A 122,676-nucleotide genomic window follows, 5' to 3' on the forward strand; every position below is an offset into this window, starting at 1 on the left:
CTGTAAAGGGTAGAGGCTGTAAAGGAATTTTAGATTTTCATTTACAGCCCAGTCACAGTACAGCTGGTTTGTGAGGGGGAGTCTAGAGTATTAGTGACAGATATTTTAGCTTGTATTTTGGTCTTGGCTTGTAGGCACTGGCTGGGCTAAGGGTTCTACCTGGTGTAAGTCTTTGAACTCCTTTCTGCAAGGGTCTTAGATCTAACTTGCTGCAGGGCTAAGTCTGAAGAACATGAGCATGATGAACATGCTCTTTCTTACGTGAAGCTCACTTGGAAAATAAAAATGTAATGATGTGTTCCTAGTCCTAAATGAGTCCCCATACTGACCCCAGCAAAACCATGTACTCCTGCTGGTAGCCTCAGAGATGCACAGCATTGAATAGGCCACTATTTTTTCTTTTATTTTTTCCCTAAAAAGGGGTCTCTGAAACATCTGATGAGGAGCAGTAGCGACAGCCCTGTGGCCATTAGGTTGCAGTAAGACTGAACTCCACCAAGGTCATCTCTGGACATGATGATCAAACAGGGTTTTCTGTGCAGAAGCATTGGACTCTCCCTCTCCTACACCCTTTGGATGTTGTTCCCAACTTTAAAAAGGGAGGGGAACGAAGAGGGGAGGCAGGCCGTCGAAAATTCTATTCCCCTCCCTTTTCCCCAAAGTCATCTGATTTCCCGAAAATACAGCCAGACTGGTGCGCTCCCCACGGCAACTTCAGCCAAGAGGATTGTGCAACTCTTTCTGGGAATTCCCCTTCCTGCCGAGAGCTTTCAAAGCCAGCATCTCACGCTCGGGGGAAGGCTGGGAAGCCGCATCCCACAGACAGAGGGTGCTGCGATATTGCGAATTAGAGCTCCCTTCCCAAAACTCGGCTTTGGGTGCGTTTGGAGAAGGGTGTGCACAGGAAGAAAAAAGAGAGAAAGAAAAGAGAAGAGACAAGAAAACCAGGCGTGAACTATGGAGAAAAGGTAAATTTTGCAGGCATTAGAAATGAGAACGGAGGATACTCCCCAGTGTCGTTGTTTGACAGCTAGAAGAGTCAGAACAAGGCGCTTCCTAACCCCAGGGTCTTAGCATAATTTTTGAGGCGCTGGGAAGAAAGGACTGGGTACTCCTGGGGGATGTGTTCTCTGTCTTAATTTTCTCTGCACCAACGTGGTGTCTGGATTCACTGGTGGTCATAAGGGGAAAGCACTGGTGGGTACCAAACCAGAGATTTTGTCCTTGTGGATCTCAGCCTCCCTTCTTGATGCTTGGGTTTGCTCTGTGCAGGAAGGGACAGAGGTATAAACTTGCTTTTCACACAAAACCTTGACCTACTCTCTCCAAGGTTGGATTTTAGGGTCTTCAACCTGCTTAGCAGACACACAGTCATCAAGGCAACATTAACCAATCACAGTTTTTTTGTCCCAGAGCATAACTCCAAAGTCCAGTTCCTGAAGGTTTTCAGAAAGGAAGAACTGCTTTTTCCAGATGTGGTGAGTTATTAAATCTCAAGGTTTATTAGTAATTGCATTCTATAAATCATGTGTTTGCCCTCTAAGGCTCTACTGATTTTCAAATCTGAATGTATCTAGAGCTCAAATAGCCTCCAGAACAGGGCAATGAGTAAGGAAGAGCACTTATGATCCCTGTGTGCAGCTCCTGCAGCTTTACCAGCTGTTACAGAGACTGAGACAAGCAGAGAACATGGCTGAGATTGTACTCCTATGTGGAAAGCTACAGGAGAAAGGCAAGCCCCACACAGCCATAGCACTGGCCTTTGAAACTCGGGAGGCAGGAGCTCTGCTGCAAGCCATGTGCAGCCAAAGTCTAGCTTGTTCACTGGAGCTGTGCACATACGAAAATGGAGAACACTACTGCCATGTCACCTTCCCTTCTCTTTCCTCAGGTCCCTGATCTTCTTCTGTCTCCCCATCTGGGCTGATGCGGCCTCTATGTATGGAGAGATCTTGTCACCCAATTATCCTCAGGTGTATCCCAATTATGCAAATGAAACTTGGCAAATCCAGGTCCCTGCGGGATATGGTATTCACCTTTATTTCACACATCTGGATCTCGAGCCATCACAGGACTGTGAATATGACTTTGTGAAGGTACTGTCTGTTCCTTGAGTGAGAAAAAGACAAGAAGGCAGGTTAGAGCACAGAACAGCAAAGCTGTGCACAAAGTCAGAGCTGGGAGAGGAGTTATGCACAGCTTGCCTGTTCTGAGCTCCAAGAAGTCCAAATGACTGGTTGTGTCTCCACTAGCAGTCATGAAATCCATTTGTTTGCTTTATAACCACATGAATGTTTTCTGCCAACTGAGTGTCCCATTTATGCTTCATCCCATGTTTTTCCATATTTGTAGGAAAAGTCTTCTTAACCATCACTGACACATCTCTATTGCAAGGCATATTCCCAACCATTGAAGTATGGGTGTAAAAAGACCATTTTCTTAGGGCAACAGTTGTCTGTTCCTGAAATTATTTGGAATTAATTGATGAGTGGACATAGATGATGTATTACAAACAGAAATTGATTGGAAAGGATGGAGGTTAGAAACAATCCATCTGTGTAGGGATAGTGGCCACTCAGATAAAGTGCTGTGGTCCCCGGCACCACAGTTTTTTATGATCCATGCACCACAGATTTCTTAGAGCCAGCTCTGCTCTACATTGTCCCACAAGGCACAAAAGATCAAGCACTTCCACACAAACTGACAGAAACAAGACCATGCTATCCTGCCACAGCTCTGTGTGAAAAGGGGCAGTGAGGGCAAGTGCAGCACCAGGACACCTTTGAGGAGGACCAAGGTGGGACGGAAGGATGAGTGTGCTCTGTAATAACCTGTGTCCTTTTGCAGCAAACCAATGAGCCTGTTAGGCTGCTCAGTGCACTGTCATGGTTGGTTTTGCTGCTTTGGAATACAGTTTTTTGGCGTTTTTATTTGGTACAAGTGGGCCTGAAGAAAGAATGTTAATAGCAAAGAGTGTGGCTTAATTTATATCTGAGAAAATAAGATAAGCATTTCACTGGGAAAGCAGTAGGAAGGAGCACTCTTCAAGTGTCTTATGAACATCATGAAACTGGCTCTTGAGGGGCTCCACGTGGCTGCACCTGAGCACCTAAAAGCTGAAAGACTCAAGTGTTGGTAATTCCACATGTTGCAGTAGTGAGGTGAGGTGTCTCTGAATTCTTCTGCAGATCCTGTCTGGTGGCTATGTCGAAGGCGTGCTTTGTGGGCAGAAGAAACCTCGTGCCCCTGGCTCCTGGATTGTGGAGGAATTTCGTGTCCCTTACAATACCCTCACTATGATATTCCAATCAGACTTTTCCAATGAGGAGCGTTTCACTGGTTTTGCTGCCTACTACATTGCTGTGGGTAAGGTTAAAACAGCCTCCTCTGAATCTCTGTAGTGTCCAGGCTGAGAGGAAAGATGACAAGAAGGGTTTTTCTTACAGAAATGCCTTATTTAAAGAGATCCCAGCAGACAGACCTGCATTCCAGTATGGCCAGTATAATTATTGTCTTAGGAATGCCTTTTCCTAGCTGTCCACTAGTGTTTGCTTCAATCTCTCCTTCCCTCAGGGCGCTCTCCTAATTTGGCTGATTCATATTTTCACACTTGCAGACTTGGACGAGTGCATGGATTTTGTGGATGAACCCTGCAGTCATTACTGTAATAATTATATTGGAGGTTACTTCTGCAGCTGTCCACCAGATTATTTCCTCTATAAAGATAACAAAACTTGTGGAGGTAAGAGATGTGCGTGATCAATAGCTAGAATTAATTTAGGCCGAGTTTGATATTGCACTTGGAAGACTTTATCAACCTTCTCGGCCATTTATGACGGATATATTTTGGGAGGCAAAACCCATCCCAAAGCAAATTTGAACTGCCATAGACAGTGGTTTGGGGAATTGCTATTAACATATTTGTAGCAACTTTATTTTTATTTCTGTGTCAAGAGAATTAAAAAACTACTGAATGACATTCTTGAAACGCTATGATGGAAAACCATCTTAGCATACTGCTGTGAATCTTTAAATCTCTAACAAAACAGGGAAGTTCCATAAGGAAACAAAAATTTCCAAGGGCCTGCTTTGCTTGAACAAAAAAGTTGCCAGATCACAAATGGTGCATGTTGAAAGGAGTATAATATGAGGACCTGAGAATGAGGAAAGGAAGCCTAAATCCCAAGTGGAGGGTAAAAGGGAGTTAAAGTCCCTGGCTAACTGAGAGAGAGAGTGGCCCTGGCTTCAGTTTCTTGGGAAGATGCAGTGTTGTGACATGGTAATTGCAGGTAGCTGGGCAGACTGGGAATGTGCCAGTGGAAGAAGGAGAGCTTGTCAGGTGCACGCACGGACCATTTTCTTTCCGAATCCTACTCATGTTCCTTCCTCAATCCTAGTGAACTGCAGTGGGAATGTCTTCACTGAGCCAACAGGGGAGATTGCCAGCCCCAACTATCCCAACCAGTACCCGGAGAACTCTCGGTGTGACTACCGTGTGGCTCTGAGCCCGGGCTACTCCGTGGTGCTGACCATTCACAGCGGCGACTTTGACGTGGAGCCAGCCGACTCCAAGGGGACCTGCCATGACAGCTTAACTGTAGGTGTGCAGCTTAGAGAGCTTAGGAGTCAGGGTGCTCCGACTCCTCATATTTAGAAGACTTTGGTACTGCTTAACTTTATTTTTCATTATGTTGTCTTTTGGAGTTTGTGGGAATACATTTGAATAGGTGTGCATTGAGTGTGTATCTTAATAGCTCTCTCAATACATTTGGCATTTCTCATTTATTCTCGTTTGATATTTTCCCAGATTGTCTCTGGAAAACAGCATTTCGGTCCATATTGTGGCAGCAAATTCCCAGGTCCTTCTGAAATCAAAACCAGGAGCAACATTCTTGACATAATCTTCCAGACAGACCAGGGCACACAACACAGAGGCTGGAAAATACGCTACTATGGGGATCGTGAGTAAACTCTTGGGAATGTGTTCACTCTGCTGTTGAGTTAGGGACAGGGTTTGTCCCAGGTCACATTTGTGGCACAGCAGCATGTCAACATGTTCACAGCTGCTGGTACTGAGTAAGGGTATGCCTGCTTATTGGGGGAAAAATATCACTGGGGAGAAAGAGGATGGGAGCTGGAAGCAGAGTAGATCTTGAACCAGTTCATTGCTGATTTCCACCTATCTTTTCAAAGCTGTAACCTGCCCCATGAGCGTCATCTCCAACTCTGTTCTTGACCCAAAGAAGGACAGGTATATCTTAAAGGACATTGTGAAGGTGACCTGTGTGGAAGGCTACGAAATTGTGACGGTAAGTGAAATAAAAAAGCACATGTCCCTCTGGCCTGCCCAGCAACATCTGGAGGCCATTCCCATCAGGGGTCCTGAGTACTTTTGGGAACCCCAAAGATTTCAACACAGCAGTAATAAGAGGAATCCCCTTCCAGCCACTGCAGCATTTTGAGGCCTCTCCATTGGAACACCTGTGTCAGATGTATTTCATGTCCAGGGACTTACATGGATCATATGTTTTTTTTCCTAGCAACGAGATAGCATCACAAGTTTTGTCTCCAGCTGTCAGGAAAATGGTGAATGGAGCAACTCCCATTTGAGCTGTGTTCGTAAGTGACCTGTGTCTGTATCACGGGAAGGGAATTGGAATGAAGTGTTTAGGCTCTAGATCCACCATATCTCCAGATTAGGAGGATGCTGAAGTACTGGGATGTGAGCATACTGAAGGGACAGAGAAAGTGAGCCCACATGACTGCACAGGGATTAGAGACGTTGAATGCTTCCCTGTCATACAAAATAATCATATTGTTGAGTGAGGGTGCCCCTTAGATTGTATTTGATCCCTTTTGTTTCTTCTCCACAGCTGTGAACTGTGGTGATCCCCCTCCTGTTAACAACGCCCAAGCCTCATATGTCTCTGAACTCCAGGAGCCTCTGTACACAGCTGCTGTCCGCTATCAGTGTGAGGCACCCTACTACACCCTGGAGAACAAAGGGCATGGTGAGCATTGCCTCTGCTGCACAGTCACATTCCTTTGGTTAAAGGCCTAAGGAATGGCTCTGGCACCGTCGTGGGGCTGGGATTTTGTGCCATCAGGTCAAGACTGGTGTGGGGTTGCAGGCAGTAGTTTAGTGCTGCCTCTGCGTGTAATACACTCTAACAATGTTGACTTAAATGCATTAGCAAGTCCTCTCTCTGTTTGCCTTGCGAGTGAACCATGCAGGTTTTTGTCACATGTAGCACAGAGTTCTGGTGGAAAAGTAAAGAACTCAAGAAATCTGTTAGATGAGGTTTCTCCCAAAAAGGGATAGAAGTACCCTGGTAGGGAGATAACAGCAATGTTTACCAAGCTGTGCTTGCTTTGGAAATAAGAAGGTTGATCTATCATGTACAGTAGTGCTATTTAGCCTGTGTTTATCTTGATTGTGTCATTATGGACCTCTTTTTTCTCTCGTATTTTCCAAGTGATATATCAGTGCTCAGCCAGCGGAGAATGGGTCAATGAAGAGATGGGAACAAAGCTACCAAAATGTGTTCCAGGTACTACCAAATACTATATGGGCATGCAGCATAGGAAGAACACTGCTTCTTTCATCTCTGTATTTTTCTTTTCTTAACTTCCAGCTGATAGAGAGAATTTTAAAGCCTGTGTACTGCTCAGTTTATCCTGGCAGAGGAGGCAGCATGACTTGGCCTAGTTGTGCATGATGCCTGTTCACTCCTTCAAAGCCCCAGATCCTCACTGGCAAAGTACGAGATCCAGGTGGAGGAGATTCAACTCTCTTTAAAGTTCAGTCACAGCTTAGACCGTGATTCGGATTATACAAGTACACAGTGAAAAAGGCAAACTGAAAGATAAAGCTCAGGGAATTTACTACCCGAGAGGAGGCTACAAAGACTATGAAGCCAAATTCTTCTCAGTGGGACACAGCAATAAAAGGCAATGACAGGCTCAAGTTGCAACAAAGGAAATTCTGATTGTATCTAAGGAAAAATGCTCCCCCAGACCACTGGAACTGCTGTCCAGAGAGGATGGCTAATCACTACCTCAGAGATAAGCAGAAGTTACCTGTCAAAGCCCCTGAGTAACCTGGCTTTGGAGTTATGAGGGTGGGGGGGGGGGGGGGGAGGGGGGGGGAAGGGCAGTTAGGGAGGAATAGGTTGAGCTAAAGGCACTGAGAAGTACCTTCCAGCATAAATCTTCATATGATTATGGGAAATCCTTTAACAAATCCTGCTTCATGCAAATTAGAAGATATCTGCTGGCTATAGTTCCTTAATCTCTGATTTTCTAACCAAGGATTCAATGCAAACAAGGTAATATGATAAGAAATCAGTTTCCTAGCAATGTCAGAATGATCATTCTTATTTATGTCCTTATTATTAACATTCTGCAAAATGTTACTGAACATTTTGCTCAAAAAGCATGGAGCATCTCTACATCCAGAAGACCCACAGATAAGATCCCCAGCTGCTTAAGATTTCACATACTTATAGAATGGAGAGGCAAAATGGTAAAACATCAGTAACAAACCTGAACTCTTAACCTGAGAGTATCTGGAGTCCACAAAAACAAACAAAAAACCCCCAAACAAACAAAAAAAAAAGCCAACAAACAAACCAACAAAACTAACAAAAATCCCTGACTGAACCAAACCAAAAAAATATATTTAAAGAGCAGTGTCATATTTTTAAGAAATCAAACAAGTATTTTTTCAAAGACAATCCCTTCATCTAAAGGGCATAATTCAGCAAGGAAAAATGCCAACTATAAGGCAATTAAATTGTGAGCTTTGACATACCTAACACTGTCAGGGTGACAGCTGATTTCTAGAAAACTGAATTTTAGAATGAGCATTTTAAATCTAAATTGAGTGTTTATAGTTTTTTTTTTTCCTCTAGAATTTTCTTTGATTTCTCTGTAAATACTAATCAAGCTCTGTGGCATAAAATATAAACATGGTTACTCAGATTCAAAAATTACTTAGAGGACACAGGAAGGAGGAGACTGTGGGCTTTTTGGCAGCACCAAAGAACTCCCTGTTTGTAACTGCTAATTCTCCCATCTTGTCTTTCTCCCATCTTTATTTCTTTTCTTTCCAGTCTGTGGGGTGCCTAGCAATCCCATCCGAGACACTGGAAGGATTTTTGGAGGCACCCGTGCAGAAAAGGGGAACTTTCCCTGGCAGGTGTATTTCAGTGACCCCAGAGCAAGTGGAGTGCTCATCTCTGACAGATGGGTGATGACTGCAGCTCACGTGCTGGATGGATATGACAAGCCCCCCATGTATGCTGGGGTAATCAATGTTCGTAGAGAGTTCCTGAAGTCAGAAGCCGAAAACCTTATCCCAGAAGCTTCATTCATCCATCCTGGTTGGAAGGAGGAGCCTGCAGAAACCAGGATAGATTTTGATAATGATATTGCGCTGCTGAAGCTGAAGGATCCTGTGAAGATGGGTCCAAACATCTCACCCATCTGTCTTCCTGGTAAATCACCTGAATATGAGCTGGAAGAAGGGACTCTGGGCTACATTGCTGGATGGGGTCGGAGGGAGAAAGGAAGACTCCCTGCTGATCTTTGGAAGGCCCAGATTCCTGTGGTGAACATGGACAAGTGCCGATCTGTGAAACCAGAGGGCTTTGATGATTCCGTTGCTTACATATTCACGGACAATATGATCTGTGCTGGTGGTGGCAAGGACAGCTGCCAGGGGGACAGTGGTGGAGCCTATGCCATCCAGGATCCTCTGAATGCCACCCGCTACTACGTCGCAGGGCTCATCTCCTGGGGGCCAAAATGTGGCACCTTTGGCCTGTACACCAAGGTGGTGCGGTACTTGGACTGGATCAGAGAGACCATGCGCGAGCACGAGGGCCAAGAGGCTTGGCAGAAATAGCTGTTTGTGCTTTCAGCACCGTCACCCTTTCCAAATGTGACCCTGTTCACGCTGTGTATACAATGGGCAATATATAACACATTGTAATTCTTCCTGTCTACGCTGAGTGGAGAGTCAGGAGTATGGATCTGTTTCTCCCACTGTCATCATGTCTGGGAAGGGAAATTCTCCTTCTTCCACTCATAGTAGTGTAAAAGGAAGACATTATTCCGAATAAAAGAGACTCCTTCTGCTTCCTTTCATTTTTTTTCTACCCTATTTTTCCCACTTGGAAAAGACCTAGCTGTGCCCCATTGAAACCTGACAGGGAGGTTTCAATGAAGACGAGAGAGAATAATGGTTGGTTCCCATGGAAGGTTCAGAGCCTGGTTTCTGATTTATGTATTTCCTGACCTGTTCAGAATATCTAACAGCATTAAAGAATGTCCAAACTGCCTTTTGTGCAATGTGCTATTGTGTCTGTAATGCCTTTCTTCTTCTCAGTCTAGACCTAGTTCTCCTTGAAATTCCCTAAATCAAGTGTCTAATCATATTGTGACCCTGTCAGCTTTCACCAAGCTGGAACTTGTAGTATCTCACCTCTCTACCAGTCTTTATAAAGTTCTTCTGAGATGGTTCCATCTCACTGATCCACCATTATCAGCAATGAAGAATTCAGACATCTGAATTAAGCTGAAGAGACTGGACATCTTCAAAAGAGTTTCATTCACCGGTCCTCAGGCTTCATTTTTTTCAAATTTTATTGAGTTAGAAAAGAAATAAAGCTTGATTTTTATCCCAAAACACTATCTTCTCTTAATTTAGGGAAGGAATGTTACCTGACATGTGTTAGAGGTATTTTCTGCTCCAGAAGGTGCTATATCACTCACAGATATCCTTCCACCGAGATGATCAGGGAACTGGTACAGATGGCATATACTGAAAGATTGAGTTTGTTCAGCTTGAAGAGGAGGAAGCAGATAAGAAGGGGCATCTAACTGCTGTATTCAGATACCTAAATTTCCAGTTGGGCTTTTTCCTAGCATGTGGGTCAGCACTGGAACAGGTGCCACAACAGACTGTCCCTAGATCTCTTGATAACTTTCCCTGAAGCTCTGAAGCTAGCCCCACTGTCAGCAGTGGATCAGACAGAGATATCTTCTTCCACCCAAAGTTTTTGTAGGAGTTTAAGAAATGGTGAGGAGGATGTGTACAGCTTTTGGGAGATTTCATATGGAAGGACCTTGAGTTTTGTGTAACAAGAAAAACATCATTGGATTGTTGGACTAGTAACCAAGTATCTTATATCTTGTTTCTCTCAATGATTCATAAGACTACAGTAGGTTATTTTACAGTAGAAAAACTAGTCAGGAAGACAGCTCCAGAGAACACCCAGAACACAAGAGAGGTTGACTTTTCTCTGAGTCAGCATAATTTTCGAGCTGCTGTCCTGCAGTTAAAGCTTTATTTCATATAGTATTAAAAAATCCATCCTCAATTTCTGATCAGTAAATTCTCCTGAGTTCTCTTCTCCATGAGACTGGTTGTTGTCTTCCTTGATTTTGGAATGTGGCACCATACAGACATTTTTGTTATTTTTGCCTCCCTTGAAGCCACCTGCAGTTTTAGAACAGGTAATCTAATGGTAGTGTTGGGACAGATAAGCAGCTGCCACAGGCCATTGCCAAACTGGAAACAATTTAATGGTAGGTAAAGCAATCCCTATACAAAGTCCGTAAGTTGCTTTCAGTGGTGAGAAGTATTCAGTTATTGTTAAAAACACAGACCAAAAAAAAAAGTAAAACACCTGGTTCATTGAGCAAGTATTTTAATATTCATAGACTCACTGATGCCAGTGGGCTTATGCACACTGTACCCAGAAGAAACCACCCCATCCTTCAAGGAAGTCTTCTTCCCTGCAACCTTCCCACAAAAGAGAGTACAGAAGTAGACTGCAGTAGTCTCATGATATCATCAGCATTTCGAACCATAACATGTTTGCTGTCATGAGATTTCCTGAGATAATTAACGCTTCATCCGTTTATAAGATTTGTATGAACCAGAATACCCACAAAGGTGTCCCCCAAGCTGCCAATGGTACAATCAAGCAGCATGGTGGCTTTCAGAAGTGCTCATGAAGGTTACATGCTTTGCCTGTTTGAAAAGCCTTTGGGTATGATGAAAAGCTTTGGCTATGATTTGCTGAGTCTGGAAATTTATATGCTAGTGGCACTTCAGATAGTTGGACAGCAATACCTAGTGCCTGTCCTCCTTTACTATCCCATTGATCCAGTCCACGTAGTTGAGGATCTTGGTGTAGAAGCCGTAGCCTGTGGCACAGCCGATTCCCCAAGAAACGATGCCGGTAGCCACCCAGCGACCACTTTCCCTGTCTAACACTGTCAAGATGCTCCCACTATCCCCCTGGCAGGTATCCTTCTTGCCTTCGAGGAGGCCAGCACAGAACATGTTCTCAGAGAAAACCATAGGGATACCTTTCTTATTACTGTCTAGCCAACTCTGACACTTCTCTCGAGAAACTGCTGGCAGGCTCACGTACTTCAAATCGCTTGAGATGCGGTTTTTATCCACACCAAAGCCGCTCACGTAGCCCATGTGCCCGTGCGCATAGAACGAGGTGTTGGTGGCATCTGGGAGACAGATGGGCAGCAGGGTAGGGCCCAGAGTTACTGGGTTTTTCAGCTCCAGCAGGGCTATGTCCCCGTTGAAGTTGTGCTCATCTTTGGGGTTGAAGTCTGGGTGGATAAAGATCCTACGTACAGGGTGGTTACCCATCCTGTGGAGCTCGTCTACATTGGTGTGGCCAAGGAAAATGTCAGCCTCTTCTGCCAGCTGCTCCAGGCTCACGTTATTCTGTACTCCTCCTTTGGGGAAGATGGTGTGGGCAGCGGTCAGGATCCATCGGTCACCCAGGAGGGCACCACCCCCCCGTCCATTGATGCCAGTCAGAGCCTGCCAAGGAAAATTGCCTCTCCCTGCTGATTTGCCACCCAAGATCCGCTGGACTTCAACAACAGGATGGACTGGCTTCCCACACACTGTGGAGAAACACAAGAACATGACATTTACCCTCTGTTTTCTCCTGGCTTTTCTCTCTCTTTCCTCACCATCACTGTTTGATTTCACTTTATTTTGGCTATCTGGATAGTTTTACATTTTCCGTCATAGATACCACTATCCTCACCCCCCTCCCTGCATGTTGTACCAGTTTTGTACTGATTGTAAACATGAGTCAGAAAATATCAAAGTCAGAGTTTTTACTGACCTGGCAAGCAGGATGGAATTCTCTTCTGGCCATCTTGATCCAGCCAGGTTCCCTCAGGAGAACAGGTGAATCTTTCTGTAGGATGAGAGGGAAGGGAATGAGACCCAGGCCTGCAGGCATGGAGTGGGAATAGAATAGAATAGAATAGAATAGAATAGAATAGAATAGAATAGAATAGAACATTTTCAAGAGATTCCTCAGCCCTTCCATCCCAAAGCACTCTTTTCTGGGAAAAGCTGCCTGTGGTAGGGTGTGGAATGTCTCCATCTGTACATCTGGAAGCACCTCAGTTCCAGGGGAGCAGTAAAGCTCTGGCACAACAGAAGAAAAGGCTGAAGGGCCATCTGTGTGAAGTCTTATCTTCACTGAGTCCACAGGTGTACAGAGCACTGTTTGACCTTATTTAGCCCAAAAAAGGGAGAGAAGCAGTAAAAGCATGGATTTTAGATTCAACCTTCTGGTGTTGGTATTTTGCAGAGAGTAGGATAAAATGTTTTGTCCCAGAAATGGGAACCAGATAAGTCAGTTACTATACATGGTAAGTATTTATTTCTGAGCCTAAGTTGCAGGTCAGCTAAACTTCACGTGTCATCTCTCAATACAAACTCCACTACCTCCAACACTCTTGCTTTTCTCAGAAAGTTTGTGCTGGTGACTAAAAAGAATTTTTATACAATTTGTCTTAACACTGAAGTAAATGCTTCTAAGAAAGTGTTTGCTGTTCTCTTTCAAAGTTGACTAAATTATGATGACTCCCCATCAGAATGCAGCTGAAGCTGGTATTTGCTTGCTCCTGATTTTTCTTCTGATGAGACTGATCTCTGAATCTATATAAAGGATTTAAACTCAGATGCAAAAATAATCAAATTGAATATTAGTACCAACTTAAAGAACTCTTTAGTTGCATGTCACCTCTCTCCAGTATGCAACACAACCATGTGTCCATGCTGGTAACTGTATCCAGGAACTTATTCAGATTAATATTTTTTTCTTTGTGGAGGCTAAATGAGCAGCCAAGGCAAGGAAATAATGAATTCCTTATCCTGTTCTTGGAATCAAAGGTCCTGCATCATCAAGTAATGTCTCAGGTGTAAAAAGAAGGCATGTGAATGGTTTTGAATGATGACTTAATTTTTCTGAGCTGCTGCATTTAAATAGATTTTTCTGCAAGTATGTTATTTAGATCTTAGATATCTCTGCAGCTGAATAATATTCTAAAGAGCTAAACAGCATTACACTGGAGCAGAGTGTGTGTTTATTTATGTGCCTCTGTAGCGACTCAGTCTGATGCAGTGAGTTTTATGAATTTTGGTGATTCCCAGACACCATGCCTCAAATTTCAGTGAAAGAATGAAATCTACCAGAAAGAAAAAAAATCCACTAAAAAAAAACAACAACCAACCAGACAAGCAAACAAAAAAAACCACCCCCCCAAAAAAAAACCAACAACAAAAAAAACCCCCATGACTATAGCTGAGACAACAAGACCTTCCACGAAAGTTAAGGGGAACATGGAAGAGGGATGTGATGGGCTCTGGGAATGAAGCAGAGTGGGAACAGGCTGAGACAAGAAGATTTCAGAGATACGCTGCAGGGTCAAGAAAAGACTGGAGAGTCTTCACAGGAGGAAAGCATGAGCACAAAGGGGAGAAGAGCCAATTCTAATTGGAAATGTGAGAAGGCTTTCCAGGCACAGGTCTCAGTGGTGTCTGAGTTGGGTTGGGACTCACCACCGCCTGTTCCGGTGACGATGTGGTAATAGGGCTCATTGCACTGGTAGGAGATCACTGACTGGTACTCATTGTTTGCAGGCTCCTTAACATAGCTGAATACACCATTGGTCAGGTTTTTGGGGATGCCACAGTTCACAACTACAAAAAGGAAAAAATAGAAGACATGAATCAATGGCAGACTGACAGCAAGTCTGGGCATTGGGGCCATGATGTGAAGGACCAGTTAAAACAGTGGGCAAAGACAGGTTGTCCCAAAACAGATCCCAGATTAGGATCTTTTGCTTTTAGATGCTGCAACATCATAGAAATGTTGAGTGATATTTTATGCATTTTTGTAAGGGAGGGAAAACATTTGAATTTTTGCAAACAGAAAAATGTGAATCAGTGGTGGACCTCCACAGGTCCTTCCAGACAGCACATCCATGAGGCTATGGCATGGACAAAGTGAGTCAGAGACGCTGAATTTCCCACATTCCTGGAGGAAGAAAGCTGCAGTAGGGGATGTTATTCCTGTTCTCAGATCACTCACTTTCACAGCGGGGCATGGGTTGATGCCAAGTGCCATCAGCCTGGCAGACAGCCGTGAAGGACACCAGCTTTCGGTCGCCCTGCATGGGAGAGAAAAATATCTGTTGGTTGTGCAGAGCCTTTAAGTCCTTCCCCACATGAAAATATTATTCTGTGTTTCCATCTTTTCACTGGTGTCCAATATCTGCCCCTCTGCAGTCTGTTCCAGTTGCTGTCTCCTCCTGCCTTCCCTCTATCCTGTATTTGCCACAGGCTACACATTCTTCATAGCAGGCCAGGATACCAGCAGCCAGCAACTATAAACCCACAATGAGCCAGAGGTGCTGCCCAGCCCTGGCAATAGGATGGCAAGGGAGGCAGGTAGCATCTTCTGCTTTCATCTTCTGATTTCATATCCTTCCAGAGAGGTGCTCTTGTTTACCAACTTTTCCTGGGATCTTCATCTACAGTCTTCTACCAGGGCTTCATGAAAGAGTAACTGCATAAGGAAGAGAGCTAGGAAAAGAGAAACTACTGGAAGAAAGCTCAGAGAAGCAAAGACAAAACAGAAATTACAAGAGGTTGCCATGAATGAAATCTTCAAAGGTAGTTTAACTGAAAGGTGAAAGACACAAACTGAAGACAAAACAGAATATGGCTGAAGGGAGTGGAGAAGGGATCTCACCTCCATCAGGTTATACCCAGTCTTGCAGCTGACAACAAAATAGTCCTGAAACTGATACAGAGGCTGCAGGTCTCTGATGATGGTAAATGGATCCCGTGGGACAGGCTGTGGGCACCGTATTTCTGTGACAGAGTGGGATAGATTAAGCTGGGATTAGCAAACAGTGTCAGTAGGCTGTAGTAGCCTCTGGGGGAGAAATCTCTTACTCTCTGAGGTGTAGTGGATCTTCCAGCCACGGCTGAACCCTGAGTCATCGGTGAGGAAGAGTATGTCCACCTCATTGCTGTTGGTTTCAACGATACCAGGTGGTTCCCTGCCACAGAATTCACCAATCTCTCTTCCTCGTGCTTGGATCTGATGAGGAAAACGTATCACAGGGATAGAAACAGAAACACACATGCCTCTCTGCCTCAGTATGCCTGTTTCAACCCAGACCAAGTTTACCAGAGCACCTGTGATGGTGAATAAGGCTGGCTGTCAGATCCATCTTTGCTTATGCCTTCACTGGCAGATCAGAACTACAGACTGACCTAGCACAAGCTCTACTTTTCCCTTATCTGGGAATCACAGCTGTCAGTCCCTGAGATTAAATCAAAGGGAAATTAAACTGGAAGAAGGATTTTTTTTTTTCCCTTCATCACTCACAGGGACCTATGACCCAGAGCCTCTGACCTCAGGACAGCAGTAATTAAATTCACTGAGGGAGAGACAAGAGCTCAGTCATTTGTGCTGGGGCATTCTGCTTGTACTGATCCCATATTTCTCATCTGAATAGTGGTGTCCCCACGATTTCTGGCAGCAGGGTTGGGAGGACAATTTGCTAATCTCAGTACCTTGAGCTGGTCATAAGGACAGTGGACTTGCTGGTGGTCATCAATCTCAAAGGGTTGCAAGAACTTGAGGGAGATAGACAGGCCATTCTGCAGACGGATGCTGTAGTTACACCGGAGGTTTTCGGGATAGGGCTGGGGATACTCGGGGCTGCTCAGGTACCCAGACGCCTCTGTGAACAACTCGCTGCTGCACTCCACTGGTGAAGAGGAAGAAAGGACAGGTCACATCGTGCGGCTGTGCCTTCTGCAGCCCCCCCATCTTCTTCCTAAGTCACTTCTCCCAACCTTCCTGCATGAAGGGCTCCTTCTCTGGAACCCTCTGATCTTTTACAATTTCTCTGTACCTTTGCACGAGTGGTGGTCACTCTGAAGCTGGTAACCAATCCGGCAAGAACAGAAGTAGCCACCCACATAGTTGTGACAGAAGTGCTGGCACTGAGGCCTTTCATTGTTCTCGGCAGCATTGTTAGGATCACATTCATCCAGATCTGAAGACACAGGAAGTGAAGGGGCAAGAGGAAGAAAGTGTTAAACCTCCCTGCTCTACACTGACAGTACTTAGAGATCTATATCCTTGTCTGAAGCTTCGCTATTTGCTTGGCAAGGAGGGAAATTGGTTGGAGCCACACAGGCTTTTTCCTACTTACCCACAGCTTTGTAATAAGCCAGAAAGCCCCTGTAGGGAATCACTGTTCCATTATCTTCATTGGAGAAATCAGAGTGAAATTCCAGGTGCATCTTGTTCCCCTTAGATACAAACTCCTTTCTTCCTGGGTGATTGCCTGTGGTTGACCCAAGCCGGCCACAGTATCGGCCCAAGTCCTTCTTGTCTGCTTTGATCTGTCAAAGTTAAGGTGAAATCAGTGTAGCCTCACAAGACTGAATCTGCTCCACACACTGATATTACCCAACCGTGAATTATCAGTGCTCCTCCCATTTCTATCTTTAACTCCTTCCCTTTCCTTTGTGGGAAGCATCAGAGGAGGCCTGGTAGATGAAGAACCACTGCACATGGTGGCCACTGGATTGCCATCTCCAGGCACCCCTTGGCCCAGGTATCTATGCACGTACCTTAACATAGTCATAGAAGCAGGACTCAGATGGCTCCAGGTCAAAGTATTTGAAGGTCAGCTTCACCACATAGCCTTTTGGGACCTGGATATCCCAGCTGCTGATGTTATCATTGGGATATGGCTTGGGATAGCTGGGGGATCTGATCTCCCCAAAAAAGGGAGAACCTCTTGGGACCGGACTGCAACCGATCATCCCAAAAAAGAGGAAGGCCCATGGGAGACAAGGAACATGCCTGTGAACATGACAAATAAACTATGACATTGCACGAAATTAGGTCATTCAAAATCAGGGGAGACTTCACAACTGACTTGTGCACTGTCCAGAAGAATGCAAACACAGGAGGCCCAGTTGCAGGACCAGTCCTGGCTCAGATCACTCAGGAACAAGATGAGCAGCTGAAAAGTTGAGCACTAACAAGGTTCCAGCAAGCCACTGTAGTAGCCTCTACAGAGAAATTCATTAACCCAGCAAGCAGCATGGAGAAGCATGGGTGAATTCCCTAAGTAAGGTCTGCATGTTCCCAGAAGCTGTAGGGCTGATTCTTATAGAATCAGGAGAAGTTTGGGCCCCCTTGACCCTGGGCCAGCGGGTTGTTTCGGGTTATCGATAGTTTAGGATCCTTGGCGAGGATCTGAAGAGCTCAAGCTCAGTTTGCTGTGGAGCAATCCTGCCAGTGTCTCTTGGCCAGCCCTCTACCAGTCACACATCCCTCTCTGTCCTCCAAAAGTCGGCACTCGCTTTTTTCCCTCTCATTCTGTGCATCTCCCCTCTTGCCCTCTGTCTCCCTCCAAAACGAGCTCACTGCCCAGAGCAGCAGCTTAGCCCCGCTGTCCTATTCTCCCCCCCTGAAAAGGTCTAAGCCCCAGGATCCCCCAGCCTTCCCAAGGCTGTGCCGGCGCGTCCCCCTGCCCAGAGCCCCGACTCACATCTCCGTGCGCTCGCCCCTGCCGCGCAGCCCGGCGGAGCTCGGAGCGGCGGCCGGCGGGGAGCCGGGGGCGGGCGGGACGGGAGGAGGAGGAGGAGGAGGAGGAGGAGGGAGCGAGGCAGGCAGGAGCGGGGAATAGAAAGCCGGACTGCGAACAGCCTGGCACCGGACCAGGTCCCAGCGCCGTCTCTGCTGCCCTCTGCTGCCGAGCGCCCCGGCCCCGGTCCGCGAACACGGAGCCGGGGGTGCCCCGGGGGTGTACCGGGGGTGTCCCGGGGATGTCCCGGCCTGGCCACGCAGAGCCGAGCTACCTCTTCTTGCCCAGGAGGCAAGAAAACGATTGCCGAAGACTCCTCCGAGGGCTTGGTCTGCAATCCAGAAGCTGTTCCGAGCTTGTTCCCACCGAAAATGTCCTCCTAGGAAGCCCCCACCCACCCCAATCTTCCTGGGCTGTTTTCTGGTATAGAAAGATGAGACAATTTATAGCCTTCACAAGTTATTTCGAACTTAAAAAAAAAATCAAGCTGAAATTAAGCTGTCAAAAAAGATAAGTTTTCTCAATTCTGACCTGCTGAAGAGCACTTCTGAGATGATTTTTTTTTTTTTTTTGGAGGGGGCTGGGGACTGGGATCATTTTCAAGAAAAGCAAGAAGCCTCAGGCACTTGAGTTAAAAAGATATTAAGAAAAATGAAAGTCTACAGAATTAAAGGCATTCTGAGAACAAATCCCTTTTCAAGGACCCCTCTTGATATTTCTTCTGCAAGCATTTTTAGGAGAACCAAGATAGATAGATAAGGCCCTCTATTTCATGGGGAAATGAGAAAATATAACAACTCAAAAACGCCTTTCAGGATTTTAACAACATAGTGCCCAAGACACATATTTGTGTCCCAGTTTTATGAAGTTTAAAATTTCTTGGCTCTCAGGCTTTGGTGTAAGAGATAAAACATCATTTTAGTGTTTTTTCTTAGAATTATGAGTGGCTTCAGAGAGGTTAGGAAGTGTCTCGCATTGAAATCAGAGGAAGTAATTCACAGCCACAAAAACATGTTGAATAAAGATGAAAATAGTGTTTAAAAGAATGAAGAAAGCATCTTTGGGATATTTATGGAAGTGTACTAGAGAACATGTTCATCAAATATCTTTGAATTATTATCCCAAAAAGATGACATAAACACAGCACAGCTACATCCTCAGTCCTGCTCCAGTGCTCCCACTGGTGGTGTTCCCCTTCAGATGCTCTGTGTAATCTTCTTCGTATTAGGCTGGGGCCAAGAAATACCACGATACCCGTTTTTCCTCGGAAGGACAAATGTGCCCATCTTTGCTTAGGGGCAGAATTCCTGTAGGACCACGGAACATATGTAGGACCACAGAAAGCCAAAACCAGCCCCCGTTTGCTGCCTGCTGGCCTCAGCTGCATTACAAGTGGTCTGGACAGTAAATACAGACAATATCAGACCAAAGTAGAAAAACTGTAGATCTTCAGTACACCAACATTCTCTCATGGTGCAAGAACCCTGCTTTGAATACAGTGTCTTGCAGGAGGTAATTGGAAAGAAATCTGCTCTACAGACTCAGAAACCGTGAAAATTTCCTCTGGCATGCAGACTAGATCCTCTCATCCACAGAGAAGGAGCTGGATACTTTATCCTCAAGCCTGAGTCAAGGAGGACAGAGAATTACCTGTTTGGCCTCCTACAGCTACATCACCTGCCCTACAGCACAGCAGGACTGCAGACCCAGGCTCATCTATAAACACTGAGCTGCTTCCCCAGGGAAGCTGGGTACCCTCAACCCTGTTGGTTTGACTCCCCAAAGTACCCAAAGGTTTGGTTGGAGCCTTCTGGGGACACTGCCATTTGGCTTGACCTTCACACAGTCAGGCCTGTGCTGTTCAGTGGCTCAGCACTCTTTCAGACAAATCATGCAGCTTTGGCAGCTCTGGCTGATAGGGAGAGGATGATCAAGACCAAAAGAAGGTTCAGGAGCCAAACAGTGGGTCTTTCCCCTGATATAAGATGGTGAACAGCAGCAACAGCATCTTGGCAGCCTATTTCTGTGTCTTCTAAATCAAGGAGCAAAACCAAGTGTAACACCCTGAGGGGTACACAGTTCTGCAGCACCAGCCACTCACCAATATCACACCTCCTCCCACCTGTGTCCTCCCAATATCACAACTTTCCCCTGCTTTACAGAGGCATCCTCACTTCCCATAGCCTCGTATCTCAGCAATGTAGTGCTGTTGGGAAAAGTCACCATCTGACTTAGGCATCACACATATAGCATGATTATGAAAGAAAAAACTGCATTATTCATGCTGGTAGCTACTACCTGAAGTCCTGGAATGTGTTGCAGTACTGTGCCCTCTGATTATTGTAAGTGTGGACGACATCAAGTGAGTATGATTCTTATCTGTGGTTCTGGCACAGTCCGATGCTTCCTGAAGAAGAGAGGCTCTCATGGATATATGATGGCTGGCAATGAGTCAGAAGCAGTCTGCTTGGCCTACCACCTCACAGGCTTACAGGAAAATTACGTGGATGGCAGAAGAGTCTGGCTAATCACCTGAAGGCAATAGTGTCTGCCATCCAACCACAATGTAGATGAGGAGAGGAGAGGAGAGGAGAGGAGAGGAGAGGAGAGGAGAGGAGAGGAGAGGAGAGGAGAGGAGAGGAGAGGAGAGGAGAGGAGAGGAGAGGAGAGGAGAGGAGAGGAGAGGAGAGGAGAGGAGAGGAGAGGAGAGGAGAGGAGAGGAGAGGAGAGGAGAGGAGAGGAGAGGAGAGGAGAGGAGAGGAGAGGAGAGGAGAGGAGAGGAGAGGAGAGGAGAGGAGAGGAGAGGAGAGGAGAGGAGAGGAGAGGAGAGGAGAGGAGAGGAGAGGAGAGGAGAGGAGAGGAGAGGAGAGGAGAGGAGAGGAGAGTTTGTATCAGCTTGTGGTGCAGGGCCTGGAATGAGCTGATTAGTTGTTGATCACAGTCTGGAAGGTACCAGCCTGGACATGGTGAGGTGGGTTTGGTGCTGGGCATCAGGAGCAGCTCTGAGGGCATTCTCGTGGCACAGAAGAATGCAAATAAGGCAACAGTGGAACCAGCTCAAGCTGCTGTCTGCCTTTTGCAGCTTCATGATTCAACAAAGGTCATGTGGAGGTTCTGTATGGTAGGAGAAGTGATGGGTTGAGCAGGTCTGCACAGAGCAGACATGCTGGATGGCCTGGTTCTGATTGCTCAATGGTTTTGATTGTGGCACTCAAACTGTGGACTGTGGATACTGACAGGGTGCTCCTGCCTCAAATGTTCTCAGATACAACCGTAAAGAATCAGAGGTTGACACTACAGGCACAGCTGCAGCTCCCCAACCCTTTGCTTATCACATATTCGGAAGTAATGCTTTTCTCATGGCACTCATCTCTGCAGTTCCCTGAAAAGAAGCTCTCCAGAAAATACTATTTTAAAATGAACTGTTGGCAGAAAAAATGCATTTTTTCAGCCTATAAAGGGCTTATATTTTAAAAATATGCCAACCTCTTGGTTCTCTGTGGCATCAGTAGCTGCACATTTATGTGTACCCTGCCCTTCAACCTTTTGTTGGAGGGCAACCACAAGCATTTTTCAGAAATAATTGCCTGTGGACTCATGCCCATCCCATCAGGTGTCATAATTAAAGAACACCTCTCTTTGTGGCATGGGTCTGGCTTTTCAGGGGACTTCGCCTCCTCTGCCCCTTGGTCTCCAATTGCAGATAGCCGTGAACCAGTGGAGCTATGATAGTTGTGAGGAGACTCCACCAAGAATGCCAGAAGGAATGCTGGTGGCTGTGAATTCTTACCCCATGAAGAGAGCCTGGCCCTTCCTCACCCATGGGACCTTCTCAGGAAGGTGGTGAACATGGGGCTGATTACTCCAGCCCTCCCACTTCACACCACCACATGAGAATCCTAGACTCTGAAGGACAGGTTCTGTTTCCTACCCATCCTACTTGAGGATCCCAAGAAGCTGTGGCTGCCCCATCCCTGGAAGTGCTCAAGGTCACGTTGGATGAGGCTTTAAGCAACGTGATCTAAGTGAAATGTCACAGAATCACAGAATCACTTAGGTTGGGAAAGACCTCCAAGATCATCAAATCCAACCTTTGACCGATCATCAACCTTTTCAGCGAGACCATGGCAGTAAGAGCCACATCCAATCATCTTGTGAACACCTCTGGGGATGGTGACACCACCACCTCCCTGGGTAGTTCATTTCAATGCCTGACAATGCTCTCTCTGAAGAAATTCTTGAATTTCACGGGAGGCCTGGAACCAAATGATCTTAACATCCTTACAACCCAAACTATTCCATGATTCTATGATCCCACGATCCCAGAAAGAACGTAGCACCCCCAGAGGACCAGAGAAGCCGGCAGGTGACGGCTGCAGAAGCAGCCTGAGCTCCCCTTGCCCACTCGGGCACCACCCCCGCATCCCCCCATTCCCGGAGGGCACGGCGGGGTTCGGCCGCGGTGGGGGCAGCAGGAGGAGCGCGGGAGCTGCGGGGGCCGGGCCGGCCGCGGGGCAGCCCCCGCCCCGCTCCTCCCAGACCGCTCTTATTCTGAAAGGAGCCCCGGCGCCGCCGGCGGCCCGGCGCCCTCCCCGCCCGGCCCATCCCGCTCCCCGCCTCCCGCTCCCCGCCGGCCCGGCCCAGCCGTGACCCCCGGCCGCCGCCGGGCGGTGGGCGAGGCTCAAGAAAACACGCTGCTACGGTGGGGCTCGGCTCGCTCGGGTCTTGTTTCTTTTTCTTTCTCGCACTGGGGAGCGCGGGTCCCGTCCGGGCATCTCTGCGGGGAGCGCTCACTTCACCTTCTGGAAAACCTGGACGCAGACCTCGTCTTCAGCGGTCATGCGCTGGGAAACGGGAGGCAAAAGAGGAGTTTAGGTGGGATCCCCTCCTGCCTCTCCCCAGTTCTGCCAGCCCTCCCGCTGCTGGCTGGAGCCTCGCAGGCCACACGCTGTTGTACCGCCGACCCTCCCAAAGTCCCTGCGGGTCTGGCTGCAGGGCAGGGAAGGGACATCGCCTTTGTTGAACTGTTTAACTTTGAGTTTAACTTTTAAACCCTGGAGGCGGATGTTTGTGTGAAGCTTTGGCTGCCCCCCGCAGAGCAGGGGATGAAGTCTTAGAGAAGGTGGAAGGAAACTGCAGGGCTGCCTCAGAGCCAACAGCACCCACACTGTGTCCCCCCACTCGCTGTGATTGGGATTTTGCAAACTGCACTGGACCCCTCCTCACCAGATGCAGCTGGTCCCCCTCCAACCAGTGCCTCCAGCCTCGGTTCCTCTTCTCTCCGAGCTGCTCGCACACCAGCTGATCCCCTTCCCAGGAGACGGTTGTCTGAAGGGAAGGAGAAGGGGAGACATGGTCCTGAGACAAGTGGATCGGGATGATACATGTTTCCAGTGATGACGCTGGCTGTTCCTCTCCGACACAATGTCAAATCCAATCCCTGATCTGGTGGCTCTTTAGTGGTTCCTTAGGACAGATGGTCTTTGTGGGAGGTGAATGACCCTCTGGCTTCCAAGCGCAACAACAGAGTTCTGCCAAGTGGCCTGACATTCTATCTTTTCAGGGCTTTGCTCCAGAGGATAATATCCTCCGGATCCCAGGGAACTGGTTTCTGGCTCTTTGCAGCTTATTCACTTTGCAGTGAGTGATTTGCTCATGCAATCACTTACTCCTGGACCTGCAGGGGCATGCCAAACCTGGGTATTGAGTCAAAAAGCAGAGCAAGTCCCTGAACTCTTTAGCACACCCCAATCCCTTGTGAAACGGCACTGCTTGGGTTTCTCACCTGGCACTTGCGTCCATCCACAGGTCCCAGGTCTTCCTCAAACTGGACTCCCAGGTCGAAATCCATAACATAGTCCCGCAGGGAGGTGATAGTGCGGATGACCATGTGATCACCCGTGTGGATAATCTCTTTGTCCGGCTTCAGTAGGCAGACCAGCTTTCGCAGGACCACGTTGATATCTAGAGGATGAGAGAGAGGGGAGATGTGTGGACGACCTGGGCCCTTCCTCCAGCAGAGCTCCTCCACTCTTTTAGTCAAAGGAGCATCAGCCATAGTACCTCTTCTCTTCTACTACCACAGCACAAAAGCGATGGTAGAAGACAGAAGGACCAAAAGGTTCCGAATTCCCTTCCTCTATTCCCTTTCCGACACTTAACTTTTTGGAGATACAGAACGGAACTCAGGGGGAGGAGGGAGCGTAATGGGAAGCGTTACCTAAAGCCCGCAGGTAATTGTCCATGTTCTCTTGGGAGACGAAGCGGTAATAGCCGGTGAGGTTGGGAGGCATGCCGGGGCAGTGGGACGCGGCGGACGGCGCGGAGAAAAGAGCGCAAGCGGCCGGGCAGCAGCGGAGCTGGGACCGAGCTGGCTCGCCGGGCGGACCGGTGTCTCTCCCGCGGTGCGGGGAGCGCTGCGGGGCGGACCGGTCCCCGCGCCCCCCGCCGCTGTAAGAGTCCCCGCGCCGGGGGGCGCGGAAAGGGCCGGGACGGCCCCTGCTCCAGCATCTCCGCCTCGGCTGGGCAGGACGTAAGGACGGCGAGTTACCTCCTCACCCTCCAACCTCCTCGGGGGCTGCTCGTATTAAACTCTGGACTTCAACCAGCGGCAAGGAACCCTGCCTGTCCTGCCCTTCCACACACCGTGACGCCGGTGTCTGGGAGCTTCGTCGGAGCGGTGCCCCGGCTTGCGCTCCCCACGGCGCGGACACGCCGTCGAGGAGAGGCGGCGGCAGGCTGGCAGCTCCGCCCTGCCGAGCCGGAGTCCGGGCTCCGGGTGCGGTCTGCAGCCCCTCGCCCCCACATCCCCCCGATCTCCACGCCCTCCTCGCCCCTCAGCAGCCGCCCCGCCTTCGAAGCTTCCGCCCCTCCGCGGGCAGGTGTCCGCAGCCGTCGCCGCGCTCCGCGGACTGCCTGTCCCACAGGGAGGAGGCGAGGAGCGGCGGGCGCGCCCTGCCTGCATCCCGGTCCCGCATCCCGATCCCGCATCCCCGTCCCGCATCCCCGTCCCGCATCCCCGTCCCGCGGCACCTGGCGCGGCGGCCGCGCGCGTTGGCTGCGCGCCCCGCGGCCCGTGACGTCATGCTGCAGTGCGGGCGGGGCCGGGCGGGGCGCGGAGCGCTGCCGGAGGTGCCGCCGTCCCTGCGCGCCGCCGCCGCGGGAGCGAGGGCGTGGGTCCGGCCGGGACCCGCCGCCGCCGCCGCCGCCATGGGCGACCCTCGGCCCCGCGCCGCCGTCCTCCTCCCGCTGATCTGCCTCTGCGCCGCGCTGCCCGGCAGCGCCTCCAACAAAGGTGAGCGGCGGAGCGCCGCGGGCACGGTCCCGGGCGGCGGCGGGCGCTCCGCTGGGACCCACCGGCAGCCCCCGCGGAGGGGCTCTGGAGGGACACGTTGGCCGCGGATCGTCCATCCGTCCCCGCGGTGGCGGTGCGGCTCCGCGCTGCCCGCCGCCTTCGCCCGGCACGTTTTTGTCGGGGCATCTCCGCGGTCCCCGGCGGCCCGGGCTTTTTTCGTCCTTTCGGGCGCTCTCATGCCATCCCATCTCCGTTCTCTACTTTGTCCATCTGTCATCGTACTACCACTTTTTTCTCCATTCTTTAGTCTCCTAGCTCTCCTCTCGCGTTTTTCCCTTTCCCACCCACTTGTCTTGCTTTTGTTTAGTTATCACTGGGTGGATTTAAATTCCCATCCCTTCCCTAGCATGCTGAGAGAGAATATGTTGTTTCTCCTCAGTCCCCTGCAATTCATAAAACACATTCCCTAGCTCCATCTTCCAGTCTTAGTTCATCCATCTACAATCTGTCCATAGGAACTGTTTATGCATAGTTATGCTTTAACGATGCAGGTTGATTTTATGTATTTTATGTGATAAAGATGAAAGACCCCCAAATCACCCCAGCGCTACAGCTGTAACCTTCTGAATGCAGTTGTTCTTTGAGCACACAGAGTGATGGAGAAAGGTGTAGGTTTCTTCATCTGTGGCTGTAGAGACAAGCCTGAGAGATTTATCCGAGGGGAGTCAGTGTGTTGGTAATCTGACAGGGTGGGAAAATCTGTAAACAATTGAGGGATTCGGGGCTCATTGGGGAATGTAACACCATAGGGTGCTTTCCATGCCTTGGAAGAGTCAGGGCTATGGGGTGGGTGCACCACAGAGCTGTGTGTGCCCTGACATTGGCAGGGGCATTTATTTGTTCTGCTCTGCTTCCATGGGGCTCGGTGGCGAGGAAAGGCCCGTCATGCTCAGGATTCTGCCTCTCCTTTGTGAATTTGCACTCGGAAACATCTACCCACCTTTGGCAAATTATATTAGATTGACGGGAGCTTTCTTGAAGCTGGTAGGAGTTTGTATCCTGGTAGGAGTCTGTATCCTAAAAATATTCCTAAAATGTTTTTCTATTCTTCAACAACTCATTTCCCGAGAAATCAGATTGGTGATTCCCAAGTTGCAGGTGGATGCAGCAAAGGATTTATCTCTGTACCATCAGCTTGTTACCCCAGCAACAGGGCACATTTGGCATTTATAGCTCTGGATCCCCACCTCGGTGGTGTGGTGCATGGATAGAGCCGGAACAGAATGGAATCCGGTGGGGACAATGGGCGGGCAGGGGGAGACGCGGGCACTTGCACACAGGGAGGATTCCACCTGCATACTGAGCAGGATGGATGTTTCTCTGGATTTCCTACGCAATGCTTTATAATCGCAATCAATACGGTGGTGGAGAAGTGCCAACCCACGCTCTTCGCTGCCACACCAGGCTGGATCTGCCCACTCTGCCCTGCTGGCACATCCCCTTGCTGACCCGTCACCCTGCCTGCTGGACCCCCAGCCACCCCTGGCAGCACTCCCTGGCCCTGAAATGCACAAGTGCTTGGTTGCACAGGATGCTGCGCCTTTTGAGTCAACAAGAGGCCATGCCAGTATGGCCTTTCAGAGGACACTGTGCTGCAGAGGATGGAGTCAACATATTGGAAGTAGTGCCCTTGAGGGGAATGGCTCTATATCCTGCTCCCCACCAGCTCTGAGCCACGCTGTGCTCAAAGTGTTGCTGGGTTGTAATAAATCTTGGTCTCCAGGGGGTGGGAGAGTGGGGGATTATCTGGGAATGGGGGTTGTAACTAGGCCATGTAATATAATCTCTGAGGCCCATTTGGCAGGGAGTGGGCATGGGGGAGGGGTTTGTCATTTGTAATGATTTTTTTTCCTCTCTCCCCTCCTATCCCCTCCCTTTCCCTCCCCCCAACCCTTTATTTCTCCCTTTCCCTGCCCCGGAGCCTGTGTGATAAAGATTAATTTGCTATTTCTGGGCCTGTGACATTTTTCAGAGCCTCCTGCTGGCTGCTGCCTCCATGCCAAGCCTGGCTGGGCTCCAGCCAACGGGATTAGCAAGGAGGGCCCAAAAGAATATGGTGCTCACCATGGAGTGGGAAATGAAAGAGCAAGGGGCTCTCAGAATAGGTTGTTATGTGCATAGGATGGCTGAATGAAGGTGTACCTGGGCATTGTGTAGGTCCTGGGCCTCAGTCTTGAAGGTGTAAGGCAGAAGTGATAATGCCTGCGTTGTCCTCTGGGGATACCCCAAGGGAAGATGTAGGCTGGATCCTTCCATTGTGGCTTCATTGAGCTAAAGGGTTTAGTATTTGGAATATGTCTCCAGGCTGAGGTTACTTCTGCCTCTTGAGTTCACTTTTTTTAGCTGCTTCAGCTTTTCTGGGCACCCAGGTATCTCTCCACCTATTTTTAATAAGATAGTAATGAGGACACTAGAAGGAACACATTGTTTCTGAAGAGGTCTCCCATGAGTAGAACTAAATAAAGATAATTTTTTCTCCCAGCCTATTTTAGATGTCTTTATTTCTAGAGAAGAAGGTGGTGAGGGGTGGTTGTTACTTATCAGGGGATGAAATTCTTCTCTCTTCCTACTGAACCTGCAGTTGGTGGCTAATACATTCCTGTCCTCCATCCCTTACCCCAAATCTGCCCCAGCAAACAAGCACAAACCATGGATTGAAGCCGAGTATCAGGGCATCATCATGGAGAATGACAACACCGTCCTGCTCAACCCGCCGCTGTTTGCGCTGGACAAAGATGCCCCACTGCGCTATGCAGGTATGTGGGAACAGATCTGCCAAGGTGGAGGGCAGGGACAGACTTATGGACAGTAAGGGACACAGTGACATTCATCCCTGTGCTGGATCCTAACTCTCTTCAGGAAACAATCACCTCCAAACCTTGTTCTGGAGGAGGTCCCTAGTGAAGTCTGGAGGCAATTTGGGCACAGCTTGATTTAGGATGCTGTGAGCTGTTTCCTTGGGGAGAGGAGCTGAGGGTGGAGCTAGCTACTTTTTGACGCAGTTCTGCTATTTCCAAAGATCACATGCACAGTGCTGAGTCTGTGAGCCCTGGAGAAAGCTGGAAGGGCACACTTCCTTGGCAGTGCTACATCCCCTCACCGTGGGCACAAATCCCCGGAACAAAGTCCAGGCTTTCAAGGGTTGTATTCCTAGTACTTGCTTAGGCCACGCCTGGAGTTTCCTCATGCATTCTTCTTCAGCTTTGGGAGAGTAAATGTGGTCCCTGTGAGCTGAATTTTAGGGTTTAGGTGACCCTATCTGCAGCTCCCTGCGGTACTCTGCGCATCCTGCGTGTGTGGGTGGATGAGACATCGTGGATCTTCGTGCTCTGGCTATCTGCAGTATATGGCCCCTTTTGCCTCCCCAGAGGGAGGGATGTGGAAGGGAAATAAGGTGCTCCCTCAGGACTGTGTAGCACTAATAAATGTAGCTTGAGCCTCGTAACCTTCAGTCTTTCCTGATGCTGGTCAGGACTCCTTGCCGTGGGAGTATTCTCCAGTAGATGGCAATCTGCACCATTAGTGGTTGTAAGGGCTAGCAGGAGGAAATCCTAGGGAGTCAAAAACTGCTCAAAATGAAGGATGATAATGGGGGAGAACAGAAAGTGTAAGTTAGAAAGGAAGAAAATATGGGAAAGGAAAGAAAGGGATGTAATGTGCTCTCCTCAGTCCTTTTTTTATCCCCTTCCTCTTTTTTTTTTTTGTGTGTACCAGGTGAAATCTGTGGCTTCAGGATCCATGGGTCAGGGGTACCTTTTGAAGCTGTGATCCTGGACAAAGCTACAGGAGAGGGGCTGATCCGGGCCAAGGAGCCAGTGGATTGTGAAGCGCATAAGGAGCACACATTTACCATCCAGGCCTATGACTGTGGAGAGGGACCTGATGGAGCAAATACCAAAAAATCACACAAGTAAGTTCATGCAGACATTGCTGAATGCTACAAAATGTGATCTGTGACAAGAATGCAAAATAAAGTTGCTGTGGAAACACTTTGTTTAGTCAGAAGTATTTTTCTTTAGCCATGACATTGTAACTCAACATGCTAAGAAGACCCAAAGAGAAATGTTCACTGACTGTCACATGAGTGAATACAGAAAGGAGGTCTGTTTGACAGCAGTTTCTAAAAGTGGTGTTTTACATTGTTCCATAGAGGTAGGAGGTCCAGATTGCATTATTATTACTTTAGCTCTTTCTGAGTGGTTGGAAACCATTGTCCAAGCACCCGTGTGACAGCATTCCTGCACTGAAATCAAGGTGTCTTTCCTTGTACTTGCTTTTGACAGTTGGAAATCAGAGTGGCGCTCTTTAAAATAATGCCTTTGAAATTTAGGTGGTGCATGGCACGTAATCAGCCCAGCAGTTCTTATTGGTGTCTCTCTGCATCAGGGCCACAGTGCACGTGCGAGTAAACGATGTGAATGAGTTTGCTCCCGTCTTTGTGGAGAAGCTGTATCGCGTGGCAGTGACGGAGGGAAAGCTGTACGACCGCATCCTGCGTGTGGAGGCCATCGACGGGGACTGCTCGCCGCAGTACAGCCAGATCTGCTACTATGAGATCCTGACCCCAAATATTCCCTTCCTCATTGACAACGATGGTAAGAATCCACACCCACCATGTGCACATCACTGTTGTTGTTCTCCTGCTCTGCTCCTTCTCTGCCGGCCCCATCTGAAGGCAGAGCTGTGCTGTATAAATTTTCCAGCACTGCTGATCTGTCCTGGAGAGAGCAGCAGCATCCATTTTTTGGGATGCTATAACTTGTTACAAAGTGACACTGGGCAGGGTGACTCAACTCTTTTTTTGGGTGTTTTTGTCATTGATCAAAGATATGAGTGATTTTTAGAAGGAACGTCTTTGAGGAGACTGCCTGTCCTCTACCTTGATCTCTTTGTCTTGCAAACCAGGGAACATCGAGAACACGGAGAAACTGCAGTACAGTGCAGATCGTGTCTACAAATTCACAGTGACAGCCTATGACTGTGGAAAGAAGAGAGCTTCTGATGATGCTGAAGTGGAAATCCAGGTGAAACCCACCTGCAAGCCCAGCTGGCAGGGTATGAAACCTCCAAACACATTTATCTCTTCTCTTTGCTTTTGCTCAGCTACTACTCAGTCCTGCTCATCACAAATGTTTGTATATACACATATAAATTTGTATGCCCATATATATGGTTCAGTTCTGGCACCAGCCCATCTCCATCAGGGGACACAGCAGATGTCTAAGTCTTTTGCAAAGGCACCGAAAGGTAAATTCTAACATTATAAAATCATTCCTTGGATTTCTGTGATCTGCCATGTGTTTGATAAGGCTCATAGACTGTATTCAGCAAAGATTGTTTTTGGGGCTGTTCTTCTGGAAGGTGTTTGTCTTTTCCAGTGGTGATGTGTTCCTGCAGGTTCACCTTAGTCAATTAGAATTAAGGGGAAATCAACGCAGCTAAACACCTGCTTTGCCTGATAAGAGAGGCTGATCAGCTATAGAGTGGTGACACACCAGTATTAGCTGTGGAAGCTGGGACCTCAGATTCTGTGCTTCTAAGAAATCTTTCCGTGCATTGATGCCAGCTGCGTAAAGCTGTGTTTCCAATGTGGAAAGGGCCAAAAATTTAGACTAATCCATAGATGCCACTTGTGTGTATGCCAGGTTTTCTGGCCTTGTGTCCTTGGCAGTTCCTAATCCCTCACTTTTGCTCCTTCCCATTAGGCTGGAATAAGAGGATTGAGTATACCCCTGGCGCAGGCAGCCTCGCGCTCTTCCCCACCATTCACCTGGAGACCTGTGATGAGCCACTGTGGAACATCCAGGCCACCGTGGAGCTGCAGACAAACCATGTGGCCAAGGGCTGTGACCGGGATAACTACTCCGAGAAGTCCCTGCGCAAACTCTGTGGTGAATTGGTTCTTTCCAATGGGCTGAGGGCGGCTGTGGCACAGCACCCTGCTCCTCACACAGCAGAGGTGCCGGGGAACACATTCCTCACGTCTGCTGTGGTCACTGGGGTGGGAGGACACTGAGCTTGTGTGTTGCACTGAGGGGCAGTGGGTGTTCCTGCCCACATCTCATGGAATTGCAGAATGGTTTGGACTGGAAGGAACTGTGAAGATCCTCTAGTTCCAACATCCCTGCCAGAGATAGGCCAGGTTGCTCAGAGTCTCATCCAACCTGGCACTGAACACTTCCACAACTTTCTAGTTTTATAAAGGACTACCTGTGCTTTCCTTGCTGGGAATACAGAGATTTCTGTGCATTGTCCCAGTATGCAGAGTCTGTGGGACTGCCCTTGGCACTGAACAAAAAGTCACAATTCTTCTCCAGACAGGAGAAGTCCTTTAGGCAACTCCTCATCTCTCTGTGCACTGAGATATTACAGTGAGGCTTCCAGTGCCCACTTCATTTGATCCCCAGTTCTCAGGCTTCTTATTCTCCCATGCCAACATTCCTGACTCCCTCCCTTCTTGGTAGGTGCTGCCTCAGGAGAGATTGACCTGCTGCCAGTGCCTAGCCCCACGGCAAATTGGACGGCGCGGCTCTCGGTGCACTACAGCCAGGACAGCAGCCTCATCTACTGGTTCAATGGCAGCCAGGCCGCCCAGGTGCCTGTGGTGAATGGGCCGAATGGCCACGAGGGGCTGAGTGACCACTTCACCCTGTCTGTGTGGATGAAGCATGCCGTGGTGCCCAGCAAAGGCAGGCGAGAAGAGGAGACTGTGATCTGCAGTACAGTGCGGAGCGGTGAGACTCCTCCCGGGGTGGTGACACTTCTGCCCACTGCCTCTTAACTCCTTAGAAAGGAATTGTCCCTGCAAGGTGAATCTCTGACATTCCAAAGTAGGACTGGGGCAGGGGTTCCTCCTTAGGAACACAGCTTCTTTAGGTGTCCCTTTTCCTCGGAGCACTCAAGCCTCCTTTGAGCACACGGTGCTGAGTGCCAGTCGTGCATGGCAGCATGGGCTTCTGGGTTCTGGCTAGTGGGACAGCTCGGAGTGTGACACGTAACTCCCTGTGCTTGTCCCTGGCAGAGGATGGCTACTCCCACTACTCTCTGGCTGTGCATGGCTGCCGGATTTCTTTCCTCTACTGGCCGTTGCTGGAAAGCGCAAGGCCTGTGAAATTCCTCTGGAAGCTTGAGCAGGTGAGGAAGGGTTTGCATCCTCCCCATGTCCCTTCTGCTTCTGCCCTTTGCTGACGCCATGCTCTGCTGTCTGCTGCAGGTCTGTGACGACGAGTGGCACCATTACGCCCTCAACCTGGAGTTCCCCACGGTCACGCTGTACGTGGATGGCGTCTCCTACGACCCCGCCCTGATCCACGACAACGGCCTCATCCACCCGCCGCGGCCGGAGCCTTCCCTCATGATCGGGGCCTGCTGGGCCGGTGAGTGCCCGCTCCCCACGCTGTGATCTCCCCACGTGGGGAAAAAGGGGTGCAGGAAGACCTGGGAGAGGTGAAAGAAACACCACCCAGTACTAAATGATGCAAATCACTCTGCAGCCATCCTGCCTGCTTGGCACCAAAGCTAGTGTGGCTCGTCCTTCCTCGTGGACCAAGGTAGTAACAGCTCAGGAGAAAGTATCACTGGCATCTTCCTGGACAACAGCCATAGAATATGCAAGGGACAACCAACTTTCAAGAAGAGGAGAGTTGAAACCCTGTACCTCATTCAGGCACTGGCATTTCTATCAAAGCCTTTTACCAGAGAGCAGGCAGTCCTATTTGTGCTGCTGATTGTGTTGATGGAGATTTCTCTGTCTTGAGGGTCTATATGAAAAAGTCATAAATCCTTGTGTACAGGAATTGGGTTGAAAGACAAAAATTGGATAAAGAACAAAGTTAGGCCACTACTAGATTAAAAACTGTTCTATGGGAATGCAAGGCTGTATTTCTCAGATCCTTCAGTTCTCCTGCTATACTGAAGCAGGGCAGAACTAAAGGAATTTTCCTACTGCTTGCCTGCACTCCAGCAGAAATTTCTAGCAAGATCAAATCTTTTCTGTACTGCTGCTTCTCTGAAGTCAGAGATCTCCCCACAGCTCTGTGCTCTCTTGATTGACATTCTGCAGACAACCAATATAGATCAGCTTGGGACCCTCTCCTGGAGCTATCTGAGTCTCTAAGGGATGTTGAGAACAGAGCTGGTTGTGAGCATGGCTAATTCCCAAAATAGATAACACTGGGAAAGGACTGAAAAACTGCAAACACTATAGTTTATGCCTTAAGTCAGTTACTCGTCCTACAGTCTCAGCATCAGTTTTGTGAGAGGAACTCTGCCCTCTGTCATCTGTGATGTGCTGCCTCTAGGGCCGAGGGGTGCACTGCTTGGCACAGAGCTGTTCTTGGGGACTGGCCAATACAGGCCCTTGTAGAGATACTTGCCTGACCCTGTAACTACCATCTAACAGTGCCTTATTGCTCATCCAGATGTTCTCCTTTTGCAGAGGAGAAAACCAAAGAGAAAACCAAAGGAAGTGAGAATGCCACTGACTCTGTGCAAGGTAGGGAAAAGAAAGAAGATGGATCTCTTCCCCTCTTGCATGACTATCACTTCTTGCATGGTGCCTTCCTCATGCATCTTCCCCAGTCCTGTCCTGCCATCTCCCTCCACCGTGGGAGGAAACATCTTATTTGGCAGATTGGTCCTTGATACCTTGGTACCTGTGGAGCATGAAAAGGCTGATGGAAGGACTGTAGCCTGCTTTGAGAGTTGGAGTATGCTTTTTGTGTGTACTCTTGCCTGACCATTAAAGCTGGTCTCTGAAGGACACAATAGCCATTAGAGACATCAGGAGATGTCACCTCATCCCTAACTATCTGTGGAATGCGTAGTTTCTTTTACAAGCCCTCACCGGAAGCAGAGTGAGAAGGGGACAAGAAATTGTTTCCATCTGGCATTCGGCAGTTTGACAGAAACTTCTCTATGCTACCCAACGTTCACTGCCCTTGTCTTTTTGTTGGTCTGTTTTTCTCGCTTTCCCTCATCTGGAATTTCAAAAATTTTCATCTTCTTTCTTCAGCATCCCCTGTCTTCTTCTTGTTGTCTTTGTTTTTCCATGTCCTGTTCAACCCTCTGTCCCTCTCTACCTCCCTTAACATCTGTATGTCCCTCACATTGTTGCTTTTGTTGTCTGGGCTCTTCCATGCCCCACGCCTCCCTCTGTACTCCACTACCTCCCTTACCTCTGTAAAACACTCACACTGTTGCTTCTGTGGTTTTGCTCTCTTCCTCGCCATGTCTCTCACACCCTCCACCTCCCATGTTTCCCTCAGGAGATCCTCTGTCGATACACCACTACTTCCATGGTTACTTGGCTGGCTTCACTGTGCGCCCTGGTAGCTTGGAGAGCCGGGAGGTTATTGAATGCCTGTATGCCTGCCGTGAGGGGCTTGATTACAGTGACTTCGACAGTCTGGGCAAAGGGATGAAGGTATGCCCATCTGCCCAGCTTGCATGGATCTCCTCCACTCTCCTCCCTAGCCTTGCTTCCCAGGGCTTTGCCTGCTCCCCCACCTCAGACAACTCCCCAGCTTTCTCCTACGTGTCTCTCTCAGCCTGGGTTCCTGTCATTTGCCAAGGAACCATGAGTGTTTTCTTTTCTTCCACCTCTAGGTTCATGTGAACCCCTCTCAGTCCCTGCTCACCTTGGAGGGTGATGATGTGGAAACCTTCAACCACGCGATCCAGCACGTGGCCTACATGAATTCCCTGCGCTTTGCTACCCCTGGGGTCCGGCCACTCAGGCTCACCACTGCTGTCAAGTGAGTGGGCAAACCAGCACCTCTGGCTCAGTTCAGCAAGAGGGTTGCCCGCCTCTCTTTTGACTAAAGTTACACTGACTCACTTGGTATTTTAAAATAATTGTATTTTAAAATGGTCTCAAAATGGGTAAAAATCTTCCTGAAAAGAAATGATAAATGATCCACTATCCAAATGGATACTCTAGTACTGGATCCTAGTGCCTATTCAGAACTTCTGCCTCCATTCCCAGTGTTCCAGACATGTGGACTGGTTTTAATTTTCTGTGTTTGTCAGTGTGACCAAGCCACCAGATCCTAGTGCCACACATCTGTGTGTTGCACAGCAGGCTACAGGGAAGCTTTAGGAGGACTATTGGAAAAAAGATATTCCCTTCACTGGAACTGATGGGCAGAAGGCAATCTTTTATAATATTGTTGTTGGAAGTTTGGGGCAACTGATGTTTTCTACTGCTCTCCTTCAGGTGCTTCAGTGAGGAGTCCTGTGTCTCCATTCCTGATGTGGAAGGCTATGTTGTGGTGCTACAGCCTGATGCCCCGCAGATCCTGCTGAGTGGCAATGCCCACTTTGCTCATCCTGCATCAGACTTTGAGGCTCCAGAAGGAATTCCCCTGTTCCCCAACCTCCAGATCACCTGCTCTATTTCTCACCAGGTGGAGGCCAAGAAGGATGAGAACTGGCACGGTACTGGTGAGTGGAGTACAGGGCAAGGTGTAAGAGACAAGAGTTGCGGTCCTGCAGAGGAAGCAGAGCCCCTGTAATTACACCCGAAAGCGAGAGTTTACAAATTTAGAAGCCGGGCACATTGTCAATATGTAGGCTAATCGGCTCTTATCCCTTTCTGCTCCTCCCTGTACTTTTTCTATCCACTCAGTTCCTTTGCCTTAGCTCTCTCCTAATTCTTTCCCAGGCTGCTCATTCCTAATCCCTTTTACATTTTACCTACATTTCCTTTTATTGAATCCAGTGCTGGATGGATGTCCTGTCTGCTACTCTCTCTACTCCTGCACTTACTTAGTCTCATCTTACTTCCTTCTCTCCTGCTTTCTTTCTTATTTTTTCTCTTCCTGTCTCACTTATTCCTTCGAATTCCCAGTCAGTTTCCTCACACCCTACAGTATCCTGTCCTTCAATTTCTTTCCATCATGCTCAGATAATTTCTCTGCAGTCTGTGCTCTATGTGTCCATTCACTTCTTTCATATCTCTTCTGGTAATAGGATTTTTTGCTTCTACTTTCTGCTTAGAAGCTTTGCCTTTCCTCATACAATGACGAGTTCCTTGACTTAAGAGCAGATTGTTCTCAATCCTGCTGAAAGCAGTTAGTTATTGAATGTGGTTGCCATTTTAAAGAAGATAAGATCTCAACCATGGTAACCAGCAGTGTGAGACAGGGAAAAGCTTTCAAAAGCGTGCAGGGCCTGGAAATGTGTGAGTGTTGTTCCTAATTTGCACACTGTCATTGTCAACAAAGTCCTTACAGCCAAGATGTGTTATCATGAACCAGACTGATAATAGTATGTTGTTCTAAAATAAAGTGATTTTAATATGTGCATAGATAATGTCATTAGAACCATCCTGAAACAAGTAATTAGACTGACAGTGATTTTGCTTAAAGGTCAGTGCTAGGTGGAGAAGGAGAAGTAATTACATATGATGTGAGCACTCTTAGGTAAGCAGGTTCCCCTCTGAGTAATTCCTTCCTTCTCTGGTGGCTGTCTGGCTTTCTGGCCATATCTCCTTTCTGTTTGCATCTCAGTGACAGACACACGAATGTCAGATGAGATTGTGCACAACCTGGATGGCTGCGAGATCTCACTGGTAGGAGATGACTTGGACCCAGAGAGGGAGTACCTGCTCCTGGATGGGGCACTGCTGCAGCAGCGGGGCCTGGAGCTCGTTAACACCTCTGCCTACCTGACCATCACAGGTACGTCCTCTCCATGCTCACAGCTATCTAGTTATGCCTCTGTCACCAACTGTCAGGCACCACTGGGACAAGCACTTGACGTTAGGATGTGTTGGTGTATTTTGTGACACTGAGATGTAGCCATTTCATGAACTCCCGCCTTTTGGAAGTCGCTGACCATTTCCTTGGGGAGGTGGCTTTTCCTCCAGCGCAAAGTACTGGGACAAGGTGTCAGCTCTCACCCAGGCCTGTATCACTTCTCCTGACTTACTCCTTGGGGTTTGGTGTTCCCAGGTGTCAGTAGCATTTTGTGTGACATGACAGGGACAATATATCCCACAACTTGGGGACTGGTACAACACTTTTGTACTCCCCAGAATGTAACAGGGCTGTTGCTCTCAATCCTTCCTTCCTTTCCACTTGTTTTAGCAATGCAAGCAGGGATTTCATCAGGTTCTCCTCAGCCAGTTCCATCTCTGAGCCCTTCCCAAAATTAATGAATCCGGCATTGCCTTGGATCCCTCTGTAACCTCTAGCTGCTGCAGTGTTAGGATGCCAGGTGACTTTGGAGTAGGAGCTTCCTCACCCCACCCCTCTCTTCTTGTCTCAGGAGTGGAGAGCATTGCAGTTTACGAGGAGATCCTACGCCAGGTCTCCTACCACATCAACCATGGTGCTGCCCTCTATGAAAGGAAGTTTCACCTGTCCTGCACCGAGATGAACGGTCGCTACTCCAGCAATGAGTTTACTGTCGAGGTATGAGACTGATCCCTGCACACAGAGATTCTTCTGCATGCATGGGGAGGACACGGTGCATGGGAATGCATAGAATGTACCACGGACACAGGGTTGAGTCCCCTCACTCTGGTCTTTCTGCAGGTGAATGTTCTCCACAACATGAACAGAGCTGCTCATCCTAACCATATTCTGAGCTCCCAGCAGTTTGTGCACCGAGGTCATCATTTACCTGCAGAGCTGTCTGGGCACAGTTTGGCAAGCACCCACAACAACCCAAGTATGTAACACTGTCTTTTGGGTTTATTCCTTTAGATCAGGATGCTCATGTTCTGACATCCAGGCAGAACCTAGAATGGAGGATTCCTCTCAGGCTCCCTGCACCCATTATCATTGTTCTCATTATACTGTCCTGTTCCTTTCATCATTAGCCAGCAGACTGCAGTCTCTGTCAAATTGTATTTTAGAGTATGCTGCAACAATACTCCTCTTGAGGGATATTCTTGATGTAGAAGCAGACTGAATTCTACACCTCAGAAGGTCTAAAAAGACTATCTGTAAGCTGACTTCATTCATGCACCTTGCAAAGTTGCTGTGTGGGCTTGTGTAAAGTAATTTCTGAAAGAAGCTTCAAGAGCAGGAGAGAAAAGTGAGTCAAGACTGCCACTGCTCTAAAGAAAGAAAGGTGGTGGTCAGCAAGGCAGGAAAACACAGCAGATGACACCACACAGACAAGAGGAGAATTCTTACCACCAAAACAGAGGAGAGAAGCCTGAAAATTAGACTAGGTGTTTCCCTGTGCTGGTAGCCCTGTGCCTCAGGCATGACCACACACCAATCAATTCCTCCTGGGCTATGAAAGCTCCAGGACTTGCTGCATACAGACATTTTGATCCCCTGTTGTAGGGGACATGCAAGGCACCTTTGAGCTAGCTTTTGCTTCCAATAATGGATATCAAGTTGGTCCAGTCCTGCAGCTGGACTGGAGGACTGGAGCTGGACTGCCCTGCACTTCAGGGGCAGCCTGTGCCTTTGCCTCTCCCTTCCCCAGCTCTGCCTGCTGGCAGCAGCAAACTTGTCCCTGCTGAAGAGAACCATACAAACAAATTTGTGGAGGGCCTAGATAGATCTTGCAAGGAAGGTGGTTATCTGGGGAGTTGGGGGTCAGTCTACAGACTAAAACAAACATGTAGGAGTTAGGCTAAGGGTCTTAGATGAATTTCAGGTTTTCTCCTGTAGAGAAGCCAGGCTTTTGCCACAGGACTTATCAGAAGTCCATCATAGCATTCACATTTGTTCCATGTGCAATGAAGGCATCTTTTGGCTTCTGGCTTTCTCTACTGCTTGTGCAGAAATCACTCTCTTTTAAAATCATCCTCAAGCCCTTAGAGGCTGTCCTCAGCACACATTTCTTTCTCCTTCCCAAGAGCAGGATACAGATATATGGAGTGCAACATATTCTGGCGAATTCTGCAGATAAAGATGTGCAGAGTCTACAGGCCAGGCTGGCATCACAGGAACTGCCTGTGCCAGGGGTACAGTCAAGTCAGGCTACATTCCTGCACAGACCAAAAACCCAGGCTCTGCCCAGGGATCTCAGTTCCCACGTGTCAGCTTGGAAATGCATGTTTCCGTGACAGACTTTAGACACAGCTTCTCGCTTTCTTTCTCCAAAGTGGTTCCCAGTGCTGCCACTGTCATCATCGTGGTGTGCGTGGGCTTCCTGGCACTTATGGTGATCCTCGGCATCCTGCGCATCCACTCCCTGCACCGCCGGGGAATGGTGCAAGAGGTCCCTGGGGCTGCTGAGTCGGGGCACACCAGCACTGGAGGCAAAGAGAGTGACATGTTCTGGGACGACTCGGCCCTCACCATCATCGTCAACCCCATGGAGGTGAGGAGCGGCCACTGCGGCCAGGGCTGGGCGGGCAGCTGGGCTGTCAGACCCTTCCCCTTACCCCATCTCACCTCCCCAGTCCTACCAGAGCTGTCAGGAGAGGGCAGCAGGGAGTGTGGAGGGCAGAGCTGGCGAGGGCGTGGAGGATGATGATGACAGCACCGACTCGGAGACACCCGACTCCCCGGACAGCAGTGACATGAATGACCGGCACATCATTGGCAAAAGTGACGTCTCTCACCGCTACTAGGAGCTTTAAACACCCGCCCAGTGGATCCCCCCAAAACATATGGCAGGAAGGAGGAGGTGTCTTACTTTCAACTTCTTTCCTCCCCCACCGTGTACACATGTGCTCCTCCCTCATTGATCATTTCTCCCTCCCATGTTCCTTCATCTTCTGCCATTCTCATTGTGGACATTCCCCACGTTATTGACCCCCCATCTGGCTCTCCAGAAACATGTGTTAGGGTACTTACACGTGATGGTGGCACGGTTCAAACTGTGATGCAGGTCTTGGAAAGAATGGAAATCTGAAAGGCAGAGCCAGCCATAGGGCTCAGAGTGGGGTTTCTCACAACCCCTCCCCAGATATTATATATATATATTGTATATTTTTTCAATGTTGTCATTTGAGGTTTATTCTCGTTTCATGCAAAAAAAAAAACAAAAAAAAAAAACACCGAAAAAAACCAACCAACAAATCACTGCAGCTTTGTGTCGCTTTGTAAAATTGTCAATACTCCTAATACTAAATGAATGAAGGTAAGAAAGATAAGGAAACAAAGTGGATTTTAAAATAAATGGATTTCAAATAAAACATTCAGGGCTTCTGCAGTTTTTCACTACATCCAGAGAAAGAAACAGCATAGCTTCTAATGTGAAACTGGAGCTTGTCCAGAGCATGTATTTACCGAAATTACTACATTATCTCAGGGAAGGGTTACATTTTTTAGCATGTGATGGAACAAGAATAAGGGATCACTCACGACCCCCCCTGCATTTCTGAGACTCAAAATGCCCTGTAAACACAATGTAGCCTTCCCCAGGACTCAGTGCTAGGGACCCACAAAAGAACAGAAGGCATTCAAACTTGTTGCAGGCAAATGTAGCACATACAGCAAACTGAATTCTTGAACACAGGAAAATACACAAGGCTCTTTCCATACACTCAGTGCATCAACAGAAACTGGCCAAATCTCCTTAGCTTCATCTATTTTGTCACATGGTCTGCTTTCTTTATCAGTATGATAGGATATTTTTTATAACAGGAGCTCCAGTTTGTAGAACAGACCCAGCACTTCTTGGGGAAGGAGGCATCTTCTTTCTGCTGAGCATGGAGGGGATGGAAACACAACAGATCAAGCACAACATGGCTCTGAGCCCAGCAGTAGCACGAGTTGCTAGGATAGTGCTTCAGAGCAGGTTGTGCTTCTTCCCTGGATCTACTTGGTCTGGTTTTTCAGACCCTGCAAGACAAAAAGGGGCTGTCAGCTGCCTGGCACATCCTGGGGCAACAGCTGCAACATGTGAGGGACTCTAAGGAAAATCCTGCAATTTGTTGGCAGCCAAGGTTGAGAAATCGTCCTTAAGGGCAAGAAGGCAGTACAGTAGGTGAGAGTGGAAGAGCCCCTCTGAGGCCAAAGGTTGCAGCACAAGATCTCTGCTTGCTGCAGTTCTCTCAGATGTTTCAGCTCTAGCCTGTCTTCATGCCCAGCTGTGCCCATGTATGGTTGTTACTAGATCCAAAAGAAGTGAACATGCTGGAGTAAGACACTCTTAACGCTTTTCTGCTTTGTCTCCTTCCCAGTAAATTCTATGCCTTTGTTTCATCAAGGGAGTTTACAACAGGAACTGTCAAACCAATGTCCTGACATCTTGAAGCACTGGAATAATTCAAGTCTCCAGAAGGAAAAAAAAAGGCTACACTGCACATTGGAGCAAAGATTTTGGCACAAAATAGTCATTGTGTCCTGAGAATGCCTGACCCAAATCTTATCTGTGACAAAAAGCACCGCCTCTCAGAGCCCTGCAAAACACCAGGTCTCAAGACCACGATGTCCCTGCACCTCCACAGCAGCTTCAGCCAAGTGCTACAGCTTACAAGGTGGAAGAGGCCAAATGCACGATGAGTTCGTAGGTAGCCATCATGATGGCTGCGTTTGGGATCTGGCGGATCAGGTGCGCCAGGAGCCCCCGGTATAAAGCCGAGGGTCCCTCTTCACGGACCACGAGCTGCAGAGTCTGCGTAAAGGAACGGTACCGCGACCCTTCCTCTCGCAACCGCGTCCGAATGACCTCTGCAGAGACAAGAAGGGAAGCCACATATTAGCAGATGGATCCTACAGGCGTGGCATCTCCCATCAAGGAGAACAGAAGCAAGGAGAGTGGACCCACTCACCGTGTGGATATGCAATGCACGTAGCGCATGTTTTGGAGACAGCAGCAGCGCTCATTAGTCCAAAGAAATCGTTGTTGTTTGGTGGAAGTGTGAGTGATGGGGAATGGGAATGCTGGCTGCTTCTCAGCTCTTTTTTCAGTGCTTCATAGATGACAAAGTGTATGATGGTCTCTGACACTCCAGCATAGGAAGCAGTGATCCCACGGTAAAATCCACGCAGGCCTTCTGTGCGGTACACGTGCATGGCACACTGGAGAGCGTTTCTGGCCATCTCCCCCTTCACCCTGGAAAGAAGGGAGGGGGTTAGGACAGCATACTGCACCCCAACCTATAGTGCTGCCATAACCCTCTTGCTCAGCCTATGACTTGCCATGTTCTGATGAGAAATTGCAGACTTCTCTCTGCCCACCAACCCCCAAACCAATCCTGGTGTGACATGCAGCAGCTCTGCACTGCAGGCCTGCCTTACCTGGCTTCCAGCTGCATCCTGGTTTTCACTAGCCAGATGGGGTTGGTGAGTGTGGCTGAGCTAATGCCTGGGGAACAGAAGAGGAAGACTGTGAGTGCCAGGATCACGCTGCCAGTTTGTGAAGAGGTGCTGATCTATCAGCTCTCTGAGCTCTGCTTGGCAAGCTGCAGGCATTTGCAATTTGAGAATGACCTTGAGAAGAGATATTTAGGACAGACTATTTGATTCTCCTCCTCCCCTATTCCAGCCTTTGTCTAGTGATAATTAGCTCCTCTGCCTCCAACAAAATGCTACTACAGGACCGGGTGTTACAAAGAGGCAGGAAACAGAATACTAATTTTTCAGGAGTGTAGGATTTTGTTAGAGAACTGGAATATATCAAGAGAAATGGTTCTGTGAGTGGTCTAAACACTGCCTTCTCTCTCACAGCAGAATAGAGCTCATAATAGCAGCTGAAAGGATAAAGACATGACTTCAAGAGATGAGCCTAAGAAGAATGAGGAGTGAGAAAACATTGTGGTCACACAAGGAACTCACTTGTCCACATGTGGAGGGAGAAAACTTCAGAGCAGCAATGAAGAAGGAATGATACACATAGGCATTTCCAGACAGAAGGACTTCTTGGCTTTGATTTGAGACAGAAAAGGCTCACCTGCACAGGCTGCTGCTAATATGTGTACTTTCTTGGACTCCGGTACCAGGACAGTATTAAGCCTCTCCTTAGCGGCAGAATAGGCAGCAAAATATATAGCCCTGGTTAGAAAAAAATACAGAAGAGGTTACATCTCCCCTATGAAGAGCAGAGACACTACTGTGTGGTTTCACTCCAGCTTTCCTTACTCCCATCACAGTTCTGTCTAATGTGACATCAGATACCATTTATACCTGGCCCCCAGCAATCATCTTAACACTATGATCAGAAGTTCCAGAAGATGTCTGTGTGAAGGGGTCCTGTGGCACATGAGCACAAGGCTCAGACTGCTTTCAGAAAACGCAGTGACAGCTATGACACAGGTCCCTTAAAAAGTGTACAACATGAGGCACTGTTGTGGAACAGTACTCACCGGGAAGGAGCAACCCCAGCGAGGTTTGGACCCAGACCTCGGAACAGGGATCGTTTGCCTTCCTTCTCAAGGATGGCCCTACAGAAGGAAATTAACAGAGAAATCAGCAGAATAACTAAGCTGGGGCCTCTCCTGTTCCTCCTCCATCTTTGTTCTTCATTATTTCTTGTAGCACCCTCTCCTCACCTCCCATGTTATCCTTTTTCTGCCCTGCTCTCATTTTCTTTCCAAACACTTCTCCTCTCTCCTTCAGTCATAGAATCATGGAACCCCTTGGGTTGGAAATTACTTTGAAGATCATCTAGTTCCAACTATTGTGCCATGGGCAGGGACACTTTTCACTAGTCATTGCATCCTATTCTTGATAGTGCCATCCCTCTGGGTCTGATCAAACCACTAGCTGAGACATTTCTCCCAGACCCCTAAAGCTGCCTTGCAGAGCACAGATCACTAGTGAGAAGCAGATGTACCTGTGCTCTGATCAAACCTTCTATTGCCCTTGTGGCTTCCAGAGCCTCAGCCCAACTCTCTTTCTCTCCCCCGTCACACCCTCCACCCGATGGCCAAACCATCACCTCCCTGGTGCTAACAGGCACACTGCCCTGTCCTACTCACCTCAGCAACTTGAGCACTCCAGGAGATGGTGGGGTGGGATTCATCAGTCTCACACTCATCCCTGACAGCTGTACCTCTGGGAGGCACAGAGGCCGCAGTGCCAGCTGGGATGACTGGAGACGTGTCTTCACCACTTCCAGGGGGCAGGTCAGGATGGCTCCAGCTGTTCCACCACATCTAGGGCACAGCAGCACATGTAAGAATGACCTCTGTGCCATAAACAGGGTGATAATTCTGACCCTGCTTGTCCACAACATCTCCCCTCTGGGAGAGGAGGTTAGGCACCCCAGCCTGTGTCACACATGGCCTCCTGCTCTGACACTGATTAACGTAACAGCTCAGCTTGAGACATCATCTGGCAGCCTCACTCTGAAGCCTTACTCAGTATTTGAGACAGAGTCCCAAGTCCATGGGGACTCAGCAGTCCCCCAGAGCAAACATTTCTGCTGCCCACCCTCACTGCAAAGCCTGCTGCTGAGGTCACCAGGCACCGTGGCCCACACTTTGCCACAGCCACACCGGATCACAGAGGGGCAGCACGGAACTCTCCCACCTCTCAGCCTGCCTGTGTCTTTAATCCCTAATTACATCAGACCCACATTGGCAAGGCCCTGTAAGCAAGGTCTGTAGCTTCTGCCAACAGCCAGGCTCTCTCTAAGCCTGGCTTTCTTAATGAAAGAGGACTCTGACCTTCAGCAGGCAAAACCTATTTTTGGAACTCATGAACCATCTCCATCAATGGCTCTCGTCACACTGCAGGAATGATGAAAGGACACATACCCCATTTTTCCCTTTCCACCACCCAGGGACAAGTCAGAAATGACACATATGGTTCTCAGCTTCTGCTCCTCTAAATCCTTTGACTGATAATTCTGCTCTTCTAGAGGATGTTCATTTTGAGATGAATTTGCATGCAAACCATGCAGGAGGCTTTGGTAAATAGATGATTGTTCACGTTTGCAACAGCCAAAATTGCTTTGTTTCACAAGAGATGGAGGCTTAACAAAAAGTTCACTCTGCTCCAAAGAAAGAAAAGGCAACCAAAGAACCACAAGATATCAGGGAAGAGTCAGGTGTATTACATATGACAGTGCAGGATAGCAAAGAGCAAGAGTTCTGAAAAATTAATTTGAAAGAGTCTATACAGCTCAGTGAACATACATGGTATTCTCACAGCCTTTGTTCCTATGGCTTCAACATCATTGCCAAGAGGAAGTGGGGGGTAAAAAAAAAAAAAAAAAGAGGTCTGGATGCCTATCCAAGAGTTGAAGATATGGCAGCTAGGATATTATGGAGCTGATGATGCTGGCAACTAGCTATGCTATTCCATAACACTCATGTGGCTTTGTCAAGCCCTTGGCAGATGTACACAGTGGTGGTGACAACTTGCAGAACAGTCCATCAGCAGCAAATTCCCTCAGAAGGTATATGACAAGTGGTGGGAGTCTGGCAATGTTCTGACTCCTGAACTTAGCTCCAGCTCAGAAGACAGCACCTGGCAAAGCAGTGAATATACTGGCTCAGGTTCTCTGGGTGAACAAGCTGACCAAGCACAGACTCCAAGAAACAGCCTATGTAGCAATCCAGAGTTGTATGAGGCAGGGTCTGCTTTCACAAAGGCCATGTTGATTCTTCCCATACAGACCATATTCACTCAGGGATCTAACAGTCCTATTCTTTACCTTAGATTCTATTAATTTGTCTTATACAGGCTCCAGACTTGCATGCCTGTTGCTTCTTTGAGCAGAAGTACAGTCTCCAGCTCAGGAGAAGATTGAGTACAGAGGTACAGTGGTGATAGATCAAAGTCTAAAAGGTCCAAATAGGGCAGTTTCAACTCCTTATCTAAAAGCTGAGGAAACAATACATCAGGAAAACACTGAGAGAAACAATTGCTTGGTATACTAATAATTTTTCTCTCTCATAGTGAATAAGGAAGCAAAAGTTAATGTAATGTTCTCTTAATATCTAATTTCTTCAAGAAGTCCCCACGTGCAGTGGTCGGGATCTGAGTTTGAACACACGCTTCCAGTATATATAAAATTTTCCTGAGGTTGTGTTCCTGAAGCTATGATGCATACAGATAATTAAAAAGTATTATAAAAGCAATAATAACAATTAAAGGAATTGTTGTTCCTTAGCATAGTGGCCATTTAATCAGCAGAAAGAGAGTGTGAGGTGAAGGGTCACTATGAGCTGCTGTGCCTCAATGGTAAGACTAAAGAGGAAAAAAGAACATCCATTAATTAAAGCTAAGGAAATGAAATGTACCAGTTCAAAACTAGAAGAAATATCAACTGTGACGTATTAATGTGCATTACATGATGATACAGCTCCTTACACTCTATGGAAGACATAGGTCTGCAAAATTCTTCTGTTTCAGGAGAAATGGAAAATTATGTGTCATTACTCTAAAAGCAGGAACTAAAGCAATTTCTGCAAAATAGGATGAAGAGCAGTTGAAAATGAGTACAACATGTACTCTCAGAGGAAAGCTGTGGCAAAAAGTGCTAATTGAAGAAGGCGGGTAATTTTACCTTAGAAAATGGTACTTGCCTCTAGATCTTGCTTTCACATTTTAAAGGGGAAACTGACAAGTTTGAGGTGACAGAAAAATAGGATTAGTTGAGAAATAAAAAATACACTGTTAACATTTTTTAAGTGATCTAAAAAGTGTATAAGCACATGCACAGAGCTGACAAGGTTTGCTGGTAATTCATGTTAGCTCTCACTTAGGCTAGCCAAAAATTAAGGTGGCTTGAAGATCTTAATTTAAGAACAGTAATGCAGACAAACCTGCAGTTAAACCAGGCTTCTACCTAGGATACAGACAAATAAAGGTCACCTACAGAAGAGTAGGAGAAATACCTCCAGAACACTCTCCCAGCTTCCCATAATTTTCAGTTCAGGGATTTCCTCAGCCAGAAATATTGAATTGCTTTTAGTAGCCTTCAACACATCCCTTTTCATTCATCTTTTTAAAATGCTTCCTGGACACATAAGAAGCCTTTACCTTCTACTATCCTGTTGCCAGGAGTCCCACAGTTTAACTGCACACTGTGGAAAGAATTGTGTTCTTGCATTAGCTCTGAACAAGCCTCTCACAAGTTTCTTTGGCTGGTCCCCAGTTCCTATACTAGAAGACAAAGTGGAGAACTGCTTCTTCATGAACGAGATCCTGTTTTGTTTCATTACATAAACCAGTAATATTAAATATAGTGCAGCAATAAACTGAACTTCTCATTCATCTCTTATTATCCCCGGGGTTTTAATTAGCTGTAATTCAGGAGTATTGCTTAATGGATGAGGTCAGATACAGACTGACAAAAGTTCCCACTAGTGACATTCTTGTTACTAGCCAGGAACCATGGTGGAAAAAGACAGAGAAAAGTTTAAGAAGAAAGCTAAGAAAGATAATATATTAAGAAATTCTATATATGTAATGATTATATAGTTCAAAGGATAAATTAATAAAAGAGAATAACATATACAAAGTAACAATGGGAACAGAGAGGACAGATACACATATGCAAAGATTGACATAGCACAAGAACTGCATTAGCTGCAGAAAACTGGGAATCTACTAATTAAAAGCAAATAAATTGTGTGCGATATTGTACATGCTGTATCACAGGCCTCACTGCCACACGGACTCCAGCAAGTTGGTGGGATTTGGAAAAGGATTAGGTGGCTGCCTAAGCAGAGAACTTGTGCAGTTACTCAGACAAGTCCGGAGGACCACATTATCTTCTGCTTTAGGGCACCATAAACTTGAAGCTCATTGTTTTGAGACTTTTGAGAGAGGAAGGGGGGAAACGCCACGGGACAAATTACTTGCACAGGGGCACGCTTCTAATGCAGAGAGGCACGGCTGGGATCCAAACACCTGACTCACCAGAATCAGCCGCACTATTTAAAGCCAGAAAAGTGACACAGGAATCTCAGCCATGCGCTGATGGAGAGAGCTGGGCGCCCTCCCGAGCACATGGATGCCCCGCTGAAGGGGCCTCGTGGCGCTCTCGATCAGCACCCCGCTTCCCTTGCCCCGCATCCCCGGCAAGCTCCGGCTGGATGAAGCTCCACGTCCCACAGGGAGGCTCTCCGTCTTCCCAAGCCCCGCAGCCAGGCACTCCCCGCGGCGCTGCGGGGCTGCTCCACGGCGCCGAGCCCCGATCCGGACCGGGCACAGCCGCGCCCGCGGGCGCTGCTCTGCCCCGGCTCCCGGCGGCGGCTGCTGCTGGACCCGCGGCCCGAATCCCGCCCCAGGGCGCCCTCCTGCCCCCGCCCGGCTCCCGGCGCTCTCACCCTCCGGCGAGCAGGTGGAGCAGCGTGCTGTGCTGCGACATGGCCCCGCCGCTGCCGCCCGGCCCCGGCGCCGGCCCCGGCCCCGGCGCGGCAGCCCCCGCCCGCCCGGAGGAGGCGCCCGGGCGGCGGCAGCGGGAGCGGCGGGCGGGGCGCTGCGAGGGGAGCCGGGGCTCCTCCGCGCGGAGGTACGCGTGAAAATTCACGCAGCTCCTTTGGCCCGGCCACTCAAGGCTCTTCCACTAAAAACAATGGAATCATTGCCTTCCCCAAGCCTCTAAACCGACCCCCCAAACTTAAACAAGCTCATCTTTGTTTTGCATGTAGGGGAAGACAAGGCAAACTGATTTTTTTGAGCACGGGAAAGCGATGGGTCCAAGAGCAGAGCCAAGTGGTTCTTGATGTTCGTCCTCGCTCATGGGACCACAGATGCTTCTTCAGATGTTTGGGTTCATATGAAAACGGGCCAATGCTCTCCACAAAAAAACCCCAACCGTCTGAATAAATTAGACCCATGACTTCAAAGTTTGGAGGATCAGTGTGAGAAAGGGAATATTCAGGGGCAAAAGATCCTTTGTTGCTTTTTAAAATGCATAGTTTCAGAGCACATCAGAGTTCATTGAATGTCATCTTCCTTAAAAAAAGCAGAATGTACATCAACATGATGCTGTTGCCAAAAAGGCACATATCAGATCAGTTTATGTGTTTAGGATAGCCTGTAGGCCAGATGAAATGAGCTGTCAGAACAGCTCTATACTGCTGTGATTTCACTCACAGCACTGAGTGACACGGGACTGACTGAGTGTCCAGTTTGGGTACAATGCTGCTACAACAGAAACAAATGTAGGAAGTGAATTCACAGAGGAGAATAACTACCTTGGCCACTGAAGCAGAAGGATTGAAAAAAAATTGTAGCTTTTAGTCTGGAGGAGAAGGAATTAAGGGACACATGGCAACAGAGTCAAATTAAGTACAAAGATTCTTTGAAAAGGAAATTAGTTCCTTATCTGCGGTGGAAAAGAGCAGAACTATCAGCTTATCAATAGTGCTTCTCACTACCTAGGCAATTAGGGGAAGACCAGTACAAAGACTGGCTTTCTGGTCAGTGAAATTGGAAACTAGTCAAAGATACCTAGAAGCTCCAAGCATTTTTCACTTGTCTTCACTGTGGTGGTGGCTAGGTGAATATCTTAAATAGCACCAGTTGCAAGTGGGGAAAAAAGTACTCTAGATTTCTAAGCACTTAGGCAAAGTCAAGGTTTTCAGACCAATTAGGGCTGATGAACTTCATGCTGTGATAATAACTGAAAAATTGGAGAATGGCCCACTGGCCATTATCTTTGAGATATCTTAGGCAATGGAGAGGTTCAGAAGACTGGAATAGGCCAAATATATTGGCCATTTTAAAAAAGGAAACCTGATTAATTACTGGCCTGCCAGCATCATTTTACTGTATTCCCTGTGATACAGGAACAAATAAATATGTAGACAATTCATGTTTTCATTTGCAGAAAAAAGAGATCAAGTTAAACCAATCTTTCATGGCAGAGTTGTCCTTGTGGTCAAGGAAGTAACAATAGATACTAATTTTTTTTATTTCAGTAGGATTTTTACTCTTTATTATCTGGCAGTCTAACAAGCACATTAGGAAACATGGGAAACCAGATCTACTGAAATCACTGTTGGGAGAGCCTGATGCTGATTGGAAAATTCTAAGATTAGTTTTTGATGTTATGCTGTCTATATGGAAAGAAGTATCAAGGAGTCCTTCAGAGATATGTTTTCAGTGTGCTATTAGTGTGGTTTTTTCCCCAGTAATTTATACAGTGGACCAGAAAATTGTGTCTATTAAAATCTGCAGACAACATTAACCTGAGAGGTCTTGCAAAGGATTTGGTAGAAAAAAATTCATATACAAATGATCTTGATCAATGGGAGAAATAGCCTGAAAGTGTAGAACACCATTTAATAAAAGCATGTAAGTTTTGTACTTGGAAAGAAATAATGAATTTCACAAAGTTAGCATGACGAATAGTTAGACAGAGACTTCCATTTTGTCACTGGTTTCCATCAGCACCTTTACCAGAGTATTGGTATTCAGAACAGCTGAAGGATGCAGAGCCTGGAATAGCCTTTTCAGGAGCTGTACTATTTGCCTCTCTCATCCCTCCAAGATTTATTTGGCCCCCCTGATATTTTAGCTCTTGCTGCCAAATTATTTAAACTTCACTTGTAGAGGTGCATTGACTCTGTTTCTTTTCCTGTTGACTTTAGATCAGATCCTTTGATTTCTGCCTGCAAGCAGAAATAGCTGTGGCTTCAGCAGGATACTTATCCACCAACAACTATAGCTGTGGTTGTCCTGGATGCTTTGCCACCACAGCCACTTCTGGTCCTTCCAGTTGCATCAAAGTCTTTTGAGATTCTAAGGGATAAAGGGCCATACAGCCCTTCAGAAGGAAGGCTGTGGGGGCTTTCTGTAATAGAGCAGTGTTTCTCTGTCCCTGATCTGAACCAGCAGGCCAAGCTGGTGTCATGGGTATACCCCAAAAACTTGTTGCAAATATTACAAGTCAAAACTACTTCATCTCTTCCTCCCCACCAAGTCTGTGATGGCTTTTGGATTTCTGTCCATGCCTTAACTCAATGTCTACACTCCCCTTCTCCGTGTCTTTGTGTTATTTATTGGTCTATTGTACTATCTCTTCAAGTGTTCTTGCTAACCCTTGATCACACTGAGTATACATAGGATTTGGTATCTAGTAATAGCAGGTGAGTCTTATTTTAACCTTCCAGGATGCCACAAGTGTGCTTTCAAAATGAATCTTCCAGTGATCCCTGTTTGCTGGGCTGGGGTTTGTCCTGCAGGACAGCTTCGGTGTGCAAACGAGATTCCTTTTTGGTGCTGCTGAGCTGCACATAGGGCACATCAACCACTAATTGGGGTGCTTCCATGAGACCAAGGAAGACATAGTCCAGACTAAAGCTCCCCAAGCATGTTTGGTGTGGATGTTGTATCTCCAGCCCAAATTCTTATAACTTTAAGAAGTATAGTCCTTGTTGAGCCATACATACTGCTTGCTAGCACAGAACTGGCTGTAGATGCCACATGAATTTCAAAGCTGTAAGGAGAGCAGGCAGGAAGACCTACTGCCAAAGAATTGTGTCTAAAACCACACCAGATGTCACATTTTGGACAGATGAAGCGAACCTGACAAATTTGGAGAGGACCCTGCAGAGGTGCATATTCCTTTGAAAAGAAGAAGATGGGATTTGATTCTGAAAATGATTTATTTCTAGGAACCTAATGTCACGGGAGTCAGCACACATTGTACAACCCCCTCTTGGCGCTTTTCCCATTCTTTTAGAGGCTACACACAAATGACCTTTGATTTTCCAGGTGGTTTGTCCTTTGGAACCACAAATGTAGAAGAATCAAGGCTGGAAAGGAGCTGACATTTCTATGCCTTGTCTGAAGGCGTCACATACTTTTCAGCTAAATGTTTGCATTCCCAACCTGTAGTTGCCAGCTGAAACATTTTAGCGACTCCAGAGCAGACAGTAAAATATCAATCCACCAGCTGGGCAAATATGTACTGATACAGTATATGCTCATCTATGCATATGTACCATATACACCTCGTTGAGTATATATATATATATTTATGTATATTCACAAATAAAATGAGATGGGTATGGTGCAAACATGTATATATCTTACATATATATATACACACACATACATATACATATATATGAATGACTATATATATGACTATATATATATGAATATATATGAATATATATAACATATATATAAGATACATATTAATACATATGACTATATATATGAATATATACGAATATATATGAATATATATATGAATATCTATACACACACATATATATGAATATATATACATGTTTATGTATATTATGCAAATACAATAGGATGTGTATAGTACACACCATATACATAGGCACACCGTTTCACGGCCGGCAGAGGGGCACGCCGCTCGGGATGCGGCTCCAGAGTTGCGGGAGCAGTGCGCGGCGGGGGAGCCACCGGGGGCGCGGGTTCCGGCGGTGCGGTGCGGTGCGGTGCGGTGCGGTGCGGTGCGGTGCGGTGGCGGTGCGGTGCGGTGGCGGTGCGGTGGCGGTGGCGGTGCGGTGCGGTGGCGGTGCGGTGGCGGTGCGGTGCGGTGGCGGTGCGGTGCGGTGGCGGTGCGGTGCGGTGCGGTGCGGTGGCGGTGCGGTGCGGTGCGGTGGCGGTGGCGGTGCGGTGGCGGTGGCGGTGGCGGTGCGGTGCGGTGCGGCGGCCGCGGCGCTCGCCGCTCGGGGCGCCCGGCGCTGTGCCTTTAAGGCTGGCCCCGCCCCGCCGCGCCGCGCAGCCCAGCGCGCCGCGGCGGCCCCAGGTACGGAGCGGCGGGGGAGCCCCGCGGGCGGAGCGCGCCGGGCAGCGAGGGTCGGGGACAGCCGGGGCCGCGGGGCTGGGGGCCGCGGCCGCGCCGTCCTGGCGGGCGGGCAGGCGGGTGTCGTGCCGGGCCGGGCCGGGCCCGCGGGGAGGCGCGGGTGGCGGGCGGGCCGGGGTCAGGCGGGCGCTCGGCCCGGCGCTCAGCCGCCGTCCGTGCCGCCCCGCTGCCAGGTGCAGGCGCGGCGGGGCTCGGCCCGGCCCTCCCTCGCTCCGTGCGCGGCGCCATGGCCATGAGGGAGCTGGTGGAGCCGGAGTGCGGGGGCTCCAACCCCCTGATGAAGCTGGCGGGACACTTCACCCAGGACAAGGCCCTGCGGCAGGAAGGACTGCAGGGCTCCCTGGGCTGGCCCCCCGGGACGCCCGAAGCCGCAGCCGTGAGTATTGCCCTGCTCTGCTCTGCTCTGCTCTGCTCTGCTCGCTCGCTGGGTCCTGCCGGGGCTGGGGTCGGCAGGGCAGGTGGCTCTCCGCGCAGCTGGTGTCGTGTTGTGCCTTTTTTCAGAAAAAGGCCCGCCACCCGAAGCGGGGTTGGGGGTGAGGGTGTGTTTGTGGGCACTCGGGGATGCTGGCGGCTGTGGAGAGCTGTGTGCCTTGCTGTCACAGGCCCTAAGCCAGACAGTAGTGGGAGGGGGTTGGACAGGATCCCTCAAAGTGTTCCTGCTACTTTAGCTAGTGCAAGAAAAATGTTGACAGGCTGAGCTCAAGGAAGAGGAAGATACGATCTAATTGGGTCACACTGTGTGTGTGTAAAGAGGGACATGGGATCAAAACTGTTGACACAATTGCCCACCATTCCCCGCAGGTATCCAAACCACTGGAAGTAGCCACCGAAGATGAGGTAAGAAGAGATTAATTCTTCTCCTTATAGCTTTTGATTAATCTTCTTAAAGCTTTTCACATCAACACTGTTTGTTATTTTACCCCTTACCTGATGCTAATATTTTCTTCTGACAAGCCCTTCTTTCACACTCCACGTCTCTGCCTGTTCATCTTCTGCGCAATGTTTGCAATCCATCTCTGTCTTTGGCAGCTGGTTGGAGAGTTTCTGCAAGCTCAGAATGCCCCTTTGCTGTCCCGTGCACCCCAGACCTTTAAGATGGATGACCTGTTGGCTGAGATGCAAGAGATTGAACAGTCAAGCTTCCGACAGGCCCCTCAGCGAGGTGAGGGGAGCTGAAGTAGGTGGAGACTGGAAAATGTCTTGATGTTTATGGTTAGGCTCCTAGCAGGGTGGTTCCTATCTATTAAGCTCTTCTGAGATTGTATGTGGAGTATTGTTTCTGGATTTGGGCTTCCCAGTACGCTGATGTGCTGGAATAAATTCATCATAGTGCAATAAAATATTCAAGGGACAGGAATCCATGTCATAAGAGGAAAGGCTGAGGGTCCTGGACATTTTAACCTGGGAAAGAGGAGCCTGAGGGGCAGCAGGTAGAATGTTTTGTTGCTGTCTTCAGCAGCCATGGTCAGGATCTTCACAGTAAGAGTCAGGAGAAATACAAGGAGTAATGGACACAATTTGTGGAAAGTGGAATTGACTAGGTGTGTGGAAACATTTCTTCCCTTGGAGGAAGCAGTTCACTACTGGAACAGGTATCTAGGGAGGCTGGGGAATTGCCAGCCATGGACAAATTCAGAAGTTACCTGATAAATGTCCTGTATGTATATATGTTAATCTGCTGTGAGAACTCTAGCAACCTCCAGAGACTCCTTCCAAGTGGAATATTTCTGTGAATTTATTCTAACAAAGAGAAAGATCAGAGGTGATTAGGGCTAGCCTGGAACACGTAAATGGTGCCTTTGAGTGCTCCAGGCCTCACTTCTAATTTTTTTTTTTCCTTATGTAGCTCCAGGTGTTGCAGCCCTGGCACTGTCTGAAAACTGGACCCAGGAATTCTTGGCTGCAGCAGATAATGCTGGTGATGTCTCTTCAGATTACAATGAGGCTGACTGGTCACAGGAGTTCATTGCTGAAGTGACAGGTGAAGTGTCCTTTTTTGGAATTACTGTCAAGATGACGTCCAGTCACATGCCTGTGTGTAGGGGAGAGCTACTGAATGTGAATTTAGAGTATTGCTTTGGGTCCAGCAGTCAGTGTTTCCTTTAGCAGCCTTAATGGGGTAGAGGGTAGGAAAGCTGCTTTGTGTTGGTGTTATGGTTAAGTCAAAATATGAGCAATGTGGTGTGGAAGCTTTTATTTAGGTGTAAGGGTCTTTTGTTGTTAGCTTAGACTACTTAGGGAATTTAGGAGAAGCATGCTATTTAAACTGCTTTTATAAAAACTATGATTTAACTGATGCAAGTTGGAGATGGCCTTGTACTGCTTCTTGCTTACATGTTTTCTAATTCCCTCTTGTAAGGTTAAATTGCCTTTGGTACAAAGGTAAATTGTCTCCAATGTGATTTGGCCAAATATTTTGTGTCAGCGGTATGAAGGTAGAGGGATGTTACAGCCTAGAAGTGTGCAAAGTGAGTGTTTCTAGCTCAAAGGTTAAGCTTTATTTGAAAAGCCATCCTGTGTTGTGTATGGAACTGGCTCTGGAATAGGGTCCTGTTACCATACATGCCCTAATCTGGAAATTATGGAAAAGAATCAAACATATGCTATTTTCCTCTCTAGGAGTGGCCACTGTAGAAAGCTGGATAGTTCCACTCTTTGACCTCCACTCTTTACATTTCTGGGAATATAAATTAGAAGTTACAAAGGTCTTAGAGAAAGTTCTGATGAAAACCTAGTGCTTTTAGGCTGTGCTTTTGACAGAGACTTCTAATGAATTGCTAATTTTCTTGACCTACATAGTATCCCATAGGGAGCAGATGAATAAGTTGTGATATTAAAGTAGAAAATCATACATTTATCGTCACCACAGTGGCATCTGTATTAATTCACAGTCTGAATCAAAGGCTTGATTTTTAGGTCAGCATAAACAAAGGTAGAAGAAGCAAGCATAAACACAAAGGTGTGGTGGTTTGGCTGTCTTACTTTTCTCCCCATTCTTCCTTTGCAGATCCGCTGTCTGTGTCTCCTGCCAAGTGGGCAGAAGAATACCTAGAGCAGTCAGAGGAGAAACTGTGGCTTGGGGAATCAGAAGATCAGTCTTTGGCAGATAAATGGTGAGTCTGACTTCTCCAGGCAAACTCTTGCTGCTAGGCACTTAGGTGGGTGAAGCTTGGAAAGGTGATAGATATTTGCTGTAGCCTGAATGCTTTTGAGTAATTTAACTTAGACTGGTGTTATCAGGCCATTGGTTTCAGAGAAAGTCAGAAACAATGCTTGCAAACAGAAGTTTTTAAGAGTGCAGCTTTTCTGTTCTCTAGTTCCAGGAAGATATATTGATCATGTAAGCTAACTTAATCTCAAGCCTGATACAAAGCTCCTTAAAGTAAATTATGGAGTGAGTTCGGGAACTTTTTTTCTGCAACAGATGCTTTTTGCATTGCGTACTAGTTGTAAACTTTCATAACGTAATTCTTCCTATCTGACAAACCACTTCTAGCCTTCACATATTTCTAGGTTCAGCCTTCTACATATTATTTTATATGTTTTTTTTTGTGGTAGGTTTAAGATATCTCTGTAGGTACCTGTTGAGTGCAATCAAGTTTTTCAGTTAAAGAAGCAAAACACACACAAGCAATTTGGGCTTCTAGGATATTTCCTTGCAAAAATTTTGTGTACTTGTACTCTCGTTGCACCTAGCTCTTGGCTTCTCTGATAACTTTCTGCAAATAATGAACATTCCTGAGTTATTGCCACCAGTTCCAAAACTTCCCTAAGACTGAAAGTAGTGGTAACACCTCAAAGTGGTCCTATCCTGCTGTAAGGTGACAAGACATACTGAGTTGTGTCTTTGCTGTAAGCCCTCAATCATCTGCAGAGCTGATGCTTTTCCAAGGCACTGTTTTCCTCTTCAGTGGGCATGACCTACTTTCTTTGTTCCTGGATATATGACCTTGTTTCTGGTAGTGCTAAAACTTGCAATGTCTGATGGCATGTGAGCTTGGCAAGGAATCCAGACTGCTCTGCAGAACTGTGCTGACTCTGTAATTGTTTAATTCTTCTGCTGTTTGTGTTAGTCACTTGCACAGCTAATGTAGTAGTTTTGAATTTTTACAGATGGATAATGATACTGAATCACTTAGGAGAAGCCCAGAATCTTTGATGAGGGGTTGTATCCGCTCAATGGGGTTGTCTGCCCCATTGTGTAGACTTTTGTTAGTGAAAGAGTTTGCTGTTGCCTGGTATCAGACTATCTATTTCCCTTTTACTGCGTTTTGGAACACAGGTATGAGGAATACCAACCTGAGGATGATCTTAAAAAAACTGTTACTGATTTCCTCTCCAAAGTGGATGATCCGAAACTCAAGAATACTGAGGTGAGAAATCTGACTGGGGCTGAGATTAATTATTACTCATTAAATTAGTGAATTAGTAATTACATAATTAGTAGTAATTATATTACAGTGAATAAAGGGTGTGGGGAATTGAGACGGGTGAAGATAGTAAAGGAATAAAGCCTTTTGTTGTCCCATGTTTCCATTTCTTCCCTGGTTTCTGGGAGTTGAACTCTACAATCCACTTTAGGTATTTTCCATCTCCACTCTTGTGAAGTCCAGTCCTTCCCACCTTTCTGGACCTTTTGTGCTCGCTCTGCAGAGAGAAACCCTCTTAGTGAAGGAGGGGGGCATGGGCTGAGGGCTTGTGGGCACAGCATCTGCCCAGCTCCACCCTTGTTTCATTTCTCTGCCGCAGTTCCTAAAGTTTGTCCGCCAGATCGGAGATGGGAGGGTATCGATCGAAGCTAATCAGGTGACCCACAGAGACCAAGATCAGGCAGAGCAATGGGCAGCTGAGTTTATACAGCAGCAGGTAGGAGCCCCAGGCCTGTATGCTCTGAAGGAAGAAAGCATTCTGCCATAGTGCACAGTCTGGGAGCAAAGGAAAATGGCAAGTCCAGCTCTCAGCAATGCTGAGGGAGACAAGGGAGGGGCTGTTGGGCTCTTAGCAGAGTCTAGCCAGAAGATGGGAATGTATCTGGACAGTTTGAGTTTTCTCATCTCCCACAGCATCTGTGAGGAAGAGGAGATTCAGATGAATTCATTTCCACTTCATAGGCCATCAGTTCTGACTGATGGGGAGGAAGGGTCATTACAGACTCTCCTGCTGTTTTGGGATGTGCCCTGAGGTTGCCAAATTCTAAGAAGAAAGGTGTGTTTCTGTTTCCAAACTCCCAGGGGGCATCCGATGCTTGGGTGGATCAATTTGCGCGATCTGGGAACATGTCAACTCTTGATACGGAATTTGAGCAGGCAAAGGCTGCTGTGGAGGTAAAGCTGGCTGAGAAGGAGGGCTGGGGTGCCAACTGAGAGCCTGTGGTAGGGTTGCCTCTTTCCTTTGCATGCTCTGAGGAGGGCTGGAAACATTCAGGAGGGAGTTCTCTGGCATGTCTATAGACCTGAGTTTATGGCTGAGATGCTCTAGTCACACTTTGTTCTCCCTTCAGTCAGATGTGGAGTTCTGGGACAAACTCCAGGCAGAATGTGAGGAGATGGCCAAGAGAGATGCAGAGGCTCACCCTTGGCTCTCTGAATATGAAGACCTCAACTCCTCATCATATGACAAGGTAGGGGAGAGCAGGGTGTCTCAGCCCTAGCAGTGTGGTGGGCTGCCCTGGGGAGACTGGCAGTGTGTCTGCCTTGCTCTGAGCTCCACAGACTCTAAATGCTGCTGGGATTTCTTCTCATGCTGATGCTTTGCTGTTACCTACACCCTTGTCCCAGATCAGCTAGGAGTTAAATACTGTTTTCATTTGGGCTTGTCTGCAAATGCTATCTGGTTCTTGTCCAGCACCAAATACCAGTGAACACAGGGGTTCTTTGCAATGATTTCAACTGTTGTGTCCCCTGCCTTTCTCTCCCATTCCCCTCCAAGCTAATAAGATCCATACTAAATGTTTTGTCTCTCTAGCAACCTACTCCAGGTCTGATTTGGGGGATTTTTCCAGCACAAAGCAGGCAGGAAGAACCACCCTTGTTCTCTGATCTGCTACAGCTCACCAATGAAGATGAGGTGCTGGCTAGTCTGCAGCTTGAGTGTTCCTGATGCAGCAAGATTAGAGTGTGCTGTGCTGTAGAGAGTGCTCTTCTCCCTAAGCCTGTCCCCTAGCTTTAGCCCGTGTGTCTGTCTGTCCTGCTAGGGTTACCAGTTTGAGGAGGACAATCCCATGAGGGATCACCCAGATGCATTTGAAGAGGGGCGGAAGCGCTTGGAGGAAGGTGACCTTCCCAATGCTGTCCTGCTCTTTGAGGCTGCAGTGCAACAGAAGCCAGATCATATGGAGGTGAGTGGCAGCAGAGATAACAGACTGAGCTGTCAGGGCAGGTGTAGAAAACTCCCTGCAGTGTTAGGACCAGTGCAGGGTGTATGAAAATACCTCATTTTTCTGTGGCTCTGGGCTTGCAGCTGATGTGTGTGAATCCTCAGGGAGCCTCTGAGGGGGGAGGTTTCTGACTTAAGGTCAGTTACAGGAAGCACAAAGTCGTCTGGCCCAGAGCTGTGTAAAATCTTTGGAGCACATGAGACTGTGCATGAAGCCAAGGCAAGGAGTTCTCATCTCTCAAGTTGCTTCTGTGAAAGTCTTTATTGGCATTGTAAGTTTGGAGGAGCTTATGGCGGATCAGTGCTTTCTGTTCTGTATTAAAATCTAATTCTGAAAAGCTCACTAGACCAGGGTTCTGACTCAGTCTTTCATCTAGGTGCTAGGAAAAGATGTGACCCAAAAGGGTTGGGTGTTCTCACAGTCTTAATTGAAGTTGTGGGCCAAAGAAGATTTTTACTCTGAAGGCAGAGTTCTAGCTCCTTGTTAAGTGAATACTTTTTTCCATAAATCACTTCAGCTTCTGCAGGATGAATTGAGAAATGGAATAGCTTGTGTGCCTTTTTCCAGGGGTAGAGGACATGGATATTCTTGGGAAGAATGCAAATACACTCATGTGGTGCCTGTCTGGCGTGCCTGCCTCAAGGATTCAGGGCCACTAAATTTTCAGCATGTCTTGTTCAAGCCCTGTAATTATATATGACTGGACATACATAATTTGATTACCTTGAGACTTAAATATGAGTGACATTTTAGAACAGAGCTTCTTAGCTTCTGGGAATAGCCACCTAACTTTCCAGGGTACTGGTAATAGGTGAAAAGTAAGCAGAAGGTTTGAAGATCTACTTTAGCTTTTAAGTGGTCAAAAAGTGTTAATACCCTTCTAGAACTGTTGCTTTTTTCTCATAGACAGTGTGGGCTGTAGGCTGAGCCTGATGGAGGTAATTGAAACGTTAGGGGAAGGAATCTTGGGCCATTTCTGACTAGCTGTATTGGAAACATTTTGAATTCTTCTACTCTGACGGCAAAATGTACAGGAGAAGTCAAGACTTCACAAATGGTACAGTGATCAAATAGACATGAATAATTGCTCTGAAGGAAATGTCATGTTTGCTTTGGTCCAAGTCACAACTTTACCTTGAGTCTCAGCTCTTCTGCTGGCAGAGCACTGCAGTTATCATTGGTCAGCTCTGCTTGAATTGTAGCTAGCTACGTATGGTGAGGCATGAGAGATTCGGGGGTGTACTTTGCCTTCTGCAGGGCTTCTATTTGCTAATGAAACAACTTCCTTGCTTTAGGCAGTGGATACTTCATTTTGTGACTTATATTTAAAAAGCAGGTCCATCAAAAGCTGACAGTTCCACCAACTATCAAGCCTTTTTTGGATGAGGGGTGTGGCTAGCAACATGAAGTGAACAGATACTTTGGCTTTAGTGCCTAGTTAAATATTCCCTATATCAGCTGCTTAGAGGTGGAAGTAATTTTCATGTAAAATTAACAGTGCTTCTACTTTCAGGTCTGAAAGTCAAATCTCCAAGTTTACTACTTGCTAGTGGACCACTGCATGAGTACATACAGCTGCCTGCCTTGAGGGTCTCATTATTAGCAGTGCTGCTATGCCATTTTCTTCTTGGGAAATAGGATATCTACATTTTCCTCCTTCCTCTGCACCTTGACCACAGTTAGAACTTAAAAGTGGATATTCTGTGATCTGAAAGTGTAAAACTACTGACAATTGCTTTATGATAGATTTTCAGGTAGACATTCACTTCTGTTCACTATAACAATGCCAGTTTACAGTTTTTTTACAGTCTTTGAGAACTTACGTGCCATGACATCTGTCTGTCTTTTGAGAGGAACTTACACCTGTGGCTAATGTGTATACTTTGGTCTATTTGATCACACTTTAAAACTGTGCAGGGTAATATACTGTATTTAATCTCTGGGTTTGTGGTGTATTGACTGATTTTTTTCCTCTGTAAGTCTAACTTTGTACATCTGTGTCTTCCCCAGGCCTGGCAATATCTGGGAACTACCCAGGCAGAGAATGAACAGGAGCTTTTGGCGATCAGTGCCCTCAGACAGTAAGTGTTGCTGCAGAGCTGCTGAGTGTGGCTCCTTGTGTAGTGCCACAAAGACCATATGACTGTCACGGGGTGCTCTGTCTTGATTGTTTTACCTACTGTGTCTGGGTGTCTCCTACACTGATTTAATGCTGCATTCACTTCTCTTTCTTTGTCCTGCAGGTGCCTGGAGCTGCAGCCTGGGAACCTCACAGCACTTATGGCTTTAGCAGTCAGCTTCACCAATGAGTCCCTGCAGAAACAGGCGTGTGAGACCCTGCGGGACTGGCTGCGCCATAAACCGGAGTATGCCCACCTGCTGAACAAGGAACCAGAGGACAGTGTCTCGGGGACAAACCTGGGGCCTTCCAAGCGTGTCCTGACTTCCCTGCTCTCTGAGTGAGTTATGGTTACAAATTCCAGCCTTTGGCTGAAAGGCTTTCTTGGAGGGCTCAGACTGGTTCAGTCAGGAGCAGAGCGAGCAACCCAAGGCTGACTCTCTCCACAGTACACCACTATTCTGTTCTGTGCTTTTCCAGCTCGCTGTTCATGGAGGTGAAAGAGCTGTTCTTAGCAGCTGTGCGCATCAACCCCTCAACTGTGGATCCTGATGTCCAGTGTGGCCTGGGTGTCCTTTTCAACCTCAGTGGCGAGTACGAGAAGGCTGTGGATTGCTTCAGTGCTGCACTCAGTGTGCGCCCCAATGTAAGAAACGGGCAGACTGAGAATGCTGGAGGCACTTGGAGGTTTATGGGTGAAGGTTTGCGGGAGGTGCTGCATGTACGAGAGGTGCATATTTGGAGTTGAAGAATAAGACAGACATATGGGAAAGGAGTAGTTAGCTTGGAGTTTTAGGAGATCTGGTTCATCTCAGCCCTTTCTCTGTGCTCATTCCTCTAGGACCACCTTTTGTGGAACAAACTGGGCGCCACCCTGGCCAATGGGAATCGGAGTGAAGAAGCTGTGGCCGCATATCGTCGGGCACTGGAGCTGCAGCCAGGATATATCCGCTCTCGCTACAACCTGGGCATCAGCTGCATCAACTTAGGCGCCCACCGGTGAGCACAGGATGGGCAGCTCTGCTGTGACCTGCAAGTTTGTGTGTGCTTGTGGGAGACAGACTGCATAGGAGAGCAGAGTGAGTGTGTGGACTGCCCAGAGATCCAAGTGTCTTGCTGTTACAGGTGGAGTAGAGGCCATCTCGACTCCTCATTCTTGTAGAGGGAAAAGGGGGACTTCTGGTTCTGGAGCAGGGTAGGATGTGGTGAAGAGGAGGAAACTGTTTTGGAGGGGAAATTCTTTGGGAGCAAATGGGGAAGGAAGTGTGAGATGTACCATCTTTTCCACTAAGTATGTGAATGTTCTCTTGTTGACAGTGAGGCTGTGGAGCACTTCCTGGAGGCTTTGCACATGCAGCAGAAGAGCCGAGGTCCGCGAGGGCAGCAAGGAGCCATGTCTGACAACATCTGGAGCACCCTGCGCATGGCCCTCTCCATGCTGGGGCAGAGTGACCTGTATGGGGCAGCTGATGCCCGTGACCTGCCCACACTGCTGCAGGCATTTGGCCTCCAGCAGTGACTCTGGGATAGGCTCCCCTGCGAGTGCAGCGGTTGCCAAGCCCAGCAATGACCTTTCTTAGGGAGAAAATGTTCACAAGGGTTCACACTCATCTTTGCCCTGGAAGGGCAGATCATTGGCAACTGTTTAAGTACCCCCCCCTCCCCACCCCGGTGAAGTGTGCAACTTCCCCAGCCTGTCTGTTGTGGCCTGAGCATTTCTGAACGGTTCACGTTATCGCCTCCATGATGACTGACACTGCTGCTTCACAGATGATCAAAGTGGGGAAGACAGCAGCATCCTCCTGCCCTCTTGCCAGACTGCATTTGCAGTAGTGCCCAGCTTGGCTGTGAGACCTTGACTGTGAGAGCCATTCTGCAGACTGCCTGCAAGGGCATGTCTTGAGTTCAGGCTGTTTTGGAGGGGTGGGATTTCACCCAAAAGGGTGAGAAGTTGTGGGGTTTGAGCATGCTTCCTCATGTATGTGCTTGCATGTGTGTATATGTAGGTTGCTAGGGAAAACTGGGGCAGTAGTCCTATTTTCTGGCCACTGGTAACTTCATGGTACAGCCAGATGCTAATTCTCAGTGTCTCTTCATGAACCTTTTAAGACGAGTGTTGTACTGATGCTGGGGACATGGGTGGAGGCCCTTACCCTGTCAGGGTAAGAGGAAGTCCCAGAGTTCAGGCTTGAGAGAAGGTGATAGGAATAACAGTCTGAAATGTAACCTCTTCCAAAATACAGTGGGGAAAGGGGTGAAGTCTTAATTTTCTCATGCTCATCTGTCATTGTTTTCCTTTGTGCAAAAGTCCCCATCTTGTGTGTAACTGAATCTTGTTAATTATAAATATCTGTATATGATTCTATTGGGGAAAATGTTTTTTAATTGTAAAGTATTTTGTATAATAAAGGTATAAGCCCACTGCTTTTCAAAAGATGGATTAGACTCTCTCTGTTTCTCTCTCCCCTTTTGAGCCAGGTTTTGCTTTGTCGATAGCTGGTATGCAGATGAAGCTTAAAGGACTTCTTTTTGCTGTAGCCCCAGGCTTCAGTGAGCCAACAGAAGAGCCTTCCTGTGCCAAAAACTCTCTTTTTTCTTGCTTAGGTTTAGAGGTCAGTGACGCACTTTTTTTCCACCTTCTGGCTCTCTGCAGTGACCGAAGTTGTGTTACACTTTATCACCCTTTTAAGGAATCCTACTGCTGCAGTTGTCAAGGCTGGGGGCTTGAGTAGGAAGCTACAACCTGCCCCTTCCTGTTCCATCAGGCACCTGTTTCTTCATACCTCAACCTCACAGGCTTGTTTTTCTCTCGCTGCTGGAGCAGAAAGTCTGTGCAGAGAATAGTATTTGCTGTATGTTTTCTGAGCTTTATTTTCTCCTGTATCTCCCATCTAGCCCTGTGGCATTGAGACCTACATGCCTGTTCTGAGACTGCTGTAGTGCATGCAAAACAACCTGCTGCTTTTGCTGTCTGAAAGGAAGGGAAATGCTACTTTCTGTGTCCTCCTTGCCCACACTGCTGGTCAACAATGTCTTTTGGTTTTTGCTTATCTCAGTCCTCTGTCAGATTCTCTGCTTGGTGAAAGAAAACATCAATAATGCCTGTGCTGTGCCTCAGTTGCTGTCTAGTTGTTCTCCCTTCTGCAGTTCTCTGTTGTTGCTATCACCACTGATTTCCTTTTCCTCTTTATTGTATCACATTCCTCTCTGTTCATATTCCCATTACCATTGCTTGGCTTTCCCTTGTTCTCATCCTCAGATTTCCTTAGTGCTTCTCCTCTCTTAGGTTTCCTACTTGCCTCAATTTTCCTTGCAATGTCACTTAACATCTTGACTTTGTGTTGGTGTCCTTCCCTATCTCACATTTCCCCCTGTCCCTGCAGGTAGGTTGGCTGTTACCATTTGTTCACTTTCCCCGGAAATTGTTCTCACTTTCTTCCCCCTGTCCCTGTTAAATCATCTCACAGCATCTCTGCTCTACCTTTTGCTGAGGCTGAACCTTCACCTAAGCCTGTTTAGTCTCCCAGGGCTGAGTGAAGATTGAGCTGCCTCTGTCCAGGTCCCGAGTGACTGCTGTGTTAAGAGCTGCCTTTGGAAGTGGGGTGTTGATGCAATGAACACCAGCTGGCTGACTGGATCTGCATTCTGGTTCCATGCACAGTTTTTGTCTGCACTCTGCAGCCCTGTGTCTGGTGTCCAAACCCAGCTTGTGCTAATGCTCTGTATGCATCCTGATCCTGATTTGCATTTCAACCACATCCATGTTTTCTGTTACCAAGCCCAGTTGTACAGCAGGGGTGGGTAGCAGGTACCAAACATTCTGGATTCATGTAAAGGCAGTGAGGGAAGTTTCCATGTCCCTAATCCAACTCTCTGCTCACAACAGGGCTAACCCTAATGGTAGATTGGGGAGTTGAAGGCCTTATAGATGATCGTCCTCTCCAGTTTTTTAACTTTTCACAATGCACACAATGGTGGCAGGGCCTATCACCAGTGAAAATTTGTAAGAGATTCCAGCATGACCATTACCAAATTCTTGGGCTTACAGGACACAAACTAACCTTTCATAGAGCCATAAGTGAATGGTCAAAGAGGGTAGTTCAGTACATGTTTTCCCACCCATGTTTCTGCTGTATTTCTTTCTTCAGTGTCATATTGATTTGCTGCTTAAGAACCCAAGAAGAATCTCTTGGTGATGGCTTTACCACCCAGCCAGAAAATGTAAGATTTTCAGCTCCTTATACCTCTAGCCACAGTGCTCCTCATTAGTTTTCATCCTTGCCCAGGAAGTGGTTGTGCTGTCATTGTTTATCCTGCTTCACCACTGCAGTTTCCTCTCTTGAGCTGCTAAGCCTCATTGTGATTCTGAGTTTTCTTGAGTTGCAGCCCCCTGAGTTCAAGTTTTTGGTCCCAGGCTCTTAGCTGTTGTGCCTGTGTGTCCTGAGGTCTTTCTGGTGTGGGACGTGCTCAGACCAGCCCTTCTCTAGGGGAATGCTGTAGGGGTGGTGACCTGATGTAACTCTTCATGGAAAGAGCATCAGGCAAGGAGATAGTGGCTACTCTGATTTTCTCTAGTTGCATAAGTAAGTTTGTCTTCGAGCCTTTGGGGAATTTTTTCTCTGCCTGTGACTTGATTTTTAAACCACATGGAGACTCTTGTCTTTACAATGTCTTGTGGATGCACACAAGAACTGTGTTTAAATTCCTAATGTATTTTCTTTTCTTTTTAAAGCCTGCTGCTTCTTCCTTTCTGGCCTCCTACTTCAGTTTCTGTAAGCCATAGCAAATAAAATGGTCCTACTACAGTCCATGTGTCCCCGGGGGGAGCCCTTTTCCATACCTCTGTACCCCACTTCTGCATATTTTCTATTTTTTACTGTGTTCTTGCCAGTACCTCATGCCCTAGCCTGCCTCAGAGCCCTGACCACAACACTCTGCCACTTTCTCTCCTCTGAGCTGGCCCCTGCTGCTTGGGAGCCTTTTGGCAGGCAAGGAAGGACTGAAAGCAGCACGGCAGCTCTTCCACCTGCAGCAGCAAAGTGGCCCCAGAAACAGGCCCGCCAGACAGGCCTCTGTGCCAGAGCGGGCTCTGCCAGCTCCTCTGCATCATGGTCCCTTGCTCACGTAGGAAAATGTTCCTTTGCACCCGCAAGGGAGAAGAGAAACTTCTCTGTCACTGGTATGTTGAGTATGGCAAAGCATTGACTAATATTTTCTGGTGGTTTTTAGATGCGTAGTTTGAGAAATGCAAAATTTCAAAACTCTGTACCTGTCCACGACTTTAGCAAGTGTTGTAGGTGCAGATCCCCTGAAAAGTCTGATGCCTGGTGGGTTGGTTTTTTCCTGAAGTGCGGCCATTGCTCTGTTGCATTCCTGAAGCAGAAGTGACACCTAGTGTTGAGTCGAGGGCAGGTCCGTGTCTGTCACACGTGCTTGGATGTGACACCAAAGGGTTTAGGAGCGCAGCTTGCTAATTAAACACGAAAGGAACAAAATGCTGGATGAAATTTCTAAACCTGCAGCTGTAGATGCAAAATGTGGTGCTGGGAAGATGGAGCATTTAAGGGTGTGTGATGCCTTCCTTTGGCTTCTCCCCACTGTTGAGCTTGGGTCTTTGTGTTTGTGGAGTCCAGCTTAGGAACTATTCCATGGAAAATTATTTGTACATTTTTCTAAAAAAACCCAAAACCAACCCAGCTGTGTTCTTATGTTTTGAGCTAGCAGTTACTCACAGACAACCTGTTGCCTTTTCCTTCATGTGGGAAGAGGAGACTTGGGAAAGGAAATAATAGTTAGAAAATATCTTCACTTTGTTTTCTGGCATGTGTGTTGTGTCAAGTGGGACTTGTAAGGCTTTTGTCAGTCTGTGTTTGCTGTGCCTCTCTTTCCAGTACAATTTCTTTGGAGCTCACTCGCAGTGTTGTGACTGAATATGCAGCAGTCATCCAATACAAATCTGTCGTCTCTCTTCTTGCTGAAAAAGTGTTGTTCAGTTTGCTGTACTGAAGAGAGGCAACTGGGAAGTGCAGCAAACAGAGGAAAGCAAAAAAAGAGGAGTTAATGTGAGATATGTGCTAGGCAAAATAAGGGCCTTTTTTTCCTCCCCCGAAGGGTTTGGTAGTGAATACATTTATTAGCATGTAGGCTGTTCACAGTTTAGGGTTCTGTGGTCCAGTGGCACTTTCCTATGTTGCATTTTTGGGGGCTGTTTTGCTTAAGAAACAGAAGTTGGAGTGTGAAAAGTGGGAAATAAACTTTATTTTTGTGATGAAGAATAATATTACTAGCACAAACAACTGCTAAGTGGATAAAAAACCCACTCCAAAAACCACCCTCTCCAACCACAAAGTTTCCTCTGAAATAAAGGAACCAGTGCTCTGCCACCTTGAGCCCAAAACTACCAGACAAAAATAGCAAACAGAAACTGGGGGGCTATACTTCATGTGTGATTTTACTGGTTGCTTAGTCCTCTTGTTTTAAAGTAAGGAATAAAAACAGATGAGTGCTGAGATACAAACTAAGATATCTGCAGTGGTAGAGCAGGGTAGGAGCACAACAGGATCTGGTGAGTGAAGGAGTTTGTTGTTAAATTTTTCTACCATTTAACCTTTTCCAGCACTGTGAAGTGGTGCATATGTGACATCCACAGCTTTAAGTGATACTGTTTTATCACCCTGCAATCTAGTAGTAAATAGTCTCTAAAGAAAGAAAAAAAACAAAACCAAAAAACAGTTTTATGGAAAAAATGAAAATATTTTAGTCTTTATTCTTCCCTTGCTGGAGTGTTTTTTGCATAGCTGCACATTTTCAAAGAATCTGTGTGTCACTGTTCTTCTTGCTCCTTCGGTTGCTTTTCATGTGCTGAGGGCAATAGAGGAAGAGGGGTTTATCCTCCTCTTATCTTTTCACTTTTGTCTGATGCTTTCAGATTTTGAGATACCACTGTTTCTGCAGGAGGGTGATAAGAGGAAGTTTTGGAAACATTGTTTCCCATAAATTTGCTCCACCCAAAATGTTGTGTCCAGCTCTGGGGACCTCAGTGCAAGTCTCAGGCTATGGACCAGATGGAACGAGTTCAGAGGAGAGACATGAAGATGATTGGAGGGCTAGAGCACCTCTCCTGTGAGGAAAGGTTGAGAAGGCTGTGGTTGCTCAGCCTGAAGAAGGCTTTGGAGTGACCTTATTGTGGCCTTCTAGTAGCCAAAGGGGCTAAAAGAGAGCTGGAGAGGGATTTTTTGATGAGGATGCACAGTGGGAGGACAAGGGGGAATGACTTTGAGGTGAAAGAGGGCAGGTTTAGTTTAGATATTAGGAACAATTATTTACTGTGAGGGTAGTAAGGCACAGGAACAGATTGCCCAGAGCAACTGGGAATTCCTTATCTCTGGAATAGTTCAAGGCCAGGTTGGATAGGACTTTGAGCACCTGGTCTAGTGGAAGGTGTCCCTGCCCATGCCAGGGGGGTTGGAATGATCTTTAAGGTTTCTTTCAACTCAAACCAGTCTGTGATCCATAAGCAATAAAAACAAACAAACCCAACCCACAAAGAAAACTCCATAAATATTTCCAATATCAACCCCTCAACCCCACCCTGTGTTGTTCTGCATTGTTCAGTGACTTACTTCCTTTTGCATAAAGCACCATATAGGTGAGATTAATGATATTAAAAGCCATTTAGTTTTCAATCCAATTACACTAGGACAGGTGGTGAGTGACAACCAGGAACTAATTTCTTTTTGTGAACCTGGGAGTATTTGTACAGATGTCCTTTTCCATGTTTTTGCAGCAGCACAGAAAACATGGTAAAGGATTCCATCATATAGCATTCCATCATACATCACCTTTTGATTTTCCTCAAAGCCACAGAAAGCCCCACTGCTGTCTTTGGTGCTCTGCAGGGAGTACTTGCATGGCTTAGGAGTTCACTGTTGCCTGAAATGTAGGATTGAGAAATGTAAACTACTCTGTACCATAGCTGAGATACACTCAGACTTGGGCTTTGTGATGCCTTTGTGGCTCATACATTTGGTCAAAGGTACTTTCTGCAGGTGCTGGGGAAGATGGGAATGTTTAATTCATGATTAATTATGTCATTACACATTATTTGATTTTTTTTCCAGAAGCACAAATAGTAATTCGATGAGTAAAACATATTAGCAAGCTAAGAAGAAAGAATGTTGTCCAGTGTCTGTGTAAATCCATCCTATTCTAGGCTGTTTTGGTCCCTCTTTCAAGCATTCCTCACATTGGTGTTCTCATTCTTCCTCCATTCTCTTTACCACACAGTGGACACAATGCTTCAGGAGTGGAATGGAGTACTCCCCTTTCCAGCAGCACTGAACTGTAGGCCGAGGTCACTGCAACACACAAAAACATGCCCTAAAGGTGTGATTTGCCTGTTCAGAAAAGGAACTTCTCATCCAGCTATTGCTATAAAGTGAGGGCCTGTTTCTCTTCAAAACCCCAAAATTTCAATTTTGAAAATTCAACTGCTCTGCTTCCAGCCTCTGCAGAGCAGCAAAACAATGGATCACATGGAAAAAACTCCAAAGCCTCAAGTAGTTTTATGCTGGCTTAGTTTTGTGATCTGGCTTAGTTATGGGCTCAGGCAAGCACCAGTGAAAGAGACACAGCATGAGGATTTGGCTGGATCTGGTGTACAGGCTGCTTGTTTTGCAGGAACGAATTATCTCCCTTTCAGCTCCCCATCTTCTCCAGTTACTTCCTACCTCACAGAGCAGGGGTGCCTCAAGTGAACTAATGAAGATCCTATTGCTTTCTCCAGCATCAGAACAGCATGCTAGCCAATGAACCTGTCTGAAAACATATTGCAGACTGAGCCTGCAATGAGAAAAAAAGAAAAATATTGCCCCTGCAGCTTTGTCAGAGCCTCCTGGCCCTGCTTTAGCAGCTCTGCCTCCTTGCAGCTGCTCAAATGGCTACATAGGTGAGAAAGAAGAAGATAATTTAATAAAACCCTACTTAAATGCCCCTACCCATGTCAAGTGGACATGTCCCAACAAAACCCTTTGGCAAATGAACATTGTTTATTATATTTTCTTCACAGGTAAAGAAAAATTTGCAATAGGCAGAAAAATTCTACTGCTTGTGTATCACAAAGTACTTTGATACATTTTTATTACTGTGATTAATATGCTTCTGGAGGAGAAGGACAAACAAGAAACAAGAACCAAAGTTCTAAGGTTTTATCAAGGGCTTATGCTTCAACAGACTTTTGACCCAAAGCAATAACACAATTGGTTGTAGAAAGATCAAAATTTAAATAAAATAGTTAATGATTTTTGTTCACTTATTGACCATTTCTCAGTTCTGTTGACTGAGGTGTTGCACAAGACTTCTGTGCACGTATAAATACAGGGAGGTGAGATGCCCCTCACAAAGAGCAGCTGTGCCCTGGAGGAATTGCCCTCAGCTCTCCCCAGCCCTGCAGCTGGCATCCAGGTAAGAGGCACACTTTGCACAGGAGAGCTGGGAGGTTTCCTGGGCAGCTGCTGTGGAATGCAGGGGAAGGGAAGGAGGCTTCAGCGTTGGGCTGAGAGCTGCAGCACAGACGGGAGGCTCTGCTGTGTGCATGTGCAGAGACTGAGCCCATCCTTCAGGGCACGAGGAGATGGCTGCTGCAGGAGGAACAAACCTTACCAAGGGACAGGGTGGAGGGGGCCAGTGACACACAGTTGAATGTGAGAGTATTTTACAACTTAACTCTGGAGCATATCTGTAAACCAACACATACATCTAATTAAAACTGGGTAGTTATGGGTACATAGCTCACTGTATATTGTCTTCCAAATGACAATTTCTATGTCATGCCCTCACTCCTTTCCAGCTACTGCTATGTTTATTCTGCTAAAAACATTCTGCTGTCTTTTCCCATCCGTTCTCAGAATCAGCTAGAGGAGTGGCTTTTTTAGTCTCATTTATTTGTCCTGAAATGTAAATCTTTGTTTCAGTAACTGTTACATGATTTAGAAAGGGAGCTATTATCATAACTGACTGCTCATTACTATTTCTGCAGCTGTTACTAATAAACACTCTGGCTTTTTAACTGAACTTAGACAACTGTGGGGAATTAAATATGTGTATTGGTAGTAGTGTTACGAAAAGACATTTAAAACCTGAAATTCAGTCTGATTTAAAAAGCTGATTTTTACAACTTGATTGCTTCTCAGTGTATATCAAGAGAAGGAATCTTGATTTCAGTAAAATTCATATAAAAAGAAAATAAGGTGTTTCTGTGAATTTAAAGTTAATTTCTGCCCTTAAAAGATAGGTTTATTCCCCTCCTGATTTTATGTAAAAAATTCACTTTCTTTTAGAAATTAATTGCATGTCTCACTACTTTTACATTGCATTCTATGTGGCTCATGAAACTGACTCCAAACAATGAGTGCCAGTTTCTAAAACATTTCTCATCTGCAGCATCAATTATCAACAGAAAGATTTATCATGAGTTGTATATTTTATTTTGTTATTACTTAGGATACACCAATAAGATGTTAAACAAAATGCTCAGGTGTCCCTCACTTGTATACATACTAAATTAAACTGGATTGTTGTGGTGTACAAATTTCATTTTACTTTTTTCCTCCAAACTAAAATTTCCGTGTCATGTCCTCACTCTTTCACAGCTGCTGCTATTTTTATCTTCTGCTAAAATTGTTTTGTATTTCCTTTTTAACTTTCGTCCCCTCTGGTTTCCAGCACTTCATGTCTGGTGTATAAAGGTCTCTTACAAGCATTACTTGTTTTCTATTTTCATTTTCTGTAGGCTGCCATCCAACAGCAGAAAATCCAAACCTCAGAAGCCCTGCTGAGATGGGAAAAATCATAGTTTATGAGCATGCTAACTTCCAGGGTATGTCCAAAGAATTCCACACCAACATTGCCAACCTAAAAGATGCAGATTGGAACGATTGTATCTCCTCAGTGAGAGTAATTGGCCATCCTTGGGTGGCTTATCAGCATGCAGACTATAAAGGACAGTTACTGGTACTTGAGGAGGGAGATCATGACTTCGTTGGTAAAAAGATGAATGACAAGATCAGCTCTCTGCAGGTGATCACTGAAAATCTGCACAATCCCCAGATCACTCTCTATGAACATGCTGATTATCGAGGGAAGAGCAGAATAATAAGAGAAGCCACCAATCTGTCCAGGGGACATGACAACGACACCACATCTTCACACAAAGTCCAGAAAGGTGTCTGGTTGCTGTGTGAGCACGGTGATGGAAGTGGATTTCAATACATTGCACGAGAGCATGAACACCTTCCAAATTACAAGGCAATCAAGTTCAATGACAAGCTTTCCTTCCTGCGTCCCCTTCGCCCTGGCTGTGGCTGTTAGAATGCAAATCCTGCAGCACTGAGGAAAGATGCAGCTGCAGCAAGAAATTTGAGACCTTGTTCTCTGCCTCTGCTTGTGCTGCCCTTTCCCCCAGTGTCACAGGAGCACTGGATGTGAGAGCTCTGCCATTGTCTGTAATCCATTTTGTGCTGATACCAATAAAGAATCTTTTGCAATCAGCAGTGGATTTATTTTATGCAGTGTTTTGTGTAGGTAAACATTTTGCTTTCATGGTGAGATGTCTCTGTGTATCCAGAGAATGTTTTGTGCAGTCACTTGCAAATATTTTTCATGGATCTCTCCTGCAGAATTTTATCTCCTTCCAGTTTCACTGTTCAGAAATATTGTGACCAGATTAAAGAGCTTGGTAAGCATTTTGATCATTGCTGTGATGCTGAGCCAACTTTCACCTGTAACCTGTATTTAACTATCCCATGAATTCTGTATCTCAAGGCATTGATCATAGAATCCTGGAAGCCTATGAAGTCTGAGGCTGGGAGGTGCCTTAAAGATCATTCCAACCCTTCTTTCATGGGCAATGACACCTTCCACTAGACCAGGTTGCTCGAAGTCCCATCCAACCTGGCCTTGAATACTTCCAGGGACGAAATCCACAACCCCTCTAAACAACCTCTTTCAGTGCCTCATCAACTTCACAGTAAAGAACTTTTCCATAACATCCAATCTAAGTGTCTACTCTTTTAATTCAAAACCATTCCATCCTCATCTTATTTCTAGTTGCCCACTCAAAAAGCCGCTCCTGCTCTTTCTTATAAGCCCATTTCAAGAGCTGGAAGGCTGCAATGAGGTATCCCTGGAGCTTTCTTTTGTCTGAGATGAACAACCCCAGATTTCTCAACCTGCCTTCATAGGAGAGGTGCTTCCACCCCATGACCATCTCCCTCTCATGTCTGGGATTGCCCTGACCCGGGTGCAGCACCTTACACTTGGGCTTGTTGAACTTCATGAGGTAAGTATGGAATAATTTCTCAAGTTTGTCCAGGTCCCTCTGGGTGGAATCCCATCCTTTTGTTGTGTCAGCTGCACCCCTCAGCTTTGTGTCATCTGCAGACTTGCTGAGGGTGTCATTGATAAAGATCTTAAAAAGCACTGGTCCCAGAACAGAAAACCCTGATGGACTCCAATTATCACTGGTCTACTTCTGGACATAGAGCCACTGACCACAACTCTCTGTGTGGCTATTTTCCAAAAAGTTCACCCTTCAAACCCATGTATCTCAATTTGGAGATAAGGATGCCATGTGGGACCATGCCAAAGTTCTTAAGGAAGTAGAGGTATGTGAGTGACATTGGTTGGTTTCCCCTTTTTGATGGCTGTAATCCCTTCATCACAGATGGCCACCAGATTGGTCAGGCACAATCTGCCCTTAGTAAAGCCATGCAGGCTGTCTTGGATCATCTTCTTGTCTTGCATGTGCCTTAGAATTGTTCCCATGGGGATCTGCTCCATGATCTTCACAGGAATATAGGTGAGGCTCACTGCTCTGTAGTTCCCCAGATCTTCCTTTCTCCCCTTTTTAAAAATAAGATAATGTTGCAGAATTTCTGAGAGAGAGAGGGCATGATTTATGTCTGGAGTGAGATTTGAGCTACTCCAGCCTAGGCCTCAGATTTGGGCCTTGTGAGGCCCTCTAAGACTGTGATGCAGTTAGAAATTATATTGAGGTGTGATGGGAAGCACTGGCCTGTCTGGGTGTGAAGTAGTATAGGTTTATAGTGTGAGGTTTAGGCCACTTTAACGCAAAGGTAAACAATGCTAGCTTGCCAATGAGAGTGCCTTTGTAAACTGTAAACTATATTGAAATATATATAAACTGCCATCTTCTCACTAATAAATGGAGAACGTTCCATTAACCATATTGGTTCGATGTGCATTCTGTCCTGTCCAGCTTTCCTGTTTTATGAGGACCCTGGCTTCAAGCTGATATTTCCCTTCTTCCATTCACCAAGGATTTCACTTGAAGGTCATGACTTAACAAATATGATGGAGGGTGGCTTGGCAACAACACCAGCCAGTTCCCTTAGGACCTGGGATGCGTGTCATCCAGTCCCATAGACTTGTGTCTTTTCAGCTGCATCAAGTGGTCTCAAACCTGCTCTTCACTTACAGTGGGAGGGACTTTGCTCCCCCAGTCACCACCTGCAGTTTCAGTGACTCCAGAGGCATGGGAAACCTGACTTCCAGTGAAGACTGAGGCAAGGAACACACTGAGTACCTCAGCCTTCTCCACATCCATTGCCACCAGTTCTTCCTTCTTGTTTACTGGCAGACAGTGGGCACCACACTCCACTTGGCCTTTCTTTTATTTTCTGCCCAGTGTTCTTGCAAAAGCCCTGGTGTGTCAGTCCACACAGGCAGGCAACTGGCACAACTACAACAAATAGCTTTACTTGTGGCTGGAACACAAAGGGTAAAGTTATTTCCATTTCCATGGGCTTCTGAGCACCCAAACTATATACAGGCCAGTTACTCTGGTGCTTGAGGAGGGAAAACACAGCATTGTTGGTGAGAGACGAAGGATAGGAGCAGCTCTGCAGCTGATTGCTGAAAATCTGCACAATCCGCACATGAAGCCCAGAACATGCTGTGCTATCAACTGCTGGGCTTTGGCCCACTTTGAAATAAACACTGCAGGCTGTGCTGACATGTCAGCCACTCGTGCTCCTCTGCTTGGCTCAGGTGGGCAGATACCATGGGGATAACTCAGAATCCATGTATTTTGGGGCACGTCTTGCTGCTTTGCAGCCAGTTTCAGGTTTGCTTGCTCTGTTCACCAAAGTGGGAATTCCAAATTAAATTCCAAGAATGTCTCACATTCTTCCTACTCTACATGTTTTATAGTAGTAAGTCAACTGGAAAAATGTCACTTTCTGCCCAAAAGAGTTTGTGGAAGAAATTATTTTGGAAGTCTTATTGAAGTGCCTTGGTCGTATCTGAGAGATCCCTTTCAGAATCTCAGCATGATAATGGTGTTACACAGGCACTGTTAATAGGAGAGAGATTATTTTGGATGTCTCTATTTATATTTCCTAGGAAATATACTTAATGACATTTCCTTTTTGAAAACCACCATTTCTTAGAGAGGAAATAAGGTATTATTTATTTTCTTGGCATATGTATCCTTACAACCAGGAGCTCTCTGAAGCAGATATCTTTGAGTCTTCCCTCTGTTTCTCTTAGGCAAAGAAAATATTACCTCCCAAAGCTGCTGTTACTCTGAATTTAATCAGTGGACATTCCTGTCTGGCTCTGTCTCTCCTGGTCACCAGAGAGGGATTTTCTTCACTTTGAGGGTTGTGAGCAGGTGGTATAATTGCCCTTGGGGTGCAGTGCAGTGCAGACCAGCTGGCAATTTCTGCACTGCTCAGATAGCAATACCCTTGGAATCATGTTCTCTGGTCATCCTCACCCCTTACCCTCATGGCAGATTTTAGGAGGCCTCTCAGGAGGATACATCACCAACATGGCATTCGCTACTGTACTTCTCACATGAGGTTTATCCCTATAAAAGCACACTGTGCAATACTTTTGCCCAGTAAAAACTAAAGCATTGTCACCTCTGCCTGAAACTCAGGAATAAACTGGAGATCCCAAGCCCTGCCAAACTACACATGGTATTAAAAAGAGTAAAATGACTGGTTGCAAAACCAACAGTCAGCAGAAAACCTTCACAGAGGGGATTATTAACCCACAGTGCAAATAGACATTTGAAGAGAATGCAGTGTAAGGAAGGTTTGTAACATGTGATATTCCAAAAGGAGTTGTCTAGACAAGAAACTTAGAGACTATGGTTGTGACAGAGAGGTGATACACAGACTCAACTTTTCTTGGCTTGATCAGAACCTTCCTCAGAACAGGTTCAGGCATGTTTGGGTAAACAAGGAACATAAAATGTGGGTTAAAGTCAGATCTCATATGCCCAGTAAATGGTGATGTTACACATTAACCACTTATGTTATTTCTTAATGTTTCCATGTTTCAGGGGTCTGTGGCATAGCTCCTTTGGATCAGCTTTGTTAATGAGCCACAGTGACTCTTCATCTGCAGGGCAGCTCCATTGCCCAAGCAGCCCTCTGTCAGAGGAGTGGAGGGAAACCAGCAGGATATGCCGCTGCACATGCCTTAATCTATGGGTTTTTTTGGCTAGATGATTTAACATTCATTTGGGGAAACTCAAGCTCTTTTCCAAGTACAGAATTCTCTAACTTGCTGTTTGCAAGCTAGAAAGTTTTTACTGTGGCTTTCTTCCTACTCATTCCCGCTGGAATTCCCACAGCGTAAATTTACAGCATCTTGTAACTAAAAAGCCATTGTGGGAAGCAGGGCTGAAGCAACTTATTTTTTTCCCCATGTGCATCTTCAAAGACATCTTCCCTTTATCCAACAACAGAGCTGCCCCACTTTCAATCCAGTTACTGATGCTTCCTTTAATTTTTTTCTTGGTTTCCTTTTCAGAGTATTCCTCCTCCTTATGATGCTGTGTTTTCTTGTCAGTGCCTTATTGACTGTGTTAATCAGAGCAACACTACAGCAAAGCTTAAATGAGATTCTCCATCCCTGTAAATCAAATCTCAAAAAATGCAAAGCGTGCTGCTGACAAAAGCAGTAATGAGAGACTTTCCTTCAGAGATCTGTAGAGGTCATCAGGAAAATAAATGTGATACAGTAAAATGTGTGCAGCTGGTTGTTCCTATAAGGAATTCCCTCCCCTGGAGCAAACTTGTTTTTGTCATTTACACGGTCCCAAAGCCCAGTCCACTGAACAGTCTCCCCATCAAATCTATATGTTTCCTTTAAAAAGAAGGAAGTTGTGGGGACCTTGTCAAAGGCCTTGCAGAAATCCAGGTAGATGACATCTATAGCCCTTCCCTTTTCCACTGAGGTAGTCACTCCATTGTACAAGGCCAGTAGGTTATTTGAACTGTACCTTCCTTTGCTGAAGCTGTGCTAGCTGTCTCAAATCACTTCCCTGTCTTTCATGTGCCTACAAATACAGAAAGAGAGAAGCAGGAAGCAATTTGAGTTACTTAACTGTTAACACACCTCCTTGCTGAATCACCCTGAGCAAGTCAGTGGTTCAGTGAGTAGGTGAATACTCTGATAAAAGATAAGAAATCTTTATAGAGCTCTTCTCCCTTGGGGAAGTACCATTTCTTGGAGCAGTAATGCTGTGCTGCTGGCACCTAAATGCCTGTGCTGTCATTCACACAGTGAGTACATGATAAACCTCATCAGAATCAATGGAAACTGTGAACAAATGGTGACCCACAAGGGTCCATTCTGCCACCAGTGTTATTAAATAACTTCCTTGATGTCATAGAAAGGTCAGGTACACCCTCAGCAAGTTTGCAGGTGACACCAAGCTGAGTTGTGTGTTGCTTTGCTGGAAGGAAGGGACTGTGAAGAAGGGCCTCGAGAACCTTGAGAAATGGCCTGATGTGAACCCCATACATTTCAGCAAGGCTGAGTGCAAGACCCTGCAACTGGATGTCAGAGCAACCACCAGGAGCAGTGTAGGCTGAGGAATGAATGGGCTGAGGGCAGCCCTGTGGAGAAGGAACTGAGAACACCAGTGGATGAAAAACTGGACATGACCTGACACTTGCCACCTAGAAAGCCAGCTATATCCTGGGCAGCATAAAGTGTAATTTGCAGGATGAGGAAGATGATTCTTCCCTTCTACTCTGCTGTGGTGAGACTCTACACGGAGTACTGCGTGCAGACGTGGGGTTTCCTGAACAAGAGAGACACAGCCCTGTTACAGCAGGTCTAGAGGTGGGCCATGAAAATGGTCAGAGGACTGGAGAACCTCCTACAAAGAAAGGCAGAGATACTTGGAGTTGTTCAGCCTAGAGAAGACAAGGCTTCTGGGAGACCTTATTGCAGCATTTCAAAATATAAAGAGGCTTTTAAGAAAGGCAGAGAAAGAGATTTTTACTATGATCTTTCAAGCTAAAAGAGAGTAGATTTAAGCTAGGTATTATGAAGAAACACTTCACTGTGAGGGTGGTGAGGCACTGGAAGAGGTTTTACAGAGAAGTTGTGGATGCCCCATCCTTGGATCTCCCCCCTTAGTGGGTTTATAGGCATCATCAGCTTGGGTGTGAGTGTTGTGTGCTGGAGGGTAAGAAGGCTCTGCAGAGGCATCAATGCACTGAGGCCAATAGTATGAAGTTCAACAAGGCTGAGGGTCGAGTCCTGCCCTGTGGTCACAAAAACCCCACACATGGTAGACAGCAGCTGAATGTGAGCCAGATGTGCCCAGGTGGCCAAGAAGGCCAAAGGCATCCTGCCCTGTATCACAATAGTGTGGCCAGCAGGATCAGGGCAGGGATTGTCCTCTTGTATTGTGCACTGGTGAGACCACACCTCAAGTGCTGGCTCCATTTCTGGGCTCTCCATTGCAAGAAAGACACTGAGGGGATGGAGTGAGTCCAGAGAAGGGAAAAGAGCAGCTGAAGGATCTGGAGCAGAGGTCTGATGAGGAGTGGCCAAAGGATTTGGGGTTGCTCCAATTAATATGTTCCAATTACTGTGGTTCAGAAAGCCTCTGAAGGAGGATAAACATGAAGCCAAGTTCTAAAGTTATCAGGTCATTCACATGTCAGTGGAATTTTGAACAAGAGCAATGAGATGTCTCGTTGTAGGTCATCGAAACCAAGATAGAATATTTAATGATTTTTGACACCTGAGCATGATATGGACCATTCCCACTACCTTGGAATTGGGTGATTCACACTTTCAATTCTGTCCATGTATAAATACAGGGAGGTGAGATTGCCCTTCCCAAACAGCACTGGAGGAATTGCCCTCAGCTCTCCCCAGCCCTGCAGCTGGCATCCAGGTAAGAGGCACACTTTGCACAGGAGAGCTGGGAGGTTTCCTGGGCAGCTGCTGTGGAATGCAGGGGAAGGGAAGGAGGCTTCAGCGTTGGGCTGAGAGCTGCAGCACAGACGGGAGGCTCTGCTGTGTGCATGTGCAGAGACTGAGCCCATCCTTCAGGGCACGAGGAGATGGCTGCTGCAGGAGGAACAAACCTTACCAAGGGACAGGGTGGAGGGGGCCAGTGATACACAGTTGAATGTGAGAGTATTTTACAACTTAACTCTGGAGCATATCTGTAAACCAACACATACATCTAATTAAAACTGGGTAGTTATGGCTACATAGCTCATTGTACATTGTCTCCCAAATGAAAATTTCTATGTCATGCCCCCACTCCTTTCCAGCTGCTGCTATGTTTATTCTGCTAAAAACATTTTACTTTTCCTTTTCTCCACCACACTTCCCATAATTTTGTGTCTGGAGTATAAACTTTTCTTACAAACTCTGCTTGTTTTCTGTCTTCCTTTTGTGCAGGCTGTCATCCAGCAAGAAATCTCTACTCCAGAAGTCCTACTGAGATGGGCAAAATCATCATTTATGAGGATGCCAACTTCCAGGGTTTGTCCTGGGAATTCACCACTAGCATTTCCAATCTAAAAGTTGCAGATTGGAATGATATGATCTCCTCAATGAAAGTAATTGGCCAGCCTTGGGTGGCTTATGAGCATGCTGACTACAGAGGCCAATTTCTGGTATTTGAGGAGGGAGAACATAAGTTTGTTGATAAAAAGATGAATGACAAGATCAGCTCTCTGCAGCTGATCACCGAAGATCTGCACAATCCCCAGATCACTCTCTACGAACATGCCAATTATCAAGGGAAGAGCAGAATAATAAGAGAAGAAACCAACCTGGGTGCAGGACATGACAATGACATCATGTCTTCTCACAAAGTCCAGAAAGGTGTGTGGCTGCTGTGTGAAAACAGTGATGGAAGTGGAATTCAATACCTTGCTCGAGAGCACGAACACCTTCCAAATTACAAGGCAATCAATTTCAATGACAAGCTTTCCTTCCTGCGCCCCCTTCGCCCTGGCAGTGGCTCTTAGACTGCAAATCCTGCAGCACTGAGGAAAATGCAGCTCCCCCCGCAAGAAAACTGAGACCTTGTTCTCTGCCTCTGCTTGTGCTGCCTTTTCCCCCAGTGTCACAGGAGCACTGGATGTGAGAGCTCTCTGCTAGGCTGCACTGCAGATCTGTACTTCTCTATCCTGCCTGGCACTCTTCTCCCACCCCACAAATGCAAGAGTCATGATGCTCGATCATATGAAAGAGTGTCCAAGCTAGAGGAGGCATGCCAGATGTGTGAAATGTATTGTACCCTCAGGTGGCCTTCCAGAGTCCTGGGCTATGGAATGTAGAAGCATTGGAGGTTGTTTCTGTTGCTAAGTGGTACAGAAAGTGTTCAGAACCAGCATCGCTTCCTTTGTAATTTGCTTTGCCATCCCCTTGTGGTGCTGTGCCCTCTGCCATTGTCTGTAATCCATTTTGTGTTGGTGCTATTAAAGAATCCTTTGCAATCAGCAGTTGGTCTGTTTTGTGCATCTTTAGAATAGATAGATATTGCTCTTTCATGGTGAGATGTCTCTGTGTATGCAGAGAACGGTCCATGGAGTCACTTGCAAACATTTTTCCTGGATGTCTCCTGAAGAATTGTCTCCTTCCAGTTTAATTGTCCAGTAACAGTGGAGTCAGGCTTCACTCAAGAAGTTTTGGTGAGTATTAGCCTGTTGCTGATCTTGGCCAAACTCTCAGGTGCACATTGTACCTAGCTATTACATTCTTGGTTGTATCTCAAGGCAGTGGTTGTAGCAATGATACAGTCTTCCACTGCCCTTAATCACATAAGAAACAGAATGTTTTCACTGATTTGAATTCTTTAATCCTAATGGTAAAACCTGTCTTGATTTCTAAACCTGTAATATCTTGATAAGGAATGAGGAATGACAAGGTATATCAGGGACAGATTAGTCATGAACAAGTTCACCTGGAAGTGCAGAACCCCAGCCCTTCTCCCCCCCTGCCCAGTGACAGCTGCACGCCCTGGGCTGTGCATTGTGGCAGCTGTGCCGTGGCAGCTCTGCACTGCAGTGTTGCTGTCCCTCTGTGCTGGCCTGCAGTTTGCCCCGTTGCCCTGCACTGCTCTCTGGGTTGGTCAGACAGGAGCTGCACTTGGCCCTTCTGAACCTCATGAGGTGCCTGTGGTGCCAGTGCTGAAGCTTGCCAAGGCTCCTTTCCATGGTCTGTGAGGACAGTTCTGTCTGTCTGTCGGTGGCCACCATGGCCAGCTGAAGCTGTGCTACCTGTGCTGAGACTCGCTGTCTGTCTCAGCTCCCTGTGCCTTCCTGCAGCCTCTCTTCTCCTACCCTCACCCACCAACACAGCCGTGGCCACTTGCCCAACATTTCCTCTTCCCTCAGCCCCCTGCAGGAAATATTTCCCCAGCAGTGCAGCAACAAACCTTCCTGTCCCACTCTGCTTTCTCCTCCCTGGCTTCAGAACCAGCATGGGAATATCTCCCCATTCTCTGTCCTGCCATGAGCAGCCGTTTGAAGCAGAAAACCCTGGAGGTTCTTTCCAGCCTAAATTTTTCTTGCAGCCCATACACTCTGTTTGGAATGTCATAGGCACAACTACCCCTGCCCCAGAGAGGAGTGCAATCCTACAAAATGGAAAAGGAAATTTTTAAGGAGGGGTATGGATAGGGTGGTTCCTCCAGGAAATTTCATATTTGCAAAGCATCTTTTTTTTTTTTTTTTTTTAAGTGCAAAGGATTCTTTTAAGTTTTTAAGTAATAGGAGGAAGAAGTAAAGGTGGAGATGGTCTTTGTCTCTTCAGGGGAGGAGATTACATTTGACAACAGAGCAGGTAAGGGCTGCTCATGAATTGGGAGGGAAGTCTGACATTGGGGAGATGGAATTTATAAATATCCAAGAAGTAATCCCCAAGTAATTGTATACATGACTTGTTGATGACACCTTTTCATTGAAATTGAACAAAGAATGAAATCAAGCAGAAAGTGACAAAAGTTTTTAAATCTTCCTTAGAATTACTGACAGAAAGATTTAGCGTAGAAGAGACCTCCCTAGACTGAGGCCTTCTTAGCAGCAGAGATAACACCAAAAGAAAACAGATTGCTCATGGTCATCTTCAAATGATTTCTGAAGAACTGCAAGGGTGGAGATTCCCCAGGGTCTCTGGCCTCATCAAGCAGCAGAATTAACCCGCTGGTGTCCAAAGGCCACTTTCAAACTGAGTTGTCTTCTGCTCCCACAACCCTCCTGGCTCACAGCATCACTAGATCAGGATGGGGAAATCCGAGTATTTCCTGAGCTATATTGCTCCCGAGGAATCTTGCTCCAAAGAAAGGGCCTTATCTGACTATATCACCTTACAGATGTTCATGCTAACAGCAGATTTATTGGCTAGTGTACTGCAAAAATAATACTCTCTTCCCCAACCCCTTTCTTCAGAGTTTCTCAGGAAAAACACACATGAAAATCCCTCCCACAAAACACTTGCATCCTGCTTGGAATGTCTTCTGGATTTCTGACTCATTTAGAGTAAGGATCACATCTAGGACATATCACAGGTGCTATTCACAATTCCATTCCTGATCCACACCTGTGATATGTCCTAGATGACAGACAGAAGAGGAGCAGGAAAGAGGAGGAGACTGGACCTGAACCCACGGCAAGGCTCACTGTATTGCTGAATTTGCACATCCTAGAATCACAAAATCACGGAATGATTTTGGCTGGGAGAGGTTTCAAAACTCCATCTAGTTGAACACCGTGCCATAAGCAGGGAGATTTCCCACCGGGCCAGGTTGCTCAAAGCTGTGTCAGACCTGGCCCTGAACACTTGGAGGGATGGCTCAGCCACGGCTTCTCTGGGCAGAGAGCAGTGCAGGGCAACGGGGCAAACTGCAGGCCAGCACAGAGGGACAGCAACACTGCAGTGCAGAGCTGCCACGGCACAGCTGCCACAATGCACAGCCCAGGGCGTGCAGCTGTCACTGGGCAGGGGGGAGGAGGGCTGGGGTTCTGCACTTCCAGGTGAACTTGCACCTGTCAGAACAGACCATGGAATACCTTGTCATCCCTCCTCCCTTAGCAAGGTACCACAGTGCCTACAACAGGACAGTGTTTCCACTGGGATGATCCAATCTGTCAGTTCAGTGTTAGGAAAGCTTACTGTTTGATTGTGTGATTTGGGCAGTGGAAGCCTGCATCACCAGCATGGTCCATCACTACGATTGATTGTATGAGGTCCAATCAAACATCTCAGATTTAGGAACCGTCTGCATGGGAGAGTTTGGCCAGGATCACAGCAATTATCGACATGCCCACTCAGACTTTAGCACTGGTTGTGTCAAGCCTGAACCCACTGTTACTCAGCAGTGAAACTGGAAGGAGATAAATCCTTTCAGGAGGTATCCATGAAAATAGCCTCAAAATGACTACACAACACATTATGTGAGCACACAGAAAAATCTTTCCGTGAAAGGCCAATATTTATCTGCACTGAACAGCCCATAAAACAGACCCACTGTTGCTTGCAAGTGAATCTTTATTGGCACCAACCCAAAAGAGGTTGCAGGCAGTGGAAGAGGCCAAGGTACCAGAGGGGCTCTGTAAAGCACTGAGGCACCAGAAGGGCTTTGTCAATCAAAAGGAAGGGACACAAACAGAGGCAGAGATCAAGGCCTTAGGTTTCCTGCTGGGACTGCATCTTCCCTCAGGGTCACAGGATCTGCAGTATAAGAGGCACGGCCAGGGTGAAGGGGACACAGGAAGGAAGGCTTGTCATTGAAGCCAATTTCCACGTAATTGGGAACGTCTTCATGTGCTCGCACAAGGTGGCAAGGTCCACTTCCATCTCTGTTCTCACACAGCAGTCATAGACCTCTCTGGACTTTGTGAGAAGACACAAGGTCATTATCTTCTCCCCCAAAGAGATTGGTTGCTTCTCTTACTATTCTGCTCCTCCCTTTATATTCAACGTGTTCGTAGAGAGTGATCTGGGGATTGTGCAGATCTTCAGTGATCAGCTGCAGAGAGCTGATCTTGTCATTCATCTCTTTCCCAATAAAGGCATATTCTTCTCCTCAAATACCAGAAACAGACCCTTGTACTCAACATGCTCATAAGCCACCCAAGGCTGGCCAATTACTTTCACTGAGGAGACAATATCATTCCAACTCACAGCTGTTAGGTTGGGAGCGTCAGTGGTGAATTCTTTGGACAAACCCTGGAAGTTGACATGCTCATAAATGATTTTGCCCATCTCAGTAGGACTTCAGGTGTTTGGATTCCTTGCTATAGGAGCTGGATGACAGCCTGCACAAAAGGAAGACAGAAAACAAGCAATGCTTGTGAGAAACCTTTACATACCAGATGCAAAAGGATGGAGAATGTGGAGGGGGAAAAAGACAGAAGGGATAGCAACACATTTTGAACAAAGAATAAACATAGCAGCAGCTGGAAAGGAGTGAGGGCATGACATAGAAATTTTCATTTGGGAGACAATGTACAATGAGCTATGTAGCCATAACTACTCAGTTTTAATTAGATGTATGTGTTGGTTTACAGATATGCTCCAGAGTTAAGTTGTAAAATACTCTCACATTCAATTGTGTGCCACTGGCCCCCTCCACCCTGTCCCTTGGTAAGGTTTGTTCCTCCTGCAGCAGCCATCTCCTCGTGCCCTGAAGGATGGGCTCAGTCTCTGCACATGCACACAGCAGAGCCTCCCGTCTGTGCTGCAGCTCTCAGCCCAACGCTGAAGCCTCCTTCCCTTCCCCTGCATTCCACAGCAGCTGCCCAGGAAACCTCCCAGCTCTCCTGTGCAAAGTGTGCCTCTTACCTGGATGCCAGCTGCAGGGCTGGGGAGAGCTGAGGGCAATTCCTCCAGTGCTGTTTGGGAAGGGCATCTCACCCACCTCCATTTATAGCTCGCACTGAAGTCTTGTGCAATACCCCAGGTGACAGCATGAAAAGTGACCAAAACTCTCCAAAAGCCAGATCAGCCACAGCAATTCAGACACACCAAAGTACATTGTGACACAGGGGCTCTGGTAGTTTCCTGTTTGTGGCAGTTTATAGTCTTGAACTCCTGGGATTTGCTTATAATGAGCAAGGACATTTTATGGGAGATATCAAAGTCATAGAGCACCAGTTTTTGAAAAAAAATTATGTTTTGTCCTTAGAATCATGGAATCATTAAGGTTGGAAATAGCCTGCATATCTTCAACTCCAGTCTTTCACCATGTACTACCATGCCCAATAAACCATACTGCAAATGTCACTTCTTCTTTTTGTTTTGAATATTCTCAGGATTGATGACCCTGCCACTTCTCTGGGTTGCCCATTCCAAAGCTTAACTACTCTTTCAGTAAAGATGTTTTCCTTAATCACCAACCTGAACCTCTCCATACACAAGCTGAGGTCATTTCCCTTGCCCCATCACTGGCTGACTGAAGAACAGAGCGACCTAACCAGCTGCATGCTCCTCTGTCTTGGTTTGACAAGACAGGAGTCTGTGAAGGAGGGCAAAAGCCTCCTGTGCAATGGAGAAGGTAAAGCCCCTCCCTCCGAATTACCAGGATTTTTAAATTAAAAGGCTCTCAGGCAAAGATATGGGAATGGGAGTAACAATTCTTTACTAGGAGAAACTAAATAACAATTTAAAAAGGCAAATGCAATTGGTACAAACAAAACTAGTGATAAAGTCCATAACCTGATACCCTGAGGAGTCGGGGTGTTGGTAGCAGTCTGGTTGAAATGATAGCTGCTCCTCTTGCAGTGGCTGATGAATTGCAGCTGGAGTGGTGATCTTTAGAAGGGTATAGTTTTCTCTGAAGATCTGGTGGCAGTTGGGCTGGTCTTCCTCTGGGAATCCAGCAGAGGAAAAAGAAAAAAGAGCTGTCTCTCTGGGAATCCCACTGAAGGAGCCGCTTCTCTGGGAATCCCGCCGAAGGAGCTGCTTCTCTGGGAATCCCGCAAAGAGAGAGTGCTGCTCTGTCTCCCAAAAGGTACCCCTTTATACAATAAAAGAGTGCTTGGCTTCCCCCTCTGGGTGGAGCATCTCACAATGGGATGGTGTAACGTTACCAGGCCTGCAGTGAGTCAGTCAATGGCCCATTAACAAACCATTACCTCTTCGGAGCAAACCATGGTTCTTGGAAGAGATAATAAACCTACCCAACCTCCAACAGATGGCAAATAGAATACAAGCTTATCTTACAAACCAGAACATCCTCTCATGGAGCTGTGGAGAGTGATAAGGTCCTGCCTGAGCCTCTTTTTCTCCATGTTAAACACCTCCAGCTCCCTCAGCTCTTCCTCATCAGACTTGTGCTTCAGACCCTTCACCACCCTTGTTGCCCTTCTCTGGACTTGCTCTAGCACCTCAATGTCTTTCTTGCAGTGAGGGTCCCAGAATGAACACAGGATTCCAGCTGTGGCCTCACCAGTGCTGAGCACAGGGGAACAATCCCTGCCCGTGTCCTGCTGGCCACACCATTGCTGATACAGGCCAGGTGCCGTGGGCTTCCTTGGCCACCTGGGAAGACTGATGGCTCATGTTCAGCCCTCTGAGAGTGTGGATGCCCCATCCCTCAAAGGGTTCTTTAGAGTCCCTTGCAGCCTAAACCATTCTCTTCTTCCTTAGCATATGTATTCATGTATATATTTATGCACAGTAATAGATGGGCCTGGTACTATTGTGGATGATAAACAAAAGCACCGATGTTGTTTTCTCAAAACCAGACACAAAGTCACATTGAAGAATCCAGAAACTGGGGGGAGAATAGGGAATGACTAATGTAGTATAAAACTGGCTTCAAAATCAGAATTTTAAAGCAGAAGCATGGCAAAAGACCATCTGAAAGATCTCACCATGAGATCTTTGCAGACATTTATTTTATGCTAAATACTGAATACTGTAAATGGTACTTTATACTGTCAGTTTGGTAATTAAACACTTGAATCGGTCTAGAGATGATGTTCCACAATTGTCAAGCCCTGATATTTTTTTGCTAAACATGATTACATGCATTTCCTCAGTTAAGGCTGAAACAAATTCTTTAGATGATATTTCTTTCTAATATTTTTCTTGTATCAACTGTTTCTATTTCTGTCTATGGAACAAGAAATCAGAGATAGTCCTGCCCCAGCTTATTTTTGCTTTTGAAATCTATGATCCGGAGATCTTGATTCTCCTCACTTCCTGATCCTCCTTTCTTTTCTTCACTACATGGGCACAAATTATGTCCTATCTCAAATTATTCTCCCTGATGCCAGACTTTGCTCTCAACCACGAGAGCTCTTTGCAGTGCACTAAAAGATCTCATGGTCACAGGATCCAAATTGATACTGACACAGATGTCTTATAGCAAATAATTTCTTCTGTGATCACACAAGTGACAACACCTTTGGTGTGCTCTTGAGAACTCTGCCTCTGTGATTCTTGGGATCTGAGACTGTGGAACACCGAGGCTGGCCATTTTCAGTGATGCATCTCCAGAACAGTTCTGGACTTGATGAACAACCTACAGGGAGCACTGAAAGAAAACAGTTTGTTGGAGTATAGAGAGTGTCATTACTTGGTCACAAGCTTTGAGTGCTCCTGGGATTCTGCAGAGCTGCAGAACAGAGCATCCCACAAGCTCTGCAGCAATCAGTCCTGTGGTAGGGCTGCCCTTCTTCATTCACCAGCTCCACAGGTGTCCCTGTCTTACTCTTTGTGTCTGCAGGCTTCCAGCACTACAAAATTTTAAAGTGTGGGAAGACAAGCTTGTGAGGGTATGTGAAATATGACAGCCTCTGCTCTATGAAATTTATCTAACAAATGAATCTTTCTGATTCAAAGGAGTCATACTGATGTGATTTGCCAGCAACATTTGAGCTGGAGCAGCCAGCAAGCAGGGCATGGATATAGAGAGGGATTTCAGACAGGCAGGAGACTCGTGCTGGGATTCAAGGCACCCACGACTGCCAGAACACCCATGAGAACAGTGTGTGGTGTGTGGGGGCTGGCTGCAGGCACCAAACTGCACTAGCCCGGGCCTAGGAGACACCAAAGTGTCCTCTGGTCAGAGAGCCCAGAGCCAGGTGTGAGACTGGAAAGGCTGAGGGCTCTCAGTCCTGTTGGAAGCACCTGTGGAGGTGTTTGTGGCTGTGGAGAGCGAGGCTGTGCAGGTCTTCCCTAGAGGGCTTCCGTGGGGATGGCTTGCAGAGAAGGAAGGAGATGGGGCTGTGCCTCTTCCATTCCATTCTGTGGGGGTGCTGGTGGTGTCAGCTGTGGGGTGGCTGAGGGCAGCCCCTGGTGTGTCCAGCCAGTGCCATTGGCCCTGTCCATGTCCTTTCCGTGCACAGGCGGTGCCTGTCCCTGGGTCACAGAGCCAAGCCCAGCACGGGCTGTCCCTGCAGCCTGGGCAGTGGCACTGGGAGCAGCAGCCTGGACAGAGAGCTGCAGCCTGGGCTGCAGCAGCTGAGCAGGAGGAGCTCCTGGGGCTGAGCTCTGCTCATCCTGAGCTGTCCCGACACACGGCACTCGGAAAGTCACTTGGCCAGAAAGATACCCTGGAACTGGGGCTTTCCCCCACAGAAGAAGCACTATCATGTAACTTTAGTGTTCTCTCCTTTTGCTTTCAATCCTGATCAGCTGTTTGCAGGAACTACCATGGGCTTTCTCAGAAGAGCATCTTGTGTGTTGAAATCATACAGATCAGCAGATGCCCTCTCAGTTCTCTTTTTCTTGAACTGGTGGTTGGATGTGATTCTACTTCTACTCTCTCTCGAAAGCAGAGAACCACATCATGAATATTCTCTTCCAAAACCCCAGATTCACCAAGAAACCCTCAAACACTAAACGGAGGAGAGAGAAATTGCAGGGACACATTAATTGCATTGTCAAGGTCAATGCAAAGGAGCTCATTAGACTCACTGAGTCCATGTCCTGAGTGCACAGAAATCCCCATCAGGACAGCATCAGTCTGACAAGGCTGATGGGATGGACGAGGGACACTGATCATCTTTATTTATAGCAGGATTCCTCAGGAGCAAGATGGCTCAGGAAATACTGGAATTTGCCTGTCTTGGTCCTTATGTGATGAGCTTGAATGATGCAGGGAGCCAGGAGGATTGTAGGGTTGGTGGGTAATTGAAGTTGGAAGTGACCTTTGGTTTTCATTGGATCCAGTCAGCTGCTTAACACAGGTACAGCTGAGAGGTGAATTATGGTTGCTGGTGCTTTTTCCAGTCAGGGCTAGAAAACCTCTGAGTATTCAGACTATCCAAGTTCTCTGGGTGGTGTGATTTAAAATTTTCTGACCCCATCAGGAAAATTTTTCTCAGCCATGGAAGGGACAAAGCTAAGAATTCCCAGAGGGGCTCAGCAAAAGGACATCTGGAAAGGGTCTTATCTGGTAACCGGGAAGCTCTGACTGAAAATAAGGGAAATAACCATTGCCCTGTGGTTATTTTCAGCACTGGAAGGAAGGCTAGCAATCCTGGGGAATCTTCACCGTTGCAATTGTTCAGAAATGATTTGAAGGTTGCCGTGAGTAACCTGGTCATGTTTGGAAGTAGCCCTGCTCTGAACAAGGCTTTGGCCTTCCTTCCAGAATAAATCTTTCTGTCAGTAATTCTAAGGAACATTTAAAAGCCTTTGTCACTTCTTGCCTAATTGCATCCATTGTTCAATTTCAATGAAAATCATCATGTCATGTGAACAACAGTCTCGAGTTTCCTTGTTGGGCATTTATGAACTCTATTTCCCTGAAGTCAGACTTCCCTCCCCATTCCTCCACAGGCTCTCACCTGCTCTTTTGTCAAATGTAATTCCCTCTGTTGAAGGCTCAGAATCTTTGCCACCTTTTCTTCATCCTCTTATCACTGAAAAACCTACAAGAATCCTTTGCTAGCTTTTTGGATGCGACACTCCCACATTTGTTTGGATACTGTCATTGATTAAATACACCCCAAAACAAACCTTGGCAAGAGCAAATGCAAATTTCCTTTAACATTCCCATCCACATCCCTTCTTGAACCATTTCTTTCCTGTTTTGTAGGACTGCACTCCTTTCTGGTGCATGGGCAGCTGTCCCCATGACAGGCCAAGGAAAGTGCATGGACTCCTCCAAGCATTTCAGATGGAAGGAACCTTGATGGGTCTGTACTTGAAGCTGCTGCTCACAGCAGGATGGGGAATGTGGAGATATTGTCCGATGCTGGGTATGAAGCCAGGGAAGCAGAAGTGATATTTGCAAAATGGATTAGTGGGCATGCTGGTATTTGGGCAAAGGCTGAACTTGATCTTGGAGTCTTTTTGAAGGAAATAGGAAGGAGTCCGGAGTCCTTAATGATTCCATGACTCTAAGGAGAAAAGGGAATTTTTTTTTGAAAACTGGTACTTCAGTGCCACCTCAGTGACCTGGATATCCTGACCCAGGAAAGCAAGGCTATAAACTACTACAAACAGGAAACTACCAGAGCCCCTGTGTCACAATGTACTTTGGTGTGTCTGAAATTGCTGTGGCTGATCTGGCTTTTGGAGAGTTTTGGTCACCTTTCACGCTGTCACCTGGGGTGTTGCACAAGACTTCTGTGCACGTATAAATACAGGGAGGTGAGATTGCCCTTCCCAAACAGCACTGGAGGAATTGCCCTCAGCTCTCCCCAGCCCTGCAGCTGGCATCCAGGTAAGAGGCACACTTTGCACAGGAGAGCTGGGAGGTTTCCTGGGCAGCTGCTGTGGAATGCAGGGGAAGGGAAGGAGGCTTCAGCGTTGGGCTGAGAGCTGCAGCACAGACGGGAGGCTCTGCTGTGTGCATGTGCAGAGACTGAGCCCATCCTTCAGGGCACGAGGAGATGGCTGCTGCAGGAGGAACAAACCTTACCAAGGGACAGGGTGGAGGGGGCCAGTGGCACACATTTGTGGAGGGTGAATGTGAGAGTATTTTACAACTTAACTCTGGAGCATATCTGTAAACCAACACATACATCTAATTAAAACTGGGTAGTTATGGCTACATAGCTCATTGTACATTGTCTTCCAAATGAAAATTTCTATGTCATGCCCCCACTCCTTTCCAGCTGCTGCTATGTTTATTCTGCTAAAAACGTTTTACTTTTCCTTTTCTCCACCACACTTCCCATAATTTTGTGTCTGGAGTATAAACTTTTCTTACAAACTCTGCTTGTTTTCTGTCTTCCTTTTGTGCAGGCTGTCATCCAGCAAGAAATCTCTACTCCAGAAGTCCTACTGAGATGGGCAAAATCATCATTTATGAGCATGCCAACTTCCAGGGTTTGTCCCGGGAATTCACCACTAGCATTTCCAATCTAAAAGTTGCAGATTGGAATGATATGATCTCCTCAGTGAAAGTAATTGGCCAGCCTTGGGTGGCCTATGAGCATGCTGACTACAGAGGCCAATTTCTGGTATTTGAGGAGGGAGAACATAAGTTTGTTGGTGAAAAGATGAATGACAAGATCAGCTCTCTGCAGCTGATCACCGAAGATCTGCACAATCCCCAGATCACTCTCTACGAACATGCTGATTATCAAGGGAAGAGCAGAATAATAAGAGAAGAAACCAACCTGGGTGCAGGACATGACAATGACATCATGTCTTCTCACAAAGTCCAGAAAGGTGTGTGGCTGCTGTGTGAAAACAGTGATGGAAGTGGAATTCAATACCTTGCTCGAGAGCACGAACACCTTCCAAATTACAAGGCAATCAATTTCAATGACAAGCTTTCCTTCCTGCGCCCCCTTCGCCCTGGCTGTGGCTGTTAGACTGCAAATCCTGCAGCACTGAGGAAAATGCAGCTCCCCCCGCAAGAAAACTGAGACCTTGTTCTCTGCCTCTGCTTGTGCTGCCTTTTCCCCCAGTGTCACAGGAGCACTGGATGTGAGAGCTCTCTGCTAGGCTGCACTGCAGATCTGTACTTCTCTATCCTGCCTGGCACTCTTGTCCCACCCCACAAATGCAAGAGTCATGATGCTTGATCATATGAAAGAGTGACCAAGCTAGAGGAGGCATGCCAGATGTGTGAAATGTATTGTACCCTCAGGTGGCCTTCCAGAGTCCTGGGCTATGGAATGTAGAAGCATTGGAGGTTGTTTCTGTTGCTAAGTGGTACAGAAAGTGTTCAGAACCAGCATCGCTTCCTTTGTAATTTGCTTTGCCATGCCCTTGTGGTGCTGTGCCCTCTGCCATTGTTTGTAATCCATTTTGTGTTGGTGCTATTAAAGAATCCTTTGCAATCAGCAGTTGGTCTGTTTTGTGCATCTTTAGAATAGATAGATATTGCTCTTTCATGGTGAGATGTCTCTGTGTATGCAGAGAACGGTCCATGGAGTCACTTGCAAACATTTTTCCTGGATGTCTCCTGAAGAATTGTCTCCTTCCAGTTTAATTGGCCAGTAACAGTGGAGTCAGGCTTCACTCAAGAAGTTTTGGTGAGTATTAGCCTGTTGCTGATCTTGGCCAAACTCTCAGCTGCACATTGTACCTAGCTATTACATTCTTGGTTGTATCTCAAGGCAGTGGTTGTAGCAATGATACAGTCTTCCACTGCCCTTAATCACATAAGAAACAGAATGTTTTCACTGATTTGAATTCTTTAATCCTAATGGTAAAACCTGTCTTGTTTTTTAAATATCTTGATGAGGGAGGAGGGACGACAAGGTATTCCATGGTCTGTTCTGGCAGGTGCAAGTTCACCTGGAAGTGCAGAACCCCAGCCCTCCTCCCCCCCTGCCCAGTGACAGCTGCACGCCCTGGGCTGTGCATTGTGGCAGCTGTGCCGTGGCAGCTCTGCACTGCAGTGTTGCTGTCCCTCTGTGCTGGCCTGCCGTTTGCCCCGTTGCCCTGCACTGCTCTCTGCCCAGAGAAGCCGTGGCTGGGCCAAACCTCCAAGTGTTCAGGGCCAGGTCTGACACAGCTTTGAGCAACCTGGCCCGGTGGGAAATCTCCCTGCTTAAGGCACGGTGTTCAACTAGATGGAGTTTTGAAACCTCTCTCCCAGCCAAAATCATTCCGTGATTTTGTGATTCTAGGATGTGCAAATTCAGCAATACAGTGAGCCTTGCGAGGGGTTCCGGTCCAGTCTCTTACTTTCATGTTCCTCTTTTTACATCCTACAGTACCTCTTTTTACAGTAACAGTTTTAAATTTTGGATATCAGCACAATGAATTTATATGGCTCCAAGCATCAGTAAAACCCTTGCTTTCCAAGGCTGACTGACGAGGAAATCTACCCTGTCCTACTGTGCAGGGCTGTGTAGACAGAAGTCTCTGCTAAAGCTTTAGCATTTTTACAGCTAAGGCTGGATGGTTTATGGTTGTGGCATGACAGGGTAGAAGAATAGCACCTTTCCAGCTGCTTCTCTGGCATGTAGTGGATATTGACTGAATGTTGTGAAGCATGGTGGAAAAGCAGCACATATACAGTAAGAATTCACAATTCTAGAGTGCTTTCATACAATGGAAAGAAAATAAAGATTCAGGAACATCTTTGTTGATGTAATTTCCTTGTTTCTGAAACTATGACCTGAAGATTCTTGCAGAGTATAACATATAAGCATTCAGTTAATATTTTTTTCTTTTATTGATAGTAGAAACTGCCCTGAAATTGGTGCTTCGGGCCTATTATTCCTCCTCCTAACTGGAAGATAAAGAAGGCCAAAGTGAGTTAAATTAAGGGAGTTAAAATTAACTGGCAAAACCCAGGTAAAGGAATTTATTTATCTTTTGCAGTACCTGAGCCTGGCTGTCTCCGGCTTCAGAGAAGTTTACTATGCTTATAAAACACTATAGCTACTCCAGCTTCAGTGTCTAAGGAAGTGTAGAAATCATTTAGTGAAGGAGGGAGGAAGAGAGGGAGAGACATGGAGACTTCTGTCACTTGCATTTATTCTCTATAATTATTTATTGTCTTTTCACATATCAGATAAAAACAGAAGGTAGTCACATACATTAAAATTTTTAAAAAACCCTTACAAATACCTGATTGATTGGGTTGTTATGCATTGCTCCACCTTTCTCCTGTTCCCTGCCTTAGTTCTTTCACATTTTGTTTCTTTTCCATTGCAGTTGTAAATATAACTCTCCTGTCAAGATGAGCAAGGTCCTGATGAGATCTTGAAGGAGTCGCTGTGAACACAAGATTTACCTGGAAACCTGGGAGAAGTCAAGAAAGGTTGTGGGGAGTCAGCTAGCTCATTTCCCATACCTGGAGGTATAAAACACATGGCTTAGGGAACCCTACTCTTATCTAAGGAAGAAAAGAGAACTCCAGAATGGAAGATAAACAAGGTAACATGCAATGCTTAATTCCAAACACCTGTGACTGTCTAATAGTCTGTTCCCCTGGAGAAGCGTGTTGCTGCTTGCTCTTCCTCTGTTGCAGCAACACGCCATCAGCTGAGGACAGGGCTTGTCTGTGTGTCTGTCTGTGTGTCTGTCTGTCAGTGGCTGCCATGGCCAGCTGAAGCTGTGCTACCTGTGCTGAGACTCGCTGTCTGTCTCAGCTCCCTGTGCCTTCCTGCAGCCTCTCTTCTCCTACCCTCACCCACCAACACAGCCGTGGCCACTTGCCCAACATTTCCTCTTCCCTCAGCCCCCTGCAGGAAATATTTCCCCAGCAGTGCAGCAACAAACCTTCCTGTCCCACTCTGCTTTCTCCTCCCTGGCTTCAGAACCAGCATGGGAATATCTCCCCATTCTCTGTCCTGCCATGAGCAGCCGTTTGAAGCAGAAAACCCTGGAGGTTCTTTCCAGCCTAAATTTTTCTTGCAGCCCATACACTCTGCTTGGAATATCATAGGCACAGCTACCCCTGCCCCAGAGAGGAGTGCAATCCTACAAAATGGAAAAGGAAAGTTTTAAGGAGGGATATGGATGGGGTGGTTTCAGGAAATTTCATATTTGCAAAGCTTGTTTTTTAAATTTTTTTTTTAAATAAAAAGCAGACTCTAAAAAAATGCAGAAGTGTCAGGTCCAAAACTCTAGCAAGGGATTCTTGAAAGTTTTTCAGTAATAATAGGATGAAGTAAAGGTGGAGAAGGACTTTGACCCTTCAGTGGAGAGGATTACATTTGACAATAGAGCAGGTGAAAGCCACTGGTGAATTGAGTGGGAATTCTGATGTTGGGGAAGATGGAATTTATAAATATCCAAGAAGTAATCCTGAAGTTATTGTACATATGACTTGCTGATGACACTTTTTCATTGAAATTGAACAAAGAATGAAATCAAGCAGAAAGTGACAAAAGTTTTTAAATCTTCCTTAGAATTACTTGCAGAAAGATTTATTCTGGAAGGGACTTCCCTATTCCAAAGCCTTTTTCATAGCAGAGATACCACCAAAGGAAAACCGATTGCTCATGGCCATTTTCAAATGATTTCTGAAAATGGCAATGGTGGAGATTCCCCGGAGTCTCTGGCCTTTCTGTCAGTGATGAGCAATACTTGGTATGCGGTTTTTATTCCTTATTTTATGTCAGACTTTCCTTGTTGCCATCTAAGACTCTTTCCAGTTGTCCTTTTGCTGAGTCCCTCTGATAACACCCTTGTCTTCTCCAGGCTGAAGAGGACCATCCCCCTGAGACTCTCCTGTTTCCTGGGATGCTCCTTTGCCATCCAGTGGCCTGTAGGGGCTCCCACCATTTTGTTCACATTGACCTTTCCATAGGGCATCTGAAAGAATGAAGTATTCCAGGTGTGGCCTCCATTCAGAGACGATGGAAATAAACTCTTCCCTTATCCTGCTCCTCCAGTTTTCATACTGTGCAGGATTCAACTGCCCTTCGACTTCTTATCCACCAACAGAAGGAGTGGGAGAGAAGCCATTCTGACACACCTAAAATTAATTTCCCAGTGGTTGCATATATCAAATACTGTCATGCCTGAGGTAGGGTAAAACCTTTACAGAAGTGTTTACTGGAACATCTCCTCTTCAAAATGAGTCTGAAAAAAGAGTTAGTTGGATTGAAAAGATCAAAACAGGAAAATCCATTTCTCACAGACTACATGAAAGTTGGAATGAGGTGACCAGAATGCTTTTCTCTTCCTCTGACCATGCTCCAAAGAGTTTAGATGTGTGAGTCAAGTGAGTCAACTCTGTGAGTGTGAGAGGCCAACTGGCTGAAATCATTAGGAAAGCAAGAATGGCTGAGCAACCTCAGTGTTGACAGAAGCCTGTGAGATAACATCAGCGAAACACCAGATCACTCCTGCAATTTCACCTCCTAACAGAATCAATTTGCAATCTTATGCTTTTGGTTTGGCAGTAAACTGCTCTCCTAACTGGCAAACCTACAGTGAAATTTTGCTTAGAAGTTCAATCACTGATGAGACAGGACAAAGAATATCAAGAAATGGTGGGGCAGACCTGTTGGATCTCAAATGCTTCAAACAATTAATTGTTCTATGCAGTTAAATTAGTAATAACACTTCTGCATGAAGCTACTATTTTCTTTGATCCTTCCACAATCCTCTGAGTTTCTTTTGCAGGAAGGTTTTCTTTCCCTGATTGACAGTTTTTCAGGAATTCTGAAAGAAGGTGTGGACCAGGAATGAAATTGTGGGTAGCACCTGTAATATGTCTTAGATGTGATTCTTACTCTAAATGAGTCTGAAATCCAGAAGACATTGTGAGCAGGGTGTGTGTTGTGGGAGGGAGGTGCATATGTGTTTTTCCTGAGAAGCTCTGAAGAAAGGGGGCAGGAAAGAGAGGTATTTCCAGAACACACCAGTCAATTAATCTGTTGTGAGCATGCACATCTGTAATGTGATATAGTCAGCTGAGACCCTGCTGTGTCTGGGTCAGGTTCAAATACACAAGTGTGAAGCAGATGTTCAGCTTGTGTCACTGCAGTGTAGGCAGCTGTGCATTTGGCATCAAGTGAGTGCTTCCAGAGGGGAAGGTTATCCTGGAGAGTGTGGTATGCAATCAGTTCCTACCCTAGCCTCCTCCTCTCAGAAACCCTGGGAGCACTTAATATCCATCTTAGGAGGTCATTCAGAGCAAATGGCACACTCTACATTTGCCTCTGACCTATTGCATGACAACTTCTCCAAGAGCCAGCTGCTTTTGCTGTTTCTCCAGAATCTCTAAATTGAAAATCTCATTGAGAAGATTGAAAAAAAAGAAGAAAAAAAGGTCTGAGGATTGCGTTTCAGCTTTTCTAGTTTTAACTGCAGATAGTGCTCCCTCTCCAAGGAAAAAATACTTTAAAGAGCAATCCAGAAAGCTTTCACCCAGGTCAGCAGCGTTCCACAAATTGCCTTGCCTTGTGTGCATCCCTGCATCCTAAGTTCACTTACCTGAAGAAATCCCCAAATTTGGAAAACTTCTTGAGTGTCCAGTGTTCATTAACCAGTCCCCATGGCTGCAGTGTGCTCTCAGATTCAAGTCCTTTACAAAGTGCTGGGCTTCACACTCATAATTCCATCCAATTCTTTGCTTTCCAAAGCTGTGGTTTGCACTCAGGCTTGTTTGCAGACCATTTCCAAAGGCAGGAATTGCATATTCCAAAGCTGGAATCCTTATACTATTATGTCAATTCACCCCACTGTGCTTTACAATATTTTTGGATCAGGAAATGGCAACAATGGTCAAATGCATCTGACACCAGACTCCTATCCCTCCAGATGGCCCAGAGCTCAGATATTCACACAGGAGGGGACCTGTAGGCAGGATTGTATAGGGGCTGTATGGCCCTTACATCTCATCCTTAACAATGAGTCCCTATATCTCATCAGCTGGGTGAAAATACCTGTAAAAACAGCTTCTATAAACAACTTCTGGGAAATAATACTTTAATAGCAAAGTATGAGTATTCTCTAATCTATTTGTCTCAGTAACTTTGTGTACTATATGAAACTGTAGGTGTGTATTCTGACCATACATAAAATAAAAAATGAAATAGAATAATCATATTTTTGATATTAAGAAATTAGGACACACCAAGGATTTATCATACATGGAGTGTAGCATGAAGGTATGCATAGTGGTATTTCTTTAGGTAGCAGGTAGGTGCCACAAAAATCACATGTGGTCTAATTGAAGTAGGGTTTCTGTTTCTGTATGGTTAGAGTGCTACAGAGAGAAATGTGAACTCATCTGGAATCTGTTTTGATGGCACTACAGGGGTGCCCTGCATAACCCTGAATAGAGGGAAAGTGTTTCAAAAATCAAAAAAAAGAGATGAGGGTTTATTTTGAGTTTCTACCTTTTATGTTTGTGACATCCACAGAGGGACGATTTGTGGACTCAATAAATGGTTAGTAGAAGTTAATTTATGGTTTCTGCATGTTTTCAGAAGGAGATGTGTGGGAACTCACAATGTCTCTCAGACATTTTTAGAGGTTCCAGGCCTTGGTCAGAAGCATTCTAGACCCTGGCAGACAGCTGAAAAACAGCTGTGATTTTGAGTTTGAGCCATGGAATGAATTACCAACTTTGGAGGTGGAACAAGCAGTCACAAAAGGTTAGATAGTATAGTAAAAGTAGTTACAAAGTAGAGGGGAAATTTTTTTAGTACTGTACAGGGGGGTTTTAACATATGTACAGGGGGGTTTTCACTTTGTACATGGGGATCAGAAGTTCTAAGATGGAGGAAAGTGGGCTGATCCTGTTCTTCCTCCTTCTTCTTCCTTACCTCCATGTTCTTGGTGATGTTGGCACTCAGAGATTGGTTTAGAGTAGAAAAACACTTGGCAATGTAGGTAGTAGGTATTGGGGAATAATTGTAAACATGTTATACGTAATATATCATATAAAAGATAGCAGCAGCCCTGGGCGGAGAGAGAGACGAAGAAGACAGCAGATAGAGAGGATGTCAGGGTGTGTGTGTGCCTCTACCCAGGCCACTGATCAAATAGCCGCAGTCCAAGAACATAATCTGTTAGATAACTAGCAATAAACTGCCTTGAGACCGAACAGCTAAGCCTGCGGAGTTTTTCTTTGGAAGCACGGGTTGGACGAGGAATTTCACCACCACATGTGGCCCCAAAACAAGGCTGGGGTTCTCAGTTCTCACAGAGATGCAGGGAAATCATTGCTCTGAAGTATCTGAGCTCTGTTAAGATATGATGAAGGGTTTTATTATGGTTGCCTGTGACCTTTATAATTCTCATCACTTCATCCATGCAGGTTCAGGATGAAGGAAGTTGTACCCAGATGTGGCATCCAGAAATTATCTATACAGTACAGATAAGATCAATCAAGGTCAGGGTGGAAGTTCTTTATTGTCTTAATACATGAGCAGTTTGCTTTGGGGAAATTTTGTATTTTTAGGCAGACATTATAATAAGATAAACTTCAAAGGTAACAAAAAAATGTAATCTATGTGATATATAGTTCAGTTTAAATCTTCCCATGGTGAGTGATAAAACCATAAATGAATGAAAAGCTGTGCAAATCCTCCCACATGCCTATCACCTGTTTGTAGATATCTCATGGATAGAATGAGAACTGGCTTATTGTGAAAAGATACCTTGAAACAGCAAAGATTGGATGAGGCTGTGAAAGCAGTTGCAAAGAAAACATGTCAAGAGGTCATCCTTGAGTTTTGATGTTGTTTAGTGATGAATGAAAACTTACTGGATTATTGAGCCATTTAGCACATTTTTAAGTGTTTCAGAAAAAAAGAAAAAAAAACAACAAAAACCAAGAAAGTCAGTTTCCTCTTGCTTCACATTACCTGGTTTGTCCCAACTACAGCTTCCCTTCTTGCTCAGCTATATTACACTAAAGACTTTTTAGGCTATGGTATGTAAAGAGAGCTATGTTTTTGTCATCTAGGGGCTCCACTTTAGCTGGAGAACCTGCTCTGTAGGGATTAGGTATGTGAAAACCTTGCATTTCCCATAGGCATGCTATCAGGACTGAATGTTTTTCAAGCTCTCTCCCCTGCCTTTCATGTTTCTAGAAAAAGCAGACCATTTGCTTTGGAGGGAAGATAGTTTTATGAGCATTTAATTTAATCTTAATAAGGATATGCTTTGCATTTCTTCCCTATTTTTGCTGTAGTTTGATCTTGACAGCAACACCTGCCTGTAAATCAAGAGAACAATTGATGTGCTGGTACCTGTGGCATCACACCTCAGAGAATGAGATTAGAAATGTTCCAAAAAATAATGTGGGGGAGAGAAGGGTTTTTCAAGGGAAATCAGTGGACAGGTGTGTGTGTGTGTGTGTAAGAGGCTGGGGGGAAGAAGCCAGCCAAATGCTCATCCTCCACCCATCCCTAAGTAATTGGATAAGCTCTGCTGAGATTCCACAGCAAATACCAACATTTCTGAGACCACATTGCCACAGCTCAAAACAGGCAGCACACCCTGCTGTGGAGGGTGTGAATAATGCCACATATAACAGATAACATATATGATATCTGAAATACATGACAGATGATTTATATATGATACATTGTATATTCTCTATTATGCATAGTATGTAATATAAAATATGAAACATACAATGTGTATATCGTATATAATATTATATTATATATAATATCTTATGAATTTGGTCCTCTGCAATCTCTCTTCTTCAAGACTGGGATATCTGGGAAACCTGAGTTCTTTTATGGTAGGCAGAAAAATTTGGTGGGAATTTTGCTCCTCTCAAAACCAGCTCCTCTGTCTCAAGATCCCTCTAGTTAATCAGTGTTTTTCCAAACATGATGTGGAAGAGTATATTTAATTCCAAATTCACAGCTCTGTTTCTTGTCAATGATAGGATCACTTATGTTGTCAAATTTGATCTTGTTGCCAAAAATATACCGGAGGTTCAGTTATCATGCATCAGTTCACCTGTTGAGCTGGGAACCAATACTGTCTAAGGAACCAGTTTCAGAAAAAAAAACTATTTCAAAGAACTGTGTTCAGAAGAGGCTTTCTGAAAATACAATTTGTTCAGCAAATGAGTAAAAAAAAAGTGGCACAAATACTTCAAAATGAATTTTTCAGTTTAACAAGAAGGAAATAATCTAAATACTGAAACACAGTTTTGAATTATAAGGAACAATAACATGTGACTAGGCATTTCACTGCTGTGTTCTGACCATGCTTTAGTCATTAAATGGTGTGTGAAAACTTCATTATGCCTGCAGGCGGAGCCTTGGCATTAAAGGCAGCTCGGTGGCAAGGGAGCACTGCTTTGGGTACATCTTGTCTTTTAGCAGTCCACTGTTAGCCTCCTGCACACATATTACAGGAAGCAGGTATGCCTGCTCGTCATCTGGCTTCCCAGCAGACAAGATCTGATGCTGGCAGCGAGCTAAACCAGCCTGGTCTTGTTCTGTGGTTGTTTCTGCCTGTGAAACAGTGATTCCTCTTACCGCCTTTCTGAGGACAGGTTATCTGCAGGGTGCTTTACAGGCTTTACAGGGCAGACACGTTCAAGCTTTATCTTGCTAAGGCACCAAGGGAGGCATTCTCATGACTCAGCCAAGGCAGCCCTGCAGCCCAGTGAGCCCACAAATTTGGGAATCCAGCCTCAGCAGTGCCAATGGGTTGGTTCCAAGTGGCAGTGCAGCATGGCACAGAAAGCTGCTCTGGAGCTTAAATGGATGTAAGGTGGCAGCATGGGGCTGCACCTGAGTGAGTGAATCCTGCTGTAAATCAGCTGCTCCGAGCACACTGAGTGCTCCTGGCTGGCAGCTCCAGGACCCAGGCTCACACCTCTCCTTAGGGCAGGCTGTGCCCTACAGACACAGCAGCTCGTGCTGGCCCCTTGTCAGAGGAACACAGGGGTGTACACAGAGACTGTGCGTGACTCTTTGGGTGGGCAGGGGAATGGGCACTGACGTGTCGTGTCAACTATTGGCTGGACTGAGGAAACAGAGGGCACCTAAAACTTGTGACAGGCCTCTTAACCCCATCTGGTTGTAGATCCAAGTCACACAGGGTTTTATTTGTCCAGTGTTGTCACTTTTCAACAACTGGATTATTCAAATGCTAGTCTCAATAAATCTTAGTTTTCATTAGCGTTAATGTCAAAATCTTTGAAAGTTCTGCACTTCTGCTGTGTAAGAGAGGGAATCTTTATTCTTGAAGAAGGACAAAGATATCCTTGAGAGAAGACATCTTGAAAAAAATCTCTTTCTAAATTTCATAGTTGAAGTATCTTTCTCCTGGGGTCTTATTACTAATAATTCTGTCAGTTGAGAAACTCCCTAATGACCCTAATAACTATGGATGAGTGACAGGTTTGTAAAAGCAAAAAAGCAACGCTCTTCCACCAGGCTACTGCATTCCCATCTGGATCTTCATGTTTGTTACTCCATAAATCAGCAGGCTCTCCCCTGCTGCTAAAATAGTTTAGAGACTTTAGTTATTCAGTCTTTAACATAGAAAGGATAGCTCATCTATGGGCTGAAACAACAGAGCGCTGACGTTATTTCTTGTAGATTCTCTCCATCTCTTGGCATACAGGATCATTATCCTTTTTGGGACTGCTGTTTTTCCAGCTACATAGATATCACTTTTTTGGTTGCTTTTTCACCAAGACACTTCTCCTCATGCCCCTTGCAGTCCCCATATATTTATGACTGAGACACTTATGCTGCAGGAGGTGAGCAGGTGCTTGTTTAACAAATTTGCCTGTGGCAGCCCTGGACAACAGAGCTGCCATCCAAAAGGGTCTTGAAGGCAGGTGGAATGGGCTGGCAAGGACCCTTATAAAATTGGAAGTGGAAAAATCCTGCATCTAGGAAGGAAGAACCCCTTGCAATGACACATGTTGGGCACTGACGCTCTGGGGAGCAGCTCTGCTGAAAAAGACCTTGTGGGTTTTGTAGGCATGAAGTGAACATGAACCAAATCTGCCCAGTGACCAACAGCATCCTGGGCTGCCTAAATCAGCAGATTAAGGAGCTCATTGCTTCTTTGGCAGCATTCAGAACACTGCATCCTGTTCCGGGTGATGTAGCATAGAAAGGTGTTGGTAAACTGGGAGAGTTCAATGGGGGGCCATGGAAAAGGTCAGGGGAGTGTAGCATTTGCCCTGGGAGGAGAAGCTGGGGAATAGAACACATTCAGCTGGGAGAAAATGTTTTGGTGGGACCTAATAGCAGCTTTCCAATGCTTATGAGCAAGTTATGGAGAAGATGAAGCTAAACTTTTCAGAGTGAATATTTTGGGAGGATGAAAATGAGAGAGACATTAACTCAATCAAGAGAGTATTCAACAGATATAGTGAGAAGCTTTTTCATGATGATGTCAGAAAACTTTAAATCACACCACTCAGAGGTTTCAAGACCTGACTAGATAAAGCCACCAGCAACCATAATTCACCTCTCAGCTGTACCTGTGTTAAGCAGCTGACTGGATCCAATGAAAACCAAAGGTCACTTCCAACTTCAATTACCCACCAACCCTACAATCCTCCTGGCTCCCTGCATCATTCAAGCTCATCACATAAGGACCAAGACAGACAAATCCCAGTATTTCCTGAGCCATCTTGCTCCTGAGGAATCCTGCTATAAATAAAGATGATCAGTGTCCCTCGTCCATCCCATCAGCCTTGTCAGACTGATGCTGTCCTGATGGAGATTTCTGTGCACTCAGGACATGGACTCAGTGAGTCTAATGAGCTCCTTTGCATTGTCCTTGCACCCAGAAATTAATGTGACGCTGCAATTTGTCTCTCCTCCGTTTAGTGTTTAGAGATTTCTGGATAAATTTGGGTTTTTTTTGGAGGGAAATTATTCATTATGTGGTTCTCTGCTTTCGAGAGAGAGTAGAAGTAGAATCACATCCAACCACCAGTTCAAGAAAAAGAGAACTGAGAGGGCATCTGCTGATCTGTAGGATTTCAACACACAAGATGCTCTTCTGAGAAAGCCCATGATAGTTCCTACAAACAGCTGATCAGGATTGAAAGTAAAAGGAAAGAACACTAAAGTTACACCAGGGTGTTTGGGTTTTTTGTGCAAAAGCCCCAGCTGCAGGGTGTCTTTCTTGCCAAGTCACTTTCTGAGTGCTGTGTGTAGGGATAGTTCAAGATGAGCGGAGCTCAGCCCCAGGAGCTCCTCCTGCTCAGCTGCTGCAGTCCAGGCTGCAGAAGTATTACCTGAAGCATTTGCTTCAGACTGAATTGGGAAAATTTTTGGAGTCATATTTAGCAATAATATGGAAAGAAACACCATGTCTAATCAGATTCAAGTGTTTAAATTCAAAACCAACAGTATAAAGCATCATTTACAATGTTCAATATTTTGTACAAAATGAGTATCTCCAAAGATCTATGGTTATCTTTTGCCATACTTCTTCTTTAAAATTCTTATTTTGGAGCTGGTATTGCACCATACAAGTACTTCTCTATTTACACTCCCTTTCTGCATGCAAAACTGTGACTTTCTGTCTGGTTTTGAGATAACAGCATTTGGTGCCTTTGTTGATCATCCACAATAGTACCAGGCCCATCTATTACTATGCATAAACATATATGTTAATACATACGCCAAGGAAGCAGAGAATGGTTTGGGCTGCAAGGGACCCTAAAGAACCCTTTGAGGGATGGGGCATCCACACTCTCAGAGGGCTGAACATGAGCCATCAGTCTTCCCAGGTGGCCAAGGAAGCCCACGGCACCTGGCCTGTATCAGCAATGGTGTGGCCAGCAGGACACGGGCAGGGATTGTTCCCCTGTGCTCAGCACTGGTGAGGCCACAGCTGGAATCCTGTGTTCATTCTGGGACCCTCACTGCAAGAAAGACATTGAGGTGCTGGAGCAAGTCCAGAGAAGGGCAACAAGGGTGGTGAAGTGTCTTGAGCACAAATCCTGGGAGGAGCTGCTGTGGGAGCTGAGGGTTTTTATCCTGAAGAAAAGGAGGCTCAGGGCAGATGTGTTTACTTTTGACAGTATTTGAAAGGACTTTGTGGCAAGGTAGGGGTTTGGCCCTTTTCCAGGCAGTTAGTGGTGGGACAAGGGGAAATGGCCTTCAGTTGTGTATGGGGAGGTTCAGTGTGTATATTAGGAAATATTTCCTCATTCAAAGATTGGTCAGGTTTGGAATGGGCTTCCCAGGGAAGTGGTAGGGTCACCATCCCTGAAAATATTCAAAACACAAGGTCCTTTGCAATATGGTTTAGTGGGTGTGGTGACATTTTGTTCAAGGCTGGATTTGTTGATCTTGGTAGCCTTTTCCAACATCAATGATTCTCTGATTGTAAGGGGAAGAGGAAAAGAAAAAAAAATATTATGTGAATGTCACCACTGTCACTTGGAATCTTCCATCAATACTCTTAGTAAGACTAAGGTTGTGTATTCAATATTATTCACAGAAAAGAAAAAATGTAAACTCAAACAGGCAGAAACATCCTATAGCCTGTGTGTCACAAAATACTTAGATACATTTTTATTACTCTGATTCCACTTTCTTCTGGAGGAGAAGGACAAACAGGAATTGAACTTCCCAGGTTTCATCAAATCACTTGCACTTCATTGGACTTTTGAACGAGAAAAAGAAAATGTCTGATCATAGGAACATCTATTCTAAGTCAGGATAGTTAACGAGTTTTGATCCCTGGTGGCATGGTACCACTTCCCAGTTCTGTGGAATTGGGTGGTGCACAAGACTTTTGAGTGAGCTATAAATGGAGGCTGGTAAGATGCCCTTCCCAAACAGCAGCTGTGCCCTGGAGGAACTGCCTGCAGCTCTCCCCAGCCCTGCAGCTGGCATCCAGGTAAGAGGCACACTTTGCACAGGAGAGCTGGGAGGTTTCCTGGGCAGCTGCTGTGGAATGCAGGGGAAGGGAAGGAGGCTTCAGCGTTGGGCTGAGAGCTGCAGCACAGACGGGAGGCTCTGCTGTGTGCATGTGCAGAGACTGAGCCCATCCTTCAGGGCACGAGGAGATGGCTGCTGCAGGAGGAACAAACCTTACCAAGGGACAGGGTGGAGGGGGCCAGTGACACACAGTTGTGGGGGGTGAATGTGAGAGTATTTTACAACTTATTTTTGGACATATGTCTAACCCAACACACATAAATATTTAAAAGTGGGCAGTTGTGGGCACATATTTAATTTTATCCGTCCAAATACTAACTACTATGTAAAGTCTTCACTCTTTTCCAGCTGTTGTAACATTTATTCATTGTTCAAAATATTTTACATTTTCTTTATTTTCCTATGCACTCTATAATTTTGTGTAAAGTCTTCTTACAACACTGTTTTCTGTCTTGCTTTTTTGCAGGCTGTCATCCAAGGCCAACAGAAAGAACTTTCATCCTCAGAAGTCTTGAGATGGGAAAAATCATCATTTATGAGCATGCCAACTTCAGGGGTGTGTCCAGAGAAATCACTTCTGACATTTCCAATCTGGGACGTTTGGATTTTAATGATATTATCTCCTCAGTGAAAGTAATTGGCCAGCCTTGGGTGGCTTATGAGCACATAAATTATTCAGGCCGGCTAATGGTACTTGAGGAGGGGGAGCATAACTATGTTGGCAGAAGCATGAATGATACAATCAGCTCTCTGCAGATGATCACTGAAGATCTGCACAATCCCCAGATCACTCTCTATGAACATCCCAACTACCAAGGGAAGAGCAGAGTAATAAGAGAAGCAACCAACCTGGCTGCGGGATTTGACAATGACATCATGTCTTCTCACAAAGTCCAGAGAGGTGCCTGGCTGTTGTGTGAGCACAGTGATGGAAGTGGAATTCAATACATTGCACGAGAAAAAGATAATCTTCCACATTACTCAGCAATCTACCTCAATGACAAGCTTTCCTTCCTGCGTCCCCTTCGCCCGGGCCGCTCTTATTAGAATGCAAATGCTCCAAAGCTGAGGAAGATGCAGCACCAGCAAGAAATTTGAGATCTAGATTTCTCCTTCTGCTTGTGTAGCCTTTTTATCCTTGGAGCTGTCTGCTGTGCTGCACTTCAGATCTGTACTTCTCTATCCTGCCTTGCACACTTCCCCCACCCCATAAATAAAAGGATTATCATGCTTAATCATATGAAAGGGTGTCCAAGCTAAAAAACATGCCAGGGATGTGTAACCGAATTCACCCGCAGGTGGCATTCCAGAGACCTGTGCTATGGAATGGTGAAACATTGCATGTTGTCTCTGTTGCTAAAACAAACAGAAAATGAAAGTGTAGGTCCAGCATTGCCTTGCTTTAATTTGTTTTACAAAGGTACCATGTCTTGTGCCATTGTCTGTAATCCATTTTGTGTTGGTGCTATTAAAGAATCCTTTGCAATCAGCAGTGGGTCTGTTTTGTGCATCTTTAGAATAGATAAGTATTTCTCTTTCATGGTGAGATGTCTCTGTGTATCCGGGAAATGGTCCATGGTGTCACTTGCACATTTCCCTTAGATGTCTCCAGTTTCAGAGGTCAGTAACAGAGGGCTCAGGTTGGACTTAGCCAGTGCTAAAATCTTGGCAGGCATGTTGATAATTGCTGTGATCCTGGCCAACCTCTCCCATGCAGTGTTCTTAAATAGCACACTTCTGGTTGTACTGTGTACAATCAACCATACTGAAGAATCATGCTGGTGATGCAGGCTTCCACTGCCCAAATCACACAATCAAACAGTAAGCTTTCCTAACACTGAACTGATTGGATCATCCCAGTGGAAACAACTGTCCTGTTGTAGGCACTGTGGTACCTTGCTAAGGGAGGAGGGATGACAAGGTATTCCATGGTCTGTTCTGACAGGTGCAAGTTCACCTGGAAGTGCAGAGCCCCAGCCCTCCTCCCCCCTGCCCAGTGACAGCTGCACGCCCTGGGCTGTGCATTGTGGCAGCTGTGCCGTGGCAGCTCTGCACTGCAGTGTTGCTGTCCCTCTGTGCTGGCCTGCAGTTTGCCCCGTTGCCCTGCACTGCTCTCTGCCCAGAGAAGCCGTGGCTGAGCCATCCCTCCAAGTGTTCAGGGCCAGGTCTGACACAGCTTTGAGCAACCTGGCCCGGTGGGAAATCTCCCTGCTTATGGCACGGTGTTCAACTAGCTGGAGTTTTGAAACCTCTCCCAGCCAAAATCATTCCGTGATTTTGTGATTCTAGGATGAGCAAATTCAGCAATACAGTGAGCCTTGCCGTGGTTTCAGGTCCCAGTCTCTTACTTTCATGTTCCTCTTTTTACATCCTACAGTACCTCTTTTTACAGTAACAGTTTTAAATTTTGGATATCAGCACAATGAATTTATATGGCTCCAAGCATCAGTAAAACCCTTGCTTTCCAAGGCTGACTGACGAGGAAATCTACCCTGTCCTACTGTACAGGGCTGTGTAGACAGAAGTCTCTACTAAAGCTTTAGCATTTTTACAGCTAAGGCTGGATGGTTTATGGTTGTGGCATGACAGGGTAGAAGAATAGCACCTTTCCAGCTGCTTCTCTGGCATGTAGCGGATAACACCAGAATGTTGTGAAGGACAGGGAAAGAACACCACATATATGGAAGGAATTCAAGATCATGGAGTGCTTTCATACAATGGAAAGAAAATAAAGATGTAAGAACATCCTTACTGATGTTCTTTCCTTGTTTCTGACACTATGACCTGAAGATTTTGCAATGCCTCACTTTAAGGTGTAACATTTGTGCACTCAGGTAATCTTGTCTTTTCTTGGTAGTAGAAACTTTTGTAATGATTGAGAGCCTGTAGAGGAATTGGGAGAGAAGTCTGATGTTGGAAAATGGTATCTATAATGGTCCAAGAAAAAAATCAAAATTATTGTACACATGACTTTATGATGATATTTTTTCACTGAAATAGAACAAAGGATGTAATCAGTCAGAGAATGACAAAGGCCTTTAAATCTTCCTTAGAATTACTGACAGAAATATTTAGTGTAGAAGGGACCTCCCTAGACCAAAGCCTTCTTCACAGCAGAGCTACTGCCAAAGGAAAACAGGTTACTCATGGCCATCCTCAAGATATTTCTGAAGAACTGCAAGGGTGGAGATTCCCCAGGCTCTCTGGCCCTTCTGCCAGAGCTGAAAACCCCTTAGGATCATATTTTTTTCCTTACTTGCAGTCACAGCTTCCCTCTTTCCAGATGAGACTCTTTCTTGTCCTTTTGCTGTGCACCTCCTTTAGCCTTGTCTCTTCAATGGCTGAGAAACATTTTCTTGATGAGGTCAGCCAATTTTAAATCACACCACTAGAGAATCACAGAATGACTAGATTGGAATAGATCTTCAAGCTCATTGAGTCCAACCCATGCCCTAACATGCCCTCAACTAAACCATGGCACTGAGTGTTACATCCAATCTGTATTTAAACACATCCAGAGATGGTGACTCCACCACATCCCCAAGCAGACCATTCCAGTACTGTATCACTCTTTCTGTAAAAGCTTTCTCCTAACACCCAACTTAAATTTTCCTTGGTGCAGCTTGAGAATATGTCCTCTTGTTCTGACAGTTGCTGTCTGGAAAAAAACCAAAAAACAACCCTCACTGGAATACAACCACCTTTCAGGCAGTTGTAGAAAGTGATAAGGTCACCTCTGAGTCTCCTTTTCTCCAAGCTAAACAACCCCAGCTCCCCAGGTTGTTCCTCATAAAGCTTGTGTTCCAATGTTGTGTAGTCTGCATACTCAGAGGTTTTCAATACCAGACTGGATAAAGCACCAGCAACCATAATTCACCTCACAGCTGTACCTGTGTTAAGCAGCTGACTGGATCCAATGAAAACCAAAGGTCACTTCCAACTTCAATTACCCACCAACCCTACAATCCTCCTGGCTCCCTGCATCATTCAAGCTCATCACATAAGGACCAAGACAGACAAATCCCAGTATTTCCTGAGCCATCTTGTTCCTGAGGAATCCTGCTATAAATAAAGATGATCAGTGTCCCTCGTCCATCCCATCAGCCTTGTCAGACTGATGCTGTCCTGATGGAGATTTCTGTGCACTCAGGACATGGACTCAGTGAGTCTAATGAGCTCCTTTGCATTGTCCTTGCACCCATAAATTAATGTGACCCTGCAATTTGTCTCTCCTCTGTTTAGTGTTTCAGGGTTTCTTGGTGAATTTGGGGTTTTGGAAGGGACTATTTCATGATGTGGTTCTCCTGCTTTCGAGAGAGAGTAGAAGTAGAATCACATCCAACCACCAGTTCAAGAAAAAGAGAACTGAGAGGGCATCTGCTGATCTATAGGATTTCAACACACAAGATGCTCTTCTGAGAAAGCCCATGATAGTTCCTGCAAATAGCTGATCAGGATTGAAAGCAAAAGGAGAGAACACTAAAGTTACATGATAGTGCTTCTTCTGTGGGGGAAAGCCCCAGTTCCAGGGTATCTTTCTGGCCAAGTGACTTTCCGAGTGCCGTGTGTCGGGACAGCTCAGGATGAGCAGAGCTCAGCCCCAGGAGCTCCTGCTGCTCAGCTGCTGCAGCCCAGGCTGCAGCTCTCTGTCCAGGCTGCTGCTCCCAGTGCCACTGCCCAGGCTGCAGGTCCAGCCCGTGCTGGGCTTGGCTGTGTGACCCAGGGACAGGCACCGCCTGTGCACGGAAAGGACACGGACAGGGCCAGCGGCACCGGCTGGACACACCAGGGGCTGCCCTCAGCCACCCCACAGCTGACACCACCAGCACCCCCACAGAATGGAATGGAAGAGGCACAGCCCCATCTCCTTCCTTCTCTGCAAGCCATCCCCACGGAAGCCCTCTAGGGAAGACCTGCACAGCCTCGCTCTCCACAGCCACAAACACCTCCACGGTGCTTCCAACAGGACTGAGAGCCCTCAGCCTTTCCAGTCTCACACCTGGCTCTGGGCTCTCTGACCAGAGGACACTTTGGTGTCTCCTAGGCCCGGGCTAGTGCAGCTTGGTGCCTGCAGCCAGCCCCCACACACCACACACTGTTCTCATGGGTGTTCTGGCAGTCGTGGGTGCCTTGAATCCCAGCACGAGTCTCCTGCCTGTCTGAAATCCCTCTCTATATCCATGCCCTGCTTGCTGGCTGCTCCAGCTCAAACATTGCTGGCAAATCACATCATTATAACTTCTCTTGAACTGAAAATGTCTTTTTTTGATAAAATCCGTGAAACAGAGGCTGTCATATTCCACATACCCTCACAAGCTTGTCTTCCCAGATTTAAAATATCACAAGTGGTGGAAATCTGTGTAGTAAGGCGTGTCTTAGCAGGACAGTGGAGACACCTGTAGAGCTAGTGACTGAAGGAGGAGAGAGCGAACAAGGCTCAAGAGAACACTCCATTGTGGTTGAGGCCTGTGCAGGACCCCTGCCTCCTCAATGTGGTCTTGCAGACCCCATGCTCTGTATCAGCCTCTCTGTCTCATGCCGCTGCCTCTGTTGTAGTCCAGCCATGGCTTCCCTGCCGAAGCACCACACCCTGCTCTGTGTCATGCAGTGCTCAAAGCCTGGGGAAGACACTCTTAGACCCAACATGACCACCCAGTGACCCAGGTCCCAGAGTTCTCTCTAACTTTTCCTTAGCTTCTATTTGTGATAATGGTTGGGCTGCTGCAGACAGTTTCCCCTGAGTGGACATCATAGTGTCTTTCAACACAAATGCAAGCAGAAATTAAAAACCAACCAAAGAAACAGAGAATCCATCTTCACATCCTGTTACTTTTGCACTGAAAATGTGTTTTATGCTAATGTAGATTTTCATGAGAATTGGAAGTGACAACATAAAACATTTTGTGAAAATATAAATCAGAAATATTTTAAACAACTGACAAAGCAACAAGGGTTCAGAGTTGACTCTGGGAAGTGTTCTAGCAATGACTTTTTAATGCTATCCAGAATGCCTGTGAGTTAATTCCAAAACCAGCAAGGAGGAAGCACAGCCTCCAGTAGCATGATCCCGTAAAGTAAGTTCCTACTGATAAGTCACCAAAGGCAGTTATTTGAAAATACAGAAATAGAGCTGGTTCTACAATTTATTGTTAGTTGAATTCAATTCAGTAACTCATTAGATGGTATTTCTGGTGCTTGGAAGTTGGTCAGGAACCCCAGAGCAGAACAAGTCAGATCAAAGCACCTTGAAAGACAGTGACCAGAGACAGGTTGGGCTGAATCCTGGGGACACATGCTACAGAATTCCCAGCAGAGGAGATGCTGTTTTCTGCAAAGCAGAGTTCCAGTAGGAGTCACTGAGAACATACCATGGCATCTAGGAGAACCAATAACTTGATGTAGGAAATAATTTGTACCCATCTGGAAAAGAAAATAAGGGAAGATGGGGAAATGAGGAGAAACAATATTGGTGGTCCATGGACAGTAATGGAAAAAATTGATAGAGGAAAAACATTAAAAAGAAGTAATATCTTAAGCCTGAATTGAAAAAATGTTTAGAGTCATATTTAGCATAATAAGATTGCTATTTGACATGTTGGTGAAAGAAACACCATGTCTAACCAGATTCAAGTGTTTAACTTCAAGACTGAAAGTATAAAGCACTATTTAAAATAAAACAGTACTGAACGCAAAATAAATGTCTGCAAAATATCTATATTTCTTTTGCCATGCTTCTGCTTTAAAATTCTGACTTTGAAGCTGGTTTTACATTATGCCAGAAGGTCTCTATTTACAGTTTCTTTCTGGGTTCTACACTGTGACCTTTTTCTGCTTTTGAGACAACAATATTGATGGTTTTGATTGTTATCTATGATAGTACCATGCCAATCTATTACTGTACATAAATATATACATGAATACATATGTCACAGAATCAGAGAATGGTTTGGGCTGCAAGGGACCCTAAAGAACCCTTTGAGGGATGGGGCATCCACACCTTCAGAGGGCTGAACATGAGCCATCAGTCTTCCCAGGTGGCCAAGGAAGCCCACGGCACCTGGCCTGTATCAGCAATGGTGTGGCCAGCAGGACACGGGCAGGGATTGTTCCCCTGTGCTCAGCACTGGTGAGGCCACAGCTGGAATCCTGTGTTCATTCTGGGACCTTCACTGCAAGAAAGACATTGAGGTGCTGGAGGAAGTCCAGAGAAGGGCAACAAGGCTGGTGAAGGGTCTTGAGCACAAATCCTGGGAGGAGCTGCTGTGGGAGCTGAGGGTTTTTATCCTGAAGAAAAGGAGGCTCAGGGCAGATGTGTTTACTTTTGATAGTACCTGAAAGGACCTTGTGGCAACGTAGGGACAAGGGGAAATGGCCTTCAGTTGTGTATGGAGAGGTTCAGTCTGGGTATTAGGAAACATTTCTTCATAGTGAGAGTGGTTGAGTTTTGGAATGGACTACCCAGGGAAGTGGTGGAGTCACCATCGCTGAAAATATTCAAGCCACAAGTAGAAATGGTCCTTTGCAATATGGTTTAGTGGTCATGGTGGCATTCAGTCAAAGGCTGGACCTTGGAGGCCTTTTCAAACATTAATGGTACTGTGATCCTAAGGAGAAAAGGCAACCGAAAAAAGAAAAATATAAATGCCCCCTCTGCCACCTGGATATCTCCCAACAAAACTCTTAGTAAAACAAAGGTTGTGTCTTAGATATTCTTCCCAGAAAAGTGAACATGAAAACTCCAACAGGCAGAAACATTCTCCAGCACACGTGTCACCAACTATTTGCCTACCTTTTATTACTCTGATTCCATTTTCTCCTGGAGGAGTAGGACAAACAAGAAGTGAACTTCTCCATTTCATCAAGTCACTCATGCTTCAATGGACTTTTGAACAAGAGGAAGAAGATATCTAATTGTAGGGCAATAGGAAGCAAAATAGAATGGATAATGAGTTTTGATCCCTGTGGGTAATATTGGACGCTTTCAGTTCCGTTGACTGGGGTCCTTTGTGAGACTTCTGTGCACGTATAAATACCGGGAGGTGAGATGCCCCTCACAAAGAGCAGCTGTGCCCTGGAGGAATTGCCCTCAGCTCTCCCCAGCCCTGCAGCTGGCATCCAGGTAAGAGGCACACTTTGCACAGGAGAGCTGGGAGGTTTCCTGGGCAGCTGCTGTGGAATGCAGGGGAAGGGAAGGAGGCTTCAGCGTTGGGCTGAGAGCTGCAGCACAGACGGGAGGCTGTGCTGTGTGCATGTGCAGAGACTGAGCCCATCCTTCAGGGCACGAGGAGATGGCTGCTGCAGGAGGAACAAACCTTACCAAGGGACAGGGTGGGGGTGGGCAGTGACACACAGTTGTGGAGGGTGAATGTGAGAATATTTTACAACTTAATCTTGTGTATATACCTAAACCAATACACGTATGTCATGACCTCACTCTTTTCCAGCTACATCTATGCTTATTCTTTGTTCTAAATGTTTTATTTTTCCTTTCCCTGTTTTTCCTTCTCACTGTCCATAACTTTTTTTCAATGTCTAAAAGTCTTCTTGCAATCATTGCTTGTTACCTGTCTTCCTTTTGTGCAGGTTGTCATCCAGCTCCTAGAGGAAGGAATTCAAACTCTAGAAGTCCTGCTGAGATGGGAAGAATCATCCTTTATGAACATACCAATTTCCAGGGTTTGTCCAAAGAATTCACCTCTGATATTGCCAATTTAAGAGATGCAGACTGGAATGATCTTGCCTCCTCGGCAAAAGTAATTGGCCAGCCTTGGGTGCTTTATGAGCATTCAAACTATGGAGGTCGATTTCTGGTACTTGAGGAGGGAGACCATAGCTTTTTTGGTACAAAGTTGAATAATAAGATCAGTTCTCTGCAGATGATCACTGAAGATCTGAGCAATCCTGAGATCACTCTCTATGAGCATGCCAACTATCAAGGGAAAAGCAGGGTAGTGCGAGAAGCAACCAACCTGGCTGCAGGACATGACAACGACATCATGACTTCCCACAAAGTACAGAGAGGTGTGTGGCTGCTGTGTGAGCACAGTGATGGAAGTGGAATTCAATACCTTGCTCGAGAACGTGAAAACCTTCCAAATTACAAGGCAATAAATTTCAATGACAAGCTTTCCTTCCTGCGTCCCCTTCGTGCTGGCCGTTCTTATTAGAATGCAAATCCTGCAGTGCTGAGGAAAGATGCAGCCCTGGCAAGAAATCTGTGACCTACATCTCTGCCTCTGCTTTTGTCACATTCTTAGTGATTTTTTTAAAATGCCCCTGCAATACCATGGCTTCTGCTATTGTCTCTAATCTATTTTGTGTTGGTGCCATTAAAGAAGCTCTTGCAAGCAACAGTGGGTCTGTTTTGTGTACTGTTTGGTGTAGATAAATATTGCCCTTTCATGATGAGATGTCTCTGTGTATTCAGAGAATGTTTCGTGCAGTTACTTTGAGGCCTTTTCCATGGATCTCTCCTGTAAGGTTTTGTCTCCTTCTAGTTTCACTGTTCAGTAACAGGGGGTTCAGGCTTAACTCAGCCAGTGCTAAAGTCGTGGTGAGCATATTAATTATATGCTCAATTGCTGTGATTCTGGCCAAACTCTCACCTGCAGCCTGTGTATAAATATCACATATTTGATTGTACCTCAAGACATTGATCATAGTGGTGATACAGCCTTTTACTGCCCAAATTACATAATCAAACAGACTGTTCTCATAAATTTGAATTGCCTGAATGCTTGGTCCCAATGGTAAAAGTTGTCTGATTTTTTTAAACAGCTGCCTCACTTTCAATTCAGTTATTGATACTTCCTTTAATTTTTTCTTGTTTTTCTTTGTCAGAGTATTCCTCCCCCTTGTGCTGCTGTGTTTTCTTGACCGTGCCTTGGCCTTTGAATTCAACAGAGCAATACTGTGGCAAAACTTAAATGAGATTCTCCATCCTGGTAAATCAAATCTCAAAAACTGCAAAGCATATTGCTGACAAAAGCAGTAATGAGAGACCTTCTTTCAGAGATCTGTAGAGGTCATCAGGAAAATAAATGTGATGTGATCAAATGTGCGCAGTTACAGCAAATTATTCCATAAGGAATTGCCCTCCTTGGAGCAAACTTGCCTTTGTCATTTGTGTGGTCCCAAAGCCCTATTCCTGTTCACACAGTCCCACGGGTTGGCAGAGTGCAGTTCACCTAGCTAAACACCATCAGCCCCAGAGCTCAGCACAGACTCATCATGGGTCCCCCAGGCCCCTGGCCTATTTATGATCTCTATGCCCCAGAGGCAAGTGCACTCAAACTAGACCTGGTGCTCTGAGACACCTTCCCAGTGCAATGTCACCCATGGGGATGTCATGGTTTGACACTGGCTAAACACCAGACACACACGAAAGCCACTCACTCAACCTCCCCTGCTACAGCTGGACAGAGAAGAGAAAATTTTAACAAAGGGTTCATTAGCTGGGATAAGGACCAGGAGGAAACACTCCAAGGGCAAAACAGGCTCAACTTAGAGGTACAAAGCGAGTTTATTACTAACAGCATCAGAGCAGGATAATGAGAAATAAAATAAGCCCTCAAAACCAGCTTTTTTCCCCCAGCCCCTCCATCCCACTGACAGCACACGGAGACAAGGGGGTAGGGGTTTTGGTCAGTTTGTCACCCAAGGTTTTCTTCCCTTGTGCAGGGAGAGAATTTTTTTCCCTGTGAGACTGTGGAGTCCCTCCCACAGGAGAAAATTCTCTGTGAAGTTCTCCAGCGTGGTTCCAATCTCACGAGCAGCAGTCCTCCCAAAACTGCTGTGGCGTGGGTCACTCTTCCTTGAGGTGCAGTCCTCCAAGGACAGGCTGTTCCAGCCTGGAAGCAGGGGCTCTTCCCCTCACTAAGCCACCCACTGGATCACAGCCTCCTCCAGGCATCCATCTGCTCCATCATGGAAACCTCCTGCATGGGCTGTGGGTGGATCTCTGCATTCCCCGTGGATCCCCAGGGGCTGCAGGGGCGCAGCTGCTTCACCATGGTTTCACCATGGCCTGCAGAGGAATCTCAGCTCCAGCACCTGAAGCACCTCCTGGACTCTTTCTCCACTGACCTTGGTGTCCCCATGTTGTCTCCTTCACATGTTCTCGCTTGATCCTCTTCTCCATCTGGAATTAAAACCATGCCCCCACCTTTGTTTTGGTTTCCTCTTAAATAGATTATCACAGGGGTGTTACCATCATCTCTAATTGGTCCAGCCGTGGCCACTGGAACGTCCATCTTCAAAGCCATCAGGGATTGGCTCTGTTGGACATGGTGGAAGCTTCCAGCAGCTTCTCACAGAAGCGACCTCTGTGGCCCTCTCACTACTAAAAACCAGGCCATGCAAAACCAGCACAGGGGAACACAGTTTACTGATCTAGGGCAGGTCTCAGTGCAGTGACATCCAGGCTCAAGCAGAATACAGCTTGAGGTGTCCTTAGCAGCAGCACAAGATGGAATGAGCTGTTGTTCATGTGCACTTCCAGACCTCACAAGTCTGACAGAGTGACAAACAAGGCAGCAAAACCCAGTAAAATGTCTTTGAAAAGGCTGGGAGCAAACTGTCTATTGATATCAGTGAAGCCAGAGCCTACCAGCCAGGCTCTTCCCCACAGGAAAATACCAGAGTAAAATCTTTAGCATGTTTAAGAGATGACCAGTGACAGCAAGGCAGGTGTCTCTTTGTCACTTTATGTTCCCCCTCTTCCTGTGCTCACTCAGAACCAAGGCAGGAGATACTAATAGAGTTAGTGACCACCAGGTGTACAGAGCAGACCACAGGAGATGAGAATCCTGCTGGGAATACTGTACTCAGCACGTCTTCTCTTGGAAATGCCCATGACACATCAGATGGACTCACAGCCTTGAAAACATCTCCAACACCATCTTTCTGGAGGTGTGAGTGACAGGAACACACTGGAAAATCACTGTTGCCTGGGGAGAAGTGCTGATTGTTGAATATGGGAAGTAAAACTGCTGCCTTAGGAGATCAAGATGACAGAGGGAGTCAAAGACAAGGGTACCTTGGCCAAATAAGCACATAACCAATATAATCATAGACTCACAGAATGGTTTGGGTTGGAAGGTGCCTTTAAGGATCCTCTAGTCCATCAACAGGAATACCTTTCACTAAATCATGTTGCTTATTGCCCCATCTTGAATACTTCCAAGGAAAGGGCATCCACAGCTTCGCTGGGCAATATATTTCAGTGTGTCACTTCCTCACAGTAAAGATTTTCTTCCTAGTATCTAATCTAAACCTGCTCTCTTTCAGTTTAAAGCCATTACCCCTTGTGCCATCATCGCATGCCCTCTTAAAAAGTCCTTTAGGTGCTGGAAGTTCTCCCCAAAGCTGGCTCTTCTCCAGGATGAACAGCCCCAGTTGTCTTGGCTTATTTCCATGGTGGAAGTGCTCCAACTCGCTGACCATCTTCATGGCCTGCTCTGGACCTTCTCCAACAGGTCCATGCTCTTCTTATGAGAGCTGGATGCAGCATTCCACTCCAGGTGAGGTTTCACCAGAGTGGAATAGAGAGGCAGAATCTCCCTTGCCCTGCTGGCATGCTGCTTGTGATGCAGTCCAGGTGGCTTCCTGGGCTGTGAGTGCTCACTGCCAACTCACATTGAGCTTCTTCTCAGCCAACACCCCCAAATCCTTCCCTGCAGGGCTGCTCTCAGTCCATCCTTTGCCCAGCCTGTGTCTGTGCTTGGGATTGTCCCAACTCATAGGCTGATGTTGCACTTGGCCTTGTTGAACTTCATGAGATACACAATAGGCTCACCAGCCTGGCAAAACCCCTCTGGATGGTATCCCTTCCCTCCAGCACCTTGACAGCACCACAGATCTTGGTGTTATCAGCAAACTGACTGAGGGTGCACCCAATCCCACTGTCCATATTGCCAACAAAGATATTAAACAGTCCAGTCCCAATACCAATCCCTGAAGAATGCTGCTCATCACTGGTCTCTGCTTGGACATTGAGTCATTGACCCCAGCTCATTGAGTGTGACCATCCAGCCAGATCCTTATCCATTGGAGCAGTCCATCCACCAAATTCATGTCTCTCCAGTTTAGAGATAAGGATGTCATGCTATACAGCTTCAAATGCTTCACATAAACAAAGTAGATAATGTCAAACACTCTTCCCCTATCCACTAATGCTGCAACCCTGTTGTAGACATATTTTTGTTGATATAGACATATTTATTTATAAACATAGCAATTTCATTTCCCTCTAGAAATAGCTTAATCCCATAAAAGGGATAACTTAAAGGCAAAAAATCTACAGCTAGTACAAGGCACATTCACGTTTATTTAGCACTGAAAGTTCGTTACCTCACAAATTTTCTCATCCCCTGTTTTATGCTGGTCTAATAATCCATAACACATTTTCCATAGCTTGTTGAAATAAATACATTTTATTTTCAGCAGAAAGCCGTGTGGTATGGCAGGTGAGCCTTTCCAAACCCTTGAGAAAAGTGGTAAAGCAGCTCTCCTTGCACAGCCTGGGAGTTGTAGGGCAGGGAACACCAGATGGGATCTAGGTAGGAGTCCCCCTACCCTGGGTACCCAGTGATTCAGCCATTTGGCTGGAGGTGGTTCTGCTTCTCTAGTGCTGCTTGGTTTAATTTCTCATTATGTTACCTAGAACTCCCATCCAGATTTTTTGTCAGTACTACTTCGTCCAGTCATGTTTGGATCCCTTGGAAAAGTTGTTTAGGTGAAACCTGAAAATAGCAGGGAGCTCAGCAGAGTCTGAACTTTGGGGGTTGGAACTAGATGATTTTTAAGATCCCTTTCAACTCAAACCATTCTGTGATTCTATAAGCCAGGGTGGGGGTAAAAAGTCCTTCAGGGTTGCTTGAGCTCTGCTGCCATCCTCTGGAGAGGGACAGGGTGCAGCTCAAGTGAGCTGACTCTAAATGGCCTTCCTCTATATAGTTGGGTGGGTTTGCTGCTAGTAAAAAAACTTAGCCTTAATTTGGGTCATGAGGAGGAAAGGGACCCTGTAGTATGGTGGGTCTAACTGGAAAGATGTGGGCAACAAAGCTGGGACTGAGGAGCTGGTTGCCATCATGCAACAGCCTTGTGCCTTTGGCCCTGGGCAAAGTGCCAGTGCCAAAGCAGGGAAAAAACAATGCCAGCAGCAAGAGGGTTTTAGAGAAAGAAGAAGGACTTTAAAACTAGAAAGTCCTTTTACTCATAGTCCTTGCAAGAGAAGTTAAAATGCAAGCTAAACACATCAAGAATATAGTTATATGCATGGCTGACATAATTATCCTTAGCTGGACTATTACTTGCAGAATACATTATGAGGTGATTGTGGTCACTATAGCCTGAATATCTGCTTCCTAGAAAAAGAAATTATAGCAATCACTAATGTCATGGTTTTGGTGGTTTGTTTTTTTGGTTTTTTTTTGTTTTTTTACTGTGCTCCTGGATAGCCTAAAAAGAATGGTAAGGAGAGGGAATGGTAGGGTTTTTATCAATTGGATTTTTAAAAAAATCCATCCTTGCAGTATTTGAAGAAAACTGCTATACTTGCCTGGAATTTAATCAGAACACTCCATTGCATTGTCATTACAATTAACAAGTTGTCAAGGACTGAGACTAAGCAAAGATGACATGGTCTGAACTTCAGTCTACCATTGGACAAGGCTCTCACCTGACAGAGAATGAATGTGACAGGAATATAAAGGACTGGTGATGGAAATAGCTCCCAGTCAAGTTGGGAAGGGAAGCATGTTAAGATATCCTCTGTGTGAGAAGTCAGAGCTGTAAGCACAAGCAAGCATTCATTTATAATTTATCAGTTGCTCATGGATATCCATGTCATCGAATTGGTGGTGCATTGTTCAGAAATTCTGTTTCAAGTGGGACTATCCTCAACACCACATCAGGTCACTGTGACTTCAAGTGTTAAAAATATTGATGAAGAAGTCACTCTCAGAACTGGTCTGGTGCTGCACTGACTCCTAGCAAAAAAGTTCCTCTCAATGCCATGTCCAGACATCCCAAATCACAGCTTGTGTCAGGACAGTTATGAAGATGGATGAAGACATGCAAACACCAAGAGGGTGAGATTGTTGAGTGACATGTATTTACTGAGATTATGGTGAGCACAGTTGGTGGAAGCCTGTGTGTAAACACTGACTTTGTGTGTGGGTTGTCCACATCACAATAATTCATTATTTTAGTTAAGGACTTCCTACAGTACTAATGACTAAGTAGATGTAGTTTTTTAACTCCTCCTAAGAGAGGTACAAAGTGTAAAAAAGATATCTCCTTCAGCAACTCAGGGAGACAGGAGTCCCCTGAGTTTTTCCATGTTCCTAACTGATGTCACTGTGCTCTAAACACAAGGGAATGAGATCAGGAAAGCCAAGGCACAGCTGGAACTTAATTTAGAAAGAATAATAATAAGGACCTTCATAAGTACATTGACCAGAAAAGGAAGATTAAACAAAATGTCATATCTCACCCCCCCCCCCCCCAATAAATAAGACAGGAGAAATAATGACAACTGATATTCAGAAGGCTGAGGTACTCAACAATTTCTCAGTTCCCTCTTCCCACATCTCCAAAGCCTCTGAAACTCAAGACAGGTACTGGGGAAATGAAGTCTCTTCCATCATCAGAAAGTATAAGGGTAAAGACCAACTGAGGAACCTAAAAGTGGCATGGCTGAGAAGGAATTGGGAATACTGGTGGATGAAAGGCTGGTCATGAGTTGACAATGAGCACTTGCAGCCCAGAAAGCCAGCTGTGTGCTGGGCTGCATCCAAAACAGTGTGGCCAGCAGGTCATGGGGGTGACTTTGCCCCTCTACTTGGCTCTCGAGAGGCTCCACATGGAGTGCTGTGTCCAGCTCTGGAGTCCAGCACAGGAGAAATATGGACCTGCTGCAATGAGTCCAGAGGAAGGCCACAAAAATGGTTAGAGGTCTGGAACACTTCTGCTATGAAGAAAATCTGAGGGACTTCTGGTGGTCCTGCCTGGAGGAGTGAAGACTCTGGAGAGATTTTATTAGGATGTTTCAGTATATGAAAAGGGTTTATAAGAAAGGTAGAAAGAGACATTTTTTATCATGACCTGTAGTGTCAGGACCAGAGGCAATGGTTTTATACAGAAAGAGAATACTTTTATATGGGATATACAAGAGACATAAGATATCTGTAGTGAAGCATGGGACCACATTGCCCAGAGA

The 122,676-nt window shown here is 46.3% G+C and overlaps 8 protein-coding genes and 3 pseudogenes across 15 annotated transcripts; 8 read left to right on the forward strand and 3 right to left on the reverse strand.

The window, feature by feature from the left end:
- Positions 1-827: 827 nt before the first annotated feature.
- C1S (complement C1s) lies at positions 828-9,344 on the forward strand. The gene is made up of 12 exons (XM_085573292.1): positions 828-968; positions 1,414-1,478; positions 1,892-2,096; positions 3,189-3,366; positions 3,617-3,742; positions 4,398-4,597; positions 4,808-4,961; positions 5,194-5,309; positions 5,541-5,619; positions 5,874-6,011; positions 6,477-6,551; positions 8,115-9,344. Exons 2-12 carry the CDS (start codon positions 1,474-1,476, stop codon positions 8,906-8,908), a joined length of 2,070 nt encoding a protein of 689 aa, XP_085429418.1. The 5' UTR covers positions 828-968; positions 1,414-1,473; the 3' UTR covers positions 8,909-9,344.
- Positions 9,345-10,698: 1,354 nt separating this feature from the next.
- On the reverse strand, positions 10,699-18,115 carry C1R (complement C1r). The gene is made up of 11 exons (XM_021549131.3): positions 17,932-18,115; positions 17,003-17,237; positions 16,579-16,771; positions 16,276-16,419; positions 15,932-16,128; positions 15,305-15,452; positions 15,099-15,220; positions 14,436-14,514; positions 13,904-14,044; positions 12,174-12,248; positions 10,699-11,946 (listed from the first exon to the last, which is right to left on the reverse strand). Coding segments are annotated over exons 1-11 (2,139 nt in total). The 5' UTR covers positions 17,934-18,115; the 3' UTR covers positions 10,699-11,143.
- A 4,561-nt stretch (positions 18,116-22,676) lies between these two features.
- On the reverse strand, positions 22,677-24,421 carry RBP5 (retinol binding protein 5). Its single transcript, XM_021549132.4, has 4 exons — positions 24,188-24,421; positions 23,753-23,931; positions 23,194-23,295; positions 22,677-22,811 (listed from the first exon to the last, which is right to left on the reverse strand). Exons 1-4 carry the CDS (start codon positions 24,258-24,260, stop codon positions 22,758-22,760), a joined length of 408 nt encoding a protein of 135 aa, XP_021404807.1. The 5' UTR covers positions 24,261-24,421; the 3' UTR covers positions 22,677-22,757.
- A 614-nt stretch (positions 24,422-25,035) lies between these two features.
- Positions 25,036-40,430, forward strand: CLSTN3 (calsyntenin 3). Its single transcript, XM_021549136.4, has 18 exons — positions 25,036-25,261; positions 27,955-28,077; positions 29,036-29,231; positions 29,708-29,916; positions 30,227-30,376; positions 31,027-31,212; positions 31,786-32,055; positions 32,343-32,455; positions 32,535-32,697; positions 33,759-33,815; positions 34,588-34,745; positions 34,928-35,076; positions 35,538-35,764; positions 36,832-37,002; positions 37,592-37,737; positions 37,861-37,996; positions 39,393-39,610; positions 39,693-40,430. The coding sequence occupies exons 1-18, from the start codon at positions 25,051-25,053 to the stop codon at positions 39,861-39,863; spliced, it is 3,054 nt and encodes a 1,017-aa protein (XP_021404811.4). The 5' UTR covers positions 25,036-25,050; the 3' UTR covers positions 39,864-40,430.
- Positions 40,399-52,454, reverse strand: LOC110480859 (solute carrier family 25 member 33). 3 transcript variants are annotated; one of them, XM_085573328.1, is made up of 7 exons: positions 52,431-52,454; positions 44,160-44,336; positions 43,545-43,622; positions 43,133-43,233; positions 42,481-42,547; positions 42,012-42,295; positions 40,399-41,910 (listed from the first exon to the last, which is right to left on the reverse strand). In XM_085573328.1, exons 2-7 carry the CDS (start codon positions 44,216-44,218, stop codon positions 41,711-41,713), a joined length of 789 nt encoding a protein of 262 aa, XP_085429454.1. In that variant the 5' UTR covers positions 44,219-44,336; positions 52,431-52,454; the 3' UTR covers positions 40,399-41,710. The 3 variants fall into 3 exon arrangements, with proteins under 3 accessions (XP_085429454.1, XP_021404813.2, XP_085429445.1); XM_021549138.3 differs by lacking the exon at positions 52,431-52,454 and adding an exon at positions 48,465-48,530; XM_085573319.1 differs by lacking the exon at positions 52,431-52,454 and adding an exon at positions 48,055-48,388.
- A 392-nt stretch (positions 52,455-52,846) lies between these two features.
- Positions 52,847-63,864, forward strand: PEX5 (peroxisomal biogenesis factor 5). Of its 3 annotated transcripts, XM_021548979.3 has the most exons (16): positions 52,847-52,876; positions 53,107-53,309; positions 53,735-53,770; positions 53,963-54,095; positions 54,780-54,914; positions 55,941-56,046; positions 57,216-57,306; positions 57,683-57,799; positions 58,165-58,257; positions 58,434-58,553; positions 59,127-59,270; positions 61,320-61,390; positions 61,553-61,768; positions 61,909-62,074; positions 62,270-62,427; positions 62,746-63,864. In XM_021548979.3, the coding sequence occupies exons 2-16, from the start codon at positions 53,160-53,162 to the stop codon at positions 62,945-62,947; spliced, it is 1,938 nt and encodes a 645-aa protein (XP_021404654.1). In that variant the 5' UTR covers positions 52,847-52,876; positions 53,107-53,159; the 3' UTR covers positions 62,948-63,864. The 3 variants fall into 3 exon arrangements, with proteins under 3 accessions (XP_021404654.1, XP_085429433.1, XP_077637389.1); XM_085573307.1 differs by lacking the exon at positions 57,683-57,799; XM_077781263.2 differs by lacking the exons at positions 52,847-52,876; positions 58,165-58,257 and having other exon boundaries at positions 53,069-53,309.
- Positions 63,865-70,765: 6,901 nt separating this feature from the next.
- Positions 70,766-80,863, forward strand: LOC110480817 (epidermal differentiation-specific protein). 2 transcript variants are annotated; one of them, XM_021549075.3, is made up of 2 exons: positions 70,766-70,890; positions 80,176-80,860. In XM_021549075.3, the coding sequence occupies exon 2, from the start codon at positions 80,220-80,222 to the stop codon at positions 80,748-80,750; it is 531 nt and encodes a 176-aa protein (XP_021404750.3). In that variant the 5' UTR covers positions 70,766-70,890; positions 80,176-80,219; the 3' UTR covers positions 80,751-80,860. The 2 variants fall into 2 exon arrangements, with proteins under 2 accessions (XP_021404750.3, XP_085429465.1); XM_085573339.1 differs by lacking the exon at positions 70,766-70,890 and adding an exon at positions 79,585-79,660 and having other exon boundaries at positions 80,176-80,863.
- Positions 72,143-72,910, forward strand: LOC110480815 (epidermal differentiation-specific protein pseudogene; annotated as a pseudogene).
- Positions 80,864-91,275: 10,412 nt separating the features above from the next.
- On the forward strand, positions 91,276-92,653 carry LOC144248322 (epidermal differentiation-specific protein pseudogene; annotated as a pseudogene). Its single transcript, XR_014953291.1, has 2 exons — positions 91,276-91,408; positions 91,933-92,653. The product of XR_014953291.1 is annotated as an epidermal differentiation-specific protein pseudogene (transcript).
- Positions 92,654-106,313: 13,660 nt separating this feature from the next.
- Positions 106,314-107,946, forward strand: LOC146768632 (epidermal differentiation-specific protein pseudogene; annotated as a pseudogene). The gene is made up of 2 exons (XR_014953293.1): positions 106,314-106,413; positions 106,921-107,946. The product of XR_014953293.1 is annotated as an epidermal differentiation-specific protein pseudogene (transcript).
- A 6,485-nt stretch (positions 107,947-114,431) lies between these two features.
- On the forward strand, positions 114,432-115,805 carry LOC110480737 (epidermal differentiation-specific protein-like). The gene is made up of 2 exons (XM_021548900.3): positions 114,432-114,573; positions 115,038-115,805. The coding sequence occupies exon 2, from the start codon at positions 115,091-115,093 to the stop codon at positions 115,619-115,621; it is 531 nt and encodes a 176-aa protein (XP_021404575.3). The 5' UTR covers positions 114,432-114,573; positions 115,038-115,090; the 3' UTR covers positions 115,622-115,805.
- Positions 115,806-122,676: the final 6,871 nt, after the last annotated feature.

The sequence above is a fragment of the Lonchura striata genome, chromosome 1 (assembly GCF_050655825.1).
Source record: "Lonchura striata isolate lonStrDom1 chromosome 1, ASM5065582v1, whole genome shotgun sequence".
NCBI classification, from domain to species: domain Eukaryota; kingdom Metazoa; phylum Chordata; class Aves; order Passeriformes; family Estrildidae; genus Lonchura; species Lonchura striata.

What these genes read in the sequence shown, in the direction of transcription:
- C1R (XM_021549131.3), bottom strand. An exon ending in ACCCATGCCCCGCTGTGAAA is followed by an intron (nt 14,045 to 14,435) that starts GTGAGTGATCTG and finishes TCCTTTTTGTAG; the next exon opens with TTGTGAACTGTGGCATCCCC. An exon ending in CGTCACCGGAACAGGCGGTG is followed by an intron (nt 12,249 to 13,903) that starts GTGAGTCCCAAC and finishes CTCATCCTACAG; the next exon opens with AAAGATTCACCTGTTCTCCT.
- C1S (XM_085573292.1), top strand. An exon ending in TGCCTACTACATTGCTGTGG is followed by an intron (nt 3,367 to 3,616) that starts GTAAGGTTAAAA and finishes TCACACTTGCAG; the next exon opens with ACTTGGACGAGTGCATGGAT. An exon ending in CTCCCATTTGAGCTGTGTTC is followed by an intron (nt 5,620 to 5,873) that starts GTAAGTGACCTG and finishes TCTTCTCCACAG; the next exon opens with CTGTGAACTGTGGTGATCCC.
- LOC110480737 (XM_021548900.3), top strand. Translation starts at nt 115,091, where the DNA reads ATGGGAAGAATCATCCTTTATGAACATACCAATTTCCAGGGTTTGTCC.
- RBP5 (XM_021549132.4), bottom strand. Translation starts at nt 24,260, where the DNA reads ATGCCTCCCAACCTCACCGGCTATTACCGCTTCGTCTCCCAAGAGAAC. An exon ending in CAATTACCTGCGGGCTTTAG is followed by an intron (nt 23,932 to 24,187) that starts GTAACGCTTCCC and finishes CTCATCCTCTAG; the next exon opens with ATATCAACGTGGTCCTGCGA. An exon ending in TGGATGGACGCAAGTGCCAG is followed by an intron (nt 23,296 to 23,752) that starts GTGAGAAACCCA and finishes CCTTCCCTTCAG; the next exon opens with ACAACCGTCTCCTGGGAAGG.
- LOC110480817 (XM_021549075.3), top strand. Translation starts at nt 80,220, where the DNA reads ATGGGCAAAATCATCATTTATGAGGATGCCAACTTCCAGGGTTTGTCC.
- PEX5 (XM_021548979.3), top strand. Translation starts at nt 53,160, where the DNA reads ATGGCCATGAGGGAGCTGGTGGAGCCGGAGTGCGGGGGCTCCAACCCC. An exon ending in GGACGCCCGAAGCCGCAGCC is followed by an intron (nt 53,310 to 53,734) that starts GTGAGTATTGCC and finishes CATTCCCCGCAG; the next exon opens with GTATCCAAACCACTGGAAGT. An exon ending in GCGATCAGTGCCCTCAGACA is followed by an intron (nt 61,391 to 61,552) that starts GTAAGTGTTGCT and finishes TTTGTCCTGCAG; the next exon opens with GTGCCTGGAGCTGCAGCCTG.
- LOC110480859 (XM_021549138.3), bottom strand. Translation starts at nt 48,505, where the DNA reads ATGTCGCAGCACAGCACGCTGCTCCACCTGCTCGCCGGAGG. An exon ending in GGAGTGCTCAAGTTGCTGAG is followed by an intron (nt 43,623 to 44,159) that starts GTGAGTAGGACA and finishes TTCCTTCTGTAG; the next exon opens with GGCCATCCTTGAGAAGGAAG. An exon ending in AGGATGCAGCTGGAAGCCAG is followed by an intron (nt 42,296 to 42,480) that starts GTAAGGCAGGCC and finishes CCTTCTTTCCAG; the next exon opens with GGTGAAGGGGGAGATGGCCA.
- CLSTN3 (XM_021549136.4), top strand. Translation starts at nt 25,051, where the DNA reads ATGCTGCAGTGCGGGCGGGGCCGGGCGGGGCGCGGAGCGCTGCCGGAG. An exon ending in GTCCCTGCGCAAACTCTGTG is followed by an intron (nt 31,213 to 31,785) that starts GTGAATTGGTTC and finishes CCTTCTTGGTAG; the next exon opens with GTGCTGCCTCAGGAGAGATT. An exon ending in TGCCTACCTGACCATCACAG is followed by an intron (nt 37,003 to 37,591) that starts GTACGTCCTCTC and finishes TTCTTGTCTCAG; the next exon opens with GAGTGGAGAGCATTGCAGTT.